The sequence below is a fragment of the Pinus tabuliformis genome, chromosome 7, assembly GCF_031772625.1.
Source record: "Pinus tabuliformis cultivar Carrire ecotype Pingquan chromosome 7, CPIR1, whole genome shotgun sequence".
In the NCBI taxonomy this organism is placed as follows: domain Eukaryota; kingdom Viridiplantae; phylum Streptophyta; class Pinopsida; order Pinales; family Pinaceae; genus Pinus; species Pinus tabuliformis.
In genome coordinates, this window is record NC_142293.1 from 25,098,163 (window position 1) to 25,242,341 (window position 144,179).

Sequence of the window (144,179 nt, forward strand, 5' to 3'; positions counted from 1 at the left end):
TGGAGATGTTGGTGCACCCCATATGGCCACATTGTCGCTTCCAGGACTGACAATTGGCTTGCCAGTCTGGCTCTTCTCAACCAATGTCATTCAAAACACCACTATTCCTGAACAATCGAATCAGCAGTTAGACCAGTTTAGAGTTACCCACCAACCTTCTACTTCCTCTAATTCTTCCTCTCCTCCTTCCTCTTCGCTTGATGGGGCTGGCAAAGCCAAAAGTCAAGTTCCTAAGGAGAAGAAGGAAAAGAAGAAGAAAGAGAAGAAGAAGAAGGAGTCAAAAGCGAATGGGGGAAAACGAGTGTCGTCTAACAAAAATCCACACATTGCACTGACCAGGCCTAAATCGCCATGTGTCATTTGCAAGGGAGACCACTTTCACAGAGATTTTCCTTGCATCCCTCGGATACTAAGGGACTGGTCTCCCCGTTTGCACAATCCGGTGTTGTCAACCTCTGATAGCCATGTTGAAAGCACACCGTCAACTAGCGAAAGTGAAGTCCCAGGACAAAAAGGGAGAGATAGATCTCCCTGTAAACTGTGCGAAGGCGATCACGCCATCCACCGTTGTCCCTTCTTAGACGAAGCTAAAAGAGTTTTCGATGATCGTCCGATTTCACCGTTACAACTCCCTCCTGGATATAAAAAACTCTTGCCGAGTCCTTCGTTAGTTGAGAATCCAGCTGGCCCGCTCAAGTGGTCAGCTGAAGCACCGGTCATTGAAGATGAACTAACTAAATCCATACCCGACGAAAGTCAAAAGGTTGAGGCGGCAGTTGACCCGATCTTGCCTTCAGAGGTTTTATCTCCGAATGACACAATCATTGGAGAGAACAAGGATGACACCGTCCAAATTCTCTTCATCAACACAGACTCCGACGAACACGGGGGCAACCTACCCATTCCTTTATCGCAGGAAGGAATTTCGTCAGAGCCGTACCCAGCCGTCTACTCGGTCCCACCACCAAGCAACCTAGTTGTCTCCTTCGACTGGAATCAACTAGGAAGACCCCATTTACCAGCAAGCATACCATTCAGAATTATCGTCCAAATATATAGAATGGTCATGGCTGGTACCATCATAGATGAGGGGGCTTCTGTGAGTATCCTTTCCTCTATTGCTTGGAAAGCGCTTGGTTCACCACCGCTTTCGCTTGAGATGAGAAATCTGATAGGCTTTGATAAAGGAACCAGTCGACCTTTAGGGATCCTCCCCAATGTGCCCATAACATTGAAAGGGAAGATAGTTCAAATGAACGTAATGGTCGTTCAAGGACCCTTGGATTATAACCTACTCCTTGGACGAGACTATATTTATTGCATGGGAGCCATCGTCTCCTCACTCTTTAGAGTAATGTGTTTTCCGCACGAAGGAAGAGTGGTCAAGCTTGTGGACCAACTTTCATTTCCCGGATCACGCATCGCAAATAGTCATATACCATCCCTAAATGGTCTCTTCACGCAAGAAATGTCTCAACCCACGGTCCGTCCTCCCGATGAGCGCGAGTAATTCAGAGGGATATGACTGGAACCTAGGGGGCATGCGTCCTGGTCTGCTTCGGCAGGAAAACTTCGGGTATAGGGTAGGTTTCCGCGGGAGAATATGACTAGTCTGTACCCCGTCAGTCAGTGGAAGAGGGGTTATTCTAGAATAAGATTCTCTTGTCAAAGTTATGTGTGTGGCGCTCGTTTTCACTCACCTTTGTTTATCTCAGTAGACATCGCCGAGGAAATGTTTCATTTGTAACGCGAATAAGACAATCTTTGGTAACCTGAAAGAGGTAGGCCTTTCCCGATAGAACAAATGTTTTGTCTGCAAATTGATAGGTAACCTTGAAATCGTATTTTATACCCGGGGGCATGCAAACAGTTTGGAGTGCAAGCAAGGGGCGGCTATTTATTTTTTAAATTTTTAGGTCCTCCCTTTAAACCTGTAGGCTAACCCTTTAAACTCGTAGGATTAGTCATTTCCGAACTTGCATAACGAAAGGATGCGGGGCAAAGCTTTGTAAGGTGAAAGCTCCATAAAAAATGGCATCTTATATGAGACATTCTTATCATATGACTAGATTAATCGAGCAGTTTTAGCACATAATTCATGCTCGTTAAAAAATAGACATAAGACCGAGCAAGTGTTTCAATCCTCGTTTAAGCTCGTTAAAAAATGAACTATCCTCTGGTAAATAACCACTGTGAATGTAACATTATCAGCCATTAAAGCCTTGGTCGTGTTTGCACCGTCACCTCCACTTTTCATTTGGCCGATCATTCACCTCCATTTGATTGTTTACCCATTTTGAGGAACAGCTGCGAAGAGTGATCTCACTGGCCATCCTTGTGACACTGCCGTGCTTGGAATATTCCAACCCTTACCTGGAATCAGCTGCTACCCATTTTATCACTCGTTCCTCAAAAGACGAGTCTCCTTTAAGCTCTTTTCATATGACTCGTAAAATATGAAAAGATTGTCGAGTTTTGGCCTTCCAGCTCGTTAAACCGACTGGAAGTGCTATCCCTCCTCTAGATTTTAATCTTTTTGGACTTGAGGGATTATTGCACAAAAATATCGAGCGCTTGTTTTGTTCGGCTCGTTAAAACTATCGAAAATTCATCCCTTCTGTATTGTTTTATACTTTTTCGGACTTAAGGGATTGGATGACGAAAAAGGAATTCCGGAGTTAACATTACGTACCTTTTCAGACTCTCTAAAAATGAAAAGGACCAAGTTATCTTTGTCGTTAGACTCGTTAAAAACATTAATAGCGATAAACTTGTCTTTAGACGAGAATGAGTTTCACTATCGCCAGGCTCGTTAAAACATAGCGATGGGTTTTCCCGTAGGGAAAATTATAGAACAAGCATATGTTATCATCCTCAAGCTTGACAAAAATAAAGAGGTATTGGTCAGTAATGACTGGGGAAAAATTGGGAAGAAACTCAAAGAATCTTTATTGGTAGCAAGTCTCTCTTGAACATGACACTTCCACTCCGTGCCTAAGTCGGGTTGGGTTGTTTCATTCACCGGTCACATCACCATGGTCTCGCCATACCATCCACATTTGGGGTAAATGCTACCGATCCATCACATAAGTGTCGCCGACATGTTCAAGAGAAGTCATCCAGAGAAGTCACCCATGTCCCATCCACTACCATACATTATACTTCATTCTTTCATGACTGCCACCCTGAACCATGTATCATCAGATCGTTTTCACCTCCATCAAAATCATTTGCTCCGTTCCGTGTCATTGATGTGGGATTCATCAAGTCCCTCCTTTGACGGATCACTTCTTGTCGACATCAGCTCATTATCCAAGAAGTTGATCTAGGAACACCCCATTCAGTACTTTGAAGCTTGCATGCCTCAATGGCAAGTTTCTCACTTTCGGCGACAGGTATACATCAATGACCTTCGACCGAAAGATTTTGCGTGGTGTTTGACACCAAGTCCTTTATTCACACCACGTGAATTGTACTGCAGTACCTTGAGGGTCATCATCCTTATCGGTGATTCCTCTCACGCTTGTTAACAGTTTACATCATTGACTGGTAATCAAGCGATGTCTTTCCATGTTCGACTTCAAAACATTTCTCACATGGATCGACTTGTACTTCGAGTGAAGATCGGACGAGATTGAAGACCCCGGATCTATTTTCATCCATCTGGGCTGTGATATATATTCAGGAAAAATATAAAGACATTGACATGTACGATATTGCAGCACAGATGATCATCCTACCAAAAGGATGATGACTCCATCAGACGATTGTATGTCCTATGTACATAAAAATGAATTTATAAAGCTGAGCATGGGAATGCCCGCCTCAGCTAGATCATGAAAACAGTATGAAAATAATGTATTGTATTGTATCTTATTACAGGTCTCCTCCCAGCATTGAAAGAACTTCAGATCCTCCTAATAAAGCATTTCACCCGATAAACGGCCTCATACTTTAGGGGGAAAATATTATAGACATTTTTGTGCCTTATAGCTATAAGCATGAAATGTCCATAAACCAAGGGATCCTAAGCCCCTAAAGATGTTGTTCCAACTCCTAAAGAAACAAGGTCAACAAATGACAGCTTCTCCCAGAAGTTCTCCACCAAAAAATACTCAGAATCAGTCAAATCAGGATCATTTCAGATGCTCCACTAGCTACCTGTGTTGCATAGCACCCCAGTACACTAGCTAGGTGCATTGCAATGCACCTAAATGCACTACCAGGGTGCGCTGAGCGGGAAATGCCAAATGGCAGTGTCATTCCGCGAGGTGGACAGACCATGGAAGCTTCCAGAATCTTCCTCAATGACACTTGCCTCACTGAGTTCGACCAAGGATGAGTAAGAGGCTCTCAGCCTCCAAGTGGAAGCAAGAACGGATAGAGAGAAGCCACAAGTCAAAACATAAGCTGACTCATCCTCTCTGCTTACATCTATATATGGATCCCTCATCCCAGAGATCCAGAGGCTGGAATTTTGTACTTTGCAGAGAATTGCTGTTGGTTTTGAGATTGAGATTAGTGCATTGGGTGATTTATGCTTTGTTGGAGGTGAGGAAGGGATTCCTTTGCTGGGAGGTAGATGCTGGATTAGGACTCACTTGGTTGTATCTCCTCCTGGATCTTCTTATTATATCAATAAAACTATTTGAGTTTCTCCTACATGCTTGTGTATCAATGATGTTTTGTTATATTTGCTTGTTTAGCTTAAATCTGATCCTAAGCTATTTATGAATGTAAATCTATGTCTTTGTGTAGTTTCTCTCTTCTGTGATCTTGCAGGAACTTGGTGAAGCTGGGCCGGTAAGGGAGAAGGTAGTTGGAAGTTGTCGAAGAGGAGAGCGATTGGATCAACAAACTAGCGCAAGACACAGGTTAGTTTATCCTTCCTCTTCGTTTACATTTCATAAAGAAGAATACGAAAGTAGTTTTCCTTGTTTGTTGCTAAGGCACTGTCACACCTTAGAGTGGGATAGGGGCATTCTGAGTAGATACTTTTCCCAACAATAGCGTGCTTGAGTGCATCAAAAGATTTCTGAGCTATCTCATCCCAAGAGAATTGAGCGTTTTGTTTCAGCAACTGGGTAAAACCCTTTGTAATCTCGGCATAGTTAGGAATGAATCGGTGTAAAAAGTTTGCTTTCCCCAGTGGAGTCACCATTTTGTCATGCGGAAAGAGTCAATTTTGCGGACAAAACCGACCTCCCTAGAAGCTAAGGCTTTCTAGTGACAAACAAGACAATTAAGCACTATCTTTCCCTAAATATGCATTTAGAATACAAGCAATCAGGTGTTTATAACATACCTTTAGTCCAACGCTTTGTAGCAGTCCAGCCTCTCCGATCCAGATGAGCTCCTCCTTCTCTTCGAAACCTGCATTCAGTAACAAGCAAACGATTACATAGCACCTGAATAACTCATAAAATAAAACATATTCATCATAAAGACCAAGGAGTATATGAAACAAATTATGTATAACAACTTGTTGAGAAAAATGAACTTAATTGTATTAAGTGGAAACAAAAGAAACCATTACAACCAGTGCCTTGGTGTTGTGCAGGTCCCTCCCAGGGTCCAGCAAGAGTTCTCCTTTACTTTGATCAGCTCACCCACTTCCAAATGAAGCTAAGAAAGGATGGGAATATCTCCTCTCAAGCTCTATAAGGGAGTCCTAATTTCAGCAGCATCTACCCTTAGGAATGTTCGGATTTCAACCTCCCCTCCCTCTGGCCCAATGCCTGTATTTATAATGCTTTGGAGGAAGTTAATCAGGTCCACCATCAATGGGATAAGCCCCTCTTTGAATGGGATAGCTCCCCTCTTGATGGGATAAGTTCCTCTTTCATAGGGATACATGAACCATCTGGAGGCGCTCAATACAAGTCAAACCAACTTCTAGAATGCTCTAGAATCGACCACAAGTAACTTTTTTGAAGTAAAACTCGCGCCTTTTGACCTTTACAGGAGTACGCACCCACCTCTTTACAGACAGAGCGTACAAGTACGCAGGTATTGTGAACTTGGGGTGCATACACGCAGGTAAGGTTAAGAGAAACTGCGTAACCAGAGTTAAATGACTTTTTAAGGACTTTCTCTCTTTTTTGGAGTTTGACATGAGGAGCAGAGGTATGATACTTGCCAAGGAGGATAGTATGACAGTTGATGAAGCCATACTAACTGCAAATAGTCATGGTGACAAATTTTAGTGTAACACCAATTGTTGGAAAACACTGAGAGGGGCGGTGAATCAATATTCCTTAGAAATTAGCACTTTTAAATCTTTTCAAAGCATTAGTTAATCTTCAATTATCATTAATGTCTATGCAGTAACAACAATGAATAAGAGAACACATGAGGCACAAAAATTTTAGGTGGAAAACCCCCTCTGAGTCAAAAACCACCAAACACTTTTCTAATAATTATTTAATCTTCAACTCCAATTGAAAAGAAAGCTCCAACTTCCTAGAATCTAGAAAAGCATTCTTCTCTAGCTCCCACTGGATGGATGCTCCAACGCCCGAGATTCTTCAGTAGTCAACTGAATAGATGCCCCAACACCCGATGATCTACAACTCACCCGAGCACCAGCCTAGCACCACCCTACCACCGTGAAGTTTTCACAAGCTTTAACTTGTTGGTGACTTCATGCACCAGCCTAGCACCACCCTACCACCCTATAGAAGAATAAAAGAAGAATGGACTCCTATACCAAGGAAAATGGTACACTTTACAATGATATAGAAGGATGTAGAAGAAGAAGACACACTTGACAATAAACCCAACTATGAAACAACAACCTAATGATGATCTAGACCTCCCAAAACTACCTCTTCAACTCTTGGTAGATAAACACTTGTACAACTTTTACAAAGATTCTTTTACAATGACTCTGTACAATGATACTTTTACAATGTCTGTATGCAGTGCTTCCCACTTGAAGAATTCATGTGGTGAACTTCTTACTGTTGTTCTGCACCTTGATTGCTGCTCTTGTCATGCTACCTTTCTCATTCTTCAGAAAATTATATTATGCATTGAGTCTTCTCTTGATGAATATATAGTACCTGCAAAAACTATTCAAGGAAATACCTGTGACATGATAATAACAAAACTTACCTCATCCTGTAGAGCATATGTCAGTGCTAAACAAAAAAAACAAATTAGAATACAAAGAACCTAATGAAATTAAAAGATGAACATGCATATATAGAAGATACTTACTTGTAGCTTACCCTTGCTACATCATTTTGCTACACCTTGCTCTTTGCTGCCCTAGAAAGTCTGGTCCTTTGCACCCCTTGACAACACTTGATCTAAGTTTTCTTGCCTTCTAGAAGCACGATATTTAATCTACTGTATCTCTGCAATTTTAGATCCCAAACATGTGATATTTGTCTTGTAGAAGACGTCTGAGCATTATTTCCAATGCGACAGGTCTGACCCGATTTGGACTCCTGAAGGGAAAGTTATTCCCAATCTCTCACAATGACCTAATTATGGACTAGTTCAGTAGAGAAAACTTGTATGAAATTTCATGTGTCACTGTTTCCTCATTTGGCTCTAAAATGGATACAAAAAAAACTCAAGTCCGTGCACTATCCACCACTTTTTACAAAATTCCAATCCTCTTCTCCAAGAGAGAGTTATGACGATTTCCCTAAGGTCACTTCTTTGAGATGAAATTTGGCAGCCTGCAAAAATCCTAACTTCCACAGATCATATCTCTGAACTTATAGCAAACCAATATCTGAAATTTGGTCACAACATTCATCAAGATTTCGAATCAAATGGGTTTTAATTTCAGAATCTAGGACTTCGCAGAAATGAAGTTATCGTGAAAATTCCATGATCGCTACATTTGGAGGATATATGAGATTTATTTTTATAGAGTTGAGAGGGGCTTCTATAGAGAATGTTGGAGGGATTTTAGGATTTTAAAAAACTATTAATTAATGACTATTCAATGACCAAAACCAATTATGAGTGCCACGCCATAGCCCCATAGGGTTTTAGCCCACTAACTGGGGTTACTAACTTCAAACATGAATATCTCTCAAACCAAGAAGAATTACTTGGCGTGCCAAATATCAACGGAAACATATCAACGAGTAGAATCTATATAGAAGATCCTTGACTCAAAATAGAGTAAGTTGTCAAGTCAAAACTCCCTGTCAAGATCAGGGTAGGCCCTAGTGCTACTTGGGTTTACATCAATGACAACCTCAGATCATCTTTATATCAACAGGTATAACATCCAAGGTATGACAAAATAGATGGACCCATTTCGGTTGAGGCTTCGCTCCATACACTTCAGTCCATTTGGCCAAATGGTCATGCAGATCATTTCTCCCATCATATTTTTCTGTTAATCACACCTTTAGATGACCAAAGCGTACCCTCATCATCCTCCTATATTCATGCCAATCATCAAAACTATCTTTGTGTGCACCCCATCATCTTATGGGTGTAGCGCACAATGCACAATCTAATGCCTGGAAGTGATTCTTGTCTAGAACTTCCCTTTCAAATGCATTTAAAAAGTGATCAACATTAGTTAACCCATCATAGTGAGGCAGATTTCTTACCTTTGATGATACACAGTGCAACAACTTGGTCATCATATTAGAGCACAGCATAGATACTTCATGTAGTCGATTCTGGTAGTGCTCCAATTATTCGTCTGAATCTAATGTGCAGGAGCTCTCGCGGTCCCATGCAATACATCCATCTAATGCCAGATTCACCCAATCCTAATATCACGTCATTATATTGTAAATATGGTCCAAATCGTCATCACTTTCATAATCACAGACCGGTTCTGTATACCGCAATCCTTCTACAAGATCTAGTGGCACCACTACATGGAGTGATTTCTTCTCAAATATCATCTTTCACTTCTTCAAGTTGATTACCCCATTCATGTCAGTGGTCCAGTTGATCCCAAGGAGTGCGGGGTAGGGATTTCTATCATCCATAATCTCTATTACTTCAAAATCCATTAGTGCGATCGCGCCTTTGATATCAACTGTTACCCCTTGCAACCTTCCCATTGGGATGATTGTCTATTGATTCGCCATGCTTAATTGAATCGTAGACCACTGTAGCGTAGGTCTCCCCATTCTTTCCCATGTTTGTTTTGACAAAACATTCACATCAGACCCTAGGTCCAAGATAAATCGGTCCATTTTGTATTCTCCTATCTGTGTGGTGAGTCTCATCTCACGTCTATTCCTTGCCTTATGCTTACCAAGATTTCTGACTGCATGCGGTTCTTCAGTAGCATTTTGCTTTCTAGCACACCTATTGATCATTTCCTGCAGTCCCTTCATAGCCTTACTATCATGGAGCAGTTTTAGGTAGGTCTTGATGAACATTGTAATCATTGATGGGTCCATTTTTATCAACTGGTTTCTTCTGACTTCTTGAGGTAGAGGCCTCAATGAAGCTTTTCTTTGCTCCATAAATGTTTCTTTTGCATGTTCTAGATCAAACCCAATCTCCTTTCTTGGTGCTTTGTGGACCCACTTGCCTTCTTCAGGCTGCTTCCCCTTATCCTCACCAGTTGTCACTCCACTCCACAGTACAATATTTACCTTGGGGTCTTCCTCGCGAGGCTCAACCCTCATCATCTACAAGTTCTAAGTCATTTGTTGAGGCTATGATCCCTTCTCATGTATCTTTGCTAACAATATAGGGAAATCCTCCATCACATGGCCAAACTGAGTACAATAGTGGCATGATAGCCACATCAGATTTAGGAAGTCTTGCATGTGGTGTCCTGGTTCTCCACAATTGTAACAAATGATCTGCCCTCGACCTCTACGAGGTCCTCCTCCACCTCGGCCTCAGCCATGCACCTGATACTTGCCTCGTGCTCCTCTATCACCTTGGTCCGAAGGCCGCATTTCTTCTTGCACCCTATATGTAGTTGTCTTGTCCATCATTAATTCGTAACTTCGACAATTGCGCTCATCAGGACCCACAGATTGACAAAAGTTGCTGAAGAGTTATTGTAGTGTTTATACAAATTTCTACAGCAAATGGAAATTGTTTGTCGCATGTTTCCCAGCTACCTAACAGATAGCACACCATAATGCGGGCCCTACTACAACTTCTAGCCTTAGAGGCATTGGTCCCCATGATGCAACATAATTTGTGAAAACAAGACAATGATCTTTGTCATGCCACTGGCTTTTCCACTTTAGGCAGCATACTTCTTCGCGCACCTATGGCCGAGCTGTTCTGTCTTTCTTCAAACTTTCCATTTTGAGGCAAAGGTTTTGCAACTGCACGTGAATTTTATGAACCCCTAGATTAGCATCCTGCATTGGTGTCTCATGCAATCTCATCGTGATTTCTAGATCTTCCGCCTGGGTTATGTTGGACACCTAATCCTAATGGGTTAGTGTGGAAGTCGAACGGACAAAAGCAGTCCAAGAGACCTTGGGATCTGAAACCCAAGAGTCATATGTTGTACTATAAATATATATCTGATGTTAATAAAAAATGAACTCACTGATTTATCTTTCCTATTGTCTATGTTTTCCATGTGTGTTTAACATGGTATCAGAGCCACTTGTTGTTTTTTGTGGCCTGTTATGTGCATGTCAGTCCTGGCCCTCTGCCATATTCTTTTCCAGCGCTCCTGACATGCTGCCACTGCCTTATAACGCCTCTGTCATCAATGCCTCTGCCCTGAGCACTGCACTGCTCTGTCCTGCGCTGCTTTGCCTCTGCCTGGGATATGCTAGTAATTGAATATCGCTGCTCTGCCTCTGACATTCTCTGCGCATCCGTTTTGAAACCTCAACCAACGCATCAGAAAATGGTTGAAATTACTCCCCGTCTTTCTTTGCAAGCTCTTCTGTAACCTTGCCAATATCCTCAGGTTTTTCATTGTCTGCCGTGGGCTCAGATATTAATTTATCATCTTCTTTGCTCTCACGGAAAATTCCTGGCCTGAACCGCCACTGTGACAATGCCTGAAATTGAGTCGCGTGATCAGAGCATTTTCTAACATGCGAAAATAGACAGCCTTGCGTGATGAGTCCGGCATCTATTTCAGAGATAATCTTGAGAGGAGTGTGCCCAGTCCTCCATAGCGTTTGATGGTTGCATCCAACAGAGGTTACCGAAGGTACATTCATATTACAGAACGATGGCACGGGTTTATAATAAAAAATGAAGGGAGATGGATTCATGGTCACTCCGACCTCTCCGCAACTTCTTGCCAATAACAACGTGAACATATGATTTATTCTGTACCGACTCCAACTGCACTTCCATGTCCACTTATGCAACTGTTGGGGGGGAAAGTATCTAATGCAGAATGCCTCTATCCCACTCTGAAGGTGATAGTACTTCAGCAACAACTGAATGCAAAGCTATTCAAAGTTTCTTCTTTATGAGATGAGAGATGGAAGAAAGGGATGATCTACTAACCGTTATCTTGCGCTAATAGTCGATCCAGTCTTCACTCCTTGCTGCTTGCTCCTAGCTCCTTCCCCTTTCACCGACCCATCTACACACAGATCCTGTAAAAGCACAAGAAAAGGAAACTACAAGAAGCATACATCTATAATCGATTATAGGATTAGCATAAATAAAATATACAAGCATCTATTCATCATAAAGACACATGCATATAGAAGAACCTCAAATACTTTATTGATAATAGAAGTAAAGTTCTGAGAGAGTTACAACCACAATGGGCCCAATCCAGCAACACCTCCCAGCTGAAAGAAATCTCCTCTTCACCTCCTTCAAGCAAAACACCCAATAGCTCTATACACAAACCAACAGCACTTCCTTACTTGCACAAAATTCCAGCCTCCCTAGACCTCATGAGAGAGATCTATATATAGGGTTTTGGAGAAAGGATGAGTCATCTTGAGACTGGCCTGAAGCTGACTTGTGTCCTCTCCCACTTTAGTTAATCTTCAGTTCTTGAGTCCACTTGGAGAATCTTGCTTCCACTTGGAGATCAAGACCCTCTTACTCATCACTAGGCGAATTCCTTGACCCAAGTGTCAGTTTGGAAGCTTCCTGAGCAGTTGACACCTTGCAGAATGACTGTGCCACTTGGCCAATCTCGCCCAGCGCAGGTAGCCTTCATCATTTTTGACCTTCAGCGCAGGTACAAGGATGAGCAGTTGACATTCAGCGCAGATGCTCAGTGGAGCAGCTGACATGATCCAAAAATAGCCTGTTTCTGAGTGTTTTCAGGTGGAGAACTGATTTTCAGTGCTGTGGTTTGCAGACCTTGTTCCTCTAAGGGTAAGAACAACATGTTTAGGGACTTTGGATCCCTCAGATTATTGATATTTCATGCTCCATGCTGTTAGGCACAAAAATGTCTATAACAGTTGCCCCCTAAAGTATGAGGTTGTTTATCGAGTGAAATGCTTTATTAGGAGGATCCAAAGTTCATTCAATCGCTGAGAGGTGCCCTGCAATAAAATACAATACAATACATTATTTTTCATTCTGCTTTCATGATCTAGCTAAGGCGGGCATTCCCATGCTCAGATTTATAAATTCATTTTGGTACATATGACAGACGACCGTCTGATGATAGACTGATAATTCTCTGCTGAAATTATCATCCTTTGAGTAGGATGATCATCTGCTGTAATAATGTACATATCAAATGTCTTTATATTTCCTGAATATATATCGCAGCCCGGATGGATGAAACTAGATCCGGGGTCTTCAATCTCGTTCGATCTTCACTCTAAGTACAAGTCGATCCATGTGAGAATTGCGTTGAAGTCGAACATGGAAAGACATTGCTTGATTACCGGTCAATAAGGTAAACCGTTAACAAGCGCGAGAGGAGTCACCAATAATGACAATGACCCTCAAGGTACTGCAGTACAATTCACGTGGTGTGAATAAAGGACTTGGCGTCGAACACCACGCAAAATCTTCTGGTCGAAGGTCATTGATGTATACCTGTCGCCGGAAGTGAGAAACTTGCCATTGAGGCATGCAAGCTTCAAAGTACTGGGGGGGTGTTCCTAGATCAACTTCTTGGATAATGAGCTGAAGTCGACAAGAAGCGATCCGTCAAAGGAGGACCTTAATGAATCCCACATCAGTGACACGGAACGGAGCTAATGACTTTAGTGGAGGTGAAAACAATCTGTGAGATATGATTCAGGGTGGCGATCATGGGTGGATGAAGGATAATGTATGGCAGTGGATGGGACACGTTTGACTCTTTCTGAACACATCCCTTGAACATATAACGACACTAATGTGATGGATCGGTAGCATTACCCCAAATACGGATGGTTTGGCGAGGACCATGGTGATGAGACCGGTGAATGAAACAACCCAACCCGATGTGGTACGGAGGACAAAGTGTCATGTTCAAGAGCGACTTGCTACCATCAAAGCTTTGAGGTTCTCCCAATTTTTCCCCAGTCATTTCTGACCAGTACCTCTTTATTTTTGTCAAGCTTGAGGAGGATAACATATGCTTGTTCTATAACCTGCCCTTCGGGCAAGCCCATCGCTATGTTTTAACGAGCCTAGCGATAGGGAAACTCGTTCTCGTCTAAAGACAAGTTTGTCGCTATTTAATCATTTTAACGAGTCTAGCGACAAAGACAACTCGGTCCTTTTCATTTTTAGAGAGTCTGAAAAGGTACAGAAAGTTAACTCCAAAATTCCTTTTTTGTCATCTAATCCCTTAAGTCCGAAAAAGTATAAAACAATACAAAAGGGATGAATTTTCGATAACTTTAATGAGCCGAATAAAACAAGCGCTCGACCTTTTTGTGCAATAATCCCTCAGGTCCAAAAAGATTAAAATCTAGAGGAGGGATAGCTCTTCCGGTCCTTTTAACGAGCTGGAAGGCCAAAACTCGGCAAACTTTTCATATTTTACAAGTCAGATGAAAAGAGCTCAAAGAAGACTCGTCTTTTGAGGAACGAGTGATAAACAGGGATAGCAGCAGATTCCAGGTACAGGTTGGAATGTTCCAACCACGGCAGTGTCACAAGGATGGCTAAGTGAAATCACTCTTCGCAGCTATTCCTCAAAATGGGTAAACAATCATATGGAGGTGAACGATTGGCCAAATGAAATGGAGGTGGCGGGTGCAAACACAACCAAGGCTTTTATGGCTAATAAATTTACGATCACAATGGTTATTTACCGGAATAGGTTCTTTTTTTTTTTAGATAAAAATGAGCTTAAACTCTGGAGGAAACATTGCTCACTGCTTTTATTTATTTTTTAACGAGCATGAAGACCGCGTTAAAACTGCTCGGATCTTGCGTTTATTTTTTAACGAGCATGAACTTTATGCTAAAACTGCTCGAATATACCAGTCATAAGATAAGAATGTCTCCTGAAAGATCCCATTTTTTATAGAGCTTGCGCCTTACCAAAGCTATGCTCCTTCTCATCCTTTCTTTATGTAAGTTAGGAAACGATCAATGACCGCTCTTAGCTTACACTCCAAAAGGTTTGCATGCCCCCAGGTATAAGGTACAATTTCAAGGCTGCCCCTACTTATCCTTCAAAACATTCGTTTTGATGGGTGAGGCTTGCCTCTTTCAGGTTATCCAAAAAATGGTTTTATTTGCTGCCGCAAATGAAACTCTTTCTTCGGCGATGTCTATCATTAGGTTACTCAAAGATGGTTACTACTTGTTGCAGCAAAGGAATCCCTTTCTTTGGAGGCTGCCCCTACTTATCCTCTAAAACATTAGTTTTAATGGGTGAGGCTTGCCTTTTACCCAAAGATGGTTACCATTTGCTGCCGCAATAGAATCTCTTTCCTTGGTAGCCTACCTGTTTAGACAAAGGTGAATGACTAAAAATCATCAAACACATAACTTTAACAAAAGAGTCCTGTTCTAGAACAACCCTTCTTCCATCCACGGATGGGGTACGGACTAGTCATACTTTTTTGCGGAAATTCTACCTTATACCCAAGGTTTCCTCTGCCCGAAGAAGACCAGGATGCATGCCCCCTGGGTTCTAGTCCCATCTTTCTGAATCACTCGCATTCATCGGGAAGGAGGACTGGAGGTGGAGACATTTCTTGGGTGAATAGACCATTGAGGATTGGTATTTGACTATTTGCGATGCGTGATCCCGGAAGTGAAAGTTGGTCTACGAGCTTGACCACCCTTCCTTCGTGTGGAAAACACATTACTCTAAAGAGTGAGGAGACTATAGCTCCCATGCAATATATATAGTCACGTCCAAGGAGTAGGTTATAATCCAAGGGTCCTTGAACGACCATCATGTTCATTTGAACGGTCTTCCCTTTCAATGTAACAGGCACATTGGGGAGGATCCCTAATGGTCGACTGGTTCCTTTATCAAAGCCCGAGAGATTTCTTATCTCAGGAAAAAGCGCCGGGGAACCCAGTGCTTTCCAAGCAACAGAGGAAAGGATACTCACAGATGCCCCTTCATCAATGATAGTTCCAGCCATCACCATCCTATAAATTTGGACTATGATTCTGAATGGTATACTGGCTGGTAACCGGGGTCTGCCCAGTTGGTTCCAATCAAAGGACACAACCAGGTTGCTTGGTGGTGGGACCGAATACACGGCCGGATACGATCTTGACAATGTTCCTTCCTGCGATAAAGGAATGGGCGCATTGCCCTGATGCTCATCAGAATCTGTGTTGATGAAAAGAATCTGGATGGTGTCATCCTTATTCTCTTCCGCGAGGGTGTCATTTGAAGATGAATCTTCAGTGACGGTGTCATTTGAGGATGAAACCTCTGAAGGAAGAACCGGGTCAACTGCCATATCGACCTTTAGACTTTCGTCTGGTCTGGATTCAGTAGGTTCATTTTCAATGACTGACGCTTCAACTGACCACTTGAGCGGGCCAGCTGTATTTTCAACCAACGAAGGACTTGGCACGAGTTTTTTGTATCCAGGAGGAAGTATTACCGAAGAAACCGGACGATCTTCCAAAACTCTCTTCGCTTCGTCTAAGAAGGGACAACGGTGGATGGCGTGACCGCCTTCACACAGTCTGCAGGGGGATCTTGCTCCCCCTCTTTGTCTTGATCCTTCACTTTCGCTGGTCGACGGTAAGCAATCAACATGGCTATCAGAGGTTGATGCTCCCGAATTGTGCAGACGAGGGGACCAGTCCCTTAGTATCCGGGGAATACAGGGACAATCTCTATGGAAATGGTCTCCTCTACATATGACACATGGCGATTTAGGCTCGGTCTGTGCTGTGTGTGGGTTTTTGTCAGATGTCTTTTGCTTGCCCCCAGTCGCCTTAGGCTCCTTCTTCTTCTTTTCTTTCTTCTTCTTTTCCTTCTTCTCCGTGGGAGCTTGGATTTTGCCGGCTCCACCTTGTGAAGATGGAGGATTAGAGGAAGAGTTATAAGAAGTGGAAGGCTGGTGGGCAGCTCTAGACTGATCTAACTATTGACTCGACTTCTCAGGAACCATGGTGTTCTGAACTACACTAGTTGAGAATAGCCAAACAGGCAGGCCAATTGTCAGTCCTGGAAGCGACAATGTGGCCATATGGGACGCGCCAACTTCTCCCCAAGAGGAGAAAGGACCAGGATTTCCATCATGTGGAGTTCCTTGGTTGGGGCGTTCCATGTTCTCAACTTAAAGATCAACGCGGGAATAGGAGGTGATTATGTTCCGTTTAAAATAAATTTTATAACGACGCTTGGACACAACTTGCTTTTTCACTTTTTAAGAGTCGAGAAAAAGCTAAAGATGACTCTAGTCTCCTTCGATGTTTTAATGAGCCCGAAGTGACAAATGCTCGGATGGACTTTTTCAGTTATAGAGTTTGAAAAAGGCCAAAAGAAACTACTCTGGAGTTCTAGGCAGAGGGTGTGCCAAACCTTTCGCAAAACCACAGAATACGTTTTACGGTACGAGTGGTCGATCTTCGTGAATGCTGTGTTCACTGCATTGCGATCAGTAGGGCGACCGACACGGTTTCCGATGGATAAAGGCTTTGATCCTATAGGGGTCTCCCAATATATACGCGACGGTACGTGGGAGCACAAGTCCGTATTGATACTTATCGCTTCACCGTGGAGGAATCACCCAACCACTCAACGCTAAGATATCACGTTTAACGACACCGGAACACGTCTCTAGCTTAGACCTCTAGATGTTTGCGTTATGTTTCAATGCGTTGTTATGTAAATTCAATTTATTTTAAGGTTGATCTTGTTTAGCAGTTTGCCTTTATGGATCACCACGAGATGTATAGAAACTCTCCTGAATGCAATCTAAGATGATAAGCAAGCTTTTCAATCTTTCAACTTTGAAAACCTTAACTACTGAGGGAGAAGGAAGATAACACCTTTTCACACAGATCATAGAGCACACACTAATGCACTTTCCTAAATCAACATGCAAACTGTCATAATGCACATGCACAATGCAAGTATTTCTTTTCTCTTTCTTAATGTTGATGAAATACAAAAAGAAAGCTGTTGTATAACTTTGAATTCAATTTCAAGCGAAAGCAAACAAGTTTGTCCAAAATCGAAAGACACCTTACGATTCACTTGTTTCGACGCTTAGAAATATATAAATTCAAACCATATAACGAAAGCGACAAACTCAATCAGCTATGAACAGCAAGTAAACTAACTCTTAAGATCAGAACGACACTTAACCACAGGTCTAGATCTAAGAGGTCAATGCAAGACTGGTTCACTTTCGTTGTGGGAAACTGTAAATGACACAAGAAATACAAAAGAACAAATATAGTTTCTTTATACAACTGAGGCGGAATAATGACAAAGGAAGATGGTTTCAGATAGGCCCACTGACTGGCAACAAACAACAAAAACAATAGTGAAAACAAGGCAAGACACAGCAGGAAACCCCAGTAGCTCAAGCCAAGACTGGTCCAACGCAGGTGTAACACTGCCTGTTTGACCTTCAGCGCAGGTAGCCCCTTCGGGAACTGTGCTGAAATGCAGACAGCCTTTGTACAGCCTACAATGAAGAACGAGACTTTCGTCCGTCTTGGTTTCCGGGTCACAGATTGCTCAAAAATTCACAGTTTTTTCTCAAATCAGAAGCTATCAGTTAAGGACACACTAAGGGATGTAAAGGAGGATGAAAAGCTATCACTAAGAGCTTATTAGAGTCCTTGTGGATCAGCTCTTCAAATCGTAAACTTACCCAGAAACTGAGCTAGAGTAGCTGCCCTCTACTTTGTGTTTGATGGATTCAAACACAGTTCGATTCGGTACTCCCTTTGTTTATGAAATGAATAGCAAGAAACACAAACAACCAACAAGATACGATCCCCAGCGGAGTCGCCAATTTGTTGGGGGGAAAAGTATCTAATGCAGAATGCCTCTATCCCACTCTGAAGGTGATAGTACTTCAGCAACAACTGAATGCAAAGCTATTCAAAGTTTCTTCTTTATGAGATGAGAGAGGGAAGAAAGGGATGATCTACTAACCGTTATCTTGCGCTAATAGTCGATCCAGTCTTCACTCCTTGCTGCTTGCTCCTAGCTCCTTACCCTTTCACCGACCCAGCTACACACAGATCCTGTAAAAGCACAAGAAAAGGAAACTACAAGAAGCATACATCTATAATCGATTATAGGATTAGCATAAATCAAATATACAAGCACCTATTCATCATAAAGACACATGCATATAGAAGAACCTCAAATACTTTAATGATAATAGAAGTAAAGTTCTGAGAGAGCTACAACCACAATGGGCCCAATCCAGCAACACCTCCCAGCTGAAAGAAATCTCCTCTTCACCTCCTTCAAGCAAAACACCCAATAGCTCTATACACAAACCAACAACACTTCCTTACTTGCACAAAATTCCAGCCTCCCTAGACCTCATGAGAGAGATCTATATATAGGGTTTTGGAGAAAGGATGAGTCATCTTGAGACTGGCCTGAAGCTGACTTGTGTCCTCTCCCACTTTAGTTAATCTTCAGTTCTTGAGTCCACTTGGAGAATCTTGCTTCCACTTGGAGATCAAGACCCTCTTACTCATCACTAGGTGAATTCCTTGAGCCAAGTGTCAGTTTGGAAGCTTCCTGGGCAGTTGACACCTTGCAGAATGACTTTGCCACTTGGCCAATCTCGCCCAGCGCAGGTATCCTTCATCAGTTTTGACCTTCAGCGCAGGTACAAGGAGGAGCAGTTGACATTCAGTGCAGATGCTCAGTGGAGCAGCTGACATGATCCAGAAATAGCCTGTTTCTGAGTGTTTTCAGGTGGAGAACTGATTTTCAGTGCTGTGGTTTGCAGACCTTGTTCCTCTAAGGGTAAGAACAACATGTTTAGGGACTTTGGATCCCTCAGATTATTGACATTTCATGCTCCATGCTGTTAGGCACAAAAATGTCTATAACAGCAACATGTATATAATCGTATTGATTTGGTTTCTCTTCCTATCGAAGAAATTGTAGGCGCATTTAAATAGACAGCAGCACCTCCAGATATGGAATACAAGATGTTAAACCTCCCTGGCACGAGATGTTAAACCTCTGTAGCTTCAATGTGGGAGCTTCTGTTCAAATGGTATCCTGTGCAGCCGTATGCAGTTTATGTGATTACGCAGTTTATGTGATGGTGCGAGATTGAGGACCCAAATCGCTAAGGCCCCAACAAATCTGAGGATCTTCTATGGTTATATACTTGGTTTGAGCTCGAGAGAGATCAAACACATGGCTGCCCCTTCGCGTCGTCTTCTGGTTCGATGTTGCATCCTATGATCTGCAAATCGTGAAGTCTTTCTGTGAGCATATTCTACTTAAGTAAATATTCGCGAGTGTTGATTTATTTTCCAGAGGATCAATAGGCTTGGAGTTTTAAATGGTTGCGGTCTTGGAGGTTCGGTCTTCAAGGGTTGAATGAGCATTATGGTATGATCTCATCTCTAAGAGTTACAGTCAGTGAACAAGATATTTGTGTAGATCGTCACTGGTATTTTCATACACATTTTTTTCTATCTACGGAGTTACAATTCTGAGCACTGTCAGGTCTCTAACACTAAGGTTCGGTCCACTAAGGCATAAAGATGTCATGCTTGATTTAAATCTTGTCCTTCAATCATTTAAGGAGCCGGTTGAAGTAGGAACTAATGTCGCAAAGCTTGACTAACTCATTTGAATAAATAAGGAGTTTACATTCTTGCAGTGGATCATCTAGGTCACATTATGAGCACAGGGCCTTTTGTTCTATTCATCTCTGAGGAAATAATCTAAGCAATATTGCAGCAATATGAGCAAATATTCAGACATATTTAAACTAGGATTTGTATTTCCTGTGGTGGCGATGTTTTGATGCAGCAAGACATTCCATAATAATTGAAGACATAATGGAAGAGATTTGATCCTGAAATAAGAATCAGATTTGAAGACTCTGAAAGATGCAGTAGAAGTACATCTACCCAGGTTTGTGTCATAATTCTGAAGAAGGCACCATTGTAAGCTAAAAATCTGAACCTGCCTATACAGTACTCTAATCTTTGATGCTAGGAAGGAACAAGTGTTTCAAAAGGACAAAGGAAAGACAGTATTGAATACTTGCCACTATTTAAGAAGTCTGGAGTAGAACCTTTGGGTACAACAACAATGTTTCATTATCACTTGTATCAGTTAGAATTTTAACTTGCAGATCTTTCCCTTGGAATGTGCATTAGCCCTTTTTCATGATCAGTAACGTGCGAAGTTAGATATTCAGACAACAACAACATTGACGACTGATAGCTCAAATCCTGGAGGGAAAATGGTGAGAAGTTGACATTCTCGAGACGCAGGCTAGTTTGAAGCGGTACGCATTATTGCATGAGGAATGCACTGCTCATCTTGAATCGATGAAGACAACAGGAGGAAACTCCAGTTCCTAGAATTCACATCCTTTATCTGTGGAGCACGTGGAACAATACCAGGATTCCTAGCAGAGGTAAGAAATAACAATACCAGGACATAGAATGTGTATACAATTGCCACCGCGAGAATTGCATAACCACTATCGAATCCTGGGAATTTGTGTAAAAGATGCCTGACAACATATACGCAGAAGAATGCTACAGGAGCCACAATTAGAAATATTGTGATGAACAATGACCTGATATCAGGTCCGAACATTAGCCTTCCACCCAGAAAAAAAACCTATTGTTCCCTTTCCAGACTTGATACACGCGCCTGGCCATTTGAATTGAGCATGAAGAGAAATAATTAAACCATTTTCAGCTCATGTTACCATAGCTCCAGAAGCACCCTACAATATAGATTTCGTCTGTCGTTTCTTCGACTAACAAACAGCTAAAAGTACACTGCTACCCAGCATTCGCAGAAAGAAATTGACAGCCAATTCTGTACTTATTCACGTCGAAATACATGCTGCAGCCTGATCCACCATCATCCGTAACTTCCTGTATGCTCTTCCTAACAGACTGGCATCATCATCAGTTTCGTCTTCCATTCCTTTTGGAGAAACAAAAAGGATTTCTTATTTCTGGTCGGCAGCTTGAGTTTGGAAATAAGAGCTTACTTAATTCAGGCTATACGGTTGGTGAACTTTTCTAACAGAAGCTACACAAATTTTGGAGCTCTACAAGTCAGATTTCTGGTTTGGTACGAAAGTAGGAAACGTGGTCATTTATTGATTTGATTGTTTAAATAATGGAGAAAATTCATGGATTATTGGAGTTTTTAAACACTCTAATATTATCTGCTGATGGAAGCACAGTTAAAGTCAGCAAAGACACTCTCAAAAATATTCAAACATCTTTAGAACATGCACAAGAAAACATTGATTTTTTGCAGCTTGAATCACAGCTACAGCAAGAAGAGCTGCATCAAAATAGACACCATTCTGAACCTGTTTTTGTTCATAACATTGAGACAACCACCCATCAGCAGCATGTTAATAATGTTACAGTTCATTCAGATCCAGTGCCCAATAAAGCAGCAATTGTACATGCAGATGCAGAAACTCAGTCTGCACTTCCCAAGCCCATCATCAAACCTTGGGAACAGCTTGTCCACAACAAGCACAGAACTGGTCTTGGATATGACAAGGACTTGTCCTTTCATATTCCAGACTATGCCAAGCCCATTCAGTTTCAGAGTGCTGGATTCATTCATGACAGTTCAGCTGCTCCTCATGACAGTTCAGCTTCAGCTGTTCCAGACTCTGCCCCTTTTCTACAGCAACAACAAAAACAACAGATCGTGAAATGCCAACACTGTGATCGAGTTGGCCATCTGAAAGATCACTGTTTTGATCTTCATCCATGTGAGCACTGTCATAAAACCAGCCATTCTTCACACAGATGCTTCAGAAACAAACGTCCTGCAAGAACAAAGATTCATCTTGGATGGATCGCTTCTTGGCAATGGGCATCAACAGCCAAGAAGATATTCCAAACACATGTCAGAACTTGTTCCAGAGTATTGAACAGTCTTGCAGTTGATTTTTCTCCATCTTCTCACCTTGTACCTGACAGGGGGGAAACTGATGGTCATCTACAAGCTTCAAAGTCACATCAAGAGAGCCTGAGCCACAACCTGCCACACCAGTTTCAGAGTTGCAGCCAGAGACAAAGATGCCCATGAACAGATTGAGAACACTTCCTCTAGCAGAAGACACCAGCTTCTTGCCAGTTTTGGAAGAGTTCCAGGAATTGCATTAAGCATTCCAGAGTTGTTGGTCATCCTTAAACCATCATAGATTGAGAACACGTCCTCTAGCAGAAGACACCAGTTTCTTGCCAGTTTTGGAAGAGTTCCGGGAACTGCACTAAGCGTTCCAGTGTTGGTGGTTATCCTTAAACCACCGCCCTTTATACCAACGTTTCAGAGAGCACATTCAGCCTAGTGCTGCCATGCATTTTTTGCACATTTTGTATTACAACTCTCTTCTTGGACTCATACATCGGATTAAGGGGGGGAATGTTGGACACCTAATCCTAATGGGTTAGTGTGGAAGTCGAACGGACAAAAGCAGTCCAAGAGACCTTGGGATCTGAAACCCAAGAGTCATATGTTGTACTATAAATGTATATCTGATGTTAATAAAAAATGAACTCACTGATTTATCTTTCCTATTGTCTATGTTTGCCATGTGTGTTTAACAGGTTACGATCTTCTATTGTGATAGCACAACCCTTAAGTGAGCTAGGAGCGAGGCCACAAACCATTTGCGGTGCTACCCTTTAGTCAAATTCATGTTGGCTTCATGAATCATACACTTCAATCTTTGATCCAAATCCCAAGGGATATCTCTAGGCTTCATCACAATCTCCTTGAATCCAACAATTGATTGTGCCTTAGACTAAGGTCTACTAAATTCCTTATTCAATGCGGTCGGCCAATGCAGACGTTAGATTATCAGTGTAGTACTTAATGTACCAAGTTAGTGCGCGGTCTTGCAAAGCACTAACCAACGCTTCTTTCTTCATTTAATCATCTATGATACCCTTAGCTGCCCATATAGCCTTTGCGACGAACCAAAACTAGTCGGGATCTTCATTTCCTATTCCCTTGAACACATGTAGTTTTATGTAGTTAAGCGGTGGAGGTGGCGGCAATGTGGGTGAGGGGTTAAGTGGTGGAGGTGAGGATAGAGGTTGTGTGGATGGATGAGGTGAGGATGGAAGTAGTGTAGGTATTTGCAAGAACCCTTGTCTTATCAACTGAATGGCACTCAGTGGAGAAGCCTATGTAGCTCCTTTGTCGTCACTTACAGGAGGCTCAATCAATGGGCTATATTTAGGACCTTTTCTTCCTCTGTCCCTAAAATTCCTTCCACTTTGTGTAGCACCAAACATCAAGGTAACTACATAACTCACTTTTCACACAAGAGAACCTTAATCCAAGTATTTAATGATTTCAAATACTTACCTCGTGGCCCCTTGAAGAAGTGGCGTTTTGCTTCGCTACAACTAACTAAAGTATCGACCGCGAACTCTATCACAAACCCTCCTATGATATGGTCGAGCCAATGATCGATAGTGAACACGATATTATCTTTAGAGACTTCCAATTTCTACACTAACTCTGGACTCTAGACAATCAGACCGTCAAGCCTCCACCTCCCTTGGCCATCTGCCAACTTCGTAATCCACTCGTATAATTCAACTGAGAAGGAATAGAAGAAGATTCTGTGTATCTCTATGTATAGATATTTGTCCAACCACTCTTCTTTCATCAATTGTAGATTCATGTTTTATTGTGCCACTAATTCATGGATCTTTCTATCCAACTAGTCTTCAATCTCCTTCTTAGTTGGATTCCAATGATGTGACATATCAACTTGTCCGACGATGAACCACACTTGTTGGTTCGAAACGTGTCGACAAATGTCTGTCTACATGTGATTTCTCCAAAGTTATTCTTTCAATCACATATCTCGTTATGCAGATCTCGGTCACGGCAAAGGAACCATTTTTGGATTGATAGGCCCTAACCTAGGTTCAACGTTTAGAAGGCAAGTAAATCCCTACACTACTGGCCCTTTCGACATCAATCCACAGAGTGTGGACTGAAGTCTCACCTGAAGGAGTATGGGGGGGTGCAGGTACCATGTTTCCGCACCCTGAGATGGTTGTGATGTCGGTTATTTGCCCTAACCTTGCTTCGCACAACTCGATAAGCCATTTTGGGATTATCACAATACTTTTCTTATTCATCCTTGAAGCCTCCATGAAAGTATCTGGTCATCCTTTGCAGGCCCTAAATAGATAGATCATGCACTTATGCACCCCTGTAATTACTCTTACTTCTGTATCTATTCAGATTCGCTTAATTATTGGTTACTTTAACATACATTTATGCTTATCTTACCATAAACATATATCTCTACTTGTTTCATATAAAATAGAGAAACATATAGGTTCGTGCATCAGAGTAGCATTAAAACATAAACCCAGTAGCCAACATCACATAATTGCATGCAATGAACAGAAGTAAAATACACAGGTGATTTCAGAATACTCCTCTTTATTATTAATTCAAATATCCAGTATGGACTCTGACTACCCCGCGCACACAGCTACAAGGGTCCGCGCACTCAGCTGCGGACTTCTACCCTAGGCCTCTGCGCACTCAACTGCAAAGCCTTTTCCTATGCTAGGACTCTTCTCTCTTAGCTCTCACATACCCATTCATAAAACATAACAAGACTCAACTATGAACTGAACTATCTTAGGCTCCTCTAAGACCTCCTTTTTATACAATCCCATGGTCCGTAGACCATGGGTAGATCTCTAAAGCCAACATGCTTTTACATAAAAGAAGGGCAAAAACCCTTTATTGACTCTTGACATCTTCGTGGTCCGCGACCACAAAATGCAGAGACTTTACACAAAACTTGGGCTTTTAACCCCAAAATTGACCCTAGGGGACCTGTTCCCAACAAGGATCGAGTGCTAACATGGTACATTAAGTACTACACTAATCATCATTGGCATCATTAGTAGACACTTAGGCCACTTTGAAAAAATAATTCAGTAAGCCTAAGTCTGAATCAGAATCAATAATTGGATTTAAGGAAATCACGATGAGGGCCGGTGAAATGACCTAGTAGTTGGATCAAACATTGAAGAGCATGATCCACGAAGCTAATATGCATCTCACATATAGTCAGCACCATGGGTGGCTTATAGCCTCGCTCTTGCCCCACCTAAGGATTGCTTTATCATAGAAAAAGTAGGAACTCAGGCGAAATCTTTGGAAATCACGATGCGATTGCATGAAATGCCTATTCTGAACGTGTCTTTGGGAGTCCAACAAATTCACTCACAATTTTAGAACCTCTGTTTGGAATTACAGAGATTGAAAAAGGAAAAGGAGGCCAGGCTAGAGGTGTGCAAAGAAGTTTGGTGCCTCAAGTGTAAGAGCCAGGGGCATGATAAGGATCATTGCCCAGTCTTTGCGAATTATATCGCCGGGGGGGGCACAGATGCCCCTAAGGCAGGAAGCTCCAGCAGGACCAAGTAGAGGGCACATGCTATGGTATGATATTGTCAGATGGCTGGAAAACATGCAATGGATAATTTTCATTTGCTACAAAAATTTGTACAGACACCAAAACAATTGTTCTGTGATTTCTGCAAATCGGTGGGTCATGATGAGCACCACTACCGTAGCTACAAATTAATGATGGAGAGGATGCCTACATATTGAAAGCAAGTAGAAACTTGACCTCCAGATCAGGGTGCTGGGGGAGCACCCAGAGGATATCAGGGGCGCAAACAAGGCCGAGGAGGGGGAGGACCTAGTAAAGGTCGTGGACAGGTCATTTTCTACAATTTCTGAATGCCAGGACACTATGCGTAGGAGTGTATGAATCTAAAACGCCCATAGTGTCATTACATCACTTAGTTTGACCACAAAATAGAGGAATTTCCTGTGCTAATATCCACTATGTAGGAGAAGAAGGCACAACCTCAACATCCTACCCAGAACTTACATATGATGAGCGTCGAGCCCTACGAAGAGGATCCAAATGTGAATATCGTGCTGAGAAGTAGGATCACGATCGGTGACGATAAAGGAAAATGACCTGAAGAGGATGGATGGGTCCACGAGGCCTCGGTAAAGGAGATTTGGTTTAATCTAGAGCATGTGAAGGAAACGTTTATGGAGTTGAATAAAACCTTCACAGAGGCCTCTACTTCAGGAAGTTAGGACAAATTGCCAGAAACCAACGCACCTACATAGGTTGACCCCTCTATGCTTACCACCTTCTTGGAGACTTATATGAAACTACTATGCAATAGAAAGGCTATGAAAGAGCTACAAGAATTGATAAACAAGTGTGTTGGTAAGGAGAATGCTCCTGAAGGACACCGCGTAGTCTAAAAAATAGGTAAACATACATAAGAATAAGGCATGAGATGAGGCTCACCATGCAAATAGGAGACTATGAGACAGACCAGGTTATTTTGGATCTGGGATCTGATGCGAACGTTTTTCCTATATAGACATGGGAGAGAATGGGGAGATCTGTGTTGCAGTGGTCTTCGATTCATTTGATGATGGTGAACTAGTATAAGATTATCCCTATGGGATGTATGCATGGAGTTACCATATATATAGAAGGTGCGAGTGCGCTGGGTGATTTTGAAGTGATTGAAATTGTTGATGACAACAATTCATACCTTGTTCTCCTTGGAATCTATTGGGCTATTGATATGAATGGGGTAATCAATTTGAAGAAGAGGAAAATTTCATTTCAAAGGAAATCACTCTGCGTTGTAGTACCATTGGACCCTATAGAAGGACCACGCTATACTGAAAGGTCTATGACTATGAGGACAATGATGATGATTTCAATCATATCTACAAACTTACAGTGCAAGACCAAGATTAGATTAATCTTACAACTGATGGATGGATTTCATGGGACCGCAAAATCTCTTATACCCCAGACTCAGATGAAGAATTGGGGCATTGGCAGAATAGCTTGCATGAAGTATCTACGCTGTGCTGCAACATGATGACTAAATCATTATGTTGTGTGTCATCGGAGGTAAGAAATTTACCTTATTATGATGGTTTAACTGACGTAGATAAGTTTTTGGATGCCTTTGAAAGAGAAGTACCTGAGGATCATTGCTTTCAAGCACTAGATTTGGCGCTACGTGCTATGCCCGCACGATGGTGGGGTATGCACAAAGACAACTTTGATGAATGGTGTGATTATAGGAGAATGATGAGGTTGTGATTTGGTCACCCAAAAGTTTGGATGAATGAGAAATATGATGGGAGGAATGATCTGCACGATCATTTAGCAAAATGGACTAAAGTTTATGGAACGGAGCCACAACCAGAGTGGGTGCATTTATTCTGTCACACTCTCGATATAATCCCTATGAATTGGTACCTGGAAACGGAGCTCCGCCATGGCACTGCAGAGTGGGACATATTAATGGAAGGATTTTTAATGACCTTCAGTGTTGAAGATGTGTTTGAAAGAATTGATGAAGCTCTGCAGGAGGTTAAGGTAGCGATTTGTAGAATACCACAGGACCTTTGGAGTTGGTTCAACCAGACTAGAGCACCCAACAACTCCATGCACTGGAATGATATAATGTGACTATTGAAGGGGAGGATGAGGATCCAAGGAATATCAATATTCTAGAGGAAGAAGGCCATCGCGCAGTTGAAGTTCCGTAGATAGAGAATATGGACATCACTGCACCATTGAATACTAGGAAAGTGAACATTGGTACTGAAGCAGAGCCAAAATTTGTGAAGATTGGGGATTATTGGAATGATGCCATGGTAGATAAAGTTTTCGAGTTGCCCCACGAATATTAGGATTTGTTTCCTACAAAATATTTTGAACTGAAAGGCATCATAGGTGACTTGGGTGTGATGAAGATTACCCTAAAGCTGGACGCGAAGCCTATTAAGCAGAGGCCATATCACCTTAACCCCAAATACAAGGAAAAGGTTCACATGGAATTGGAAAAGATGCTTGAGGTGGGCATTATCAAGCTTGTGGAGGAATCCGATTGGGTGAGCCCAATGGTAGTCCAAGAAAAGAAACAGAGGGAAGAAATACAGATTTGCATAGATCTTAGGAAGCTTAATGATGCTTGTGTCCATGATCCTTTTCCGACACCATTTACTGATAAGGAACTAGATAATGTTGGAGGACAGGAGGCCTACTCATGCATTGATGGGTTCTCTAGATACCATCAAATTAATATCATGCTAGAGGATAGGAGCGAAGCAACCTTCACAATGGAATGGGGTTATTTCCAGTATATGGTGATGTCGTTTGGACTCAAGAATGCATATGTGACATTCTCTCATGTAGTCATTGTAGCATTCAAGGAAGTTCATCGAGGCTTATGACCAAATTACGGTGCCTATGGAGAAGCTATTAAAGAAGGATGCTACATTCTATTGGGATGAAGGATTTCAGCACAATCTGGATGTATTGAAGGAAACGATGGTCACCGTGCTGATCTTGGTCTTCCTGGATTAGAAGAAGGAATTCCATGTGCATGTTGATGCCTTGTGTATTGCATTGGGAGCAGTGCTAACACAAGCTAGTGAAGGAGAGATAGATCATCTTATAATATTTGTGAGAAGAAAGTTGTCAAAGCCTGAGAAGAATTACTCAACAATAGAGTGCGAAGGATTGGCTATGGTGTACACAGTCCAAAAGTTCAGACACTATCTGTTGGGTGGACATTTCAAGATGTACACAGACCATTATGCCCTGAAGAATGTAGTCAATAAGCCTATGTTGGTGGGGGGAGGGGATATGCAGATGGTTGTTGTTATTTCAAGAATATGACTTTGAGGTAATTGTGAAGCCAGGAAGTTTGAATGCAGGACCTGACCATTTGTCACAAATTGAAACAGGGGAGGAACCTACTAATTTGGAGGAAGGGCTACCCAAGACATAGCTCTTCACGGTGCGCATAGTGGATAACCACTTTGTAGATATTATCAACTTTTTGACCATAGGGAAGGCTTCAGAAGGATACACCAACCAGCAAAAGAAAGAGTTGGTAGTGTGCGCGACAGATTTCTCGATAATTGCAAGACATTTGTATAAGTTGGGATCAGAAAAGATACTTTGACGATATTTGCTTGATTTTGAATGAAATAACATCCTCGCTGAAGCTCGTGGAGGAGCTGCAAGAGGACATTATGTAGGAAAAGAAACAATGTAGAAGATCTTGCGCATGGGTTTGTGGTGGCCTACATTACATAAAGATTCTAAAGCATATTTTAGGGCATGCGACACATGTCAGAGAATGGGCAGACCATCATGGAGGGACAAGCTGCCATTAAATCCTCATGTGTCATTGCAACCACTCGAGAAATGGGAAATTGACTTTGTAGGACTAATTCAACCCCAAGGTAAGAAGACAGGGGCGCTCTATATCATCACCGCAACAGAATACCTAACTAGATGGGCAGAGGCAGAGCCTGTGAAGGATTGTACAAGAGCCTCAACAACTAAATTATTGTTTGAGTATGTGTTAACCAGGTTTGGTTGTCCAAAAGTCTTGATGAGTGATCATAGTACTATTGGGCATCGGATCCCCCCCACAACATGTTTTGGGGCTCAAAGCCCAAGTTTTGGTCAAATGTATTGTAAGACTTCACGAATTACGGGTGTGGAGCACGAAGTATAGGTTGAGTCATAGGGTTGTCTACCCTAATTTTTGTAATATAATGTAATACCATGTCAGCCTAGTATAAATAGAGTGAGGCTCTAAGTTGTAAAGATAGCTAAGAAGAGACAAGAGAGCAGTATGAATGGTTTGAGCATAGAGTAAGAGTCTATGTGTATTGGGTTGTAGTAGTAGGAAGAGGCTTTGCAGCTGAGTGCACAAATTCCTAGTAGAGTCTGCAGCTGAGTGCGCAGATCCCTGCAACTAAGTCCACAGGGAGATGACAAGTTTGTAACCTTGAAAAAAGAATAATAAAGAGAAGTTGATTCCAATTTCTATTTATCTTCTTTTGTATTACATTCTATGCATTTATGTTGTTTTGCTTATCATGAACACTTATATGAATGTTGAATACACTGGTAAATATCACTAAACTTACATAGATAAGTAAGTAATCAGATAATAATAGGTTAATAGTAAGGAACATGGGTAATTATACGGTTCATTCCTCGAGTAGGGCTATGTGAAGGCAGCATCAGAAGTTGCGAGGGACTAATATATGCGTGTAGCGACATGCACAAACTGATCAGACATCCCCACGGTGCGGAAACCTAGTTCTAGCACCCTTCCATACTACTTCATGTGAGACCTCAGTCCACGCTCCACGGAATGTTGCTGAAAGGGCTAGTAGTACCAAGATTTGTTTGGTTAAATCATCTCTGAACCTGGGTCAGGCCCCTACAAGCCAACAAATGGTTCTATTTTCGAGACTAGGATCTACATAAGGGATTTCTGATGTCGTGCCACTGGAATCCAACAAAGAAAGAAATTGAAGAGTGGTTAGACAAGAAGATTCATGACTTCATGATGCAGGAAAGCAAAAATCTGTGAGTATATAAGGAATAGTGGTTAGAGCACTACTTGTATATAGAAATCCATGAAATTTTCTTTACATGCTCTCTATCTGAGCTATATGAGTGGATCGCGAAGCTAGCAGACAGTCAGGGAAGGTGTAGGCTCGACAAACCAATCATGTGGACTCCGGAATTAGTGCACAAACTAGAAGAATCAGGAGATAAGATCGCATGAGGTGTGGACAATTCGCTCGACCGAATTATAGGAGGATTTATCATTAAGTTCATGGTAGATACGACCATCAGCTACAGTGAGGCGAAGCAACATTTCCTCAAGAGACCGCAAGGTAAGTATATTAAATCTTTGAACACTTCGATTAAGATGCTATTCTGTGAAAAGCAGGTTATGCGAATAAATTAATGTTCGGGACTACTTGAAGTGGGAAGTTCTACAGAAGCAGAAGTAGTGAAGAATTAGAAACTGGTCCCTTAATTTCCCCCTCGAGGGAAAGCGAGGAAGAGCTCACAAAAGTTTCTCTGAGAAGCACAGTCAGTTTGATAAGGCATCGAATTCTGTGCTTACCACCTCCACCTACACTCCTGCCCACCCCACCTCTACCACCACCATAGTTCAATATGGTGAGTGCGATTAAACTACTGGTATTAAGAGGAGTAGAGAATGAATATCCAGACCAATTCTGGTTCGTGGTAAGGGTGGTATCGGAAGCACAAGGCATCATGGATGACAATATTAAAAAGGCTACGCTGGTAAGTGCACTACTAGATCACGCATTCACATGGTACATCAAGCATTCTAATGACCATACAAATGTAGAATCATAGAAATCTAGACTGTGCTGAACAGGGAATTTAGTAGGCGAAAGTCGGAAACACAATCAACCATTGGGTTTAAGGAGATCACGATACTCCCTGGTGAGACCCCCTGGGATTTGGACCAAAGACTGAAGGGTATGATTCGCGAAACCAACATGACATTGACAGATGGACAACATTGCGAATGGTTTGTAGTGTCACTAACACCTCACTTAAGGAGGGCGCTGTCACAGCAAAAAGTTTCCACCCAGGCCGAAGTGTTGGATATGGTAATGAGATTGCATGAGACCCCTATACAAGACCCTGGTCTGGGAGTCCAACAAATCCATGCACAACTACAAAATCTATGTCTGGAGATGCAGAGTTCAAAATAGGACAAGACACCTCGGCCAGAGGTGCACGAGGAGGTATGGTGCATAAAATGCAAAGGCCAAGGGCATGACAAGGACCATTGTCCAGTGTTCACAAATTACTTGGCAGGAGGAGGGTTAATGCCATTAAGACCTGAGGCATAGGCAGGTTCAAGTGTTGGGTCCCTATAATACTAGTGATTACCCCATTACTATTGTAGTTATACCCCTTATTTGTATTGTTGTGCCCCCATTTCCCCCCATATTGTTATTAATGTGCCCATAGAATCCCTCTATTGTTATTTTTGTGGCTTTATATTATTATTGTTAGGTCGGCTGGATTATATTGTGACTCCTTAGACTCCTATATATAGAAAGGAGGTTTTGTCATTTGAATCATCCAAGAATTGTTCATTTATGTAATGTAAAGGAGGTTGCCCCCTCGAAGAGGCTGAATTCTAAGGCGTTGATCTCTCTTTTATATCTTTTCTTGAGCTGGTTTCATAACACCAAGCATGACGCCTGCATTATGGTGTGCGATCTGTCAGATAGGAGGAAAACACACTATGGATAATTGTCATCTATTGCAGAAGTATACATAGACTTCCCAACAATTGTTTTGTAATTTCTGCAGGTTAGTAGGCCATGATGAATGCACATGCAGAAGCTATGAACTAATGATGGATCATACTCCTCCCTATAGGGTGCAAACCAAAATGCAAGCCCGTGACCCAGATGAAGGAATGGCGTGCTCTAGATTTCAGGGGCGGTCGAGGTCGAGGTGGAATGGGACCAGGAAGGGGTTGCAAACAGCTAATTTGTTACAATTGCGGAGGGCTAGGGCACTATGCCTACGATTGTACAAACTCGACAAGGACATCATGTTTGTACTGTACTTAGTTCAATCATGAGGCAAAAGACTGCCCTACATTGATAGCGAGACTACACGAAAAAGGGGTACTTCAGCCCCCTCTGACTCATAATTTGCAGATGATGAGGTCTGAGCCACGCGAAGAAGACCCAAATGTAAACGTGATGCTCACGAGTGGTATGACCACTAGTGATGATAAAGGTAAGCAGTCAAAAGAAAGTGTGTGGGATAGCAAGGCTCCTACAAAGTAACCCAAATTTTATTTAGAACGCGAAAAGGAGACATTGATGGAAGCTAAGAAGAGATTCATGGAGGCCTCCACTTCACGTAGTAAGGATCAACTAGAAACGGGGATGGATCCTTCAATGCTCACTACCTCTTTGGAGATATGCATGAAATTGCTACGCAACAACAAGGTAGTAAAAGGACTACAGGAACTTCTCACTAGGTGTGTGGGGTCAGGAAAACCGCGCGTGGTCTGGAAACTTGGAAAGCATGCATTGCGCACAGGAAGGGAAATGAGGTTGACTATGCAAAGCGATAAATATGAAATGGATTAGCTAATCCTGGATCTCGGATTGGACGTAAATGTACTGCCAAAACAAACATTGGAACACATGGGCAGACTTGCACTACAGTGGTCTCCTATTCAGTTATGAATGGCGAACCAACAAAACATCTTGCCCATGGGAAGATTAAAAGGGGTAACAATAGATATTGAAGGTGTGAGTGTGCAGGTGGATTTTGAAGTGATAGAGATTGTCGATGACAGTAATCCCTATCCCACTCTACTAGGAATAAATTGGGCCACCGATATGAACAGTGTTGGGTCCCTATAATACTAGTGATTACCCCATTACTATTGTAGTTATACCCCTTATTTATATTGTTGTGCCCCTATTACCCCCATATTGTTATTTCTGTGCCCCATAGAATCCCTCTATTGTTATTTTTGTGGCTTTATATTATTATTGTTAGGTCGGCTGGATTATATTGTGACTCCTTAGACTCCTATATATAGAAAGGAGGTTTTGTCATTTCTATCATCCAAGAATTGTTCATTTATGTAATGTAAAGGAGGTTTCCCCCTCGAAGAGGCTGAATTATAAGGCGTTGATCTATATTTTCTATCTTTTCTTGAGCTGGTTTCATAACATTTGGTATCAGAGCTTTGGATTCTAGGGTTTCGCTGCTCCAAACAGGTCATCGTGGAATTTTCGCTATAACTTTTTTCTCTGACGTTTCAGAATTTGAAAAAAAAAACCATTTGAGAAGAATTGGTGCTGAACCTTGGGTCCGAATTTTAGAGCTTTTTGCGCGATATGTTCGGAGATATGATCTGAGGAAGTTGGCCTTTTTGCAGACTCCTGAATTACATTCAAAACAGGTGACCTGGGGAAAATCGTCATAACGCTCTCTCTGAGGATCAGATTGAAATTTCGTAAAAAGATACAGAAAGAGGACGGACTGTAGCTTCCTGTGTGTGTGATTTAGATTCAAAGGTTGAAACAGTGACACGTGGCACGTCGTACAAGTTCGTTCTACTGAACCAGTCTAAAAGAAAGTCACTGTGGGAGATTTCACATAACTCTTTCTTGGAGAATCCAATTTAGCTCAAACTTGTGGCATTGGAAAGAGGACGCAGAAGGCTACTACAGGTAGTAATTTCAGAACTGGATGATTCGAAATTACAGAGATACATCAGATTCAATATCAGGCTTCTATAAAGTGAAAAAATGTGTGTAGTTTTTTTTTTAAATTTTTGTGTAAGCTTGGTTTAACGGAATTCAAAGGGAATAGTAAAGCATTATTATCGGTAACTGATGCCCCGAGGAAAGAAAATGCAAACACCTAGTAAGGAACCTGAAAGCTCTAGCATGACTCATGAAGAAGAAGAAGAAATGCTACATGATATATCAAAATTACAAGAACAAGTGCAACAAATGTCACGCTCACAAAAGCTAACAGAAGCAAAGATAAGTGGCGTGGAATATAAGATAAAGGGCATGGAAGCTAAGATGGATGATTCGAAGACAGATCTGAAGAGAGACATGGCAGATTTGAAGATAGATTTGAAGACAGATATGGAAGAATTGAAGAAGTTGCTACAAGAAAGGGTCACTAATGGTGAAAAGGTAGTAAAAGAAACTCATGATGAGAACAAAAGAAATGTTAATCATGATACCATAGACGCTAATGTTGGATCGAAGAATCACCATATTCCAAAAATCGATATGAGGAAGTTTGATGGCAAGGATCCCGCTACATGGATATTACAGATGGAGCAATTCTTCGATCTCAATAATGTGAAAAATGCACAAAAGGTACATATGGCAACTGTATATTTGGAACCAAATCAGTTTGTATGGTATCAATGGCTTTGCTCTCGTAAACAATTTATCACTTGGGCAATTTTTAAGGAAGAATTTATAGCACATTGTGAAGATACAAAAAGCAACACTTTTTTTAGCCAATTGATAAGTCTCAAACAAAAGGGTTCAGTAATGGAGCACATTGAGGAGTTCCAAAAATTGAACATAAGGGTAAAAGATATTCCAAAGGAGCATAGGATTGATGTGTTCATAGGGTCTTTAAAGGATAATATCCAACATGATGTTCGCCTTTGGGAACCGGATTCATTAGAGAAGGCATTCAGGTTAGCAAGAAAAATGGAAAGCAAAATTATGGCAACCAAGAAGCATACCACTCACAACTATAAAGACGGAAGTGTTGTTGCCCCTAGTCTTCCACAACCTATAAGGTTGACACCACAACAATTGGAAGAAAAAAGAGCAAAAGGGCTTTGTTACAGTTGTGATAGCAAATACACTAAAGGTCATAAGTGTGCTGAGAAGAAATTATTCTACATAGATTGTGAAGAGGAAGAAGAAAAGGAGCAAGAAAGGTCAAAAGAAGAAGATATACTCCAGGAACAAAGCCTAGATGAAGAACAAATAAATCCGACCATATCTTGTAATGCATTGGCGGGAATTACCACTCCTCAAACCATCAAGATAGAAGGACAAATCAAGAAGAAAAAGGTAATAGTGTTGATTGATTTAGGAAGCACCCACAATTTTATTCATTGTAGGGTAGCAAAAGAATTGAATTGCTTCCTATATCCAGCACCAGAGTGTCAAGTGATGATTGCAAATGGAGGAACAATAAATTTCTCTGGAAAGTGCCATAATATCAAGCTATCCATGGGAGAATATGTATTGACTAGCCCAATGCTTTCCATTCCAATGGGAGGTGCGGATGTTGTACTAGGAGTCCAATGGCTACAATCCTTGGGTACAATAGCTTTTAATTTTCAAGAACTTTTCATAAAATTTTCTATGGAAGGAAAGGAAGTTGAATTAAGGGGTATTGCAGGGAAACCAGGAAAGATAATAAGCTCTCATGGTATGACAAAGCTTCTAAAAAAGGAGCAAAGAGGTGTAATTGCACAATTATGCTCGCTAGATGTTTTCACATTGGAATCATCTATTTCTCCAGATCTCCAAAAAGTCTTGGACAATCATTCCAAGGTATTTGAGACTCCCAAGGGTCTCCCACCTATGCGTGATCATGATCATGCTATTCATCTGATTCTAGGAAGTGTTCCTCCAAACATCAGGCCGTACAAATATCCCTATGTCCAAAAGAGTGAAATTGAACGTATGGTTGCAGAAATGCTAGAGGTTGGTATAATTCAACCGAGTCAAAGTTCTTTCTAAGCTCCAGTAGTATTGGTGCACAAGAAGGATGGATCATGGCGCATGTGTCCAGATTATAGGGAGCTCAACAAGCTCACTATTAAAGATAAGTTCCCCATTCCTGTTATTGATGAATTACTTGATGAATTGCATGGATCAATTTACTTCACCAAGTTGGATCTTCGTTCGGGATATCATCAAATCAGAATGAAGATTGAAGACATTCCAAAAACGGCATTTAGAACTCATGAGGGTCATTATGAATTTTTGGTCATGCCTTTTGGCCTTACCAATGCACCTTCAACATTTCAAGGTTTGATGAATTCAATTTTCAAACCATTCCTTAGAAAATTTGTGTTAGTATTTTTTGATGATATACTAATCTACAGCAAGTCTTGGAAGGATCATGTTGAACATGTTGATAGGGTGCTACAACTATTGGAGGAGAAACAATTATATGCAAAAAGATCCAAATGTTTCTTTGGAGTCCAGGAGGTGGAATATTTGGGTCATATTGTATCTCATGAAGGAGTTAAGGTAGACCCTAGAAAAATTAAAGCCATTAAGGAATGGAAAATCCCCACATCCATAAAGCATCTGCAAGGATTTCTTGGGTTGATAGGGTATTATCGCAAGTTTGTTAAGAATTATGGGAGAATAACAGCACCTCTAACAACATTATTGAAGAAAGATTTATTTTCATGGACTCCGGAAGCAACAAAGGCCTTTGAACATCTTAAAGAGGCAATGTGCCAAGCACCGGTCTTAGCTACACCGGACTTCACAAAAACCTTTATTGTGGAATGTGCTGCTTCAGGAAATGGAATTGGTGTTGTTCTAATGCAAGATGAAAGACCCATTGCTTTTGAAAGTCGTCCAATCAAGGGAAAGTTTTTAAGCAAAGCTATTTATGAGAAGGAAATGTTGGCAATACTCCATGCATTTAAGAAATGGCGACCCTACCTAATGGGAAGACACTTCAAGGTAAAAACGGATCATGATAGCCTTAAATACTTTTTAGAACAAAGATTATCCTCTAAAGAGCAACAAAAGTGGGTCACAAAGATGTTGGGTTATGACTTTGAAATCATCTACAAAAAAGGGAAGCAAAATGTGGTGGCAGATGCACTCTCAAGAAAGGATGAGGATGTGGAAGCATTGTTGTGTGCCATTTCTATTATCCAACCAGATTGGATAAACGAAGCAAGGGAGGAATGGAAGAATGACGAAGAAGTGTCGGAACTTATTCAAAAGCTACAACAAGGTTCCAGTACTTCTGATACATTTAGATGGAAAAATGATTAGTTATGGTACAAAGATCGCTTATACCTCTGTAAGAATTCCTAGCTAAAACAAAAGATTCTTATGGAATTGCACACTTCTCCCTTAGGAGGGCACTCAAGATTTTTAAAAACTTACCACAGGGTTAAGAAGGAATTTTTTTGGGATGGCCTTAAATCAGATATTCAAAAGTTTGTGGCAGAATTTTTGGTTTGCCAGCAAAATAAAGTTGAAACAATTAAGACATCGGGTCTATTACAACCTTTATCCATTCCAAGCCAACATTGGGAGGAGGTTTCAATGGATTTTATCACAGGTTTACCCAAGTCTGAGGGAAAGAGTGTCATCATGGTGGTAGTTGACAGACTTACCAAGTATGAACACTTTTGTGCATTATCACATCCATTTAAAGCCAGTACAGTTTCTACTGCATTTATGGAAACAGTTCAAAAGCTACATGGAAACCCAAAGATTATTGTAAGTGACAGAGATCCCATTTTCACTGGAAATTTTTGGATAGAATTATTTTCTTGTCTTGGTACTCAGTTAGCTCATAGCTCATCTTATCATCCTCAATCTGATGGGCAAACTGAGATAGTAAACAAATGTTTGGAAGGATATCTTCGTTGCTTTGTATCTGATAAACAAACACAATGGGTCAAATGGTTGCCTCTGGCTAAATGGTGGTATAACACTTCCTTCCATACAGAAACAAAAATGACCCCATTTATGGCACTTTATGGGTATCAACCACCATCCATCACATCATATTTAAGAGAAAATTCTAAGGTTCAGGCAGTGGAACATCACATCGAACATCAACAACAAGTCCTCCAACTCTTAAAGGATAACCTCGTGTTGTCACAAAATAGAATGAAACAACAGGCAGATCAACATCGCAGTAAAAGAAGTTTTGATGTAGGTGATTGGGTATTCCTACGGCCACAACCATATAAGCAAATGTCCCTAAAGCAAGCTAAGAAGGATAATAAATTATCACCAAAGTATTATGGTTCGTACAAGGTGTTGCAAAAGATTGGTACTATGGCATACAAATTGGAGCTTCCTGCAGCTTCTCGATTGCACCCAGTCTTCCATGTTTCATGTTTAAAGAAGGTTATAGGTGACAAGCTCCCAATTCAAACAATATTTCCAGAACTTGATGAGGAAGGAAAAATTATATTGGAACCGGAAGCAGTCACAGAAACAAGAACTAGACAGCTACGAAATCGATCAATTTCAGAGTATCTTATCAAGTGGAAGAACTTATCCGCGAAAGATTCCACATGGGAGGATGAGAATTTTATGCAGAAGTATCCAGAACTACTCAAGCGTTGAGGACAACACTTTTTTGAAGGAGAGGGGCATGTTGGGTCCCTATAATACTAGTGATTACCCCATTACTATTGTAGTTATACCCCGTATTTATATTGTTGTGCCCCTATTACCCCCATATTGTTATTTCTGTGCCCCATAGAATCCCTCTATTGTTATTTTTGTGGCTTTATATTATTATTGTTAGGTCGGCTGGATTATATTGTGACTCCTTAGACTCCTATATATAGAAATGAGGTTTTGTCATTTCTATCATCCAAGAATTGTTCATTTATGTAATGTAAAGGAGGTTGCCCCCTCGAAGAGGCTGAATTATAAGGCGTTGATCTATCTTTTTTATCTTTTCTTGAGCTGGTTTCATAACAAATAGTGTCATAAATATGAAGAAGCACAAAATGATCTTTGAAAAAAGGTCACTATGCGTAGTAGTACTGCTTGATCCAGCTTGTTAGTGTCGGTCTGGTCATCCCTCCGTCAGAGATCAAAACTCTTTTTTCATTTCATTTTTTAGGTGTCTCGCTCATTTCACTCAGTTGCATTCCATTAGGAACATGCCATAAATCTGACGGAAGGGCTTCTGTCATTCATCCCCCTCATGCTTTGCACTGCTGGCTCAGGTCTGTTCATCAAAATCAAGTTTTAAAAGTTATTTGCAGTCTTGTTTCAGTTTCTAGGTCATAACAATCATTTTAGTCATTAGGTCTAGGGTTAGTCAATTTGGTCTTCAAACAGGGTCTAATAAAGCCAGCAGGCTAGAGGGAGGTTCTTAATAAGTTGTTATTTCAAAGATTTTTATTGTCATATGGATGGATTATGACTTTTCTTCAAAACTCTGTTTTGAAGACAAGTCGACATTTTGTTTTTTGTAATAATTTTCAAAAATTTTCAGTTCTTGAAATCTTCAGGCACAGCCCTGGTCTCCTTTGCCAAATTCCATGACAACTATCCCTGCAAAAAATTGCCAAGAATTTCATCATTTCAACCAAAAAATCAAGAAGGAAACAAAAAGACAGAAGTGTATTAATTGTGAAAAAGTGCCAATTTCAAAACATTACAAAAATGGGTTTTGAAGAACCAAAAATCAAATCAATGTCTTTATAAAGGTTTTTCCTTGAAGATCAATGTCATTTTTGATGCCAAGGTCAAAGAAAAACATTTCAAAGTGAATTGGGTGAGCAAGTGCATGTTTTGGGGTGAAATTGTTTGCAACCAGCCAGTGCGGTGCACAGAACAGGTGGCGCGGTGCACTGGAAGCGCACGACGCACTGGGACAAACTACCTAGTGTTATTCTGAATGGGCGCGATGCATTGGGAGCGCATGGTGCACTGGGTTCTTGGTGTGACGCATACAGTCCACAGCCCGATATTGCTTGAAATTTGTCCAAGTTTCTCATTCCTTGCGTGAATTTACCAGGTAGGGCCTTCTTCTTGATGTTGCATCAAATTTTGTGATAAGTGTTGGTGGTTTATGGGTGATAACAGTTGAAACAAAAATCCAAACCCTACATCTAAAGTGCCTTCAAAGGAAGATTGTTGTGGGTTCTTAAATCTTTGATTTGTCACCAAGGACTCTCCTCCTTCCCCATTTCTCCCTTGTTTCATCATTTCCTAACCCCCCCCCCCCCCACTAAGCTCATCAATCCTACATTTTCTTTCCTACATTCAAATCCCAAAACCCCAAAACCCTAGCCCTTATAAAAATCTCCCAACCCTATACAACAATCCCAAACCCTAAACCCTATTCCCATACATAAAATTCCCCTCCTCTCCCTAATAAAATTTATTTCAATATTCCCTAATCCCCTACTGTTTTCCCCTTCCTAGCATTCCCTGGTTGCATTTGTTTTTTCTCCCCTTGGTAGCAGAATCCAACTATATTGCATTACAACATAGCAGTTTCATACATCATTAAAGAGCAGTCCAAGCATAGTTCATATACAACAACATTTTTTCTTCAAGGTATATTGTACAACAGTCATGGTATCTGAGCATTCATCGGACTATGAACTGGAAACCCAAAGTGACTCTCCCTTGGAAGAACAGGCACCCTAGAGGCCACATAAAAGTGGCAGACATGTTAGGGAAGAACCAACCACCCTTACAGAATTGCAGGCCTACCCTCTTGCTATGTAGTGTTTTTAGCATCAGTCATACTATGAGTTTTGTCAAAAGGTGGCTAGTGTTCAATTTCATCATGAGCTCACTCATCTTTTTGTTCTACACTTACATGGAGATCAAGCTACCTTAGCTGGTGTCACCTTCACACTTACACCAGAATCTGTCTCATTAGCAACCGATATACTGAACATTGGTGAACCATGTCACAAGAAACAGAAGATTGACCGGCAGCATTATGAGCCATACATTAAAACCAGTTTCTTGAGGTAGCTCAAGAGAGTGTTCCCATTCTGATATCTGAAAGATGAATATTCTCCACTAATGAGATTGATCATGAAATATTTCAGCTGTGAGGGACGGTTCTCTCATCTTTATGCTTATCACATCAGGTTGCTCATGCATTTCACCAGGGTTCAGATGATGAAAATTCTGTATTTCATTTGCTGGAACATAGAGAGGATGACCACCTTTATACAGCATAAAACCCCTCAGTAGCAACTTAACAGTGTCTATCATTTTTCTCTTATTAAGATTTTGGTGGTTCATCAGCTTGGAGTACAGGGCATCACTTGGGATGATTTCATCTCTCGTGACTTCTTCAGAGCTTCACGGGGATTATCATAGGTTAGGAATGAAGGTGAACCTTCTCATCAGTATGAATGCCATGAGACCGCTAGTGTGATGGTATTCATCACATATCAGAGAGGCACTAGACATTTGTTTGCAGCGGCAAAGCGAGTGTTATCTCCACCCGGGGTGGAAGGGGCCTCACTTCCTCCATCAGCATCACAGGTACAGGACAAAGGCAAGAGGCCAATGCAGGATTAGGGGCCTTCAGGTGAAAGAGAGACTGACTTCAATCTCATTCATGATGATGATACATATACAGGTCCACAAAGCGCCAAACTCAGAGAGATCATCTAGGAGAAAAAAACAGAGATCGAAGCCTTATCCCTTAACTTGGATAGGGATAAGTGGACCATGAAGTACTTCGAGCAGAGGAACAACACCTTTAGGATCAACAAGCAATCATGGAGCTACAAAACATTCGTGAGCATCGCCAAGCTGCACAAAGGAGAAGAGTAAAGATCACGTCATTGGAGCAAGAGATGAATGAGGATTGGGAGGCCAATCTCGAGAGAGTTAACATGCACTTAGAGAGGCTATTGGACAAGGCCCACAAGGACCATGCTTTGCTGAGACACATGTCTTTTCACTACATGGCACGAAACAAGGTGTGCAAGGCCCGAATCAGGAATTTGAAAGAAAAATTGAGAAAGGCAATAAAGAAGCAAAAGAGGCAAAGGGAGCTCGATCGTCTTTAGATATTGGCCAAAGCCTCTTTATCCCAGCATAACACTTAATGAAGAAGCTCCAGCCCAAATTTCAAGAAATTTGGGGCATCTTTGGTATTTTTGTACAAAAAATAGGGTTTTTCTCCCTGTGCGTCGCGCCACATGGCGTGCGCTTATGATAGGAGGCTCCAAATGCAAAAAAAATTATATTTTTGGAATTTTCATGAAAAATCATGACTTCTGGTGCATGGCCAAGAAGTTTGGGCAAGTTTTGAGTCCTCAAGAGGTCAAAAACACCCTAAAAATGACCTCTCTGCCCCTAATTTCACACACAGGAAGCCATCTTGGGAGATTGCGGTTTTGGAGGGGCAAATAGGCACCAAATTCAGAAATTACACTTGGGTTGGAAAGTAGACAGGTAGGAATTTCCAACAAACACACTTGGGCTTAATTTGGACTTCAGAAAGTTCCTCAAAATCAGCACGAAAGTGGCGCGACACATACAAAAATTGGTGCGGCGCATAGAGGTTTTTTGCCCAATTTTTCACCTTCCAGCTCACAAATTCGGCTAGTTTGACTAGTTTTGCTTTGTGATGTTATTTTTGAATTATCTTGATGTAATTGGATGAACATGATGTAATTTTGTCACTTATTTACTTGTTCTAGAGGATTCATTCAACAAAAACTGAAAATTTAATGAATGAATCAGTTTCCTACCTTATAGAGGCAAGTCATTTTGATTGCCTAGATTTTAGTGCTTTGTTTAGAATTGGTTGAAACAGCTCCTAGAATGATGAGCTCGACTCCTAGAGGCAAGGGAATGGGTTGGGATAGTCTATATCATGTAATTCCTAAGTCATTTTCAGGGTTGGACACTTGGGATTGCTTTGGCATATCATTGTACATTCTATCTCTGCATTTTTGGCTAAGGAAAGACCAGGGTTTTGCAGCACTGTTTGGGATCCATGTGGCTTTATGTTTTGATGGTGTGCTTCTCTGAGTAATTTTAAGTTTATCTAGTGTTATGTGTATAATTTTCAAGCTTCTTCTTCTAAATTTGAACAAACGAGTGATTAAGGTAGAATCCATAACTGTTATGCTCTGCCTTTGAATTTGTTTAAATTTTCATGTTTTCATCTGTTTAAGGAGAATTATTGAGATTCACTTGCTCTCCTTAGCTCCTCACCAGTTTGATCTATCCATCTCACTCACTTTAAAGCATCAAAACAATTTCCTTCCTTGGCCCAATTGGAACTCTATAGAAACTATGCCTCATCTCCGAGCCCAATTTGCCTTTCCCATTTTTTTCAACAAAACCCTAAAAAACTCAAATCAAATCCTTTGCACTTAATACCTAGCCTAAAATCAGTTGCTAAATTAGTCATCTCCAGCCCCATTGAGTATCTTTCACTGAGATCGACCCGGAGAGAGCCCTCTCCTGTCCTCGTAGGGCTAGCTACGAGGCTGAGCGTAGTTTGATGTGGACCTAGAACCTTATCTTTTCAGCCTGAGGCAAATCTAGGGTCTAACACAGCTGAAGGAGCACGATACATTGAACCGGTGCACGACGATGATAGTGGTGATGATATCGATTGTATTTACAAGATAACCACATGAGAAGAGGATTGTGTGAATCTGACTGCAGATGGAAGGATTTCGTGGGAACACGAAAGATCCTACACTTCGAATTCAGACAAAGCGATGGAGCGATGGCAGAATTGGCTACACGAAGTAACAATGCTTAATTGCAACATGATGGTTAGATCACTGCACTGCATGACAAAAGAGGCAAGGGATCTACTTACATATGATGGGTTGACAGCGGTGGATGTATTCTTGAACAATTTTGAAAGCGCAATACCAAAACAGCAACGATTCACCTATGCACCTACGCTTTGGAAAACCCCAGCTCAGAATGAGAGCCAGTCACCAGGGGCAAAACAACTTGCATGACCACCTTTCCTGATGGGTACAGACATATGTTGTACAATTTTCACGAGTGCACACCGCTCCCAGAATAGAGAATCAGAACAAAATGTAGCAGAAGGAAAGGCGACGTGCACTATTAATTATCCACAAAGAAGCATTCGATAGGGTGTGCAAAGTACTGAATAGGGTTCACCAGGTGAGATGAACTGATTAGGACCTACGCATACTAGTGGCTCGATGGGCCAATAGGACCATGTGCAAAACCTTGACCGTGGAAATTATTCCAAAGGGGCGGAACATAGTAGGGACCGTAATTTATGAAGAGAATGCAAGGAGGAATCCACACGTAATAGTGCACGCATATGTGATAGTGCGTGCAACCCAGGATGAAGAAATCACCCAGTTACACAAGGTCGAACACATAAGGATTTAGGAAGCCATTCGGTGAGGGAACCTTAGACTTCGTGAACTCGAAAAAGACTGGATACAACTAAGGAAGAAAAGCATTTTGATGGACACAGAGGTCAAGAGGCTGGACAATGAGATCAAGCAAGCATGTCTCGTCGATGAACCAAGGATGACAAGGCAAGGTGCGTGTGATCATACCTCTGAATTAGAAGAATATTGCAAATAATTTATGACTCTGCTGCCATGGCTACGACCGCATCTCACCAAACATAGTAACCAGGGGAGCACACTACATATGATAGAACACGCGGTACCAACTCTCATGAGGGCAATTATAGATTTTCCGCGGACTACACTGGAGGGCGAAATGAAGGCCCGCATAGGTGGTGCAATGACCTAACTAGCTGTAGGAAGCACACTCTTAGTGCTCCAAGCAGTTGAAAGGAAGCGCAAGACTATAAAATATTTTTCCACGGGCTACGTGATCTAGGAAATGTGCCTAGTAACAAGATGTCACAGGGTTCGCGACCGCGCACAAGGGATAGTGCTGCCATGCAGATAAGCTGGGAAGTAATCATTGGTGTCACTGTTCATGACGAGATGTCTGATTTAAGGCCAAATGGAGCAGGCGGTGGGCATTTGAGATGTGAATTATGGGCAAGATTTGGGACAATATGCCGCCAAGAAAGCATTGATGGCCCGAAATTGGGGAGAATGGTCAAATTTGAATTCAAAGGGCACTAAAAACTCTAGGGGCTAGCCACGAGACAACACTTGTTCACTTGATATTTGAGAAGTTGATTAGAGCATAGAGTGTTGAGCACTGAGCGATATTCGAGCCCCTAATTTTGTGAAAGACCACATATAGTTCAAACAAGATGGCAACTACCAGGAGAGGTATGGGCTTTGTAGAAGGAACTACTGATGAGGCTACATAAAACCCCATGGTACATGATGTTCCTAAGGATACTAGGGTCGTGCCAGAAATCCCAAAATCACCTCGGATTCTGAGACCGAAATAAGATAAGCAGGCAGCGGGACCAGTCTGCATGTCCCCGAGGAATGCATAGTTTGGTAAGATCTCAGTGGAAGAAAAGGGCAAGTTTGTCACCATTGAGATAGATGACAAGGAGGAGGACTTACAGGCTCTCCTTGCTGAGGTAGAGGAAGCAGAGGACATGGAAGAGGATATCCAACCAGTGCACTCTTCAGCGAAATTTCTTGAGTACGTCCCTCCGCAAAAAGGGAAAACTAAGATACCAAAGGATCTGGATGCCACAAAGAGCACACTCCAAACCCTGCTCCTCCTTGATGGAATTGTGTTTGAAGGCTCGCACCTGGGTCACATGCCCATAATGAAGTTTGAAGATTGGGACCTCGTAGATAGCGAGAAGTTCCCACACTTAGAGATGGAGAGCCTCATGAAGTAGAGCACAGAGGGACTAGTAATAACATTACAGCCGCGAAAATGACTGCGTAGTGTGGAGAAGGCCAGATTGCTTCATCTACTGTGGGTACCAAACTTTCACCACATTCCCATCACCATTTTCATCATCAAGCAACTGCTTTTCCTGGTGCATGATGGGTACTTATGGCTGGAGGAGCCTATTCCCATCACAGCGGCTCTCATCCATAGAATTTCTCGGCTTCCCTGTAAGGGAAAGGACCCCGCGACGATAGTAGGAAAGAGCGGTGATTTGGCTCTCGCAGAAGCCATGAAGAAAAAATATAAGCTCGAGAAGAAAAATAGGGGTCACACCATCAGCAGTATCAAGGATAAAGGGGTGCGCATAGCCACCCAACTCCTAGTTGGGAAGGTAATTGGAAAATGCCACAGCGATGAAGTACCAGTGCCAGTAGTTGCGTTTGCTGAACAATGCGTAGAGGGGGTCCAATTCAACTAGCTAAGTTCCTCTGCGATGAATTCTTGATCAACTGCAAGGAAGCCCAGGAATAGGGTAAGACCTTACACTACGCGTGGTTTCTCTTGTCTATTTTGCTAGTAGTGGGAGAACTGTCAGAGGACAGTCAATTCGCAAGATTTGAGTGTGACTTACCAGAGGCGGTGAAGTATGCATCACTCTAGGCTACCAAGGATGTCAATCGGATTTGCGAGAAAAAGATCTTTTGGGTGCTCATGGAGGTGAGCATCTGGATGTGGATTAATAGGAGGCCGCGCCTATCCCCAACAGTGCACAATAGTCTGTAGAGATTTCTAGACTTCAACGTAGACATGCACGATATTTACATTAAGGTGCAAAAGGATTCGGTGTAGCAGTGTACCAAGCTCCCCTTCATCGCCATTGATGATGCAATTTTTATAGTGTTAGAATCATGGCCTCTCGAGTGGCGTGCCCTGGATTTGGCGGAGTTGGATGGGACAGAAGCACAAAAAATAAAGGATGAGGCCAAGCTATGTGTCACACAGTTGGCTGAGAAGAAGTGCAATGAAAAAGTGGTAGTAGAGGTAAGGGTAGTCCGCGCGGTAGCACAACCAGCCGCAGAGCAGGTAAAGGCCGTTGAAGTAGTAGCAGCAATGAAACAACCGGGGCCACAACAATGCACTGGGGAGAGGAGGGCCTGGAATTGTCTACAAGATAGGAGGCATAGGACACAGAACTTGTAGAAGAGGGTGCAGACCTGGGCACAACTTCCACCCAACTCAAAATGCCGTGCATCACAGAGAGATCGAGTCCATGGAAAACGATCAAGACCTCCAAATTGGCCATCGACCCGATCACATTAACAAAAGGTGAACTCTACGACATTGGTGAGATGGTTCATGATGTCACCAAGGAAGTGCTCTAAGAAGTCATGTCGGAGCGGTAGACTCTGTTGGGGGCCCTAAGGGCACAACTGCAGGAACTACAGGTGCGGCCCCCATAGGAAGGAATTGTAGCCATCTATGTCGTAGTAGGCACTGTTAGCGCTTGAAATTTCACCTCAGGCTGAGAAAGGTAAACCTCAAGGCTACATCAAACCATTTAGCCTTGTAGCTAGCCCTACGGGGCAGGAGAAGGCTCTCTCCGGTCTATCTCGTGAAATCTTCAATGGGATGAGATGACCAACAAGGTAACACTGATATTAGGCTAGTAAACTGATAAAAAGGTTGATTTGGGGTTTTTTTGTTTTTTGGTGGCAAATTGAGGAATTGCAATTTTGGGTGCGGGGATTGGACACAGTTTCTGCAGGGGGTTCCTTGGGGCGAGGTAGGAAACAGTATTGATGCCTTAAAGTGAGATGGATAATCAGGAATGAAAGATGAGGAGCTAAAGAGAGCAAACAATGACTATGAATTCCCTTTAGACAGTAGAAAACATTGAAATTAAACAAATTTAAAAGCAGAGCATGACTAGCATGAATTCATACTTTAACACTTCATTTGTTTAATGTGCAGCAGTAAAGAAAGGAAATGAATCACATAACAAATCTTACAAGAACATTGAGAAACACACCATCAACACATGAGTCGACAAGAATCCCAAAGATGACTGCAAAACCCTGGTCTTCCTTAGCCAAAAATTGCAGAGATACAATGAAAATATACAATGATAGCTTCTCCCTCAAGAGTCCAACCTTCTAACTTCGTTAATCCACTTGATGAAATCTGTAAGATTTGCAGGTAATGATTAAAAAACTACAGAAAGGATTTTTTCTACACTGTCAAAACCTTCTGCTTTCAGAAGCTGCAGAACCAAAGTATAAAGTAAGGATGGACCCTGCCGGTGCTTCAAGATTAGCATAAACCCCCTGTATTTTTGAATCGTTTCGTCTATGGTATTCATTGCCTCCCAAAGAAGTGAAAGTGGAACCCAATGGGGAGGATACTTGAATCGAGCGACATCTAAAACAAGTGCCATGTCTTTTCCAGCATGGTATCCACCAATCGGTGAAAAATGGCCAGATCCTGTCTGCTTTAGTGGAGCTCTATGATATGATGTAATCACATGGCAAATCTTCAGAAGAAGCACACTTTGCTACAAATCTCCGGAATTCATCAATAGAACTTTGATTGGAGCGGAAAGCTTCAACCTTAGCTCCAGAACAATTAGCTAGGCATGCCCTCAACTTTCACCTTTTCCAAAGGTTCACAACAGTCCAGCATCGATTCATCAAACCAGCGCCAAGGCCCCTTCCATTTTCTTCCAGGATCAATTGCAAGAGCATTGAGAACAACTGCAAGAGTAGCCAATCCACAGTAGGCAGGTTCAGATTGTGTTTGGAAGTATAAAATGAGTTCAAAGAATCCCTCCATGGTCCCATTTTGTAGAGCCCCACAAATGAGTTCATTTCATCATTTGAGTACGCCATTATCAAGCATTTGCACAACTCTCCCATGCACCAAATCTTGAGCTGAAACTCCCTCCTCCACATTGTTGCGCATACTCAACTACCGCACTCCGCGCACAGACATCCCAGCTCTTTGCCAATGTTTTGCTCAAAAGGTGCCTTGAATCAATCAGTTAGAGATATACACAATTGTTTTATTGCAGTCCTGTATTGGCCCATCAACAAACTGATTTATGTAATGCATTTTCTCCTTACACATCACAAAATGCCACATCAATTTACTGACAGGATTGTTCATTGCTATGGTGACCTTTTCTCCTTATTTTTATACGTGAGGGAGCAGGGCTTGATTGCTTGCATCCAATGATGGACTAAAGTATGCCTCAAAAAACCTCAAAATATGTAAATCCATGTGCCAAGAAGTCTGCAGCAGAGGTTAAGCAACAAGGCCGCAGGCATATGCTTGTCAAGAGATTAAAGTATGCCTTTCATTCCAGCAATTCCTTTGCTAAGTAACCAGATTTGAGCAACCAAATGTATGGAGAGCTGTATAACCAAATGACAACTGAAGACAACTTCTAGACCAGATCAAACAAATGGACATGATTGCTGATGATGTTTTGTTTCTTTTGTTTGTGCAGGGATAGGAGCTTTGAAGTCACTGCTACCTTTTTGAAGAGCTAGAGAATAAATTACGTAATCTGAAACAACACATTTAATGATTTCTTCTTCAAAACAGGGTTTTGAAGAAGAATCAATCTCTGACATGAGACGGAGTCTAACAGGCACATCAGCAGCAAAGCATATGCTACGTGCAAGGATGGCCAATACCATAGTGTTACCAGAAGAGGCACTAGCAACAGAGAATGAGATCGACAGAGCTGCGGCTGGTAGGATCAAGGGACTTGGACTTAATTTGGCTGCCCTTCCATGAGACACACTGTACCAACTGCAGGATGGAATAACAGTAGAGCTCTGCGGTAGGGAGGGCCATGCAATTCAGGTGATTAGTGAGCAAAAGATCAACATCGAACAACTTAGCCTACAACATGAGGAACTGGTGTCACAAAACTAGCAGTTAGTACAGACAGTGGATGAAGCATGCCAGTGTGTCCCAGAGTTGTCCATTGCCACAGACCTGCCAACAGAAGTATGGATCCACTGTTTGGCTAGTGGAGTCTGAAACGTGCGCGAGGAAACAACGCGAGTGTAGCTAGAGTTGAATCTCCATATTGTCGAGCTGCGGCTAAAGGGATAGCCTTCCACTCCCCTGGAAGTTAGAGAGCAGTGCATTAGCACTATCCAAACAGGATTGGAAGAAATTGGGTGGGCAGTGCAAGACTATACCAGTATGCTGGACCAAGCATTTGGTGTCCTCACATCATTGTAGGAGGATTGTACCAGTATGATGGACCAAGCCTTTGGTTTCCTCACATCCTTGCAGGAGGACCCCAACATACAGCTCCTAGAAATAGAGGCATGCAAACTTCAGGAGCAGTACGACAGTGTCTGAGGAACTACACAAACAGTCATCCTCACTCAACGTCTCGTAAAGATGCAACAAGAAAGGGCATTGAAAGAGCAAGTGGATACCACAAGACTGAATGAGGCACTTCTCAAAACGCGCATTCAACCATGGATAGACAAGGCCTTCACCATTACAATAGATATGGAGGACAATCTCGCATAGATGTAGGGGCTCTACACGCCAAGGTAGGGATTTGATCCTCATAAAGAAGCATTGGAAGAGCACGTGTAGTAGGTCAAGAAAACCGCAGAGAAGTGCCTTGCAGGCCTCCGAGTAGTTCGGGACCAGTTGGAAGAACTCTATGCCAAGAGCATTGCACCAACAGAGTGACTCGAGGGTGAGTCATGATGTTTGTGTTGGGGGCCTGTTGGACATCAGATCCCCCCCCATAGCATGTTTTGGGGCTCAAAGCCCAAGTTTTGGTCAAATGTATTGTAAGACTCCGTGAATTGCAGGCGTGGAGCGCAAAGTATAGGTTGAGTTATAGGGTTGTTCACCCTAAGTTTTGTAATATAATGTAATGCCATGTCAGCCTACCCTTGGTCCACAGACCACGAGATTTTATAAATAGAGTGAGGCTCTAAGTTGTAAAGATAGCTAAGAAGAGACAAGAGAGGAGTATGAATGGTTCGAGCATAGATTAAGATTCTAAGTGTATTGGGTCGTAGTAGTAGGAAGAGGCTCTGCAGTTGAGTGTGCAGAGGCCTAGTAGATTCTACAACTGAGTGCACGAACCCCTACAGCTGAGTGCACAGGGTGGTGTCGGGTCTATAACCTTGAACGAAGAATAATAAAGAGAAGTTGATTCCAATTTCTGTGTATCTGCTTTTGTATTACGTTCTATGCATTTATGTTGTTTTTCTTATCGTGCGCACTTATATGAATGTTGAATACACTGGTAAATATCACTAAACTTACACAAATAAGTAAGTAATCGGATAATAACAGGTTAATAGTAAGGAACTTGTGTAATAATATGGTTTGCGCCTCGAGTAGGGCTGCGCGAAGGCGGCATTACAGGTTGTGAGGGACTAATAGATGTACGCGAACCGACAAAGCTAATCAGACATCCCTAAGGTGCGGAAACGTGATTCTAGCACCCTCCCATACTACTTTGGGTGAGACCTCAGTCCGCGCTTTGTGGACTGTTTCCAAAAGGGCTAGTAGTACTGGGATTTATTTGGCTAAATCACCTCCGAACCTAGGTCAGGCCCCTACAAGCATTTTTAGGGCATGCGGTGCATGTCATAGAATGGGCAAACCATTGCAGAGGGACGAGCTACCATTAAATCCTCAAGTGTCATTGCAGCCATTCAAGAAATGGGAAATTGACTTTGTAGGACCAATTCAACCCCCAGGTAAGAAGACAGGGGCATGCTATATCATCACCACGACAGAATACCTAACTAGATGGGTGGAAGCATAGCCTGTGAAGGATTGTACAGGAGCCATAATAGCTAAATTATTGTTTGAGTATGTGTTAACCAGGTTTGGTTGTCCAAAAGTGTTGACGAGTGATCACGGTATGCACTTCCTCAATGAGACAATCAGCATGCTAATGGAAGAGGTCTAGGTGTATCATCATAAGAGCACACCATATCATCCTCAAACTAATGGAACAGTTGAGGCCTTCAATAAGATTATGGAGAATACGCTAGCAAAGGTTTGCAATGCCAAGCGGAATGATTGGGACGTGCGCGTTCCTGTAGTGTTGTAGGCATACAAGACTACTTGCAAAAAGCTAACTGGTCAGACACCTTTTTAGTTGTTCTATGGCATAGAAGCTATGATGCCTATGGAATATATTGTGACTAGTCTTCGCATAGTAGCTTTCACGGGAATTGCGGACTATGGAGCCTTAGAAGAATGGCTTGCGTAGCTAATGGAGCTCAAAGAAGACAGATTCTTGGATGGATTCCATCAACAAGTCCAGAAGGAACATGAGAAAGCTTGGCATGATCGCCACATCAAGTTGTACACTTTAAGGTAAATGACTTGGTCTTCTTATATGATAGTAAGTTCGCTAAGTTTCCGGAAAAGTTTCAGATGCACTGGCTTGGGCCATATGTCATCAAAGAAATTACATGTGGCAACGTAGTTCAACTCGCAAAGTTAAATGGTGAACCTTTTCTGGGAAGGGTGAATGGAAGCCATTTGAAGCCATAAATAGGAGACTCAGCTCAATGACTACATGACGACAGGACAAACTTAGTGCTCCAGAAAGTTGCAAGGGAGCGCAGGACTATAAATTACACTGCTTGATTTTTGGGACTACGCAACAGGGGGGCTATGTGAAAAAGGGTGATGTCACAGTACCAGAAGCTGCATGAAGGGAGTTGTGCTATGGAGGGAGATACCACGCAACACAACCAAAAAGTGACCATTAGAGTCACTATCCTTGATTTGACAACCAGGAGACGATTCATAGGAGTGGGTGGGAGGCATTTAAGGCTGAAATATTTGGATATCTGCCGCCAAATCAGCATTAATGGAAGGATTTTGGAGGGAAGGGTCAGATTTGAATTTGAATTATCCTATAAATTACACATGTCAGTCTAGCAAAGAACACTTTTCACCCTTAGAGTTTTTAAGCTGTGTTGTTTTTCGCTTATGAATCATAAGTTCTTTGAATATTTGGTCACAAACCCTGAATTCGATTAGTTTCCCAAGTTAACTCAGAAAATCATTTGCGACACCATGTCAGGACCAGGCCCCACTGAGATTACATGTACTAGAGGAACTATCACCTCTGAAGGAGCTGCTCTAGAGGTTGTGAGTAGGGAGGCTCTGGCTCCTATGCCTACGACACCAAGGTTGCATAGGCTGAAGCCTACACCTGTGTAAGAGAACCAAAAGCTAAAGAAAGATATGAAGAAGAGGTCGGTGCCAGTGCGTGAGTTTCCTAGGAGGCATTCTGCTGCCTAGATGTAGAAGAAGGATAAGCAACCTAAGAAGGTTGTGTATTTAGAGGCTGAAGAAGGCACTGAAGATATAGATGCTGAGGGAGTGGAACCCATCACCAAGTTGTCGTAATATATCCCTCTACGTAAAGGGAAGGCAAAGGTCACCAAGGACCCCAACTTGGAGAAATTCATCATTCACATGCCCCTATTGCCAGAAACGATAACCTTCGAAGGTCCGCACATGGCGCGGGTCCCTCTATTAAAGATGGAAGATTGGGACCTAGCTGACCATGATAGGTTCCCCTAACTCATGAGAGAGAACTATATGAGATGAGTATATTACAAAGACTCAGGTTTCACTGAGTTGGAGTTAGTTGAATGGATCCATGGAGTAGAGCAATCAGGGTTGTTGAACCTACTGTGGGTGCCCCACTACCACCTGTATACGGTAGCTGCTTACTCTGGTGCACAATGGGTGCTTATGGCTTGGTACGCCTATCCCCATCATGGATATGCTTATCCACAGGATCATGCACCTACCGCATTGTTATAGGGAAAAGTGTCTATGCAGAACTGCTAATCCCACTAAGGCTAGTGGCTACCTTAGAAACAAACAAAGTAAAGACTACTTTTGTTTTCCTTTATGAGAGATAGATGAGAGAAGAATAAAGGAGACCAACCTTTGTCGTGTGCTTGTCTCCTTACTCGATTCCTATCTCTTCTGATAGTCCTTTGCTACTTGCTTCCTTGTATAACCAGCTTCATAGGGTACCTGTAGAATCAAAGCAGCAAAATAATATACAAGAACATGGATCTATTATCATAAACAATCTAGGATCAGATGTAAATTGACCATACAAATGCATAAAACATAAATCACACAAGAGTATGAAGGAAAACTTGAATAGATTTATTGATAATCAAGAAAGAGCCAAGAGAGTTACAACCATTTGTTCTGACCCAACATCGTCCTCTCAGCAAGAAGAAGCCCTTCTTCACCTCATGAAAAGCTTAGATCACCCAACACTATGATCTCACACCAATAAACCAACAACAATTCCTTACAAGATGCAAAATTCTAGCCTCTGGATCTCTGAGATGAGGGATCCATATATAGATATCTATAAGGGAGATGATTCAGCTTGTAATTTGATTAGTGTCTTCCCTCTGATAGTTCTTGCTTCCACTTGTAGATTGATGATCTCTTACTCATCCCTGGTCGAATTCAGAGAGGCAAGTGTCACGGGAGAAGTTTCTGGAAGATTCCATGCCTTTCCACCTCGCGGATTGACACTGCCATTTGTCTCTTCTTGCCCATCGCACCCCATAGAAGGGCTTTTTGAAATGCAACGCACCCACTGAGTGTACTTAGGTGAGATGAAATGCACTTTGCCTATGGAGCAGGTGAAATGATCCTGTTTTGACCAGTTCTGAGTAGTTTTTCATGGAGAACTTCTAGGAGAAGCTGTAATCAGTTGACCTTGTTCCTTTAGGGGTTGGAACAACACTTTTAGGGACTTAGGAGCCCTTGGTTTATGGAAAATTTATGTTTGGGGTTGCAGTGCCCAAAAATGTCTATAACAGTTGCCCCCTAAAGCATGAGGTTGTTAATCTTTTTTGATGTCGGGTGAAATGCTTTATCATGAGGATCCGAAGTTCTTTCAAGCTAGGAGGAGACCTGTAATAAGATACAATACAATACATTATCTTCATAATATTTTCATGTTCTAGCTAAGGCAGGCATTCCCATTCTCAGCTTTATAAATTCATTTTCATGTACATAGGATAGACAATCGTCTGAGTGTAGACTGATGATTCTGGAGGAACCATCATCCGATAGATTGGATGATTATCTGTGCAGCAATGATGTACATTTGATGTCTTTATTTTCCTGAATATATATCGCAGCCCAGATGGATGAAACTAGATCCGGGGTCTTCAATCTCGTTTGATCTTCACTCAAAGTACAAGTTGATCCATGTGAGAGATGTTCTGGAGTCGAACATGGAAATACATCGCCTGATTACCAGCCAATGATGTAAGTTGTTAACAGGCGCGAGAGGAATCACCGATAATGATGATGACCCTCAAGGTACTACAGTACAATTCACGTGGTGTGAATAAGGGACTTGGCGTCGAATACCACACAAAATCTTTCGGTCGAAGGCCAATGATGTAAACTTGTCGCCGGAAGTGAGAAACTTGCCATTGAGGCATGCAAGCTTCAAAGTACTGAAAGGGTTGTTCCTAGATCAACTTCTTGGATAATGAGCTGATGTCGACAAGAAGCGATCTGTCATAGGAGGGCCTTAGTGAATCCCACATCAATGACATGGAATGGAGCAAATTATATTAATGGAGGTGAAAACGATCTGGTGATATAAGGTTCAGGGTGGCGATCATGAAAGAAGATGTATTATAGTGGGTGAGACACAGGTGAATTCTCTGAATGACTTCTCTTGAACATATCGGCGACACTAACATGATGGATTGGTAGCATTAACCCCATATGTGGATGGTGTGATGTGACCATGGTGATGTGACTAGTGAATGAAACAACCCAACCCGACTTGGATGCAGAGCGAAAGTGTCATGTTCAAGAGCGACTTGCTAACAACAAAGTTTCTTCAAGTTTTCTTCCCAATTTTTCCCCAGTCATTGCTGACCAGTACCTCTTTATTTTCGTCAAGCTTGAGGAGGATAACATATGCTTGTTCTATAATTTTCCCTTCGGTCAAACCCATCGCTATGTTTTAACGAGCCTAGCGATAGTGAAACTTGTTCTTGTCTGCTATGGACAAGTTTGTTGCTATTTAGGTTTTAACGAGTTTAACGATAAAGATAACTCGGTCCTTTTCAATTTTAGAGAGTCGGAAAGGAACGTAAAGGAAACTCCAAAAATCCTTTTTCGTCATCTAATCCCTTAAGTCCGAAAAAGTATAAAACAATACAGAAGGGATGAATTTTTGATACTTTTAACGAGCCGAACAAAACAAGTGCTCGATCTTTTTGTGTAATAATCCTCGGGTCCAAAAAGATTAAAATCTAGAGGAGGGATAGCACTTCCGATCCCTTTAACGAGCTGGAGAGGCCAATGGCTTGGCAATCTTTTCATATTTTACGAGTCAGTTGAAAAGAGCTTAAAGGAGACTCGTTTTTGAGGAACGAGTGATAAGATTGGGTAGCAGCTAATTCCAGGTAAGGTTTGGAATTTTCCAATCACGACAGTGTTACAAGGATGGCTAATAGGATCACTCTTCGCAACTGTTCCTCAAAAGGGGTAAACAATCAAATGGAGGTGAATGATCAGCCAATACAGAGTGGAGGTGATGATGAGAACACGACCAAGGCTTTAAAGGATGAAGTACTACATATACGATGGTTATTTACCGGAAATTAGTTCATTTTTTAATGAGCTTAAACACGGGGAGAAACGTTTGCTCATGACTTATGTTTATTTTTTAACGAGCTTGAACTATGTGCTAAAAATGCTTGATATATCCAGTCGTATAATAAGAATGTCTCATTTAAAAACGGCAAATTTTCAAATCTTTGCCCCACATCCTTTCTTTATGCAAGTTAGGAAACGACCAATCCAAAAAAAAAAAGATAAATGATCGCTCTTTGCTTGCATGCCAAAAGGTTTGCATGCACCCAGGTATAAAATAGAGTTTCAAGGTCACCTTTTATTCTACCGACAAAACATTTGTTTTATCGGGAAAGGTTTACCTCTTTCAGGTTACCAAAGATTGTTCTATTCGTACCACAAACAAAACACTTCTTTGGTGATGTCTACCATAATAGACAAAGGTGAGTGGCGCAGACGCCTCCACCCACATAACTTTGACGAGGGAATCTTATTCCAACCTAATCCCATTTTCCTAAACGGAAGGGTGTGTCAGACTAGTCATATATCCCTCGCGGAAACCTACCCTATACCTGAAGTTTTCTTGCCGAAGCAGACCAGGGTGCATGCCCCATGGGTTTCAGTCATGTCCCCCGAATCACTCGTGCTCATCAGGAGGATGGACTGGGGATTGATGAGACATTCCTTGCGTGAAAAGACCATTCAGGGATGGTATATGACTATTTTCTATGCGTGAACCGGGGAATGAAAGCTGGTCTACAAGCTTGACCACTCTTCCTTCGTGCGGAAAACACATTACTCTAAAGAGTGAGGAGATAATCGCTCCCATGCAATAAATATAGTCTCGTCCAAGGAGTAGATTATAATCCAGGGGTCCTTGGACTACCATTACGTTCATTTGAACAGTTTTCCCTCTCAATGTTATGGGCACATTGGGAAGGATCCCTAATGGTCGACTGGTTCCTTTGTCAAAGCCTATTAGATTTCTCATCTCAGGCAAAAGCGATGGCGAACCAAGCGCTTTCCAAGCAGTCGAGGAAAGGATACTCACAGAAGCCCCTTCATCTATGATGGTACTGGCCATGACCATTTTGTATATTTGAGTAATGATTCGAAATGGTACACTAGCCGATAAACGGGGCTTGCCTAGTTGATTCCAATCGAAGGAAACAACTAGGTTGCTTGGAGGTGGGACCGAATAGACGTCCGGGTACGACTCTGACGAACTTCCTTCCTATGGTAAAGGAATGGGTAAATTGCGCCCATGTTCATCGGAGTCCGCGTTTACAAAAAGAATTTGGACGGTGTCATCCTTGTTCTCTTCGGTGACTATATCATCTGAAGACGGAACCTCTGAAGGCAAGACCGGGTCAACTGTCGTCTCGACCTTTTGACTTTCGTCTGGTATGGGTTCAGATGGTTTATCTTCAATGATAGACGCTTCGGCTGACCACCTGAGCGGGTCAGCTGGATTTTCAACTAGTGACGGACTTGGCAAGAGTTTCTTATATCCAGGACGAAGTCGTAACGGTGAAACCGGACGATCATCCAAAACTATTTTAGCCTCGTCTAAGAAGGGACTATGGTGGACGGCGTGATCGCCTTCACACAGTTTACAAGGAAATTTGCACTTTCCTTTTTGTCCAGGGGCTTTACTTTCACTAGTCGACGGTGTGTTTTCAACATGATCATCAGAGGTTGATGACACCGAGTTGTGCAAACGAGGAGACCAGTCCCTTAAGATCCGAGGGATGCAGGGACAATCTCTATGATAGTGGTCTCCTTTTCAAATGACACATGGCAATTTAGGCCTGGTCGGTGCAGTGTGTGGATTTTCGCTAGACGACCCTTGGTTGCCCCTTTTCGCCTTTGGATCCTTCTTCTTCTTCTCTTTCTTCTTCTTTTCCTTCTTCTTCTTAGGTACTTGATTTTTGGCTTTATCAACCTCATCAAGCGAAGAGGAAGGAGGAGAGGAAGAATTGGATGAAGTAGAGGGTTGTGGGGTAACTCTGGAATTGTCTAGTTGTTGACTCGATTGTTCAGGAATTGTGGTATTCTGAATGACGGAGGTTGAGAAAAGCCATACGGGCAAGCCGATTGTCAATCCTGGAAGTGCCAATGTGGCCATATGGGGTGCACCAACATCTCCCCAAGAGGAGAAGGGACTAGGATTTCCTCCAAGGGGAACTCCTTGGTTGGTGGACTCCATTTTCTCAACCTAAGACCAACGTAGGAAAAGGGATGGTTATTCCATTTAAAATAAATTTTAGATGCTTTGACACAACTTGTTTTTCAATTTTAAAGACTCGAGAAAAAACAAAAGATGACTCTAGTCGCCTTCCATTTTTAATGAGCCTGAAGTGACAAGTGCTCAGATGGACCTTTTTCGTTAAGGAGTCTGAAAAGGAATGAAAGGGACTACTCTAGAAATCTAGGCAGAGGGATTACCAAACCAATCGCAAAACTGCAGAATACTTTTTACGGTACGACAGTCAATCTTCCCAAATGCTGTATTCAGTGAATTGCGATCTATAGGGCGGCAGGCACAGCTTCCTATGGATAAAGGATTAATCCTATTGTGGTCTCCCAAAATATACTCGACGGTACGTGGGAGCACAAGTCCGTACTGGCACTTATCGTCTCAAAGTGGAGGAATCACCCAACCAACAGTGAGGACAATAGTTACCAGGCTCTACGACGCTGGAATACGTCTCTAGCCTAGACTTCTAGATGTTGTGCGTTAGGTTCCAAAGCGTTGTTAGATTCATTAAATTTATTTTAAGTTGATCTTGCTTAAGAAATTTGCCTTTCAGGTTCACCGCGTGATGTAGATGTACAATTCCTAAAATGCAATCTAAGATGATAAACAGTCTTTTTATCTTCTTTGTGCAATGAAAATCCTAGCTACTAAGGAAAGAAAGACAGAATTCTTTCAACAAAGAGCAAAGAGCACACACTATATGCACTGTCCTAAATCAGACCAATCGAATAGTCTAAATGCAAATGAACATGCATGTATTTGTTTTTAGCCTTCTTAATATGTGAATGATAAAAAGAAAGCTAATGCACAAATCTAAATTACTTTTCAAAGCAACAATTACTAACAAGTTTCTTTTTCAAAAATCAAAATGAAGACAATGACAACACTTTGTGATTTGGAAATGAAAACTTGCTTTCGACACTAGGAAAAACTACTAATTCAGACCAAATACAATAGTAACAGGGTAATCAACTATCAAGAGCAATCAGACTCTCTTCTATGACTGAAAACGACACTTGTGACACTTTCAAATCAAGAAACGACAGTACAATTACGTTACTTCTTTGTAATGGAGAACTGAAAATGACTCAACAAACACATAAAAACATTTACAGTTCTTTGCACAATGGAGGCGGAATAATCAACAAGGAAAGGGGGTTCAAACAGAGGTGTACTGACTACAGGCAGCAAAATTATTGAATAGATTTGAAAAGAGTGAACACAAAAACCAAAATTTGTGAACAATGCCTAGTCTGATCAGCGCACCTGTAACACAGTTAATTTGAAATGCAGCGCACCTACTACACTCGGGAAGTGCGCTGAATTTGAGATTCAAAGAACAGACAGTGCGTTGGGCCAGGGACGAGACTTTGCTTGGGTTCCGGGTCAAACTTTGCAGTTCAGTTCAGGGATTTTGGCCGAGCAAGTGGTAATCAGTAAATCAATCACAGGGGTAGATCCAAGGAGGTTACTAGAGCCACCACAAGGGCAATTAGAGAGTTTGTAAATCAGTTGTTTAATTCATAAACAAAACCCGGAGATTGACTGAAGTGGCATTTATCTACTTTGCATTTGCAGAGCAAATGCAGTTCGAAGGCTACCTGGCTCAACTTCAGGCTCCGTCTGTAAGTTTATAAAGTAAACAAATGTAGATAAACAAACAACCTAGTCGCTCCCCAGTGGAGTCACCATTTTGTTAGAGGGAAAAGTGTCTATACAGAACTGCTAATCCCACTAAGGCTAGTGGATACGTTAGAAACAAACAAAGTAAAGACTACTTTCGTTTTCCTTTATGAGAGATAGATGAGAGAAGAATAAAGGAGACCAACCTCTGTATTGCGCTTGTCTCCTTACTCGATTCCTCTCTCTTCTGATAGTCCTCTGCTACTTGCTTCCTTGTATACCCAGCTTCATAGAGTACCTGTAGAATCAAAGCAGCACAATACTATACAAGAACATGGATCTATTATCATAAACAATCTAGGATCAGATGTAAATTGACCATACAAATGCATAAAACATAAATCACACAAGAGTATGGAGGAAAACTTGAATAGCTTTATTGATAATCAAGAAAGAGCCAAGAGAGTTACAACCAGTTGTTCTGACCCAGCATCATCCTCTCAGCAAGAAGAAGCCCTTCTTCACCTCATGACAAGCTTAGATCACCCAACACTATGATCTCACACCAATAAACCAACAACAATTCCTTACAAGATGCAAAATTCCAGCCTCTGGATCTCTGAGATGAGGGATCCATATATAGATATCTGTAAGGGAGATGAGTCAGCTTGTAATTTGATTAGTGTCTTCCCTCTGATAGTTCTTGCTTCCACTTGGAGATTGATGATCTCTTACTCATCCCTGGTCGAATTCAGAGAGGCAAGTGTCACAGGAGAAGTTTCTGGAAGATTCCATGCTTTTCCACCTCGCGGATTGACACTGCCATTTGTCTCTTCTCGCCCATCGCACCCCATAGAAGGGCTTTTTGAAATGCAACGCACCCACTGAGTGTACTTAGGTGAGATGCAGCGCACTTTGCCTATGGAGCAGGTGAAATAATCTTGTTTTGACCAGTTCTGAGTAGTTTTTCATGGAGAACTTTTGGGAGAAGCTGTAAGTAGTTGACCTTGTTCCTTTAGGGGTTGGAACAACACTTTTAAGGACTTAGGAGCCCTTGGTTTATGGACATTTTATGTTTGGGGTTGCAGTACCCAAAAATGTCTATAACACGCATGAGGGTTTGAATCCATCTGAGGAGTTTGGCAGAAAGACAAGTGAGAGAGACTTGGTGGAAAGGATGAAAAAGAAACTTGAGCTTATCAAGAAACCGCGTGACTATTCCATCACATCCATCAACGATCTCACAGTGAAGATTTCTACTCAGATACTAGCCGACAAAGTTATGAGGAAGTGCCTCATGGACGAGGTTCTAGTGCCTATGATCTCATTAGCTGCACAATGCGTGAAGGGCATGGAGTTTAAGTGGTCATGCTATTTATGTAGTGATTTCCTTGTGAATTTTCGTGAGACCCAAGATGAGAGAAAGACCTTCCACTACGCATGGCTGCTACTCTCCATTCTACTGGTTGCATGGGATCTCCTAGAGGACAACCAATTTCCTCCATTGCATGTAGGGTTACTGGAGGCTGAATAGTTTACCTCGCTCTAGGCCACAAAGGACCCCGCGTAGGTCATAGAAATGAATATTTTCTGGGTATTGATGGATTCAAGCTTTCGCATGGCAATGAACCTATGCCCAAGGTTGTCCCTAGTCTTGTATGAATAGCTCTCGCAATATGTTTATTTCAAGGCAGAATTCCACTACGTTTACATCCAAGCTTGGAAGGACCCACAGAAGAAGTGGTTCGATCTGTCTTATCTTGTCACTGATGATGCCATATAGAAAGTGATCAAGCACTGGCCAGCAGATTGGCATACTCCATCTAACTTGGCCATTGGTACCAGCAAAGTGTTACAGGGAAACGTGTCTATACAAAACTGCTTATCCCACTAAGGTGTGATAGCTACCTTAGAAACAAACAAAGTAAAGCTACTTTCATTTTTCCTTTATGAAGTATAGATGAGAGAAGAACATAGAAGACTAACCTCTGTCTTGCGCTAATCTCCTAGTTCGATTCCTCTCTCTCTTGATAGTCTTTCGCTACTTGCTCCCTTACACGCCCAGCTTCACAGAGTACCTGTAAGATCACAGTAGCATAGCACTATACAAGAACATGGATCTATAATCATAAACATTCTAGGATCAGATGTAGATTGACCATACAAATGAAGAAAACATAAATGACACAAGAGTGGAGGAAAACTTCAATAGATTTTATTGATAAACAAGAAAGAGCCAAGGGAGTTACAACCAGTTTTTCTGACCCAGCATCATCCTCTCAGCAAGGAAGCCCCTCTTCACCTCATACAAATCTTAGATCACCCAACAATCTGATGTTGTCTCAAGAAACCAACAACAATTCCTTACAATATGCAAAATTCCAGCCTCCGGATCTCTGGGATGAGGGATCCATATATAGATATCTATAAGGGAGATGAGTCAGCTTGTGATTATATTAGTGTCTTCCCTCTGATAGTTCTTGCTTCCACTTGGAGATTGATGATCTCTTACTCATCCTTGGTCGAATTCAGAGAGGCAAGTGTCATAGGAGAAGTTTCTGGAAGATTCCATGCCTCTCCACCTCGTGAAATGACACTGCCATTTGTCACTTCTCACCCATCGCACCCCATAGAAGGGATTTTTGAAATGCAACGCACCTAGCCAGTGTATTTAGGTGAGATGCAACGCACTTTGCCTATGGAGTAGCTGAAATGATCCTGCTTTGACCAATTCTGAGTAGTTTTTCATGGAGAACTTCTAGGAGAAGCTGTAATCAGTTGACCTTGTTCCTTTAGGGGTTAGAACAACACTTTTAGGGACTTAGGAGCCCTTGGTTTATGGAAATTTTATGCTTGGGGTTGCAGTGCCCAAAAATGTCTATAACAGTTGCCCCCTAAAGCATGAGGTCGTTAATCTTTTGATGTCGGGTGAAATGCTTTATTATGAGGATCTGAAGTTCTTTCAAGCTGGGAGGAGACCTGTAATAAGACACAATACAATACATTATCTTCATAATATTTTCATGATCTAGCTGAGGCGGGCATTCCCATGCTCAACTTTATAAATTCATTTTCATGTACATAGGACAGACAATCGTCTGCGTGTAGACTGATGATTCTGGTAGAGTCATCATCCCTTTGATTGGATGATTATCTGTGCCGCAATGATGTACATTTGATGTTTTTATTTCCCTGAATATATATCGTAGCCTGGATGGATGAAACTAGATCCGGGGTCTTCAATCTCGTTCGATCTTCACTCGAAGTACAAGTCTATCCATGTGAGAGATGTTCTGGAGTCGAACATGGAAAGACATCGCCTGATTACCAACCAATGATGTAAGCTGTTAACAGGCGCGAGAGGAATCACCGATAATGATAATGACCCTCAAGGTACTGCAGTACAATTCACGTGGTGTGAATAAAGGACTTGGCGTCGAACACCACACAAAATCTTTCGGTCGAAGGCCATTGATGTAAACCTGTCGCCGGAAGTGAGAAACTTGCCATTGAGGCATGCAAGCTTCAAAGTACTAAACGGGGTGTTCCTAGATCGGCTTCTTGGATAATGAGATGATGTCGACAAGAAGCGATCCATCACAGGAGGGCCTTAATGAATCCCACATCAATGACATGGAACGGAGCAAATGATTTTAATGGATGTGAAAACGATCTGATGACATAAGGTTCAGGGTGGCGGTCATGAAAGAATGGAGTATAAATGTATTGTAGCGGGTGAGACACAGGTGAATTCTCTGAATGACTTCTCTTGAACATATCGGCGACACTGACGTGATGGATTGGTAACATTAACCCAAATGTGGATGGTGTGATGGGACCATGGTGATGTGACCAGTGAATGAAACAACCTAACCCGACTTGGATGCGGAGTGAAAGTGTCATGTTCAAGAGCGACTTGCTACCAACAAAGTTTCTTCAAGTTTTCTTCCCAATTTTTCCCCAGTCATTGCTGACCAGTACCTCTTTATTTTTGTCAAGCTTGAGGAGGATAACATATGCTCGTTCTATAATTTTCCCTTTGGGCAAACCCATCGCTATGTTTTAACAAGCCTAGCGATAGTGAAACTCATTCTTGTCTGCTATGGACAAGTTCGTCGCTATTAAGTTTTAACAAGTTTAACGACAAAGATAACTCGATCCTTTTCAATTTTAGAGAGTCTGAAAAGGAATGTAAAGGAAACTCCAAAATTCCTCTTTCGTCATATAATCGCTTAAGTCCCAAAAAGTATAAAACAATACAGAAGGGATGAATTTTTGATACTTTTAACAAGCCGAACAAAACAAGCGCTCGATCTTTTTGTGTAATAATCCCTCAGGTCCAAAAAGATTAAAATTTGGAGGAGGGATAGCACTTCCGGTCCCTTTAACGAGCTGGAGAGGCCAATGGCTTGGCGATCGTTTCATATTTTACGAGTCAGTTGAAAAGAGCTTAAAGGAGACTCGTCTTTTGAGGAACGAGTGATAAAATTGGGTAGCAGCTGATTCCACGTAAGGTTTGGAATGTTCCAATCACGACAATGGTACAAGGATGGCTAGTGAGATCACTCTTCGCAGCTGTTCCTCAAAAGGGGTAAACAATCAAATGGAGGTGAATGATCAGCCAATACAGAGTGGAGGTGATGATGAGAACACGACCAAGGCTTTTAAAGGCTGAAGTACTACATTCACGATGGTTATTTACCGGGAAATAGTTCATTTTTTAATGAGCTTAAACACGGGGAGAAACATTTGCTCATGGCTTATGTTTATTTTTTAACGAGCTTGAACTATGCGCTAAAACTGCTCGATTAATCCAGTCGTTTAATAAGAATGTCTCATTTAAAAACGACAATTTTTAGAGTTTTGCCCCACATCCTTTCTTTATGCAAGTTAGGAAACGACCAATCCAAAAAACAGATAAATGATCGCTCTTTGCTTGCACACCAAAAGGTTTGCATGCCCCCAGGTATAAAATAAAGCTTCAAGGTCACCTTTCAAACCACCAACAAAACATTTGTTTTATCAGGAAAGGTATACCTATTTCAGGTTACCAAAGATTGTTCTATTCATAGCGCAAACAAAACACTTCTTCGGCGATGTCTACCGAAATAGACAAAGGTGAGACAATCCACTCACATAACTTTGACGAGAGAATCTTATTCCAGAATAACACCCTCTTCCAATCACGGATGGGGATACAAACCAGTCATATATCTCTCATAGAAACCTACCCTATACACGAAGTTTTCCTGCCGAAGCAGACCAGGGTGCATTCCCCCTGGGTTTCAGTCATGTCTCCCGAATTACTCACGCTCATCAAGTCGATGGACTGGAGATTGATGAGACATTCTTTGTGTGAGAAGACCATTCAGGGATGGCATATGACTATTTGCTCTGTGTGATCCGGAAAATGAAAGCTGGTCTACGAGCTTGACCACTCTTCCTTTGTGCGGAAAACACATCACTCTAAAGAGTGATGAGACAATGGCTCCCATGCAATAAATATAGTCTCGTCCAAGGAGTAGATTATAATCCAGGGGTCCTTGAACTACCATTACGTTCATGTGAATGGTTTTCCCTCTCAATGTTATGGGCACATTGGGAAGGATCCCTAACGGTCGACTGGTTCCTTTGTCAAAGCCTGTTAGATTTCTCATCTCAGGCAAAAGCGATGGCGAACCAAGCACTTTCCAAGCAGTCGAGGAAAGGATACTCACAGAAGCCCCTTCATCTATGATCGTACCAGCCATAACCATTCTATATATTTGAGCAATAATTCGGAATGGTACACTAGCTGGTAAACGGGGTCTGCCTAGTTGATTCCAGTCGAAGGAAACAACTAGGTTGCTTGGGGGTGGCACCGAATAGACGGCCGGGTACGACTCTGACGAACTTCTGTTATGAAACCAGCTCAAGAAAAGATAGAAAAGATAGATCAACGCCTTAGAATTCAGGCTCTTCGAGGGGGAAACCTCCTTTACATTACATAAATGAACAAATCTTGGATGATACAAATGAAAATACCTCCTTTCTATATATAGGAGTCTAAGGGGTTATAACATAATCAGAGCCGACATCACAATAATAATGTAAGGGCACAATAATAACAATAGTGGGCTTCTATTAGGCACAATAGTAACAATATGGGCACTGCATGGGTACGTCAATATAATAAGTGGGTTATACTAATAACAATAAGGGGTTACACTAGTAGTATAGGGGCCTAACAACTTCCTTCTTACGAAAAGAATTTGGACGGTGTCATCCTTGTTCTCTTCGGTGACTATATCATCTGAAGATGGAACCTTTGAATGCAAGATCGGGTCAACTGCCGCCTCAACCTTTTGACTTTCGTCTGGTCTGGGTTCAGATGGTTTGTCTTCAATGATAGATGCTTCAGCTGACCATCTGGGCAGGTCAGCCGGATTTTCAACTAGTGACGAACTCGGCAAGAGTTTTTTGTATCCACGAGGAAGTCGTAACGGTGAAACCGGACGATCGTCCAAAACTCTTTTAGCCTCGTCTAAGAAGGGACAATGGTGGATGGCATGGTCGCCTTCGCACAGTTTACAGGGAAATCTATATTTTCCTTTTTGTCTTGGGGCTTCACTTTCACTAGTCGACGGTGCGTTTTCAACATGATCATCAGAGGTTGATGACACTGGGTTGTGCAAATGAGGAGACCAGTCCCTTAAGATCTGAGGGATGCAAGGACAATCTCGATGATAGTGGTCTCCTTTGCAAATGACACATGGCGATTTAGGCCTGGTCGATGCAGTGTGTGGATTTTCGCAAGACGATGCTTGGTTGCCCCCTTTCACTTTTGGCTCCTTTTTCTTCTCCTCGTTCTTCTTCTTTTCCTTCTTCTTCTCAGGTACTTGATTTTTGGCTTTACCAACCCCATCAAGTGAAGAAGAAGGAGGAGAGGAAGAATTGGAGGAAGTAGAAGGTTGGTGGGTAACTCTGGATTCGTCTAGTTGCTGACATTCTTTGTGTGAAAAGACCATTCAGGGATGGAATATGACTATTTTCTCTGTGTGATCTGGGAAATGAAAGCTGGTCTACGAGATTGACCACTCTTCCTTCCTGCGGTAAAGGAACGGGTAAATTGCCCCCATGTTCATCGGAGTCTGTGCTTACGAAAAGAATTTGGACGGTGTCGTCGTTATTCTCTTCTGTGACTATATCATCTGAAGATGGAACCTCTAAAGGCAAGACCGGGTCAACTGCCACCTCGACCTTTTGACTTTCATCTGGTATGGGTTCAGATGGGTTGTCTTCAATGATAGATGCTTTGGCCGACCATCTGGGCGGGTCAGCCGGCTTTTCAACTAGTGATGGACTCGGCAAGAGTTTTCTATATCCAGGAAGAAGTCGTAACGGTGAAACTAGACGATCGTCCAAAACTATTTTAGCCTCGTCTAAGAAGGGACAATGGTGGATGGCATGGTCGCCTTCGCATAGTTTACAGGGAAATCTATATTTTCCTTTTTGTCTTGGGACTTCACTTTCATTAGTCGACGGTGCGTTTTCAACATGATCATCAGAGGTTGAAAACACCGGGTTGTGCAAACAAGGAGACCAGTCCCTTAAGATCTGAGGGATGCAGGGACAATCTCGATGATAGTGGTCTCCTTTGCAAATGACACATGGTGATTTAGGCCTGGTCGGTGCAGTGTGTGGATTTTCGCTAGACAACGCTTGGTTGCCCCCTTTCGCTTTTGGCTCCTTCTTCTTCTTTTCCTTCTTCTTCTCAGGTACTTGCTTTTTGGCTTTATCAGCCCCATCAAGCGAAGAGGAAGGAGGAGGGGAAGAATTGGAGGAAGTAGAGGGTTGGGGGGTGACTCTGGATTCGTCTATTTGCTGACTCGATTGTTTAGGAATTGCGGTGTTCTGAACGACAGAGGTTGAGAAGAGCCATACGGGCAAGCCGATTGTCAGTCCTGGAAGCGATAATGTGGCCATATGGGTCGCACCAACATCTCCCCAAGAGGAGAAGGGACTAGGATTTCCTCCAAGGGGAATTCCTTGGTTGGTGGATTCCATTTTCTCAACCTAAGATCAACGTAGGAAAGGGTGATGATTATTTCGTTTAAAATAAATTTTAGACGCTTTGACACAACTTGTTTTTTCAATTTTTAAGAGTCGAGAAAAAACAAAAGACGACTCTAGTCGCCTTCGATTTTTAATGAGCCTGAAGTGACAAGTGCTCAAATGGACCTTTTCCGTTAACGAGTATGAAAAGGAACGAAAGGGACTGCTCTGGAAATCTAGGTAGAGGGATTACCAAACCAATCGAAAAACTACAGAATACTTTTTATGGTACGACAGTCAATCTTCCCGAATGTTGTGTTCAGTGCATTGTGATCGATAGGGTGGCAGACATGGCTTCCTATGGATAAAGGATTAAGCCTATTGTGGTCTCCCAAAATATACTCGACGGTACGTGGGAGCACAAGTCCGTACTGGCACTTATCGTCTCAAAGTGGAGGAATCACCCAACCATCAGTGAGAACAATAGTTACCAGGCTTTACGACACCGGAATACGTCTCTAGCCTAGACTTCTAAATGTTGTGCATTAGGTTCCAAAGCATTGTTAGATTCATTGAATTTATTTTATAGTTGATCTTGTTTATGAATTTTTTCTTTCAGGTTCACCGCGAGATGTAGATGTATAATTCCTAAAATGCAATCTAAGATGATAAACAATCTTTTATCTTCTTTGTACAATGAAAATCCTAGCTACTAAGGAAAGAGAGACAGTATTCTTTCACAAAGAGCAAAGAGCACACTTTAAATGCACTGTCCTAAATCAAACCAATCAAACAGTATAAATGCAAATTCACATGCATGTATTTGTTTTCGACTTTCTTAGTATGTGAATGGTAAAAAGAAAGTTGATGCACAAATCTGAATTTCTTTTCAAGCGACAATTATTCACAAGTTTCTTTTCAAAATAAAAAATGGAGACAATCACAACATTCTACAATTTCGAAATGAATACTTGTTTTTGACACTAGAAAAATTACAAATTCAGACCAAATACAATAGTAATAGGATAATCGACTATCTACAGCAACCAAACTCTTTCCTATGACTGAAAACGACACTTGCGACACTTTCAAATCAAAGGAAGAAAGTATGATTACGTTACTTTTTGCAAAGGAGAACTGAAAATGACTCAACAAATACACAAAAACATTTACAGTTCTTTTGTACAAAGGAGGCGGAATAACAATAAGGAAAAGGGGTTTCAAACAGAGATATACTGATCACAGGCATCAAAATTCATGAATAGAACTGGAAAGAATGAATCACAGAAACCAAAACTGAACAATTCCTAGTCTGATCAGCGCACCTGTAACACAGGGAATTTGAAATGCAGTGCACCTACTACACTCGGGAAGTGCACTGAATTTCAGATTCACAGAACAATACCTGCACTGGGCCAGAGACGAGACTTTGCTTGGGTTCTGGGTCACAGTTTGCAGTTCAGTTCATGGGTTTTGGCCGAGCAAATGGTAATCAGTAATGCAACAATCAGGGGCAATCAGAGAGTTTGTAAATCAGTTGTTTAATTTATAAACGAATTCCGGAGATTGACTGAAGAAGCATTTATCTACTTTGCATTTGCATAGTAAATGTAGTTCGAAAGCTACCTGGCTCGACTTCAGGCTCCGTCTGTAAGTTTATAAAATAGACAACAAGGAAGATAAACAAGCAAACTAATTCGCCCCCAGCAGAGTCGCCATTTTGTTACAGGGAAAAGTGTCTATACATAACTGCTTATCGCACTAAGGTGTGATAGCTACCTTAGAAACAAACAAAGTAAAGCTACTTTCATTTTTCCTTTATGAAGTATAGATGAGAGAAGAACATAGAAGACCAACCTCTGTCTTGTGCTAATCTCCTAGTTCGATTCCTCTCTCTCTTGATAGTCTTTCGCTACTTGCTCCCTTGCACGCCCAGCTTCACAGAGTACCTGTAATATCATAGTAGCATAGCACTATACAAGAACATGGATCTATAATCATAAACATTCTAGGATCAGATGTAGATTGACCATACAAATGTAGAAAACATAAATGACACAAGAGTATGGAGGAAAACTTGAATAGCTTTTATTGATAAACAAGAAAGAGCCAAGGGAGTTACAACCAGTTGTTTTGACCCAACATCATCCTCTCAGCAAGGAAACCCCTCTTCACCTCATACAAAGCTTAGATCACCCAATAATCTGATGTTGTCTCAAGAAACCAACAACAATTCCTTACAATATGCAAAATTCCAGCCTCCGGATCTCTGGGATGAGGGATCCATATATAGATATCTGTAAGGGAGATGAGTCAGCTTGTGATTTGATTAGTGTCTTCCCTCTGATAGTTCTTGCTTCCACTTGGAGAATGATGATCTCTTACTCATCCTTGGTCGAATTCAGAGAGGCAAGTGTCACAGGAGAAGTTTCTGGAAGATTCCATGCCTCTCCACCTCGCGGAATGACACTGCCATTTGTCACTTCTCGCCCATCACACCCCATAGAAGGGCTTTTTGAAATGCAACGCACCTACACAGTGTATTTAGGTGAGATGCAATGCACTTTTCGAATGGAGCAGCTGAAATGATCTTGTTTTGACCAGTTCTGAGTAGTTTTTCATGGAGAACTTATGGGAGAAGCTGTAATCAGTTGACCTTGTTCCTTTAGGGGTTAGAACAAGATAAATGGTTATTCAGGTGTAGGTAGGAGCTCATTGTCTAGCTGGTTGTCCTCATCTTCCTCCTCTGGCCCCTTAAATGCTTGGGCTTCCTTAGATGAACTGTGATCCGTAGCATCAATTTGAAAGAATTTGGGTTCCTTGAATTTATGCCCCGAGGAGTATTTCTCATCACAATAGTAACACAATCCTTGCTTTCTTCTTGCTGCCATTTCCACTGGTGACACCTTTTGAACCTTAAGTGTTTGGGTAGTGCTTGAAGCCTAGGTGGGGCGTCCCTTGGCTATGAAATTTGGATTTGTCAACTGGGTTGCTAATGCGCGTTCTACTTCACGAGCTAGCTTGAAAACTGCCAACAATGAGACTAGGTGTTGCAGTCAAATGTGAGCTTGTATGGCATTTTTGAGACCACTAACAAAACATTCCAAGTAGAATTCATCTGCTAGACCTCCTATGCAGAAGGCTAATGCTTCAAAGGCTTTAATATATTCTTGCACTGTGCTTATGTGTCAGAGCTTAGTAAGACGACCCAAAAAGTTAGATTCATGGTCAAAGTGATCAGAAAGGGCTTTTGAGAATATTTTCCAAGTCATTGGCCTTGCATAGCAGCGTTGATGTCACTACCACCATTGCCATCTTTCTTGGTATAATTATAGGCTTCCCACACTTAGCTTAGTCGCATCATCTCTGATGTGATTCAATGTGAAATATTGCTCCATTTGTGCTAGCCATGTGGCCAGATGAGAGCCATCAAATTTATACATGTTCAGCTTGGGTGGTCGAGGCTGGGATTGTTGGTGGTTTCCATAGAAGTGAAGAGAATGGCTAGACTCACCATCAAGGTTTTCATTAAAATCATATGTCTCCGATTGTTCCCCCAACTTGCCCTTTGTGATTGTGTCATTTAAGGTTTGGATCTGCTTCGTTAATGCCTCCAACTTTTGTTCAAGGTTGTCTATCTTCTCATTGGCCATAGCTTGAGCTCTAGTTTTTACTATGCACAAATCCAGTGCACTTGTCATTACTGTGAAAAAGAATTTGGGACCATCTGAAATTTTGACCCTGACAAGTGAATGGTACCACCTTGCTCAGCCCGTTGACCTGATTCTTATGGGCTAAGTCTCCTATAAGCGTCCCTTGAGAACGAGATTTACTCCTCACTTATAGAATACTAAAGTAGCCGATTCCTAGAAAATTTAATGTCCTGCAAGAATCATGCCTAGGTATAGGAGCCACACAAATAGTCAGATCTATCGGTGAAACCCTCAACCACAGAGTATGAGTAGGAATGTGGCAGTGATCAAACCCCTACTACTAGATCTGAATGGCGGATCTGATTGTTATGACTGCTATAGAACCAAACTACTAGATTTGAATGGCAGATCTGATTGTTACGACTACTATAGAACCTAAATTTCTAGATCTGAATGGCGGATCTGATAGATTTGAATGGTGGAACTAATTGTTGTGGCTACAATAGAACCCAACCTGCTAGATCTGATCTGGCAAAGATGATGCGTGATTGAGAGAGAGACAAGGGAACTATGGTCTTAAGGAGTGTCAGGTGCTACAGATCACAATATACATAAGGGTCCGATAGTAGTACTCGGGCCAATTTTTCAAGGCACTAACCAAGCAGGATCAACTGTACCCTTTGCCTTATAACCCGACTACCCTATTGTATGCATGAGTAATCTCCCCAACTATTTTTCTCAATGTATTGTAGCAGTAAGATGGCCGACGGTTTATCTATGGCAAGGTTTCAAGAGAGCCTAGGGGGCTTCCAATATACCTAGAGGGTACTTCGAAGACAGTCCATTCGCGATTCTGTCTAATGCGCTACTACTCGAAGGGGTACCCACAGGGGTTACAAGGGAGTCCAACAAGTGTGACCACCTCTTGTATTTCTTGCGTGCATGCCTCCCCAAATTCATAGGTTTATGCACTCAATGACAGATCCCGTGGTTTAAAGACGCTAGAACACGTCTCTAGCCAAATTTTTTTTTGCTAAAAATGGAGATCCCACTGGCCTTGGAAAGGGCTCTTATACCACTTGTTATGCTCTTGACTTGCGAGAAGATACCAGAATACCAAATATGCGAAGAAATATATCTAGAACTCATAACGATAAGAAATAACAGCATGTATTTTATTATTTAGAAAGGAAAGCAATGTTCATTTGCCTCTTCGAGGGGGCAACCTCCAATAGAGCTGGGCTCAATTACAAAATAAGACACGATGCTCCTCAAGGGCAGTCTCTATCCTTTTCATAGGATTCATACGTGAAATACCATGGGTCAGTACCATGGTTCTAATTAATACCATCTATCTAATACCATGGCCCATTTGCAACTAACTGTGGTCCCTTCTTTAAATGCGGGTCAACCACTTATAATTATTAATATGGGCTTTATTGTCTCTTTAGCTAACTATAACTATGACTCAACCCTATTACATAAATAAGGGGGTTAGAGTTGGACCCTAACAGATTTCCACCATATGGCAATCTCACCTCTAAACTTAAACCATGCCAAAGGTCTCCAATATTGTGCAACTTCCAACTTTACCCATTTTATGAATTCTTCAATAATTGGGCCATCATATTTTCCTGTAAAAATAAAAGCCTTGCTAGGTTTTTTGTTTTCCTTCTTTTGAGTATGAGACCATTTGTCCAAAAATAGTTTTTCAATTTCGTCAGCACGACATAACTTCAGAATCTCATTGTCAAGTGATTTCCACCATATAGCAGCCTCATCTTTCAGATAATACCCTATTTTTTCCTTCCAACACAATGGGAAGTTACGCTTCTGAGATTCTATAAAATTTCAATAGTCGGCCCATCATTTTTTCCTATAAAAAACATCTTGCTAGAAGCAATGAAGAGGTTTTTGAAAAAAAATCACTTACTTGGCGAAAATTTAGAATGGCCATAGTTTAGTCAATATTGCTCATAATCCTTATCTATTTTTGGAAATGGAACATTCATTCTACATCTTCCCATGTAATAGAAATCCTAATCTAGGCACTCAGGAATTTCAAATTCGCATTGCAACTGTCCCACTGTCACAAAAATTTTGAAAAAACGTTGATTTTAAATCAACAATATCTCCCTCATCTGGACTCCGATTCGACCGATTTTTTTTTTTGAAATTGGGTAAGTTTTCAAGAGAATCTCAGATTTGTAATTATTTTTTTCAAAATTCCCCACAAAAACTACAAAAATTAACTGGATATCTGCTATCCATGAATTTTTGTTAAAACAATTCTGCAACACAGCTGATTTTTAAATCAGCGATATCTCCCTCATCTGGACTCTGATTTAGCCGATTTTTTTTTGAATTTGGGTAACTTTTGAAAAGAATCCATATCTGCAATTAGATTCTACAAATTTTACACCAAATATTTCATATCTAATTTGCAAACTCGCTACCCCAAAAAATTCCTCTAAAAATACAAAAAAAATCTAACCTCTTTGCCCAAGAAAGTGCTCTGATACCACTTGTAATAGATCTGACCTGTAAATATATGAGAATAGAAGTATGCCTAGAAATAACAATATAGAAATAGATAAAATTCTCTTTATTAATATCAAAACCCTTAAGGTAGGGTAACACCATACAATACTCCTTAAGGAAGGAGAACACTCCACAACCCATATGCTTGTTCATACAATATTCCTTGACATTTCTCCATGGGTTATTACCATGGTTCTATCAATACCATATATATAATACAATGGGCTTATTACATTATTGGTAACTACTTGTGGTCTGTTACATGATGTGGGTTAACCACTTTATTCATTAACTATGGCACATCCCAATATTACATTATTCCCTTGGGTACCTCCCTCTATACCCCATAATATCCCCTCTAGGTGTACTACAAACTATCACTAGACACTGCAAAACTGAATGACATAGTAAATGAAATCCAGATTGTATAGGAAAAAGTATAAAATTGCCAAGATACCATAACCACTTTATATCTCAATGAGCATTGGGATGCCATGAAGGAAAAAGCAAAACTTCTAAAACACTTAAAACATATGAGGATTGATTATTAGCAGTTATCTTGATAGCTCGAGACCTTGGAGGAATATGCATTCACACTCACTTAGGGAATTGGGACTATCCACAAAATAGTCAAGAAATCAATCCAAGACAATGAAGAAAATTTAAGGACTCCCATGATGGCAGAATTAGCATACGAGAACCATTGACAAGAAAAGGATCAAGGGAAAGGAAATAGTTCCCTCAGTCGCTCGACAAGTGAACTTAGGGGTTTCATTGGCTATTTCACTTTAGACCTCAATCTACCTTCTGCGTGCCAACACTCTCTATACTCTTGGATTTTTATAATGTAACAAAGACATTTGGTCCCATGGAAATCCATATCCCACTTAGTTGATTCGTAAGAAATTAAATATGATTAAGGTAAGTAGTTTCATTTCTTCTTTCCAATAGGCTCAAAGCCTGGCCATATTATCATGTGAAAGTAGGTTATTACTAAATAGAGAAGAAGCCTTATTCTCATCCAAGAGAAGAAGGGTAACATTATCCCTTAAATAGAAGAAGTGTGAACCTTTGACTCTTATCAAATTTGAAATTGCAGTCAAACATTTTGAGAAGCATGTTGATTATTTTATGGAGAAAGAAACTAAATGGATTAGATCAAGGTTTCAATTTCCCATTTTATGTCATCCTATTGATCCCTCGAAGGAAGAAATCTAATGGGCCTTTATAGGGATAAATTTAGGTTATTATGAAAAATATGAGTATGCATAGAATTCCTTAGCTGGAACAAATTTACTTAGATTTGCTTCCATCCAATATCATGGAATAATATTTGGATGGATGATTAGATTGCATTGGGACATGAAATTTATCCTAAATGGGGGAGATGTTGGATCACAAATATGGAATATTTTGAACATGTCCTTTGTTCCATTTACCTTACTTTTTTCACTTCCTTATACCATAATAATCCCTTTCTGATGACTAGAGAGTGGCTTGAAACAAGGTATAACCTAACTTGTATATCCTCACATTTTGAATAGTTATTCCATAATAATTAGAATATACATACTTGTATCCATTTTTTTAAGGTGATGTGAAGATATTATATGTACTGCAACAGAGAATGATGCAGAACCCATCCACTATGGGTGCTGCCCCAAAAGTTGTTGTAGAACCCATCCATCACATGTTTTTCTACATAGATTCCTACCAACAATATTTGCTAACACTAGATGGAATCTAGCTCATATTTCCATTCATTGGGAGAAACAAGCCTACTTTAAATTTTGAATGTTGCACCAATGTGGCACACATTTTTTCTTTAAATATATTTTTCTTAATTCACTTAATGGTTAAAACCAATTTTCTAATTCCCCCTATCGGGGTGACAAACAAGCAAAGTGTGTGAGAAGAGGGGAGGCTTGGCCTCTTCCACCACCCTGCTTCACTGAGGGAGGATGAGGTTCTATCTTAGCTTCCACCTAGTTTTAAATTTAAATGCATTAACTCATAGTAATATCTTCAATTATTACACCTCTTAGGGTGCTCCAGGGTTGTCTCAATCTGGTAATTCCTTCATATTATTAGCTACGGTGAGGTTTGTTTAAAGTGGTGAGTGGTAACCTCAAGTAGCAACCTACCACCTTTCTCAGTGCTCCATCGTTCTTTACTATTGTTTCCATCTTTGTGAAATGGGTAGGTCTAGGTCATTTTGGCCTATATTCCCTTGAAACTATTATTCTCTCCCAACTCACAGAGAATCCAATTTCAAGAATTGCAGCAGTGAGGATACTCTATGTGGCACTTGAAATTTTCTCTATTAATTCTTGGAAAGGAAAGCATATTATTGCACTCTATTAACAACACCATTGTACACCCAATACCCACCTCTCATCTTCTTAAATTCTTTCTTACACTAGTACTCTCAAGTATTTTTTGAATCATCTCAGTCTGTGATTTAAATTACAGGGATTCCTTGTTTTTGTCATTATTTTTCTAATATTTAGTTTAGTCTCTCATTATACTTTTAATATGACCTCTTTCCATTTAAATACAGTCACAATTCAAGTCTACCTATGGAGGTTCTTTTTTATAATGTTTTTCCTACCCTAGGCGTCCCTTAGAGCTTGTATTTTATTACCTATTTGGTATCCTTACACTCTCATGGAACCTACCATTATTTTTCCCTCCTCTCATCATTGGATTATAGCATGTCTCTGCATTGATCCTTACCTTAGCCCTCATAGAGCCTTTTCCTTTCCCTTTACCTTACATTCCCGCTCCTTCATAGCATCCACTACCACTCTACTCTTGCATAATTGCACCATGCCCTATCAATGCATGAGATACCAACATGGATCAGCTGGACATGGTGAAGGTAGCTCTTGAGACTAGTCATGAGCTCAAACTATAGTGAACATATACAAAAAAACATATACCTCATATACAAAAAAGATATACCTGGTCACATGCAACGTCGAATTAATAAAGCATCATTGAATTTATGCATGAATGTGAAGCTCATGTTGATGACCATATCCTTCCTCAAGATAATTGGATTCTTGATATTGGTCACACTCATGGCCAACATAACCAATATTGGTGCACAATAGAACTATATTCAAACATCAAATTATTGGCAAGGAACTTGAAGAAAAGGAAGATAATAAAAGAAAAATCCCCTCCATATTAGCATCCTACAAGTACAAAATAGGAATATATCATTGGAACACAAAGAAATGGCAATGATGCTTGCAAAAATGGAAGCCTTGCTTCATAAAGAGAAAAGTATAGCCTCTACAGGAACTCTTGTTATTCCTATATATGTATCTACCTTGGCCTAGTCATCACTCCTTCTCTTGTCACAATGGTTGGAGTCATTTCTCTATGGTTGGCATTCCCATAGTCACGACTAGACAAAGATAGAGTTTTGGCGAGTGTGTGTCAGTTAACATAGCATATATTTTTGTTATACTTGTATCTCATGATGATACTCTCTCTCATGCCATTTTTTACATTGTGTTCATACTCTTTTGGACTAAGGATTTCCTTTTCCATCGTTGGTTTGGTCTCCCAAATGGTAGAGCACGATGGAAAATAACTTGATGTATGATGTTTTTTTATAATCAATAGAAATTCTAATTTACAAGAAAAAAATACAATTTCATAATTGGGTTAATGTATCTAGTAAATCTGAATAGCTTGAGAATATTATATTCTCAAGCATGATCTAAATATTTTTGTGTTGATCTCTAGGATTTATATAAATGGACGAGTCTTTCTCTTAAAGGTACAATAATTACTATTACTTTGTATTGTAATTTGTTTGATTTCTTGTTTCAATCCAAGCGAACACTAGAGTAGCAATGTTACCTTATGGGTTGGTGTGAGCTAAGTTGTTAGATTTTTAAATTTTTTTAATTCCCTAACTCTGAGGATGGAAGGTCCACTCCATAGGTTAGGTGTTGTTAGATTTTGTTATGATTGTTAAAGTAGTTTTCATGATTTTTTAGGAAGCTATTTTTGTCAATCAATTATTGAACTATATTGCATAACTATTTTAATTTATTATTCTTGTTTTTGTAAATAAGTTTGTTTGAAAAGTGAAATTATAGGCTCCTTACTTGTTGAACAATGATTTTCTTCTTAAATGTCGAATTTGTTGTTTGTTAATTCTTCCATTTGATTCCTTAATTGACAACTCAATTGGTGAACTTACTTATGACTAAGTCTAATCCCATTGTGTGTTAGTTCTTTAATTTGTTTCTTTGATTGCAACATTCATCAGTGAAGTTATGTCCATTTAAGTTAAACCCTCTATTTTCTTTTGTTCTAAAATGCATGTTAGACAAATTGGTTTCAGAGAAGAAAGTGTAACCTACATATATTTTGAGTATCACTTAGAAAACACTCTTAATGTAAAAAATGAAGTAAGGAAAGCTATTTACTTTTTAAAGGCGGTTTCTTGGCCAAACACTAAGGACATTTATGAATTTTATGAAATGAAAAATAATATAAAAACAAGAAAATGAAGATTTTCAAATTAGATAAATTGTTATGAATGTGGATGAAATCATACAAAATGTTATTTACCATTGAGAAGAAATATAAGACTGAGAAAGTGATAATGAAAATGTGCCATGTGGAAATACTCAACCAACAACAACCTCAAACAAAGATATATGCAACCATAGACATAAGTATGAATTATAAACAAATCTATAAATATAAAGTCAATCCATTACCTTTTATTAATAGATTCGATGAGTATAGTCATAATTTTATTTAAACAAAGTCAAGTTAATATATAAATTAGATTCAAAACAAATATAATTGAAAAATGGATATTGGAAATGGTTTGAAAACATACCATTAAGAAAGGTATGGGAAGGGGCAACAAGAGTGGTACGGGTTATCTTTCGCCTCGATGAAGAAAGTGAGACCCAATTTTCATAGGGACTAGGGAATACCACTAACAACCAGGCTAAATACTGAGTGTTGTGGCAAGGATGGGAATTGGAACTTGCCAAAGTAATTCATCATTTGATGGTCTTCAATGACTTAATGATTGTAGTAAAGCAAGTGAGCAAAGTGGAAGGAATTTATGAACAAGATTTGACCCCAATCCTACACTGAATTAAGCTTCTTCTAATAAAATTTGAGAAGGTAGATTTGTTGGAATTATGATATAGGTGTTGTCCTTGATGGAAACTCACTCAGATGAAAGTTCACAGTGCAATAGGTCAAAGAATTAGAGATCAGACTACAAAGAATGAAGAAAGAGAGGTATACACAGGTTCACCTTGTCCAAGTTGCGTATACACACAGGTTTATTGAACAAAAGGAGCATATACGTACACACACACTTTCAAAGAAGGAAAAGCACGTATATCTTGGAAAAACAAAGTTTTTGGTCCAAGGTATTTGATCCAAGGTAATTGGTCCGAGGTATTGAATCTAAGGTATTGGTCCTAAGTAGTTTTGGTCCATGGTATTGAGAAAGGCCTAAAACTATATAAGGAGGAGAAGATCATTAGGCCAGGTGTGCAAGTATTTTGAATATCTTATGAGGTGTTGGATCATATATGCAGGTTAATGAGCTTCTGATGGTTTTCTTGATCTGATCTAAGGAGGCACCTATATGGCTGATGAAGGTTGATGGACCGGGATCATAAAGGCTTAAAAGTATTCTCATTATGTGGTTTGATCTTGAACAATCTAGATCTAAATATTGACGCTTGTTTTATTCTATAAATGTGATGATATGGGTATGATTGAAGTCCGGAATAGTTGTGATGTTTTAAGTTAGAATTTACAGATCTGTACGCAGGTTCGCTTTAGTAAAAGAGCATATGCACGCTGGTGCAACATATCAAAATATTGTATACATCATAAATTGGAATTTGTAGATCTGTATGCTAGTTCCCTTTGGTAAAAGTGCGTATACACGCTGGTTCGACACATGGAAGTAATGTATACCTTATGAAGCATGATGTTTAAAGTTTCAGTAGTCTCTGTTTGTTGTTGCAGAGTTCTAGGTTTTGTTCTGATGACTGTATTCTAGTAACAGTGTTCTGAATGATCAGATTGATTAATTGTGATTTACTTAAGTAATGATGGGTTGTCAGTGATTGATTGATTCAATTGTGGTTGATTTAGAAAGTGATGATTGAGTTTCAGTGATTGTGTTGAGGCGGATGTATTTGATGGTTGTATTGCAATTATGATTTTTTGAGTTTCAATGTTGTTGATGGGTCCAGTAGGAAAATTGGATGAAACGTGGCCTTCAGATTGTGGTGTTGTGTTCCACAAGTATCCAGTCTGAAAATTCATGAAACATGGTCCCTAGTGGAAGAGTGGAGTTTTCTGTAGGCTGGAACCTACGTACTAGTAAACATATTGGCTAGTACAAGAGCTAGGTGGTTGTAGCTCCCTTCCAGTAGTAGCTAGAGAATGAGAGAATGTTGTATCCTTTTGTAGCTGGGTGCTTTTGTACTAGTATGAGTCTACACTAGTACAAGAATCTAAATAGATTTTCTTATTATTAAAAGAAGACAGAGACGACACCAGCAGGTGGTTTTTACCCACATTGGGTTTCCACCTTATATCTTGGTGTTCATGTGTGTTGCTTATGTGTGATGCTTTATTATGCTTTTACTGCACTTTCTAATAAATGTCTAATATACTGGTTAAAGCTTGATACATGATAAATTGTCTAAATCAAAAGTTCTTTGCATATACATTGGTTTCTTTAAGTAGAGTCGCATGTACATGCTAGTTCACTTAGCTGAAGTAGCGTATATAAATCTGTTTGGGATATAAAATTATAGATTTGATAATACTGATTCACCCCCCCTCTCAGTATTATTTCCAACAAGATTTATTCCATATTAAGAGAAATATTAATATAGTAGTAGACTCCCTAGTCAATCAAGGAGTCCTATTAGAATAAGGAGTAATGAAATTTGATGATGGGGATGTTTTAATCAAACCAATTCCATGAAAGGTGAATTTTGACCCCAATGTAGTGAGGTGATAACCATATATCAACATAGGAAACAGTGTGAGGAGCAATCATTTCATTCGAATAGTGAAAATATCATAATCATGAAAATGATTGTTGGCATTATGACTGATCTGTTGTCCTTGATGGAAATCTACTTGATACAGATGTCAACTTGATATCAATTTAGAGAAATATGGATGGTGAATATAACATGTAAGAAAGTATACACGGGTCCTGTGAAGCAAGATCACATACATATGCAGGTATGGTGAAGAGAATTCATGTAGAGAATCTACACCATAGTATTATGAATACCAAGGGTATTTACCATGGTATTGGCCCATAGTATTTGGAAGCGACAACAGATATTTGATCCCATCAAAAAATATTTACAACATAACCAAGGTATTTACCTAAGGTATTCCGTAAGGCTAATATTATATATAGAGATGGAGATCAAGGTGTCAGGTATACAATTTTTGAATTGTTTATGAATGATTTGATCTGAAACAGGTGTGCACCAGGGAACTTGGAGATGGATTGGATCTGATAGATTTGAAATGAATACATATTGGTTAATGTATTTATGATTTGATATATCTATGATAATGGTATAATCATGTGTGTGATTGTAATGGGGTGTATGCCGAGATTTGGGTTTTAAAGATCTTGTGGTTGCAGCGAAGGTATGATTCAGTGATTTTTGATCTGTAAGTTGGTTTGCCTCTTATAAGTCATGTAAATATGTGTATCTGATTCTAAGTACTCATGTATATATTCTACAAAATTTTAGAATCGGTACGCAAGTGTTAAGAATAGTAAATGTGCACACTCACAGATGTGCTTTGTAAAAGTCACAGATACATGTTAGCATTTTGCAGTATGGGTTGTTGATAATATTTGATCAGTTATGTTATTGTTTCTTTGTTTGTCCATGATTTCGCTCTCGTAATAATCTATGTTTAACAGTACTGGTTGGATTAATTTGGTTATGGAATGGAATGTTGAATAATAATGATGCTACTGTATGGTGATTTGTATTTGGTTCAGTGACATGTGATGGATTCAATATAAGATTTAGTGATTGATTCAGTGTCACTATGATTCAGATTCTGTAGGATATTCCGACACATAGGAAATAGTTAAGTTCAACTTGGTCTAGTATAGAGTTAGGTATAGAGTTAGGTAAAGTGTGTTTCTTTACCGTTGTACATTTTGTAACTTACAATCTGACGGTCACGATATGTAGTGATCCGACGGTTCACTCTCTCCTCGGTATTACCGACACTTGATCTGTGGCTTGACACCCGATTGGTCCATGAGTTCTATTTAAAGCGCATGGAGGGTCATTGTTCGGGTAATCCGTGCATGAGAGAAGCTTATGTAAATTTTCATTCTTTGATTAATAAATTGCCTGTAGTAGCCACATTGGCACAGGCCGTGGACTGTTTCCCTCTTTGAGGGTTTTAACCACGTCAAAAATACTGGTGTATTGATCTGTGATCTGTTTGTGAGCGGTGTCCTTTTGGTGTTCTTTATGAGGAACTTACCCTGTAAATTCCTACATGGTATCAGAGCTATTTGAGGGCCGCGTCCGTTGGTGATCCAAATCTGAAGCCGGTAGAACTGCATGCGGATGTCGTTTCCTAGATCTACTGTTTTTGATTGCTTTTAGGCCGAGAGGACTGCTCTGTTGTGTTTGGAGCATCTGTTCCAGTGAGGAACCCCTTTCGTTTCATGCGAAAAGGTTTCCGGTAGCCCTATCTGCGTCATTTTTAAGATCTGGAGGTATACAATGTTTATCTGCAGTTTACTGTTATTTTCTCTCTAGTTATTTCAGTTTCTGTTTATTTAGCTTTTTTTATTACCGGATCTATACCTTTCATTTCTGCGTATGCTCTTTGCCCTGCGACTCTGTGCGATCTGGGCAAATCATAAACAGAAAGGAAGGAATTTTCTCATGCGTATGCTCTTTTCCCGGAACCTTAGTGTGATCTCGGAAAATCAGAAACATTGAGAAAAATATTTAGTTTTTCGGCTAAAGCTAACTTTGAGCCGCAAGGTTCATTTTTTTTAAAATATCTAGTTTTTTGGCTAAAGCTAACTTCGAGCCATAAGGTTCGTTTTCTTTGCATGTCCGTGTTGGGTTTTGTGTTTTGTGTTTTGTAGGGAAAAAGAGCTTTCTCAAGGCAAGCACGCAAACCAAGGCTTCCAAGAAAGCGTTAGCCGCCCAGCAGCAACCAAATTCAAAGAATCCTAAGAAGTCCTATCCTAAAAAGAATGGTCCTAAACCAAACTCAGCCTCAAACTGAAAGATCATTTCAGCAAAATGATAAGACCAATAAAAACAAATGGAAGAAGACTGATAGACATTGTAACTTTTGTAATCGAGATGGCCACTTAGAATCTAAATGCTTTAAGAAGATGGAAGCCTTGGAAGCCGCAATGAAGAAACATAACATCCATGTGGAGCATACTTCAACTTCAACTTCAGGAATGGCACTTTCTGCATGTCGTTGTCAATCATCTCAGTCTGGTTATGCATTAAATGTATCTTCTTCTTCTCATTCTCATGAGTGGCTCATTGATTCTGGAGCCTCTTATCACATGGCCAAAAACCAAGCCATGTTTTCTTCTTTAAATGATTGTAACACCAAAAATATATATGTTGGTGATGATAGATCTCTTAATGTTGTAGGGACTGGAACTGTTCATCTAGACAATGGTCAGTTTAATGATGTATTATGTGTTCCAACCTTATCCTGCAACCTTCTATCTGTATATCAGATAACTCATTCAGGTGAAGGTAAAATTGTTGAATTTTCACCTCATGATGTTGTAATCAAGGATCTAAGAGATCCTAAACAGATTCTAGCTACTGGTATTGCTGATGATTCCACAAGGTTGTATAAGTTTCACAACTTTGGGTCATCAAATCTTCCCTTAGTATTTGTTGCTCATAATGATGAAGTGAGCAAACTTTGGCATGAGCGATTTGGTCACTTAAACTATCGCTCCCTTCAGCATCTATGTAAAGAAAATATGGTGACAGGTCTTCCTATGGTATCTTGCAGAGATGGTGTTTGTTCCGGATGTGTACTCGGAAAACATCATCGAGACAGTTTTGAAAAACATGCCTCTTGGCACGCCTCAGCCCCTTTACAGCTTGTGCACAGTGATTTATGTGGTCCACTTCCTGTTGCTTCATTCTCTGGCTGCAAGTATTTCTTAACTTTCATTGATGATTTCTCCAGACGCACTTGGGTATACTTCTTAAAACTCAAGAGCGAAGTATTTAACACGTTTTTGGCCTTCAAAGCCTTTGTTGAAAAACAATCTGGACATCAAATTCTTAAGCTAAGAACTGATAATGGTGGAGAATATGTTAAAAACACATTCATCAACTTTTGCACCGAAAATGGAATTCAAATGCGACATACTGTTCCATACACTCCACAACAAAGTGGTGTAGCTGAAAGGAAAAATCACACCTTAAAGGAAATGGCTAATTGTATGCTGCAATCTAAAGGACTCAGTCTTAGTTTTTGGGCCGAAGCAATTAATTGTGCAAATTATATAATAAATCGCACTCCTACTAAGGTTCTAAAGAATCTCACTCCAGAAGAAGCTTGGAGTTCCATTAAACCAGATGTAAGTAACTTTCGTGTTTTTGGAAGTGAAGCATGGGCCCATATTCCAGATGAAAAGCATAAAGCTTTAGAACCTAAGAGTGAGAAATGTAATTTTTTTGGATATTCTAAAGATGTAAAAGGTTATAGACTTATTCCATTTAAGTCCAAAAATGTTATCATTAGAAGAGATGTAAAATTTGATGAAAATAAATCGGCCTGCGAGCCTAGTCCGGCGGATGTGCCACCTCTTCCTATCTCTTCTACTTTTGAAAACATTTCTTCTTCAGATGATGAAAGTGAGGATGACAATCCTCCCCCACCTTCTCAGGATCCTCAACTTCCAAGATGGGTCCGTGCTACTCGGGATGCAGCAGGTGATCTTGCCGGTGATCCTACAGATCAGCGACGTACACGTTCTCAGTTTGAAAGAGCCTCTTCTTTACTGGCTCAAGCTCCAGTAAATCATGATCCTGACACTTTTGCAGAAGCTTCAGGCCATCCACATTGGGAAGCAACTATGAATAAAGAATATCATTCATTGTTGTCAAATGATACATGGGATCTTGTTCCTCTACCAAAGGGACGCAAACTTGTTAGATGTAAATGGGTTTACAGAACCAAGTATGGACCAGAAGGGAAAGTTGATAAACATAAAGCTCGTCTTGTTGCTAAGGGATTTTCACAGGTTGAAGGCATTGAATACACTGAAACCTTCTCCCCTGTTGCCAAAATGAACTCTATCCGCCTTGTTCTTTCCCTTGCTGCCTCTTTAAAATGGGAAGTCCATCAGATGGATGTTAAATTTGCCTTCTTGCATGGGGACTTTCATGAAGAAATCTATATGGAACAACCCATTGGCTTCATCCAAACAGACTCCAGCCTTGTATGTCGACTTAAGAAATCTCTTTATGGTCTCAAGCAAGCTCCTCGGGCTTGGTATGCCAAAATGGATAGCTTTCTTTTAGAATCTGGCTTTTCTAGGTGTTATTCTGACAATACTGTCTACACCAAGAAAGTGGGCAACTCTCTTATCATCCTTGTTCTTTATGTTGATGATCTTATTCTTACTGGTAGTGATCCCAACCTTATAAACCATGTGAAGTACAACCTTAAAAAGAAATTTGAAATGATAGACTTAGGACACTTACACTATTTTCTCGGTCTTCAAGTCTTGCAATCCAAGGAGGGTATTTCCCTTTCCCAGTCCAAGTATGCTTGTGATATTCTTCGTCATTTTCACATGGAAGACTGTAAGCCAGCCCCTTCTCCCTTTCAGTCTGGAGTCAAACTTTCAGTCTCTTGTACTTCTCCTGAATTTGATGCTACCTTATACCGTCAACTTGTAGGAAAACTCTTGTATTTAACCCATACTCATCCTAACCTTTCCTTTGTTGTTGGCCTTGTTGCTCGTTTTATGCAAAACCCCCGTGAAAGTCATTGGAAAGCAGCCAAAAGAATACTTCGTTATGGATTTCAGAGATCTGTGGCTTGAATCTTTTGAGTCAATGATCGGAGAATCCACAGTTTTAATATTTTTGTACCAACGTTTCAAATCCCAAGTGGGATCCATCTTCAGGATGAGAGAATGATGATGACAGAAGAGCGAGCAGCGGAGAAGAAATAAATAGTGAGATGAAACATTTAGGAATAACAAACATGTCGGCTGAATTAATAATTTTTATTTATTTTAATTAATTTTAATATGCTTTAATTTTAATTAATTTTAATATTAATATGTTTTAAAAATTTTATTTTGATTTGATAATTAATATTAATCCTAATAAGAAATAATTTCTAAATAATTTAATTAAATTATTAATAATATTAATAATACTAATTAATTATATTATTAATACATTATTAATTTTAATTAAATTGATTATATTAATATTAATATTATTATATTAATTAATAATAATTATATTAATAATATTAATTATTATTATTAATTAATTATGTTAATTATTTATTGTTATTGATTATATTATTAATCCTAAATATATTAATTAAATTATTTTTAATATAATATATTATTAATACTAATTATTAATTATATTAATTATTATTATTAATATATTGATTAATTAATATTAATTTATTGATCATATTATTATTAATTATAATACTAATCATACTACTTATATTATTAATATTAAATGTATTATTAATTTGTTTAAGTATATAATATTAATTTTAATATGAAATTAATTTAATTTTAACCTAGGGAAGAACTAATTCTAATAAGAAATTGATATAAACCTAGGGAATATTAATAATATTATTAATTATATTAATAATATTATTAATATTAATATATTATTATTATTAATGTTAATTATCTTAATTATATAATATATTATTATTATTATTAATATTAATATTAATTAATATTATTATTATTATTGATTCTTATTAACAAAATTATTATTAATATTAATTTGTTTTAATATATAATATTAATTCTAAATTGAGATTAAACCTAGGGAGAAATGAATTCTAATAAGAAATAGATATTAACCTAGGGAATATTAATACCAAAAGGAAAATAATTAATATCTAGGGTTAGAATATTCTAGAATTATATCAAAATACTATACCTAGATCTAAATAAAACACAGACTAAAGACACAGGAAGGAGAGGGATAGGGATAACTTACCTGCTGAGGCCTTTACCTATTACCAAGGGAAGCGCTTGCGTTTTTTATTTCCTTGATCAAGGGAAGCCAGCTCCCGCTAATCTCCACGCCATTATCTCTGTTCAGATTATGAGGATGTTTGATGATTTCAAGCGCTTCTCTGATCTTTCGTCTCTGATGTTGCTCTTCCCTAGCAATAATTGATGCGCTTTCCAGACAGATATGGTGTTTAGTCTTTAAGGAGTGCTCTGCCAGGGCTGAAGTACGAGATCTTTCGTTCTTAATATCCGCGCCATGTTCCTTGAGTCTTGTTTGGAGGGAGCGACCTGTTTCACCAATGTAGCATTTTCCACAAGAACACTCTATTTTATAAACACCTTTAAGCTGCTGCTTGTCGATATCATCTTTAACGGACCTCAAACTTTGTCTGATAGTACTTGGGGCAGAGAAATGAGTGATGATGTTTTTCTTTTTTAGGATTTTGGCGATCTTGTCCGTAACCCCATGGATATACGGAAGAAAAACAGTACCACAGTTAGGCTAGTCTTGAGCCTTTGGCTCATGGGACAACAACTTCCTTTCAGCTTTCTCTATGGCCTTTTTAATATCCTGCTCCTTGTAGCCTATTCTTTTAAAAGTTAGGATTAGATGCTTCTTCTCTTCCTCGAGGTGCTCTGAGTCGGAAATTCGAAGGGCTCTGATGGCTAGCGTGTTTAGAACACCAATCTTTTGCGCCGGGTGATGGTGGGAATCGGCATGGAGGTAACTCTCTGTGTGGGTTGATTTCCTGAAAACCTTATGGCCCAAAGAGCCATCTTCTTTTCTGATGATTAGGACGTCTAAAAACGGAATGCTCTTGTTTTCTTCAAGTTCCATAGTAAACTTTATATCTGGAGAGATCGAATTTAAGTGAGTGAAAAACTTTTCGAGCTCTCCTTTACCATGAGTCCATTTTATATTGGTGTCATCTACAAATCACTTCCACCAAGCTGGTTTCAAAGGATATGAATTCAGGGCCTTCTTTTCAAAGTATTCCATGTAAAGGTTGGCCACTATTGGCGAAAGGGGGGACCCCATTGCCACACCGGATGTTTGTTCATAAAATTCTCCTTGGAAGGTGAACACAGTCAACCTTAGGCAGATCTCAGCCAGCTTTGCAGTCCTTGGATCAGCAACTTCTTTTATAACCTGAATGGCTTCATCAAGAGGGATCTTAGTGAATAAGGATACCACGTCGAAGCTTACAAGGATATCATCATGTTCCAATTTTTCATTCTTAATAAGGTTCACAAAGTCTTGGGAGTCCTTGATGAAGGAATCAGTGTTTCCGACAAGGGGCTTGAGAATTTTTGCAACATATTTCGCAAGCTCATAGGTTGGGGAACCAATAGTATTAACTATTGGTCTAAGGGGGACCCCTTCCTTATGGATTTTGGGTAATCCATAGATTCTGGGAACAGTTTCACAAGAGGGGGTCAACTTCTTCTTTAACTTTTCGTCAAGGTTTGAACTAGAGATAATCTTCTTTACATCCTTCACGATTTTGGGGATGGGATTGCTGCTTAGCTTCTTATAACTGCCACAGTTAAGGTGATCATTCATCTTACAAACATAATCTTCTTTGTCCAGAATGACCGTAGCTCCTCCTTTGTCTGCTTTAAGAACCACGACCTTGTCATTGCTTCGCAAGGAATTGAAGGCTTTTTGTTCTTCTTTACTGAGGTTGCTTTTGGGGATTTTGGTTTTCCTCATGATAAGAGAGCATTCTTGCCTCAATGCTTCTTTATCCTCCATAGTAAGGTTACTGATCCCCTCCTCTATGCTACAAATCATCTTTTCAAAGGGAAGGTTTTTAGGTGTCACTGCAAACCCTAGACCTTTGCTAAGAATATTGATGACTACAGGGTCCAATTCCATAGAGGACAGGTTAACCACTTTCCTTTTTGATCTATCATTCTGCTTTTCACTGCCCATCTTTATTACTGTGTCCCTTCTCTGTGAGTTGGCAGAGTTATCTGATTTCGACAACCCCTTGTCATTTGCGATGTGACAGTCCTTTGCAAGGGAATTCACCGAATTGGCTCCATCCTTCTGATCCCTAACTCGAATGTTTCCATCACTAGAACCGATTATCCCCAAATTTGGGTTTTCTTCTTTAGAATTATTATCTCATCTGCTATTTTCTACAACGTTATTGTCACCTGCGTATTTAAGACTTACAATGCTGACCATATTTCCTTGATTCACAGCGTAGCTACTTCTTGTTTTGGCATTGATTGACTTATTTACTGTGTTTGTGTTACCACCTCCAACGTTACTTCGTTATGTTCGAGGTACAGTACAGTTTGGGATTCATTATAGTGCCAAAGAAGCTCCTCTATTAGTTGGTTTCACTGATTCTGTTTGGGCTGGTGACCCTGATGATTGGAAGTCTACTGCCGGTTATGTCTTCACTCTTGGTTCAGGACCTATTACATGGGCTTGTAAGAAACAGGCTGCCATTTCTCTTTCGTCAGCTGAAGTAAAGTATCGTGGTGCCGTGGAAGCTAGTAAGGAAGCCTTGTGGCTTCATCAGATCCTATCAGAGTTTGGCTTTGAGCAGCAGCATCCAACCACACTTTGGTGTGATAATCAAAGTTCCATTCAGCTATGCAAAGATCCAGTCCAGCATCAGTGCAACAAACACATTGAACTACACATGCACTTCATCAGAAAGCTCATTCATGACCATGTTCTTGAAGTGCAATATTGTTCAACAGATGATCAAGTTGCAGACATCTTCACAAAGGCTATCACAGAGGCGAAGTTCACTAAACTTCGATATATGCTTGGAGTTCAGGAAGTTGTCACTAAGGGGGGATAGGCTCTAGTGCCTCCTTCCTTCTCCTATTGTGACATATTTGTAAATCCTTCAATCCTATCCCAAGTTGTTCTTAAGGGGGGATGTTAGGATATTCCGACACATAGGAAATAGTTAAGTTCAACTTGGTCTAGTATAGAGTTAGGTAAAGTGTGTTTCTTTACCGTTGTACATTTTGTAACTTACAATCCGACGGTCACGATATGTAGTGATCCGAAGGTTCACTCTCTCCTCGGTATTACTGACACTTGATCCGTGGCTTGACACCCGATTGGTCCATGAGTTCTATTTAAAGCGCATGGAGGGTGTTACACTAAAAAATGTCACCATGGCTATTTACAGTTAGTATGGCTCTATCAACAATCATGCTATCCTCTTAGGCAAGTCTTATGCCTCTGCTCTCCATGTCAAACTCCAAAAAGAGAGAAAGTCTTTATAAATGTATTTATCTCTGGGTACGCAGGTTCTCTCAACCTTACCTACGGGTACGCACCCAATGTTCACAAAAGCTGCGTCCTTGTATGCTCTGTATGTAAAGGGGCAGGTCCGTCCCCCTGTAAAGGTCAAAATGCGCAAGTTTCATCTTTAAAAAGTTACTTGTGGTCATTTCTAGAGCATTCTAGAAGGTTGTTCGACGTGTATTGAGCGCCTCCAGATGGTTCATGTACCCCTACCAAAGAGGAACTTATCCCATCAATGAGGGAGCTATCCCATCCAAAGAGGGGATTATCCCATTGATGGTGGACCTGAATAACTTCCTCTAGAGCACTATAAATACAGACCTTGGGCCAGAAGGAGGAGAGGTTGGAAGCTAAACATTTCTAAGGGTAGATGCTGCTAGAATTAGGACTCCCATTTGGAAGCTTGTGAGGAGAGATTGCCATCTTTGCTTGTTCTATTTGGAAGTGGGTGAGCTTTGTCAAAGTAAAGGAGAACTCTTGATGGACCCTGGGAGGGACTTGCACAACACCAAGGCTCAGGTTGTAATTGTTCCTTTTGTTTCCTATTAATGCAAATGAGTCCATTCTTCTCAATAACTTGTTATTTATGAGTTGTTTCATGTACTCCTTGCTCTATGTGTTAAATATGTTTTATTCTATGAGATTATCAAGTGATATTTAATCGTTTGATTGTTAGTGGATGCAGGTTTCAAAGTGAAGGAGGAGCTCATCCGGATCAGTGAGGCTGGACTGCTACAACAGCGTTGGATTACAGGTAGGATCTAAACACTTGATTTCTTATATAGTAAATGCATGTTTAGAGAAGGATTTCTCTTGTTTGTCTTGTTTGTCACTAGAGAGTCTTAGGCTCCTAGGGAGGTTGGTTGTGTCTGCACTATCAACTCTTTCCGCTTGACAAATTGGCGACCATACTGGGGATTCCATTGATGTGAAAGTATTTTCCTTTGTATGCAACTTTGATCTGAGAAAAGTCATTTATTTTCTGGTTTTTGACTCTGTGACTTTGTTTTTGGGTGGGTTAGCTTAGGGTTAGATTCAATTTAGTTTTTCTTGAATTTTCAGTAGGACGCACCCTCTGAGTATTGCACAGTGCGTCCCTGTACGCACTGTCACTGTGTGCACAGAGCGGGCCCGCACCTGTCTTAACGGGTTGCCTGCGTCCCCTGCTAGAATTTAAGAAAATTCCATTTTTTGCATTTTTTTCTCTTAGATTTTGCTTTTTCTTGGTTTTTACTGCCCAGATCCATTAGTCTCTTGTCAAAGATCTTCACCTGAACTTGTTTCGATAGCATTGAGTGTTTTAGTGGATTTCATAGAAGTTTAAGCCCTAGGGTTTGATTTTTGAGTAGGTCTTGTAGTGACTTTGGCGGTAGAAGTTGTCAAACCTTAGATCTCTCTGGTTTTGTCAGCCTTCTTAGAAGTCAGACCTATCATAAAGTCTACCTGTGAGAGAAACTTACCTTTGAGTTGTCTCTTTGGCAAATTTCGAAGTACTTCTTGATTAAGTCTTCAATTCCATTTTACAAAAAGAAAAAAAAGATTTGAGTTTTGTTTTCACTGGTCTTTTGATTCTACATTAGCTGGTCCTTGACTTGATTTTGGTCAAGTAAAACAACCTAGAATCATATTTGTAGGCTTTTGCCTTGTTAGGTTTGCTTAGAGTAATTTCCTTTTTGATTTGCTTGTGAGTCAAGTTTTCATAGATTTTATAGCTTTTGAGATTGATTTTCGTTAAAATAGATTTATATGCTTTATTAAAAAAGAGAAAATACAAAAACATCTCCTTTGAAAAGTTTTGTTTCAAGTAGCTTTGAAGAGTTTTGAAAGAAAAAGAGTTTTTCGTGCACGTAAGGAGTGGTCATGTTTGTATGCTTGGAAAGATAAAGAGAATTGTTTCTTTGATTGTCTTTACTAAGAAAGTTGTTTTCTATAAAATTTTCATTTCTCAACTCTCTTAGTTAGGAATTTCATTGAAAGAGAAAAGTAGCGTAAATCATCTTAGGTGCATCTTTGTAGTGGTTTGAGTCGAGTCTACACACCATTGGTTTCACTTCTGTTACCTTTTGTCTTTAAGAAAAACCATAAAATTAACGCTTAAAGTAAAATCAACGTAGTAACTTTTATTTACTAGGGCTCTGAAACACCAATTTAGATCAGGCTAGTGTCTTGGAGTAGGAGAGTAATTAACTCTCCAAGACAACAAAACCAAACAAGTAGCTTATCTTGTGATAGAATAAATCCAATTGTCTCATTTGTACTCTGGGAAAGCTCCTCTTAAAGGAGAAGCACGAGCTCGTGTCCGAACCAGTGAGGGGATCAATCCCCCCTCGTTGGGAACGACGCCAGACACGCACGTATTACAAATGGTAAACCTCGGATTAACCATTGTCGAGGAGCCAGGGGTCACTTGTCGGTAAACCTTGGATTATTGTCAAGGAACCGGCAAGGGGATTGAGCTTGATACTCTGCCCTTGCGTGCTGTCGGAGTGTAGACTGTTCCCCCAGGTGCATTTGTTGCGGTTGGTAACCTTAGTGACCATTATCTTTAGGATTCTACCGAGGTGACGGTGGAGGGAAGATCCCACTGTACCTGGAGCAGACGTCGGCTAGACTCACTTGGATTTTCCGGGGGGTTCACTTCACTCGAGACGGTTAAATTGGAGGAACTTGTGCCGGTCTATTCATTAAGCAGGTTGTCGGGGTAACTGTTCCACCTGCCACTTATGTACTGAATCCGGCGATGTTGGGTTTCATCTCCAACTAGCGTTTTCGGTCTGGAAGGCTACTGTTTGTGCTTGGTTTGACGCCCTAGATTCTTTAGGTGTGTGATTCAAATTTGTTTGGTTCTTTAGAGACTTTAGGTGGTTTGATTTGAGATTTTACTTTGTTTTCGTGTGTAGTAGTTAAAATTTTTTAACTGTGGCGGAATTACCGAGACAGTCCCGTAGACTTCGGGGCCAGTCTCCTGAAGTTGTTTCTGTGGCCGAATTGTTGAGAAGATCCCGTAGACTTCGGGGTGAACCTCCTCGAGACGACCCCAGTAATCTAGAAGGTTTAAAGGTCCTTGTAACTCCTCCTAGTGGCAGTAGAGTAGGTTCACCTGAAGAAGGAGAATCTTCCTTGGTAGTCCATTCAGATTACCAAGGCCTAGAGACAGGTTATAATCCTGAAGCTGTTACAGTTTCTGAACTTGTTGGTAGTTTTTCGTCTGCTAGTGATACAGGCGAAGAACCTGAAATATCTGAACTTGTTACTCTGACTTCTAGTGTTCCAGATTCACCAAGAATAGAACGAGTTATCACCGAAAATCTTCCTACTGGTTTGATTGCTATCGAAGAACTTGCTCCAGAGGAAGAAATAGGCATCTCTAACCTTGAGGATCAACTTACTATTGACCTCAAGGAGCGTGAATCTATCTTTTACAGTCCTCCTAGAAGTACTACTTGGTACCTTTCGTTAACCAATTATTTAGACAACTCAGGGGTAGGTTTTTCTACACCTCGTACTCCTTTTCCACCTGGAGGTATTTATACTCCTATAAATATGTCTGGTCAGTCGTCCGTGTTTACTCAAACTCCTGAATCTTTCTTATACGGCGGTCCTTCTGTTCCCACCGGGTATCAATCACTTTCTGGTACCTTTGCGGGGGCATCTCCTCAACCCGTTGATCATGGGTTATTAGCTGGAAACAATGGTAATGTACCATTGGGTGTAGGAGACATTTACATGATGTCAGGTTCAGTTCCCGTTTCCCAACCTCAAGGTGGCCAATTACCGCCTGGGGGGCAGCCTCAGTTAACGCCTGGGGGGCAATCTCAAGGTACACAAATCGTGTCTGGGGGGCAACCTCAAGGTCAGTATGTACCTATGGTGCAATACATGCCTCAAGGTCAACCCCAACCTCAATATGTACCCCAGGGTCAACCTCAGTATCAATATCAACCTCAAGGATGGCAACCTCAAGGGTATCAACCCCAAGGGTATCAACCTCAAGGGTATCAACCTCAAGGTCAAGGTCAACCCCAGTATCCGTATTTACCTCAAGGTTATCAACCTCAAGGTCAATACTCGAGTCAAGGTTATCAACCACCTCAAGGTCAGTCATATGTTCCAAGTATGGGAACTGCACCTTTCAATTATCAATCCTATCCTCAATCCGGTTATGGATCTCAGTATCCTCAACCTGTTACAGGTCAATACCCCGGAATGTTAGTGTGGGATCCATCACAAGGTCAACAGGTGTTGCAGCCAAGTTTACAGTTGGTACCTCAAGCTGGACAACCCGTAGTTTCTGGTCCACCCCAGCAACCGCAACCTGTCTAGTCAAATGTTCAAACTTCTGTAACTTCGGTAGTTACTCAGCCGCCAATTGCACCTAGTACTCCATCTCAAACGGCTGCTGCAACTACCGCCACATCTACCATACTTACTTCTGGAGTATCGACAGCTCCGGTTTCTACTGTCTCTGCAACCACACCTCAGACATCTTTACCGTTGTCTAGATCTACGATTCAAACCACGGTCCAGATGCCTACAGGTCAGCCTGGTATAAGTACGGTTGTCACTACTCAACCTCAATTTGTTCAACAACCGTACCAGGGACAGTACCAACATTGGCAAGCTGTCCAACAGCCGGTTTACCAGTATCAACCGTATCCTGGGTACACTTATCAACAACCTCAACAACCCCAGTACGGTCCGGTTAATCCTGGTTTTCCAGGAGGATATAATATCCCTAATGCGACTCCTGTTCCTAGTTATCCTGGATATCCTCCTCCTGGGACTGGTCTTTTGACCCAGAGTTTTAGAGATCCTAACCGGCAGTTACCGTTTATCGCAACTTTGGATTTACCAGACTTGACGCGCCTAACGAATGATCCAATTCAATATCTTCAGTTCTGGCCGCCAATGCCAAATAAGTTGCCCAGTGATATACCCAAGTTCGAAGGTAAGTCTGGAGAGGATCCGTCCAATCATGTGATGACTTACCACCTCTGGTGTGCTTCAAATTCTAACTCAGATGATTCGATCCGCTTACGTCTTTTCCAGCGTACACTCATTGGTCTCGCGGCCAAGTGGTACATTGAGTTACCACGGGCCTCTTTTTACAATTTCAGCCAGTTAGCTACCTCGTTCTTAACTCATTTTCAGTTGCCGGTCAGATACGATAACGGCACAGAATTATTAACTTCACTAAAACAATCGACGTCCACGTATATTTCTAATCACATTCATGAGTGGAGACGTCGAATAAGGCTAGTGAAAGTTTTCATCCCGGACCAAATCTTAGCTGAATGGTTTGTTAAATCATTATTACCGAAGATTACTGAAGATGTAGCTAAGGCCAGAGTAGTTACTGAGGAGAAAGTCATTGCTCAGGCACAATACCTTGACTTAGTTTATACTCAGTCGGGTACGTTACACGAGAAGATTCCAGATCTTCCAAAATCGAATCAAATCGCTGCTGCTCCTTCGGGATCTCATGCCGCTGATGGTATGATTGGTATCATGAATACAAAGAGTAAGAATAAGTCTTCCAAGGCTTCAACTACTCCTATAATCACTTTGCCCAATTCCCTGACAGGAGAGTCTTCTCCTGAACTTTCCGCCAATATTCACGCTGTACAGTCATCTACGGCCAAATCAAAAAACGGTGGAAAGAAGAAAGGAAAGAAGAAGGCTAAAGCAGACAAGGATCCGAAGGAGAAAACAGAAAAGTCGGAAACCAATGACGAAAATCGTAAACCTCGATATCCTTGTCTTATTTGTGAAGAGGATCATTTTACGAGAGATTGCCCTCATCGGGCCGAGGTTGTGAAAATAGTCAAAGGTTCTCCTACTCCTACTGTGATAAAAGATCCATTTCCAAAGCAGGAGAGTAAGATGATAGGTTCTTCCTCGAGTGCCAGTGAAGAACCCATTTTGATGATGTCTCATGTGAGGATTGCGACTCGATCGCAAGATTATGGTAGTAAGAATCCTGTTGATGGTAAGGAAGCAGAATCTTCTCATTCTAATCCATCAACCTTAGCTCCTGGTTCCGATCCACTACAGATCGAGAAACCTAACCCAGACTTAGTAATCAAACCCCCCACCAAGGGTGTACTTCGAAGGTCTGCTTTCAATCCACATGCAAGAGAAGCCCAGAATTACAACATTGTTGAGGACTTAGCTGTTTCACCCTCAGCAATGTCGGCTTTAGAAGTGCTGCAATCATGCCCAGCACAACGAAAATTACTTTTGTCGGCTATCGGAGCTGTTGATGTTCAGGACCCGAACCTGATAATCTTCGATCTAGAAAATAGTACACCGCGTCTACCCTATCAAATGGCTTTCCAAATTCCAGTGATAGTAAAAAACAGGCCTATTCATCGGACTGTGATTGATGAGGGAGCTTCTACGTGTATTATGTCGATTCAATGTTGGAGATCGCTTGGTTCTCCTTCGTTGAACCAATCCCCGACCATCCTTAAGGCCTTTGATGGCCTTGGGTTCCGTCCGTTTGGTATTCTACAGGAATTGCCTATAGGGGTAGAAGGTAAAACCGTTAGTCTGGATGTGGAAGTGGTTGATGCCCCTCTAGACTACAACCTTCTTTTGGGTCGAAGTTGGTCATATGCTATGACAACAGTCGTTTCATCGGTCTTCAGAGTAATTAAGTTTCCATATAACGGTAAGATCGTGACAATTGATCAGCTGACATACTTTTCATCCGACCCAGCCTCTTCAGAGAGTATCCAGCATGTCAGTAAGACGACAATCCCTTATAGGGACATTGGCGTAGGTTTAGTTAAAGATTTCGGTTTACTGGGAACTTTTCCTTTCCCTCCAATCAACGCAGACCCTTCATTTGCATCAATTCATATGATAACATCAGACAACATTATTTATGATGATCCTTGGATTGTCCCATCTGAATCTGAGATAGACTCATTCGGTGATGCTATGCCTTTGAGTCCATATGAAATTGCTTATGAAGTCGTCATGTCTTTTACCGACTCGCGTTCAACCCAAATCGACCAAATGAATGTGGTCAGTGAAGAATCACTTTTCACATCAACCTTAGAACGGATAGCGTTTCCCGAAGTCGTGTCATCTGACGAGCAACTTCGCGAAATCCTAAGTGTAGACGATCTACCATGGGAAGATATTCATCACAGATCTTCGTTTTTACCTAAGGATGATGCTTTTGAAAATGATTTTTCATCTATCTTTACCACTGAATATGTCAAAGATGCTCAGAATCCAATGAAACATTCTGATTCAGAGTTGAATTTAGGGAATATTTCTCGCACTATTCCCATTGATATTTCAGTGAAGCCCGGAATTGAGGAAAACATTCATATAGGTGCCTCATGTACAGAAGATGAAATTCGAACTTACAAGGCCCTATTCCAAGAATTCCGCGATGTGTTTGCCTGGTCTTAAGAGGAAATGCCGGGAATCGACCCTGCCAATGTTGTTCATGAAATGAAGACCTACCCGGATGCTAAACCCGTCCGGCAACGGTTGCGTCAGATTCACCCTCGGAAAGCGGCTGCGATTAAAGCAGAAGTCGAAAAGTTGTTGAAAGCAGGTTTCATTTATCCAATCCCGTTAACGGATTGGGTATCGAATATTGTTCCGGTCAACAAGAAACAAGGGACAATAAGAATCTGTATCGACTATAGGGATATAAATCGAGCTTGTCCAAAAGACAACTATCCTACGCCTTATATCGATCAAATTATTGATTATTGTGCCGGAAGTGAAATGTTTTCCTTCATGGATGGTTTTTCGGGCTATAATCAAATCAATATTCTACCTGCCGACTAACCAAAAACGGCATTCATTTGTCCATGGGGGACATTTGCTTATTGAAAATTACCTTTTGGGCTTAAGAATGCCAGAGCCACTTTTCAACGGGCGATGTCTTATGCATTTCATGACATCAAGCACATTGTGCAACTGTACCTCGATGATTTGCCTGCTCATTCTTTGCATCGAGCTGATCACCTTGTCCACTTACGAGCAATCTTTATGAGGTGTAGGCATTATCGAATTCGGTTGAATCCCCACAAGTGTGTGTTCTGTATAGAGACGGGTGGATTGCTGGGATTTGTTGTTTCAAAAGCCGACATTCGCGTCGATCCCTCGAAGGTCGAAGCTATCATCAAATTTCCTCCTCCTTCGAGTTTGCGCCAACTCCAAAGTTTGCAAGGGAAAGCGAACTTTTTACGCCGATTCATTCCAAACTACGCCGAGGTCACTAAAGGTTTTACACGGTTGTTGAAACAGAACGCTCAATTCTTTTGGGACGAGATTGCCCAAAAATCTTTTGATGCACTTAAAAATGCGTTGACCCATGCACCGTTGTTGCATCCTCCCAACTACAACCAGGACTACTTCTTATACCTCGCAGCTTCGCATTCCACTATTGGAATGGTGTTAGTTCAAGAAGATGAATTCGGAGTAGAACATGTGATATATTATCTTAGTAGGACCTTAAACCCCACTGAGCTAAAATATTCGCATGTGGAGAAATTGGCCCTGGCAGCCGTTCAAGCTGTCCAGCGTTTTCGTCACTACATTCTTCTCCGTAAAACTACAGTCATTTCGGATTGCAACCCTATGACTTATATTTTGACAAAACAACTGCTAGGGGGCAAGTACTCTAAATGGATCGTTATCCTGCAAGAGTTCGACTTGGAGTTCGAGAATTCCAAGTCTAAGAAATCCTTAGTTTTTGCGGAATTGATGTGTGATTTCCCGCATGCTGACACAGAAACTGTGGCAGAGGAGTCCATTGCGGACGAATCTTTGCTTCTTATCAGTACTTTAGATCCGTGGTACGGGGATATAATCATCTATCTCCAAACCCAAACCTTTCGGCCTGAAGCTTCAAAGTCGGAACGTCGAAAAATTCGGTTTCAATCCCAGCAATACAAGATTATCGGAGATACACTTTATCGCCGAGGGGCAGACTTAGTTTTTCGACGTTGTTTAACTCACGAAGAGGGTGAGAGGGTTTTGAATGATTGTCACTCTGGAGCATGTGGCGGTCATATGTCTGGGTATGCCACAGCCCAGAAGGTGTTGCGCGTTGGCTATTTATGGCCGTCCATGTTTAAAGATTGTATCATCGCAGTCCGGAAGTGCCACAACTGTCAAGTGTTTGATCGCAAGATGCGCGCACCACCTGCTCCTCTCCACCCTATAATTTCCGTTGGTCCATTCGCCAAATGGGGTATCGATTTTATTACTTGTAACCCTCACTCGGCCGGGGGCATGCGTATATCATCCTCGCGGTTGATTATTTTACTAAATGGGCCGAGGCGATGCCTACATTCGACGCAAGCGGCAAAACAGCTGCAATTTTCATATTCAATCATATTATAACTAGGTTTGGTGTCCCACAAGCAATCATCACTGACCATGGGAGCCATTTTCGAAACATCATGATGACTGAGCTTACAAGCCAGCTTGGTTTGCGCCACGATAGCTCTACTCCTTATTATCCGCAAGCCAACGGTTTGGTTGAGTCTATCAACAAAGTTCTGGTTATCATGATCTGACGAACCATTGGTATTCATCGGTCGAATTGGCACAACATGTTATTTTCAGCGCTATGGGCATACCGAACCTCAGTGAAAACTTCAACAGGGTTCACTCCTTTCCAGCTACTTTATGACTTGGAAGCTCTGTTACCCATTGAATGTGAAATCCCATCACTTCAAATGGCTGTCGAATTACTTCCAGCTACTTCCGAAGAGGAGAAACGTTTATTATACTTAGCTAAATTAGATGAGACTCGACGTGACGCTGCATTGGCAATCAAGACTCACGCGAAGCGAATGAAAGCTCAGTATGATAGAAATGTGACCCCTCGAAGTTTTTCGGAGGGAGACCTAGTGCTATTATATGATCAAGCTAATGATAAGCTAGGTGCTGGAAAATTCGTTCCTATGTGGCATGGACCCTACATTGTAAAGCGAAAGCTAGCAAAAGGGGCCTATGAGCTGGTAGATTTTGATGGGGACTCTTTAGGTAAACCTAGAAATGGACCTTACCTTAAGAGGTATTATGCTTAAATGGTGGGTATGGAGAATTTTTAGTTAGGTTAGGTTTTCTTTCTAGCTAGTATGTTTGTTAGTTTAGATAGTGTGCCTAGTTTAGAGAGTGTGTTTTTCGTCGTTATTCTGGCTTATCTTGGTTTTACTCTTGATATTGCAGATGTCGACGCCTCTCCAAACATACATTGGATTTGCTGATGGTGCTTTTCGTAGTACACGGAATATATCTTCCGCAGCTTGGGTTATCTATTCGCCCTCTGACGAGTTAGTTTCTATGCAAGGGGTAAGCCTCGGTCAAACGACGAACAACATTGCAGAATACAGTGCAGTGGTTGAATTATTATCTGAATCTATTTCGTTTGGAATTTGACGTTTGATAGTGAGGTTAGATTCTGAACTTGTTGTATTACAGCTTAATAGAGTATATGCCATTAGAAATCTTGTGTTATTAAGATTGTTTTTGAGAGTGCGTCTCTTGGAACGTGAATTTGATTACATTGAATATCAGCATATTCCAAGGTCTTTAAATACATTAGCAGATGCAATTGCTTCTCGAATGTTGGACAGATATTTACGATAATCATGCAAGTAAATTTAAAAACATTTCATCACATATGTTAAACAAGATAAGCCGGTAATAATGATATATATATAGATAGGAGTGTGTCAAAAAATATACATCGTCTTCGATCATAGGTTGAAAAACACCTTATGATCGGCAAAAATAATAAGTACAAAAAGCCAAAAATGTCATATGTGTCTACAAAATTGACTGGCCAATCACTGGTGGTGCTCCCTATACGACACCACTGCACGGGCTACCTTACACAAAAACCTCCTAAACGGTCCAGGGACTGCGACTACATAGCGCTGAAGTCTGATAGGAATATCATCTATGGTAGTCTTAGGTATATCCACCGTTAGACGTTCTAGATCCTGCTCCAACTCAGCTAGTGACTCTGCAGCCGCGTCCTGTGGAGCCGGTACCGGTGCAACTGGATGTCTCCTCTCAAAAGGCCAGAGGTTGGCTGGGCGCTATGGACCAACATCTGCATTTTGAAAATTTTTACTGTCAGTTTTGAGACGATATATATAAAAAACAAAAAAATATATAATTTGAAAACTTGTGAAAAATAAAGTACCTCTGTCGTCCCATTGTTATTCCTGTGGAAGATCCATGTCCGGATCACCTCGAAAATCTACTCCGGCATACGGAAAGTCCTGAATCGAAAAGACCTGGTCCTCTAACCAGTGAAAATAGCCATCAGGGAATCGAACAACTGCCGCACCCTCGTCAGGATGCTGGGCCATCACCGTAACCCATCGTATCAGCTTTGGCTCCCGAGGACCCAAGATATCAACAGTGAGTTGCTGAGGGATCAGCATCAGAACTCTCTCTAAGGCAAAGCTCACAACTAGAGGCCCATATCCAAAGGTCTTCAGTTGTCCGTTCTTTTCCCTAGTCAGTTGGCCCTTCATATTGGCCGACACAGCATCACACCAGTTGAAGATGGTGCCTCGGAAACAGTCAATCGCCATCTGCATTTGGGACCCGGTGGAAATATGTAAAGCGGCTGCACCGCAAATTCTGGTAACCGTGAAAGATATAACCTTGAGTTCACGCCGAGAGATGTATTTGATTTCTATGCCTTTCGCATGGTTTTGATTGGGTATGCACCAGTCTGCCCGGAGACTAGCAAGGGATTGGCCACCCGGCCTAGTCCCGGCTAGATTGAGTTGCTCGCCCCTATTTGGCAAGCCAGTGAGAAAGTATATGTTAGAGGGCTCTATCTCGAGCTGGTGCCCTCCGATGTAAAATCATTGCTCATGAATGTTCCATCTCTCAACCAGCCACTCCAAGAATCTCACCTGAACCCTCATGCCAGGTATGGCCCAGTATTTATATAGTCTGCATGCTTTTAGGGCATCAATGGAAGGTTGGTGATTAATTGCGGCTAAATCAATGTCCTCGTGCTCTCTTTCTCTCCAATCCAACATGGTGAGTGCCCTACACACCAAGAAATAAAGATTATAATTTATTTGGGAAATTTTAAATGGTTGTTTTTGGGGTTTGGGGTTTCAAATTCCGCCCTTCGCGGGGGACGCACCTCGCGTTTAGGACACAGAGTGCCGGGACGCAGCTGGCCTGAAGGTGGGCTGTGTACCCCGACCTTTTTCCTGTGTGGGAAAAGGTCGGGGGACGCAGGTCACCCTTAGGGCACCTGCGTCCCCCGCAGAGCGGATTTTAAAACCTAAAACCTCCTAAAAACCAAAACTAAAACCTAAAACAAAATTTTAATCGGATGAAATTGAAAAGGAGGATGTTGTGAAATACCTGGAAGAGACGGCGTTCGATTCTGACGGTCGGATTCTTCGCAACGACCACGGGAAGTTTCTTGCCAAAAGCTCTTTTTTCAACCTCAACAGTAAAATGGTAAAAATGACATGGTAAAAAGTCTTTTTATAGGTTTTTTGGATGAATGAATGCTAGGTTTGTTCATTTTTCACCATGGAAGGATATTTTTCAATGTATTTTTTCCTATCTTAAACAGGTATGAGTAATGTGTCGTTTTTGTGCAGGACAAAGGGATTTAGAGGGAAAATTGTCATTTTTCACGAACCAAAATATCAGAGTCATCTTTTAAGCCCTTTTCTGACTCCTAAAATATGAAAAGATTGCTGAGCGTTTCTTTTACACTCGTTAAAACGGAATTAAAAGACGGTCCCCTTATAGCTCTTTTCTGACCGTAAAATCAGGAAAAGATTGCCGGGTTTTTGTCGTTTCAAACTCGATACGGAAATAAAACGATGTGTCCTTGGTCACTTTTTACTTTTCAGGTCAGTGGCACTAATTATGAAAGTACTCCTTGGTCGCAAGATCAAGCGGTTCCCCCAGGTATTATTTTATACTTTTTCGAGCTTGAGGGACACAAATCTACGAAAAAGTTCAACTTGGAGTCTTCTTAAGTTTTTCAGACTCTCTAAAATTGAAAAATGCTGAGTTTCTCCTATACTGGGCTCGTTAAACATTTCACAGTAAAGGACCTGTTCAATTACAAACAGGAACGAACCACTCCTTCCTAGGGTTCAAATCAAAACTAGGTTGGACTCATCCGAAGGATGAGCTTATAATCAAGCATATGTTATCCTCCTCAAGCTTGTTAAAAATAAAGAGGTACTTGCCAGAAATGGTGGGGGAAAAGAGAGAATAATGAGCCTATTTGTTATCTTTTGTCTTAGAAGAAACTTTATTACCACTCTTGGACACGACACTTTTCATTCACCTGGGTTGGGAAATCCTTTACCTCACAGTTGATCAAACCACTTTGAAAGTCTTCAGCCGGGTTCCGGAGATTAACTTTGAGTCATTTATCACCAAGCCATCTGTTGTGTCGTTATGTGTTCAAGAGGTCTGCAAGCAAAACTTTCATCTGCAAAATACTTGTCATCCATTTGACCATCCCTGAGTCAGTCCTTACAGCAACATTTCTTCAACTTGAACAATGATTTTGTGTTGTGGGCTTGCCTGCAACGGGTCGCTTTCTATCGACATCAGCACATTATCTAGAGAGATGACTTAGAAATCGTCAGTACCTTGAAGTCTGCATGCATCAATGGCAGGTTTCTCGCCTTTGACGTCAGTTTACATCATTGACTTTCGATCAAAGGACTCCGTGAAATGTTCGACATCAACTCATCTATTCACATCTCATGGATTGTACTGGGTACTTTGAGAACCATTGACATTACTGGTGGTCTCTCTCACACTTGTTAACAGTTTACATCATCGACTGGTAATCAAGTGGTTTCTACCATGTTCGACATCAACTCATTTATTCACATGGCTAGAATCGTACCAATTCGGGAAGTAGAAGTGAAGACCCTGGATCTAGTTTCCACCATCCAGGCTGCGAGGAGTTTTGTATTCATTATCTAAGTAGACTAATCATAAACAGATGGCTGCTCCCATACTGTGTCTACAAAAGTCTATGATTATGATGTACTGCAAGATCATTCCTGTATTAGAGTAGTTAGTCTGTTAGTTAAAGTTTTGATCTGAGTATGGGAATGCCTACCTCAGTGATGATATAATCCTAAACATGTATTTTGTGTTGAAAATTGCAGGTTCTGACCAGGCTCTCCCAGAGATAATCCTTGAAATGATAAAGCGCTTCACCCTTCCTAGATAATACAAAACCCTAATCTATTACAGGCTTCGCACTTTAGGGGGCAATCTGTTACACTAAAAAATGTCACCATGGCTATTTACAGTTAGTATGGCTCTATCAACAGTAATGCTATCCTCTTAGGCAAGTCTTATGCCTCTGCTCTCCATGTCAAACTCCAAAAAGAGAGAAAGTCTTTATAAATGTATTTATCTCTGGGTACGTAGGTTCTCTCAACCTTACCTGCGGGTACGCACCCAATGTTCACAAAAGCTGTGTCCTTGTACGCTCTGTATGTAAAGGGGCAGGTGCATCCCCCTGTAAAGGTAAAAATGCGCAAGTTTCATCTTTAAAAAGTTACTTGTGGTCATTTCTAGAGCATTCTAGAAGGTTGTTCGACGTGTATTGAGCGCCTCCAGATGGTTCATGTACCCCTACCAAAGAGGAACTTATCCCATCAATGAGGGAGCTATCCCATCCAAAGAGGGGATTATCCCATTGATGGTGGACCTGAATAACTTCCTCTAGAGCACTATAAATACAAACCTTGGGCCAGAAGGAGGAGAGGTTGGAAGCTAAACATTTCTAAGGGTAGATGTTGCTGGAATTAGGACTCCCATTTAGAAGCTTGTGAGGAGAGATTGCCATCTTTGCTTGTTCTATTTGGAAGTGGGTGAGCTTTGTCAAAGTAAAGGAGAACTCTTGATGGACCCTGGGAGGGACTTGCACAACACCAAGGCTCAGGTTGTAATTGTTCCTTTTGTTTCCTATTAATGCAAATGAGTCCATTCTTCTCAATAACTTGTTATTTATGAGTTGTTTCATGTACTCCTTGCTCTATGTGTTAAATATGTTTTATTCTATGAGATTATCAAGTGCTATTTAATCGTTTGATTTTTAGTGGATGCAGGTTTCAAAGTGAAGGAGGAGCTCATCTAGATCAGTGAGGTTGGACTGCTACAACAGCGTTGGATTACAGGTAGGATCTAAACACTTGATTTCTTATATAGTAAATGCATGTTTAGAGAAGGATTGCTCTTGTTTGTCTTGTTTGTCACTAGAGAGTCTTAGGCTCCTAGGGAGGTTGGTTGTGTCCGCACTATCAACTCTTTCCGCCTGACAGAGGGTCATTGCTCGGGTAATCCGTGCATGAGAGAAGCTTATGTAAATTTTCATTCTTTGATTAATAAATTGCCTGTAGTAGCCACGTTGGCACAGGCCGTGGACTGTTTCCCTCTTTGAGGGTTTTAACCACGTCAAAAATACTGGTGTATTGATCTGTGATCTGGTTGTGAGTGGTGTCCTTTTGGTGTTCTTTCTGAGGAACTTACCCTGTAAATTCCTAAAGATTCAAGCATCAATAATTGAGATATGTACGTAGGTATTCTTTAGGGGAAGTGCATACATATGTGAGTATCATTCATAATAGTACCATATACATTCTAATATATGTTTGACCAGGGTTTGCAGTAAAAACATTTGGTTTCTATGATGAAAAGTACATGGTAGGGTATACTTATGAATGATTGTGCATTAATTTGATCTAATATGGATTGGTTTAGTTGCATTGGTTATTCCATGATTGATTTGATGATTCAGTTGGTTCAGTGATTAGGTGATTTTATTAAGTGATTGGTTTCGGAATTGTTACTTTGTTTGGTCTTAATGCTGAAAGTGAATCCAGTATGAAATATTATGAAAATTGGTCCACCCTTTCGATAGGAGCCAGTAAACAAAGTCAAGAGGTTGGATCTCCCTTCCAGTAGGTGTTGGAAAATGAGAGAAGGTTGTAGCCTTCTACAAGTGGGTGGCTGCATACTAGTTAGAGTCTGTGCCAATACAAGATTGTAAGAAGTTTTTCTTTTAATAAAAGAAGAAGGCAGAGATGAAAGGAATGGTGGTTTTTTCCCACATTGGGTTTCCACCTAAAAATTATGGTGTTCATGTGAGTTGATATGATTCATATATGTTGATGATATTTATACTTCTTACTACTCATGATTACTACTTAATTGATTAAAAACTGAAATAATTATGAAATGATAAAAGTTGAACATATTAGTTATCTAGATATACATAGGTTTCCTTAACAACAATCTCATACATATGATAGTTTACTTTATAACAATAGCATACACAAATAAGAATAAAAAATTGGAAATTTGAAGTGAGTGAAAATACTAATTCACCCCCCCCCCCAATCAATATTTTTCCTAATAATTGGTATTAGAGAAATTCCTTCAAAAGAAGCTTGATCGCTTGAAGGGATATTCATCAATATGAGCAATCAAGAGCGAGTATCTTCTATCCAGCCACCATTGTTTAATGGAACAAACTTCGTTTTCTAGAAAGTCAAAATGGGAACATATCTACAGTCACTTGGATCTGATGTTTGGGAAATAGTTGAACAAGGCTATCAATATCAATTCTTCATCCCTACAGATGATGAAGGGAAGAAACAATATGAGACTAATGTAAAGGTAGTCAGCGATCTCTTAGGAAGCCTGGAAAAATCATAATTTGTGAAGGTCATGCACTCAATACCACAAAGTTTATATGGGACAAGATCATCCAAAGCTATCAAGGTGACACTAAGGTAAAGAGCGCAAAAATTCAAACATTTAAAATTAAATATGAGACTCTCAGAATTCATAATAATGAAAGCATTGCAAGTTTTTTCCTTAGGGTAGATGAGATCATTAACTCAATGAAAAATCTTAGTGATGAAGTAAAATATTCGATGCTTGTTGAGAAAATTCTAAGATCTCTAACCCCAAAATTCAATTCAAAAGTCTCTTCCATTAAAGAAATGCAGGATTTGAAGAACCTTACTATTGAACATCTCCATGGGATATTAACATATTATGAAATGAGAAAAGGGGTCCATCATATATCAGAGAAGCAACATTCAAAGCTACTTATGAATAAAATGACAAGCAGGAGATTAAGGAAACAAGTTACATATCAGATGAAGAAGAAGAAAATTTTGTAAAGAAACCCCAAGTAGGAACTGGAAAGTTTAGAGGTAAGCTTCCTTTCAAATGTTTTGTTTGTCGAAGAGTAGGTCATTATGTGACTAAGTGTCCTTACAAAGAAAATCATGAGAAAGGAAAGGATTCCTCAAAAGTGCATGTTAGAGGAAGGTTTGATAACAAGAAAAGTTTATATACACGCGAAGATATTGATTATTCTTCAAATAATGAAGATGTTGAATCTAATCAAGAATATCAATTACTTATGGCATTTGAAGAGAAATATAATGAACCTAATGATGTTTTTATGGATGATTTAGAATAAGAATATACTCTCATTGAAGAAATTACAACTATAAAAATTTGTCTAGAAGAAGCTAAATTAGCTGACGAAGTTTTGGAGAAACAAATTCTAGAAAAAGAAAGGCACAATGAAATGTTAGAACTTGAAATAGTGGGTCTAAGAAAGGAACTTGAGAAAACAAAGGCTCTAAATATTAGATTTGCTAAAGGATTTGGCACTTTAGAAGAAATCATCAAATGAAAATGCTCTCCTCAAATAAAGATAGGTTTTGGATACAATGGTGAATCATTAAGGACTATAAAATCTTCTGAAACAAGTATGGGAAGCTTTCTCAATGCAGTGAAGGGAAGCAGTCATCAAAATTCTAGCTGTTAGCAAAGGAATGAGGGATCAAATGTGTCTCAAGTAAAACATACTTACCACAATCAAAGGGGAAGCTGATCAAAAAGGTATTATACTCCTAGGTATTCCTACTTCAATGGTCAATGCTTCACTTGTGATAATTTTGGTCATAAATTTGTTCAGTGTGTCGCCTATAAAATTGACTAGTGCAGCAAGAAAATAAAATAATGAGATTGGGGAAAAGAAATCTTCTTACAATGTCTTCTCACCTCTTCAAGATGAACTTGAATGTTTTATTTTTCAATAAATTTGTCATAAAGAAATTGAATATAAAATCAAAATAGGACCATGCTATCAGCATGAACAAAAGATAATAACACCCAAGGTATGGAAAAGGAAAATGATAGATTCTAAAAATTGTGGTATAGCTTTATATGCAAGCGATCAAGAAAATATATGGTACATTGACAGTGGATGTTCAAAGCATATGACAGATGAGAAAGATAAGTTTATGTCTTTTAATGAAGTAAGAAGGAAAAGAATGTAACTTTTGGAAATAATTCACTTGCTACTATCAAAGGGAAAGGAATTGTACTATTAAAGAAAAAGGTCAAGGATGGAAATGTTTTATTTGTTGATGGATTAAGACATAACTTGTTACGTTTTATTAAAATGTGTGACCAAGGGCATGAAATTTTTTTCAGATCAAAGAAATGTGTGGTAATAAATTTAGATACATGTAAGATAATAATAAAGGGAACAAGAACTCTAGTCAATGTATATGTCTTGGAAGGTGTCTAAGAACATTATTACTTAAGAAAATGTGAAGAAAGTTGGCTTTGGCACAAAATATTGGGACACCTTAGATTTTTCTCAATTATACAAATCAAACAGAATGGGAAGAGTACGTGACTTACCCAACATCTCTCCACTGGAAAATAGCATCTGCAAATTATGCCAATTTGGTAAGAAAACCTGAGTTTAGTTTAATGCTAAAGAAGGTACTTCAAGTAAGCCACTTGAACTTACGCATAATAATTTGTGTGGTACTCTAGAAAGAAGTCTCCTCGGGGTGAATAATACTTTATATTATTCATTGATGATTTTACAAGAATGTGTTGGATTGGCTTGCTTAAACATAAATATGAATCATTTGATAAATTTAAGGTATTCAAGGCTCTGCTAGAAAATGAGTAAAATTTGAAAATCAGATGTCTTAGATCTGATAGAGGAGGAGAATTTATATTTGATGATTTCTTCAATTTTTGTGAACAACCTGGCATCAAAATACAACTTTATATAGCTAAGGCTCATCAACAAAATGGAGTGGTAGAAAGAATGAATAGAATAATCCAACAAACGACATGTGTCATGTTTGATGAATCAGAAACTCCACATACCTTCCAGGGGGGAGTAGCACATATAACCATGAATATACTTTAAAAATCTCATGTTTGAGTAAACAATGATAAAATTCCTTATGAACTATGGTTTGGTAAGGCTCCAATTATAAAAAAAAATTAGAAGTTTTGGAAGAAAATGTTACAAAAAGAAAAATAATGATAAACTTGGAAATTTTGAATCTAGAGCTGATGATAGAATCCTCGTTAGATAATTTTCTAGAAGCAAGGGATATAAATGCTATAATAAAAGGCTTCAAAAGATTGTTGGATGTAATGATGTTGTGATTGATGATGTTAAACACAACCATGAAAAAGACAAGAGTGTGAAATATAAGCATTGAATGCATCTATTATTCACATGATATACATTTATAATACACATGTGTGACTCTTAGATTCATCTTCCAAGGTATCTCCTTTGAATATTCAATGTCCACACCGTAACCCTTAGCGGATTAGGTGTCCAACATTCTTTCCCTTAATCTAAAGGGGTATGTGTGAGTCCAAGAAGAGAGTTTTAATATAAAAATGTGAAAAAATGCATGCCATCACTAGGTTGAATATGGTCTCTGAAATTTTGGTATAATGTGATGGTTTAAGAATTACCACCAACACTAGAACACTGACTGCAGTTCCTGAAACTCTTCCAAATCTAACCAGAAGCTGAAATATTATGCTAGAGGAAGTGTCCCTAATGATTTGGAGAGGGAGACCTTTGACCTCAAAAAGGGAGTTCTACATCCTACGGTGGTTTAAGGATGGCCACAAACTCTGGAATTCTTAATGTGATTCCTAGAACTCTGCCAAAACGGGCAAGAAGCCAAAGTCTTCTGCTAGAGGAAATGTCCCTAATTCTTTTAAGAGGGAGAAGATCTACCTGAAGAGGGAGGTATTAATCCCAAATACATGGTCTAAGGCTGAACACCAACCAAAGGCATGCTCAAGGGAATCTTTGTCTCTGGATACAACTTTGAATCTGGTATGGAAAGTTGTGGCTCAGTTTTGCTCGAACTTCTCTGTCTCTAGCTACAACTCTGAATTAGACAGTTGAATTAGGTTGTGGCTCATGCTTTCTTGATGTGGATTTAAAGCTTGTAGATGACCATCACTTCCCCCCTTGTCAGATAGAAGATGAGATGATGGAGAAAACTCAGCTACAAGGATTTTCAATGCTCTAGAAGAAATTCTGACATATGACTGAAATATTTTCTTGGTTGTTGAAGCCCATTGCCAAGAAGCGATCCATCCAAGGTGAATCTTTTTTTTTGCAGGAGGTTTGTTTCTAAAGCATCTATTTGAAAAATGAGTGGTTTTATGACAGTGCTCACATGGATGAAGATCAAAACAATGATCTTTCATATGGCCAACTCTGTCACAATGTTGGCATTTAACAATCTGTTGTGGTTTTTATGGAAGAAGAGGAGGAATAGGTGAAGATAAAATGTCATGAAGAAATCTGACACTTTGAAATTGAATGGGCTTGGAATAGTTTGGAGTGTGAATAGAAACCTCCTTATCATATCCAAGCCCTATTTTATTTTTGTTGTTGACATTCTCTTCCCAAGGTCTAATAATTGGCTTGGGAAGTGCAAACCAAACCTCTGCATATTTCTACACATCTGCTCCTAAAAAGGGTACTACATCTGCCATTTCTTGTTGTTGATGGGAGTCTGTCTCAATTTTCTGAAGAAAAATAGTTTCATAATGATGTCTATGATGTTGTAGTTCATCTTGTTGAAGTTGTGATTTGAGCTGCAAGAAATCTATTTTCTCTTGTGCATTTTGCAAACAAGTTCTGATATCATACAAAGTATCCTTTTTTATTTTAATTGTGTCTTCGAAAGTAGATTGTATCATATTTTTGAGAAACTCTAATACTCCACTAATTAGATCCATTTCACAACAAATGAAGCAAAAATGGTGTTGGAAAATGTACAAATAAAATGATAAATAACTACAACTATACGATGAGTGGGTGCATCTTCATCATACATACCAAAGTTTCAACGCATGAGATTATTTTCACCAAAACTAATGCACACTACTCAACATAAACTTGAATGGAGACTTTCAATTATAGAGAATAATGAAATGGAACGACATCCATTGTAGGTGGTGTTAGCACTCCTTACTTTCCCAAGGCTGAGAAAGGAAGCCAAGGAGGTAACCTCATACCAACTTTTGACTTGGTATCTAACCCTACCAAATCAGAGAGGGCTATCTCTTCAATCTCATAGCCAATGAAGTGACTAGAGAGAAAAATAGTTCTTAGGCTAGATACTCAGCTCATTAGGGTTTGATGTAGGGTTTGTTGGATCAAGATCATAGGTCTAGTAACTAGGTCAGGGTTTCAAATGATCAGTTGCAGGGATAAGATGAGGAAAGGTAGGTATGATTAGTGACATATTTGGGTTTTCACTGTGATATATGTTTGAAAAATGAAGGATCAAAATGAGGATATGACTATGAATTCATTCATCAAAAGAAATGGAATACAAACATGAAGATCTCATCCAAACAGAGCTTAAAACTTATGAATTATGCTTAAAAACTAATGATATGATCACATGAAAGAATACATATGGTTGCAAGGAGAAATAATCTTTCAAATTGATGATAAAAATAAGAATAAACATTGTCAATAAGCATCCACAGGAATCCCAAGATTGATTTTGCAACTGTCTTTAAAATCACTGTAAAATGGTGTACACTAGCTCCGCACTATGATTACCAAGTATCCAACCTCTCTTTGGAATTCATTTAGTCTACATATAGATGAAAGCAACCATTCCCCCTCTCAAGGTTCGATTCCTACCTTCTAGGAATTGATTACAAGATTCTCTCCAACCATGCAAAAACCTAGGGAGGTTAGAAACCAATTCCTTTTTTACACTAACTGACTTAGTTTGACTTTGAAAGCATTGATTACAAGGCAATTAACTCCAACCATCACTAGAATATTTAATTACATCATGTAAAATCATTAAAAGACTAATTAAATCGACCAAATCTAACTCTTGACCATGAAAAATCAGAAACATGCTTCTTCCACGAAACGCGCAGTGAACATTGTGAATATGTTTTGAGGAATTTGGTGGATCTCTGGGATTAGATGAAGGTTTTTAAAGGTATATTATCATGTCTTATATACCTCTGAACCTTCATATCACCAAAAACTCATCTCCAAGACACCTCAAAACTCATTCCACCACAACTACTCCAAAAACACAGAGTGTGCCTCAAAACAGTGGTAGAAGGGTGAAAAATTGATGGTTTTTGATCTTTTTCTGAAAACTCATGAGATGAAAGAGACACAAAGTGGATTTATGATATTTAATATTCAAGAGACACCTACACATTCATACCATTCTTTATTTGGAGCCTCTGAGAAAAAGTGCAATGTGCTCACGCTGCACTTCTATAGGGTCAAATTTTTGCATTTTTTATAAAAGTAGGGATCAAAGATGGAGTGATATATCTTCAACCATAACACGTTTTAGAAACAAGGGAGAGGTTTTTCTATATAATTTTTTTCTAGGAAAAACCTTGCTCTGGTTTGTGAAATTCATTCGCATATTTTCATAATCCAAGTTTGAGGTTGGTCACTAAAACCGCAACGAATCTTGTAGAAATGCAGGAAAAGCATAGCAGAAGTTTGGAGATTATTTTGGAGGCCTTCTCGAATACTTGCTCCAAACCCTTTGACAATTGCCTTGAAGTCAAATTGTTCCAAAAGCACAGCGAGTGGCCTAAAATAGTAGCAGTAAGGTGTAACCTTGATTAGGGATAGTAGTTTCTGAAGCTATGACCCCTGCTAACACCGGAAATTTAATCCCTACTATGGTGGTCATGTTCCTCTTGAAATTTGTGGCAAATAGACTAGTCAACTCACAATGGTAGCCCACCTCTTGTACTTTCTCACAAAACCCTAGGAAATCTACTTGTTCAAATGACCTCTTGATGAACTCTAAAGAATTGATCTCCTGCATATGATTGTTAGAAAATTATATATTACGGAGCAATGGAACACATAAAATATTGAAAAATATAAACACAAAAAATGCATAAGACAAGAGAGACACAGATATATGTGGTTCACCTAGTTTGGGCTATGTCCACCCTGAACAGCCAGTCCTTCCTTTCTATTATCTAGCAAAATGAAGAGACACAACCTACAGCAGATCCACTGTAATATCCTCTGTTTTCTCTCACAGTCTTGCCTCTCTGTTTCTCACTTAGAGAATACACATCTATTTCACCGCCTCAAATACAATGCCCTCATACATAGAGAGCAGGTTTCCTTCTAGGGAAAAAAACCCTAAACTAAACATAAGTTCCACCGTCAGATCATCTGCCTAATGAACAGCCCAGATTGACTAGAAATTACTATACTTTTGCAAGGAAATTTTACATCTATTTTTGGCTTGGCCCCCGGACCCCCCAACGGGGGGGGATCGCCCCCCCCGCACCCCCCCCCCGCGTGGAGGGGTGTACAAACTTCCTGGGCTATACATCCGGCTGAAACAAAGACCTCTGAACAATCATGCTCCACACACAACAATGATTGGCTCATATCTTGAGACCTATCCCCCCTTGTTGTATTTTTTCTTTTCACTGGCCATGCTATTGGTTTTTCTTAACCGAAAACCCTACTTTGATAGGGGAAAGGGTAGGGGTTTAGGGTTGCAAAACAAAGAAAATAGAGGAGCTAGTTTAGGGAGGGAATGGAGGGGATAGGAGTTAGGGAAAATTATAAGGAAAATCTAGGGGGTAGGGGTAGATTCTAGGGACACAGGGGTACTGAAATGTATTAGAATGGGAGAGGGAAGGAAGGGAAAAGGTGGAAAACACAGGGAAAACCTAGAAACGCAATGTGGGCTTGTGTTTTTGGGGAAAGTGTCAAGATAGGAAAAACAGGTATGGGAAATGGTTGGGGAAGGTATATCAAGCATATAAAAGGGTGTTTAGCTGGAAAACGTAGGTATTTTATCCTTATAAGAAAGCAAAAACCATGAAATCTTACAAACGCAGCATAAAACCATAAGAAAAGGTATTCATCATGTTTGAAGGAAATCACTGCATGAGAGGGTTGATGAATGCTTCACTTACTTGTTTAGGAGTGTTGAAAACTTCTTGAATGAGAAATAACTTGTTTCTTTCTTTGACCTTCAAACTCAAAATCACAACGAATGTCCATAAGTGCAATGTTTGGTAGGCAGAAATGTAGTGAGCTGATGGGCAAGGTGTTTGGTGGTTCAAATCGATGCTATAATGGCTGAGATGAGGCACAATGGTATATAAGATCTCTTGGAGGATGAAATGAAGCTGTTGAATTCTTGTATGGTCATTTAATAGCTTGAAATTCAATTTTTTGCTTTGGTGATGGTGTGACATTATCATGTACTTTGAAAAGTGACTTGATGAGGTAGTGTACTGCAGGTTTATTAATTTGTTTTGAAAGGTTACATCTCCATCTGGGGTAAATGTACCTTTGATACCTTTTTGAAAATTTTATACCTAATTACTAACTCCCATGATGGTGACAATGATGATGACCAAGAAACTCATTTGATGACCTATCACAAGGAATGATGACATGACCATGATGACATTTTATGACCTTTAAAATGGAGGGAGTAGTGATAACCAAGACAGAAACCAATGACCATTTTACAACCAAGAGGTATCAAATTTTATTTGAATATTTATTTGAAAATATAAAAATTTGACCTAATGACCCTATCGATCACATGGAAAGAGTACATTTGATCATTGGAACTAATGGGCACTAACAATGGCTCCAAACGGGGATGGAATATCCTTTAGGAGGTGTCAGGAACATTGTAGACCAAGTAGCCTTCTTCATTGGGCAATGGAGTCATTTATAAAAAACTTGACACTTAAATGACTAACTAACTAAGTTACTTAGAAAAACAAAAATTGACTTGACTTGACTCAAGAACTTGACTACTAACTAAACTTAATTATGGCATTAGACCATCGAGATCTTAGGTCCTCCACTTCCAGCTTCAAATCCTGATGATAACCGCCCACTTACTAAAGATATATATATAATCATGTGAAATTATCCCTCCAGTTTAACCAATCTAGCAAATTTCTACCTATTTGAATCTTGCTCACACTTTCCTTGAGCAGGTAGAAAAAACAAAAGATAAGCAACTCCAAGTGTCCACTGAACATGTGCTCATAATCCATAAATAAAATAAAAGTCATCTTCCCATATGGCTGCAACAAATTGGAAATAGGGTCTTCAAACATATGTGCACTAAGTTTTATCTCATCCAACATACTGTAATTCTTCTCTAGGCGGTCTTTATACCATGAATATAACCTTCATTTTCATCCTTACTTTCGTGCAATTCTAACTTGTAATTGTCCTGATATGACTGCAAATTTTCAAATGAGCTTTGTAATGAGACTCATGTTGAACAAGACAATGAAGCTCAATGCCAAACTAAATCTTTAACAACCTTATCTTCAAATGCACATCTAGCTAAAGGATGAGAATTTTGAATACAAAGAGCATCCATATAATTGCCTAATGGATCATTGTAAATGTGAGAAAGATGTTGTAGCATGTTGTGGATTGGTTCTAATGAAACTGCATGATCTTGTATAAACTCTTCATGTTCCACACTTTCTGTTGCATTTCCAAACTAAACATTGCTTTGTAACTGTACTTGTGGACTGAAAAAAGGCTCTATATCACAAATATCATTCTCAAGAACTTCAGGAGAAGGTTTCCAAATGCTATCAACTTCCTTATTTGCTTCCTTGGAAACCTTATAGTTTTCTATTATTTTTTCGAATGAAGAGAAACACAAAGGTAATGAGCCCCAATCAAGAAGTTCATTGTCTTTTTCGTGCTCAATATCAAAGTTAAAAAACTGCTAATTTCTAATCTTAGGAAAGTTTTCTCTCAGTAACTGAAATGAAGTAAAACATAAAGGCAAAGACCTTTCACTTGCTTTAATAATTTTTGCATTTTCTTCATTGTTGTCATGATTGATATGCATATGGTGAGTGCTATATTTTAGTTTTTGTAACTAAGCTTCCTCCTCCCAAAAACATGCCGCTGATTTCTTTGAAGAGTCAACCTTGAGTTCGACAACATAGTCATCAGCATACTGATCATACTTGGGCAAATCATCAATATAAGGAATTTCATCAAGCATACACATTGGATCAACTGCTTTATTTTCCATAAGTTGATCTACAAATCCATTTCCATGACTATCCATAAATGAATACAAAAAATAATCATTTTATGAGCTATGGTAACTCGGATTAGCTGGAAAATGATAGGGTGAGTAACCTCCTCTTCTTCTGCAATAAGTGGGACATTGTGTTTTTGAACAAAAATTTCATCTCTCATGATGATCTTTGGTATAATTCTTACATTGTACTTACCAAAATGTCAAGTTTCACTTCTGAATATGGTAGGTGCTCCTTCTCTATGTTCTCCCTTTCTTCTTCCTTCAACTTTGACCTTTTGACCAGCAGGTTAACTTCCACATCTATTGCATTATCCTGCATTTCTTCAACTGTTGTAGTGTTCCTTTCTCTCAATTGAAATCCCATTTCTAGATCAAAGGCATCTAGGTATTGTAAGAGAGCCAAACCAGGAGACGGTTTTATTTCAGTAGGCATTGAATGGTATACGTGATTGAACCTGGTGGAAAAACGTTGCACTATTTCTCCTAGTTGTCTTTTCAAATGATTATTTTCTTCTAAAATCAGAAGGATTCCTCTTGATCACCCATTTATCAAGGAATACTTTCAAAAACTGGTGGAAATAAAAAAATGCTTGTAGCTGGCAATTTTTTAAACCATTTCTTGGCTTCACCTTGCAAAGATAGAGAAAAAATCCTTATACTCACATCATCTTCTTCAACCTTAAAAAGGTTGAGAAAATTTTCAAAACTCATTAGGTTTTGATGTAAGGTTTGATGGATCAAGATCATAGGTCTAGGAACTAGCTCAGGGTTTCAAATGATCAGTTGTAGGGATAAGATGAGGCAAGGTAGGTATGATTAGTTACATATTTGGGTTTTCATTGTGGTATAGGGTTGAAAAATGAAGGATCAAAATGAGAATATGACTATGAATTCATTCATTAGAAGAAATGGAACACAAACATGAAGACCTCATCCAAACAGAGATTAAAACTTATGAATTATGCTTAAAAACTAAGGCGATGATGACATGAAAGCATACATATGGTTGCAAGGAGAAATAATCTTTCAAATTGATGATAAAGCTAAGAATAAACATTGTCAATAAGCATACCACAAGAATCCCAAGATTATAGTTGCAACTGTCTTTAATATCACTGTAAAATGGTGTACACTAGCTCCACACTCTGATTACCAAGTATCCAACCTCTCTTTTGACTTCATTTAGTCTAAATATAGATGAAAGCAACTATTACCCCTTTTAGGGGTCAAGTCCTACCTTTTAGGAACTGATTACAAGATTCTCTCCAACCATGCAAAAATCTGGGGAGGTTAGAAACCAATTCCCTTTTTACAGTAACTGAATTAGTTTGACTTTGAAAGCATTGATTACAAGGAAATTAACTCTAACCATCACTAGAATATTTAATTACATCATGTAAAATCATTAAAATACTAATTACATTGACCAAATATGACTCTTGACCATTAAAAATCAGAAACAAGCTTCTTTCACAGAAGCGCAATGAACGTTGGGAACATGTTTTGAGGACTTTGATCAATCTATGGGCTTAGATGAAGGTTGGCACAAGTAGCTTAGGATTCCTTCTATACCTTTGAAGCTTCAAACCATAAAAAAACATCTCTTAGACACCTCAAAACTCATTCTACCACAACTACTCCAGAAATGCAGTGTATGCCTCAAAACAATGGCAGAAGGGTGAAAATTGATTGTTTTTGACATTTTTCTGCAAATTCATGAGCTGAAAATAGACACAAAGTGGATTTATGAAATTAACTAGTCAAGAGACAACTGCACATGCTTACCATTCTTCATTTGGAGCCTCTAAGAAAAATGACAGTGTACTCACGATGCGCTTCTGTAGGGTCAAATTTCTGCACCTTTTTAATAAAAGTAAGGATCAAAGATGGAGTGATATATCTTCACCCATAAGACGTTTTACAAAACTGGGAGAGGTTTTTGTAGACAAGGTTATTTTGATGAAAACATTTCTCTCATTTATTTGAAATTAATTCCCATATGTTCAGAATCCAAGTTTTAAGTTGGTCACTAAACACGCAGCGAACCTTGCAGAAATTCGCCAAAAGTGCAACATAAGCACAATAGAAATTTGGAGAGTATTTTAAAGGCCTTCGAGGATGCTTTTTGGGCTGAAAAATGTATGGATGGAAATCGGATGATGTATACTACACCATGGAGTCATCAAGCACTGTACATACTTGCTCCAAACCCTTTGAAAATTGCCTTGAAGTTAAATTGTCCCAAAAGCACAACGAGTGACCTGAAATAGTGGCAACAAGTTGTAACCTTGATTAGGGATGGTAGTTGTTGAAGCTATGACATCTGCTGACACTAGAAATTTAACCCCTTCTATGGTGGTCTTGTTCCTCTTGAAATTAGTGGCAATAAACTAGCCAGCTCACAATGGTAGCCCACCTCCTATACTTTCTCACAAAACCCTAGGCAGCCTACTTGTTCAAATGACCTCTTGATGAGCTCCCAAGAATTTATCTCTTGCATATGAGTTGGCTCATATCTTGAGATTTACCCACCTTGTTATATTTCTTCTTTTCACTGGATATGTTGTTGGTTTTGCTTGACTGAAAACCCTAGGTTGATAGGGGAAAGGGTAGGGGTTTGGGGTTGCAAAGCAGGGAAAACAGAGCAACTAGATTAGGGAGGGAATAGAGGGGATAGGATTTAGGGAAAATTTAAGGGGTAGGGGTAGATTCTAGGGACACAAGGGTAGTGAAATTTCTTAGAATGGGTGAGGGAAGGAAGGGAAAAAGTGGAAAACATAGGGAGAACCCAGAAATGCAGCAGAAATGCAACGTGGGCTTGGGTTTTTGGGGAAAAGTTGTGAGATAGGAAAAATAGGTATGGGAAATGGTTGGGGAAGGTCTATCAAGACTATACAATGGTTTTTAGGAAGAAACAATGGGGATTTCTCCTTAGAAGAAAGAAAAAACCATGAAATCTTAAAAACACTACATAAAACCCTAAGAGAGGGATTTCATCATTTTTGCAGGAAATCACTGCATGAGAGGGCTAATGAATGCTTCACTTACTTGTCTAGGAGCATCAAAAACTTCTTGAATGAGAAATAACCTGTTTATTTCTTTGACCTTCAAACTCAAAAATGCAAGTAATGTCCAGAAGCGTAGCGTTTGGTAGGCAGAGACGCAGTGAGCTGACGGGCAAGGAGTTTGGTGATAAAAATCGATGCTCTGATGGTTTAGATGAGGCACAATGGTGGAGAAGGGCTCCTAGAGGATGAAATGAAGTTTTTGAATACTTGGATAGTCTTTTAATAGATTGAAACTCAATTTTTTTCTTTCGTGATGGTGTGACATTATCATGTACTTTGAAAAGTGACTTAATGAGGTAGTGTACTGCAGATTTATTACTTTGTTTGGAAAGGATACATCTCCATGTGGGGTAAATGTACCTTTGAAACCTTTTTGAAAAACTTATCCCTAATTACTAACTCCCATGATGGTGACAATGATGATGACCAAGACACTCATTTGATGACCTATCACAAGGAATGATGACATGACCATGATGACATTTTATGACCTTGAAAATGGACGGAGTAGTGATGACCTAGATAGAAACCAATGACCATTTGACAACCAAGAGGTATCAAATTTTATTTGAAAATATAACAATTTAACCTAATGAAACTATCGATCACATGGAAATAGTACATTTGATCACTGGAACTAATGCACACTAACAGGTGGCATCTACACCATGTTGTACCTCTGAGATAGTAGTAGGTCAGCTACCAATGCTAGAGCATCTAAAATAATTGTTTTGGGGTTTTTTGGTTTTAGTTTTGGAAGACCAATGAATGAAGATAGATGTAGAATTGGAATACTTAATCCTTTAGGGTATATTAATATCTGAGCAAAGGGCTGCTATAAAGCTTTGCAAAACGATATAGATCAAAATAGTGGTGAGAAGAAGACAGAAAATAATATGATTATCACAGTTTCTAGACTGGAAAACAGAACAATCATAAGTTGGAAAACCTTCTAAACTACGTTCCAAAGGTTGAAGGTAGTATACTTAAGCTTACACAAGACGATGATGATTTATTGATTAGAGGGGATTAGCTAAACAGAAAGTTCATTAATCCATTCTCTTAATAGATGATCACTTCAGGAGCTTGTAGGAATAAATTGAGACACAATTCTTCCTACCTAGATATCTCTATAAGTCATAAGCATATGAAGAAAAACATAATGATTGATAACTGAAAAAACTTACAGGATAACACAAACTGTGTAAAGCCAAATTCAAAATCCTCTGCTTTGTATTAAGGTTCCAGAAATACTAAGTACATCAAGAGTCTAGAAAAGCTTCCTTCAAAGGTGGCTTCCAGGTTCAAAGTAGAATTAACAATCAAGTCTTAACAAGCAATGAACAATGAATCTTGAACTTTGAACCAATAATAACTTGAGAAGAGAGTTATTTATATAATAATGAAACTAAAAAATATCCTAACACTAATTGAGATTTATTCTAGGAAAGGAAAGATCTTCATGCAAGAAGATAGGGGCAGCTATTGAACTGCTTCTTGCTGTCCCTTTTATTCAGGTTGTGCTAGCTTTGTTGTCTGATATTTTTCCCTTTAAGCTGCTAGATTTTTTGAATCCTTTGCGCTGGTTGACTCCTTCATTTGATCTTTCATCTGATACTCTTTAAATTTTGTGAATCTCCTTTAACCCTGCTGAGTAACCTTTACTATTTCTTTTTACCTTTACAGTGCATTTGAGGTTTTTACTATGTTTTTCAATAGTAAATCACTTTAGATTTTATGTTACAGGGTAAAGTAAATTGATATGATCATCATATTTGTCTTCCAACTATATGCATGATTTTTTCTCTATAATCCTGGAAAAGAAGCTTTACCTGCAAAACACAGAGACTATTAAGAAAAACAAGGGTGATAAAGAAGGTGGTCAATGGCTTTATTGAGCTTGAAAGGAAATTGGAAGGATTCCAGAGTGTATCGGAAGGTAAAATGATGGTTTTATGGGTCGCAGAGGCTTATGGAGGCTTTGCTGTGTAAAACAGGCAAAACAGAGAAAAATGGCGTTTTTTGGTTTTAAACTAAAAAACTATTCTTTTTTGAATTATCGTGCAAAAACGTATAGTAGCTATTTTGTCATTATGCAGGAGGCAGTTTTGGTTTTCATCGCACCGCTTATAAGGCGTGGGTGATTTTAGGAAGGGTTCACCCGATATGGTTTAAAGCCTGACACGTAGCAAGGGACGATAGTGGAAAACTGTTTTTGGGGCAGGTAATGCCCGTACAGAGAGCCAACCTGAAATCGCCAATGGTCGTAGGATTTGAATGGATTAGATCGGACAATAGCGGAGCGAAAGAGTAGTACGAAGGGAACCAACGATCAAATATGGCAAAAATGGATTTATTATTAGTTAAAACTGAGATTTAGCAGTTAAATGAAGGTTAAGGTTAGTTCTTCGTTAAAATCATAAAAACGATTTAACAAAGAAAAAGTTTGCAAAACACATATGGTGGACTTGAAATAATATGAATTTTTGCGGATAAATGTCATTAGGTTCGGGTTAATCACATATCACAATCGGAGTTTAGCAAAGGACGGCCCATTGTAAAGGAATGTGATGGGCGCTGGACGCGACGTGGAAATAAACCATGTATGATATGTGATCAGGTCCAAGTCCCATTGCAATCGCATATCGCAATGCAAGGAGAGTGCATGCACGTTGAAAGGTTGTGATCCCACGACGCAATGTTTTATTAAAATACATAGTTTTATAATAAAACTAAGGTTTCAGGTTATTTATAAAGGAGTTAATAATATATGGGAAAAAGGACCCTTTTAGGGGTTTAATACAATAGTTAGTGTTAATATGGAAATATAGGCGGAAAAGGGGAAATATGCGCGAAAAGGGGAAATCTAAGCAGAAAAGAGAAATATATGAAATATGAGCGGAAAAGAGAAAAGTACTAAGTATTATGCTTTTTCACGGGATTATTTGCTTTTCATATATGGATCAATACTTAGGGTAAACACTTTTTTGTGGGTTTTTTTGAGTAAAAAGGGATTTTACATGGGGTTTTCACTTTTCCTAGGTAAAGAGGGTTTTGACCTTAGGAATAGGGGTTTTTATGAAAACTGAATGAATATGAATGTATGAAGGTGGGAAGGGGAAATTAGTGAATATAGGATGAATGGGGATGAATGGGAAGTTAATTAATTGATCTTGTAGACCTTCATTTTCTTTTTGTAATTGCATCATGGACATAGAAACATATGGTAAAACATGATAAATGTACATTTGTCCAATGAATTATTATACTTGTGCAACCTTTCTCCTACTTACCCTTTGCTTATCCTATGATTTTTTCTTCACTTAATGGGTGCACTTAAGCTAGAAAACCCTGTTCCTTTCTTTTTATTTTTACAAAATCAAACTATCTACATCTACCCTTATAACCTCCAAGGTCTCAGATTAAACTAATGAGCACCTTATTATTCTCTACCTAACTATTGATCTGCCAAGATTAAACAGTTTGGCCATATATTTATTCTCTATCTATAACATTAAATTTAAAACATGAAGCAATAAAGATTAAACTATTTGACTGTCATGGGTTGTGGCATTTAAGACAAGCTACACACAACAATTATTTTGCAGAAACATAGTAGTGGCATTTACATTTGCTCACTTTCAGAGTTTATTTGTTTTATTTTCTTTCTAACCTAACATTTTCTTTTTGCCTTTATTTTTTAAGACATCTAACCTAACATTTTCTTTGATATGGACATCATCATCAAGAATTTTTTCACTAACATTTTGTTCAATATTGTTATGTCCATATCCTATCTTAACATTTTTTCAAAATATTCTATCTTATCAAAACCAAAAAATTTTACAACATTGGCTCCAACTGGGGACTGCTTTCTCCTATAGAATGCATAGAACCTACAGATCCATATGCCTTTTCCTGGTTATGGAGTCCTTGCTGTAAGAAAGATCACACTGACATCTTGAAAAGTAAATAAAACCTGAGTATTTACAATTAAAACTATTTCAACTTCTTAGTACTGAATGTAATGTTTGAGAAACCTTCCATTTACAGGATAAGTGGAATATAGCCCCTCAAGATTCTGCAGCACAAAAGTACCCTTGACTTCAGCAATTGCTAAAGGTCCAAACCATAGATTGTCAAATTTTCCATGCTTTCCTTTCTCTTTTCTCCTGGCATCCCATCTTAGAGCTATATCACCTTCTTTAAAGTCCCTTTCCCTGGCTCTTCTTTCAAACAGGCTCTTCATCTTATTCTGATATTTCATCAATTTGTATTGAACTTCATCTCTTTTTTCATTAAGTTCAATAATCTGATTTATTCTTCTTGAAAAATCATCAGGTTCATCTGTTGAATCCTACAGGAATTTTAAAATAGGGAAGGCCAAATTGGTAAGGAAGATTGCATCTTTCCCATAGACTAATTGAAATGGAGATTTGTGAGTTGATCTCTTCGGAGTAATTCTATTTGCCCATACTACATAAATCAAATGTGAATCCCAGCTCTTCTTATGATGATCTAGAGTCTTTTTTATTACCTTTACCAAGCTTTTGTTGGATGACTCTGCAAGGAAATTACCTTGAGGGTAGTATGGAGTTTAATGATGTAACAGAATCTGATATTTCTAGCAAAAGTTAATTATTTTAACACTAGAAAAAGTTGCTACATTATCAGTGACAATTTGAGTTGGGCAACGAAATCTAGATAAGATATTTTCCTCAATAAACTTAATTACTACTGAATCAGTAGCATTTCTGACTGGCATTGCTTCCACCCATTTAGTAAAGTAGTCTGTTGTAGTGAGGATCCATCTATGCTAATTACTTGAAGTGGGGTGGATCTCTCCAACAAAATCTAATCCCCATTGAGAAAAAGGTGCTAAAACTATTGATGGAACGAGTGGAAGAGCTGCTAATTTTTGTTTACTAACAAACATTTGACAAGGAACACAACCTCTGATATTTTCTCCTACTTGTAAGAACAATGTCGGCCAATAAAATCCTCCCTTCAGAATCTTGTATGTTGTTGCTCTCCAAGCATAATGTCCCCCACAGCATTGTGTATGAAACTAATCAATGATTCCTTCAGTTTCTAATTCTGTTGAACATAATAACAAAATATTCAGTGGATCTTTCTAGTATAAATTTGCATTTATAATGGAGTACTTGACTGATTTTAACTTAAGGGTTCTACATTGGGTTTTGGAGAATGATGTTCGACACTCAAAATGAATCAAGAAATTTACAATATCTTGATACCAGTTTGGAAAAAAAAAGAATTTTTCATCAATGTGTATAGGACTAATCTACTCTGAAGGTAGAGGTTCTGGTGGATTCTCCCCTTTGGGATGAAGGGAAGGTTCTTTTGAATTCTCCCCTTCTGCAAGGACAGAAGGTTCTTGTGTATTCTTCCCTTGTATTTATAAAACAGAATTGATTCCAAGTACTTTGCATTTGGATTCAGCTAGAAGCTTGGTTAATCCTTGACCTTTTACTAGCTTGGTAGTCTTGATAGTTATATCAAACTCTAGAATTTGAGTGATCCATCTACCTCTTTTCCCATCAGTGTCTAGTTGGGTTAGGACAATTTTCACATCACTATTATGGACATAAGCAGTAATAGGTGAATGTAATACATGCATTCTGAATGACTTCAGGGCTAGGCTTGCCTCTCAATGATGTCATACTTAAGCTCAACATCTCTCATAAACTTTCTAAAAAAGGAAATGGGTTGGTCATGGGAATCTTCATTTTTCTATAATAGAACAGAAACAAGGATTATTTCAAAGGCAAAAGAGAAAATACTAAATGGCTTAGTTGTTATAGACATTTTTGTGCCTTACAGCATTGAGCATGAAATGTCCATAATCTAAGGGATCCAAAGTCCCTAAACATGTTGTTCCTACCCCTAGAGGAACAAGGCCAACTAACCACAACAATTCACAGAAGTTCTCCACCTGAAAACACTAAAAAACAAGCCAATTCTGGGTCATGTCAACTGCTCCACTTAGCATCTGCGCTGAATGTCAACTGCTACACTGGCTACCTGCATTGAATGTCAACTCCAACACTAGCTACCTGCGCTGAGCGAGTTTGGACATGTGGCAGAGTCATTCCTCAAGGTGTCAATGCCCAGGGAGCTTCCAAAATGACACTTGCATCAAGGAATTTGACTGGTGATGAGTAAGAGGTTCCAAATCTCCAAGTGGAAGCAAGAACCTCCAAGTGGACTCAAGAACTGACAGAGGGAGAGGACACTAGTCAGATCTCAAGCTGACTCATCCTCTCTCCAAATATCTATATATGGATCTCACCTCCATGGGATCTAGAGGCTGGAATTTGGTAATTGCAAAGAATTGTTGTTGGTTTGTGGCTAGAAGCTTTGGGTGTGTAATTCTTTGAAGGGAGCTGAAGAAGGAATTCCATTCTGCTGGGAAGGAGATGCTGGATTGGAGCCCCATGGGTTGTATCTCTTGCTGAACCCTGTTACTTTCAATAAAGCTATCTTGATTCTTTCCTATATACTGGTGTATTTTGTATGATTGTATTAGTATATTTGATTTACTTCTAATCCTGAATCATTTATGAATATGTATATTTGCCTTTGTATTGTGTTCTTCTCTTGTCGCAAGTAGCTGTTCTCTTGTCACAGGTAGCTGTTCTCTTGTGATCTCGTGGGATTCAAGTAGCTGTTCTCTTGAGCAAGCGAGGAGACAAGTAGCTATGGACACGCAAAGAGAAGAGGATCTAGTTCGAGGGACAACCGGAAGACAACGGTAAGTCTGCTGATCTCCCCTCTTTCACATTTCATAAAGGAAGAAATCATAATAGCTGTATTCGTTTGTTGCTAAGGCGCTGTCACACCTTAGGTGGATAGGATCGTCCTGCATAGGCATTTTTCCCCACAACAAATTGGCGACTCCACTGGGGAGAACTTGTTTATTCATTTCATTTTTGTTTCCGTCATTTGTTTACTTCATAGACTTGACAACAACTATTGAACTGCATCTTTCCCGGATGCAAAGTAGAAAGTTGCTACTTTGATCCAGTTGTTGGACTTCTCTATGATCTAAACTAGATCCACAAATGATTTGATGATCCTTGTGATAGTCTTTAGTACCCTATCAAAGCATCCCTCTATTTATACCTTGCTTGTGTTTCTGATTTGGCCTGAAACAGTTGATTTTTGAGCATTTTATGACCCAGAACCCAAGGGAAACGAGAGTTTCTCTTTCAGCGCAACTGCTGTGAAGGCAGTCTGCATTTCAACGCAGGTCCCGAAGGGGCTACCTGCGCTGAATGTCAAACTGACAGTGTTAGACCTGCACTGAACCAGTGTGGCCTTGTGCAGCTGGGGTTCTTTGTTGTCTTTTGCCCTGTTTTGATCCCTATTTTTGCAGCCTTTAACCAGCATAGGTACCAGTCTGATAAGCCTTTTCTTTGCTTCAATTCCTCCTCATTTTTGTACAAAAAGATTGTGAATGTTTTTATGTGTTTGTGGCGTCATTTACAGTCTTCCTTTGCATGAGTAAAGTAGTCATCCTGTAGCCTTTGATTCAGATTTGATTGTAGTCTTAGAAGAGAGTTCATTGGTTGTTTGCAGATTGATTATAGATTTACTTTTGCTTATTGGTTTGAATTTGTCTCTTTCAAAGTGTCAAAACAAGTCTTTATTTTCGAAAATCGCAAAGTGATTGTAATCTCTTCTACCCTTGTTGTTTTCGAAAGAGTGAACTTGTTTGTATTTATCATTGTAAAAGCAAATTCAAATTTGTGCAAAAATCTTTCTTTGTAGGCATTTATACTAAGAAAGTGGAAAACAAACACCTGCATTGTGCATTTTGCATTTGATAGTTTGCATGTTGCATTTAGGGAAAGTGCATTAGAGTGTGCTTATTGCTCTTTGAGAAAAGATAGTGTTATTCTTTTCCCTTAGTAGCTAGGATTTTCAAAGCTGAAAGATAATAAAGCTTGCTTATCATCTTAGACTGCATTTAGGAATTTGTATCATACATCTCGTGGTGAACCTTGAAAGGCAAACTTCAAAAAGATCAACCTAAAATAAACTAAATGAACCTAACAACGCTTTGTAACATAACGCACAACATAGAGGTCTAGGCTAGAGACGTGTTCCGGCGTCGTTAAGCCTAGTGACTGTCGATCTCGAAGAAGGTGGGTGATTCCTCCTGAGAGACGTAGCGCTAGTACAGATTTGTGCTCCCACGTACCGTCGCGTATATATTGGGAGACCCCTATAGGCATATATCTTTTATCCTTAGGAAGCCGTGTCGGCCGCCCTACTGATCGCAATGCAGTGAACACAGCATTCACGAAGATCGACCACCCGTACCGTAAAAAGTATTCTATGGTTTTGTGAAAAGTTTGGCACACCCTTTGCCTAGATCTCCAGAGAAGTTTCTTTTGGCCTTTTTCAGACTCTATAACAGAAAAAGTCCATCCGAGCATTTGTCACTTCGGGCTCGTTAAAACATCGAAGGAGACTAGAGTCATCTTTAGCTTTTTCTCGACTCTTTAAAACTAAAAAAGCAAGTTGTGTCTAAAAACGTCGTTAACAATTTATTTTAAACGGAACAATCACCCTTTAATCCTGCCTTGATCTTTAGGTTGAAAAGATGGAGCACACCAACCAAGGAGTTCCCTTGGGTGGAAATCCTAGTCCCTTCTCCTCTTGGGGAGATGTTGGTGCGCCCCACATGGCCACATTGTCGCTTCCAGGACTGACAATTGGCCTACCAGTTTGGCTCTTTTCAACCAATGTCGTTCAGAATACCACCATTCCTGAACAGTCGAGTCAACAGTTAGATCAGACAAGAGTTGCCTCCCAGCCTTCAACTTCATCTTCCTCCCCTCCTTCCTCTTCGCTTGACGGAACTGGTCGAATTAAAAACCAGGTTCCTAAGGAGAAGAAGGAGAAGAAGAAGAAAGAGAAGAAGAAGAAGGAGCCTAAGGTGACTGGGGGCAAACAAATGTCATCTAACAAAAGTCCACACACCGCACTCGTAAGGCCTAAATCGCCATGCGTCATATGCAAGGGAGACCACTTCCATAGAGATTGTCCCTGTATCCCGCGGATACTAAGAGACTGGTCCCCCCGTTTGCACAATTCGGTAGCATCGACCTCTGATAGCCATGTCGACTGCTCACCGTCAACTAGTGGGAGTGAAGCTCTGGGACAGAGCGGGAAAGCTAAATTTCCCTGCAGACTGTGTGAAGGTGATCACGCCATCCACCGTTGTCCCTTCTTAGATGAGGCAAAAAGAGTTCTGGAAGATCGCCCGATTTTACGAGCACATCTCCCTGCTGGATATCAAAGACTCCTGTCAAGTCCCTCACTAGTTGAGAACCCGGCTGACCCGCCCAGGTGGTCAACCGAAGCACCTGTCATTGAAGAAGAACCGTCTGGATCCATGCCTGACGAAAGTCAAAAGGTTGATACGGCAGTTGACCCAGTTTTTCCTTCAGAGGCTCCATCTTCGAATGACACCATCATAGAGGAGAATCAAGACGACACCGTCCAGATTCTCTTCATCAGCACTGACTCTGATGATCAAGGGGCCAATGCCACCATTCCTTTATCGCAGGAAGGAAGTTCATCAGAGCGCTATCCGGCCGTATATTCGGTCCCACCACCAAGCAACCTGGTTGTGTCCTTTGATTGGAACCAACAAGGCAGACCCCGGTTGCCTGCCAGTATACCATTCAGAATTATTTGTCAAATATACAGAATGGTAATGGCTGGCACTATCATTGATGAGGGGGCATCTGTGAGTATCCTTTCCTCTATTGCTTGGAAAGCGCTTGGTTCGCCAGCGCTTTTACCTGAGATGAGAAATCTATCAGGTTTTGATAAAGGAACCAGTCGACCTTTAGGGATCCTCCCCAATGTGCCTATAACATTGAAAGGGAAGACCGTTCAAATGAACGTGATGGTCGTTCAAGGACCCTTGGATTATAACCTACTCCTTGGACGAGACTATATATATTGCATGGGAGCTGTAGTCTCCTCACTCTTTAGAGTAATGTGTTTTCCGCATGAAGGAAGAATGGTCAAGCTCGTAGACCAACTTTCGTTTCCCGGATCACGCATCGCAAATAGTCATGTGCCATCCCTAAATGGTCTATTCATGCAAGAAGTGTCTCAACCCACGGTCCGTCCTCCTGATGAGCGCGAGTAATCCGGGAGGATATGACCGGAACCCAGGGGGCATGCATCCTGGCCTACTTCGGCAGGGAAACTTTGGGTATAGGGTAGGTTTCCGCGGGAGAATATGACTAGTCCGTACCCCGTCTGTGGATGGAAGAGGGTTTGTTCTAGAATAAGATTCTTTTGTCAAAGTTACGTGTTTGGCACCAGTCATTCACCCTTGTCTATTTCGGTAGACATTGCCGAGGAAATGTCTTGTTTGAAAGAGTAACGAGACAATCTTTGGGTAACCTGAAAGAGGTAGGCCTCTCCCGTTAAAACAAATGTTTTATCTGCAAATTGAGGGGTAACCTTGAAATCATACTTTATACCTGGGGGCATGCAAACCTTTCGGAGTGGAAGCAAGGGGCAACTATTTATTTTTTAAATTTTTAGGACCTCTAACCCTTTAAACTCGTAGGATTAGTCATTTCCGAACTTGCATAAAGAAAGGAGAGGGAGCATAGCTTTGGTAAGGCGCAAGCTCTATAAAAAATGGGATCTTTCATGAGACACTCTTATCATATGACTGGGTAATCGAGCAGTTTTAGCATAAAGTTCATGCTCGTTAAAAAATAAACGCAAGATCCGAGCAGTTTTAACGCGGTCTTCATGCTCGTTAAAAAATAAATATAAGCAGTGAGCAGAGTTTCCTCCAGTGTTTAAGCTCATTTTTAACTAAAAAATGAACCTATCCCGGTAAATAACCACTGTGATCATAAATTTATCAGCCATAAAAGCCTTGGTCGTGTTTGCACCTGCCGCCTCCACTTTTCATTTGGCCGATCGTTCACCTCCATATGATTGTTTACCAATTTTGAGGAACAGCTGCGAAGAGTGATTTCACCTAGCCATCCTTGTGACACTGTCGTGATTGGAAAATTCCAACCTGTACCTGGAATCAGTTGCTATCCCTGTTTATCACTCGTTCCTCAAAAGACGAGTCTTCTTTAAGCTCTTTTCAACTGACTCGTAAAATATGAAAATATTGCCGAGTTTTGGCCTTCCAGCTCGTTAAAAGACAGGAAGAGCTATCCCTCCTCTAGATTTTAATCTTTTTGGACCTGAGGGATTATTGCACAAAAAGGTCGAGCGCTTGTTTTATTCGGCTCGTTAAAATTATCGAAAACTCATCCCTTCTGTATTGTTTTATACTTTTTCGGACTTAAGGGATTAGATGACGAAAAAGGAATTTTGGAGTTAACTTTATGTACCTTTTCAGACTCTCTAAAAATGAAAAGGACCGAGTTATCCTTGTCGTTAGACTCGTTAAAATTATTAAATAGCGACAAACTTGTCTTTAGACGAGAACGAGTTTCACTATCGCTAAGCTTGTTAAAACATAGCGATGGGCTTGCCCGAAGGGCAGGTTATAGAACAAGCATATGTTATCCTCCTCAAGCTTGACAAAAATAAAGAGGTACTGGTCAGCAATGACTGGGGAAAAAATTGGGAAAAATCAAGAAAAACTTTGATGGTAGCAGGTCGCTCTTGAACATGACACTTTTCCTCCGTACCACATTCGGGTTGGGTTGTTTCATTCACCGGTCACATCACCATGGTCTCGCCATACCATCCATATTTGGGGTAATGCTACCAATCCATCGCATCAGTGTCGCCATATGTTCAAGAGAAGTCGTTCAGAAAGAGTCAACCAGGTCCCATCCACTGCCATACATTATCCTTCATCCATTCATGACCGCCACCCTGAATCATATGTCACAGATCGTTTTCACCTCCATTAAAATCATTAGCTCCGTTCCGTGTCACTGATGTGGGATTCATTAAGGCCCTCCTGTGACGGATCGCTTCTTGTCGACATCAGCTCATTATCCAAGAAGTTGATCTAGGAACAACCCCTTCAGTACTTTGAAGCTTGCATGCCTCAATAGCAAGTTTCTCACTTCCGGTGACAGGTATACATCAATGACCTTCGACCAGAAGATTTTACGTGGTGTTCGACTCCAAGTCCTTTATTCACACCACGTGAATTGTACTGCAGTACCTTGAGGGTCATTATCATTATCGGTGATTCCTCTCACGCTTGGTAATGGTTTACATCATTGACCGGTAATCAAGCGATGTCTTTCCATGTTCGACTTCAGCGCAATTCTCACATGGATCGACTTGTACTTAGAGTGAAGATCGAACGAGTTTGAAGACCCCGGATCTAGTTTCATCCATCTGGGCTGCGATATATATTCAAGAAAGATAAAGACATTTGACATGTACATCATTGCAGCAGATGATCATCCTACTCAAAGGATGATAATTTCGCCAAAATTATCAGTCTACCATCAGATGATCGTCTGTTCTATGTACAAAAAATGAATTTATAAAGTTGTGCATGGAATGCCCGCCTCAGCTAGATCATGAAAGCAGAATGAATCATAATGTATTGTATTGTATTTTATTACAGGTCTCCTCCCAGCAGATGGATGAACTTCGGACCCTCCTGGATAAAGCATTTCACCCGATAAATGGCCTCATACTTTAGGGGGCAACTGCTATAGACTTTTTTGTGCCTTACAGCATTGAGCATGAAATGTCCATAATCTAAGGGATCCAAAGTCCCTAAACATGTTGCCCTAGAGGAACAAGGCCAACTAACCACAACAATTCACAGAAGTTCTCCACCTGAAAACACTCAAAAACAAGCCAATTCTGGGTCATGTCAACTGCTCCACTGAGCATCTGCGCTGAATGTCAACTACCACACTGGCTACCTGCGTTGAATGTCAACTCCAACACTAGCTACTTGCGCTGAGCGAGTTTGTACATGTGGAAGAGTCATTCCTCAAGGTGTCAATGCCCAGGAAGCTTCCGAAATGACACTTGCATCAAGGAATTCGACTGGTGATGAGTAAGAGGTTCCAAATCTCCAAGTGGAAGCAAGAACCTCCAAGTGGACTCAAGAACTGACAGAGGGAGAGGACACTAGTCAGATCTCAAGCTGACTCATCCTCTCTCCAAATATCTATATATGGATCTCACCGCCATGGGATCTAGAGGCTGGAATTTGGTAATTGCAAAGAATTTCTGTTGGTTTGTGGTTAGAAGCTTTGGGTGTGTAATGCTTTGAAGGGAGCTGAAGAAGGAATTCCATTCTGCTGGGAAGGAGATGCTGGATTGGAGCCCCATGGGTTGTATCTCTTCCTGAACCCTGTTACTTTCAATAAAGCTATCTTGATTCTTTCCTATATACTGGTGTATTTTGTATGATTGCATTAGTATATTTGATTTACTTCTAATCCTGAATCATTTATGAATATGTATATTTGCCTTTGTATTGTGTTCTTCTCTTGTCGCAAGTAGTTGTTCTCTTGTCACAGGTAGCTGTTCTCTTGTGATCTCGTGGGATTCAAGTAGCTGTTCTCTTGAGCAAGCGAGGAGACAAGTAGCTGTGGACACACAAAGAGAAGAGGATCTAGTTCGAGGGATAACCGGAAGACAATGGTAAGTCTGCCGATCTCCCCTCTTTCACATTTCATAAAGGAAGAAATCATAATAGCTGTATTCGTTTGTTGCTAAGGCGCTGTCACACCTTAGGTGGATAGGATCGTTCTGCATAGGCATTTTTCCCCACAACATTAGTATAATTAGGGCTAGCTAAGGTGGGAGCTTCAGAGATAGCCCTTTTTATTTGTTCAAATGCATGCCTAGAAGAGGGAGTACATTTGAATTCATGGTCCTTTCAGAGCATTTCAGTTATATCTTTTACAATCTCTACATAATTTGGAATAAACCTCCTTAGAAATTTAATCTTGTCTACAAAAGCTTGAATCTCCTTCTTGTTTCTAGGTAAGGTCAATGTTTCAATGGCAGATACTCATTTGGGATCAAATTCCTACTCCCTCCTTTGAAATAATATGGCCCAACAGTTTTCCTTCTTTGACAGCAAACAAGGACTTCTTAGGGTTCAATGATACTCCAAATTTTCTACACCTATCAAAAACCTTCATCAAGTGCTTTAGATGTTTCTGATCAGATTTAAAAAAAATAGTTATGTCACCAAGATAAATAACCAAAAATTTATTTACCTGACCCATAAAAACTACGTCCATATCTCTCTGAAATGTTGTTCCAACATTGGTTAAGCCCAATGGCATCCTAGCATATATGAATGTACCCCAGGGTGTAGTAAAGACTCTCTTTTCTCTCTCTGTCATATCAACATTCACCTGATTGTGACCTAAAAAACCATCAAGCATAGAAATCATTTGTGCTCCTGAAACCATTTGAAGTAACTGATCCATTTTGGGCAGAGGATATTTATCTTTTAATGATGCCTTATTCAAATTTCTAAAATCCACACAGAGTCTTATTTCTCCATTTTTCTTTCTAATAGGAACTAGATTTGCAACCCAGTTAGAATATCTAAGAGGGAGCATGATCTAAGCATCTAGCATTTTCTTAATCTCCCTTTCTACAGTGGGTAGAAGGGCTAGATTTATCCTTCTAAGTTTCTATTGATAAGGTTTTTATTCTAGCTTCAAAGGAATCTTATGATGTATTAATGAAGTATCATAAGTCTTTAGATCAACATAAGTCCAAGCAAAAACATTCTTATAATTTTGCAGTAACTTAAGATATTGAGCTTTGATCTCAGGGTCTAGAGATGCACATATTTTGATGTTTTTTATATCTTCATCAGTTCCAATGTTAATCTCTTGTAGGTCATCTTCTGAAGAAATGGACTGAGGATTTTAGAGAACATCATTTTGATCAAACAAGTTTTCTAAAGGAATGAGTCCTTTTGGAATAAAATTATTATATAATTGAATAATGTCATGATTAGCAATTTGGGTTTTAAAATTTGAAGTATCATTTCCATTTGCATTTTCATTTATTTCAGTTCTATCTTCATCAATTTGTAGAAATGAAAAATCATCTATTACCTACATAAATGATTTCAATTGTTAATCATATTTGAATATTTGCCAATGTTTCAGATTATCTGGGATAGATGGCCTATATTTGACTTATATCTGATACAGTACATCAGTATGATCAACAATTTTAAAAGAGATAGCGACAGCTAAGGCATCTGCATGAATATTCTGATGTCTTGGAATATGAGTCAAATTAAAAGAATCAAAGAAGTTTTCAACTGAATCCCATACTTCATTTCAGTAGGATCTAAGTCTAGGGTGCTTGGTCTGGAAATCAGTTCTTACTTGCTTAACAATAAGTTCTGAATCAGTAAAAACACTTAAGTTATGAACTTTTAAGCTTTTGGCTAATTGCAATCCTAAAAGGAAAGCTTCATATTTAGCTACATTATTGGTAACTTCAAAATATAATTTACATGATTGGGTTATATTTTCTTTTTCAGGTGAAATTAAAACTACTCCAGCTCCTGCCCCATCTTTCGTGCAAGAGCCATCAAAGAACAGTTTCCAAATATCAGTTTGGTTTGGTTCAGGACTTTTAACTACCTCTTCAATTTTGACTTGAGTTTTATGTTGGCTTGAAGTGAGTTGAAAACAACCAAAGTCTTGATCTATTGCATAAATTGGATGGTTCCTTGGCTGGTCAGTCTTACAAACAGTATGTACAAATCTTACCTCTCTATATAATCTTAATTGCTCTCCTCCATAAACAGGAATAGTAGCATATCACATATCCATTTGTAGAGTTCCACCTAATTTGGCACAACAAGACCTAGAAAGGAGCATTCCAAACTTGGGAAGGATATCTGTCACAACAATATCAAGTACTACACTTTTCACTGGAATTTGGGCAAGGGTAACCAGTAGATCCTTGATCAAATCTCAAACAGGGCACCTTTTTAGAATCAAAGGTGTACAGGTCATGGTAGGATCTAGTTATGTCGAGTTTCAAATGGTCCATGATGGATTTTGGCATAAGGTTGTGTGATTCTCCTAAATCAAGCATACAATTATACAACATGGAATCATTGGTTTGAAGAATTACATAGAAAGGAGGCACTATCTCATCTATCATGTCTGAACTAGGGCCAAAAACTATTGCTGGTATTTCATCTTGCAGACTTATGACATCATCTTCAGAATCAACAAAGGTATTTTGTATCAATTTTGTGACTTGGCTTTTGTAACCAAGTTTTTTAGAAAGTTTTGATAGTGGAATTGGGATATTAACCCTCTCTAATTGCTTTTCAACATTAAATGTAGTCAAAATGTTTTTACCAGTTTGGGTAGTATCATTTGACTGATCTAGGGGCTGAATAAGATTTGTTTGAGCTTCAACAGTTTTGGTACATGGTTCAACTATTGGAGTTTCCTTTGTAGGTCTCCCAGGACCAGGTCTAGGCCTAAGATCATACCTATTGTTTAATTCTGCAATTAAAAATTCAGAGAAAGCATGATATTTAGAGACTTGTGAAGCTTCTTGATCTTATTGAACCTGATTTTGTTGTTAGAGAGGAATGATGGCTGTTTAATTGGAATAAGAATCCATACTATTAATATCTTCAGTAATTATCATAGTATTATCATCAGGTTGTTGGTCATCTATCAATAGAGGAGTAGGAACCTGTTGATCATTGCTATGTCTCTAAGGAATTTGTAGTGGTGGATTTCTTTTATACTGACCTTGATTTTGGTTTTGAGGTCTAATAACTATTTGTTGTATTGTCCTAGGTTGGGTCTCAATCTTTGAAATCATATTTGATAGGTTTCTAAGAATAGATGTTATTTCATCTATTTTTGAATCTTCTGATTTAGTCTTAGAGGAACTAGAGGCTTCTTGAACAGATTTCAGTTTTCTTTGGGGCTTTTCTTCCTTAATTTTTAAAGAATTTAAGGCTGACCTATTTGCTTCTACTTCTATAGCATTTGTTTGCATATCTTCAAGAGTTCTTGAAGTTCTCTCTCGTAGCATAATAGCAAAGTCATCATCAAAAGCTCTAGAAAATCTAGACTTAGCTGCTATTATAGGGGGCTTACAATCAATAGGAATTTTGTGATAGAGTTTATTGAATCGTTTGATAAAATCTTATACTGGTTCACTGAAGTTCCTTTTAAGCTCTTCAAATTATGTGAGGAAGTAAAGAGGATCCTTTTTCACACCCCATTGATTTTTACATATGTTTGTAAGCTCTTCCCAATTTCTAATGGAACCTGCTAGTAACTGCCTAAACCAAATCCTCACATTTCCTTCAAGTGACTGTACAAACAATCTCATATAAACATTTTCTTGTTCAATATTCATGTTGTCTACAAAGTCTAGGAAAGCTTGAAGATGATCCTCAACTGAGGGACTAGTTTCTCCATTGTACTTGGGAAGGTATTTTAAGTATCCAGTTGGGAATGTATCAAGGTTATTAGGTAAGACTACGGCAACATATCTATCCTATAAAATAGGTCAGAAAGCCATGAAAGTAGGTGGTGGATGAGGTGCTTGAGGCATATGAGGTTTTCCAGGTGGAGTGTGAGGTGTTTGTGTGGATGTAGAGGATGAAGAAGAAGTAGAGGAAGAAGATGGTGATTCAGAGGTTGATGAACTAGTTGGAGGTAAAGGAGGAGATCTCCTGAAAGACTTCAAAGGAGTCTTAAGAAATAACTTTGGGACCTGTAAAGGAATACCCTCTTTTGTTTCAAAGAGAGGATTGGAATATATAGAGGTCATCTCCTCAAGTTGTTCAGAAGAAGAACCTTCAGGTCGGTCAAAAATGGAAGAAAAATGATAGGTGGTAGGGGATATGAAATAGGTGGGTTTTGTTGGCATTATGATACAAGTGTTGTCCTTGATGGCAACTCACTCATAGGTTTGATACAGGTGATGGCAACTTAATCAAAGGATAGATCTTAGTACATCAGGTCAAGAGAGAGATATACGCAAGTTCATTATGACAAAGCTGCGTATACATGCGGGTTAGACGTTCTGAAGACACATATGAGTATACACGCACTTTCACTCAAGGAAACGCGTGTACATGTGGGAGAACTTATGTTTTGGTCCATGGTATTTAGTCCTTGGCATTCGAACCTATGGTTGTGGCCCATGGTATCTTGTCTAAAGTATTGGGTCCATGGTATTGTTTCTACATGGTTTTGGGCCATGGTATTGAGAGAAGCCTAAACCTATATAAGGAGAAGATCATTAGGCAAAGGAGGAGCAAGGAATGCATGTCTGACGAAGTGTGAATATCTAGTATGCTGGTTATGGGTTTGTGATGCTTGGCTTAGGTTGGAAATGACAGGGAAGGTATAAGTAATTATCTTTAGATCTGTACGCAGGTTGTCTCTAGTGAAAGCGCGTATACACGTGGTTTTGATATAGTCAAGTAGCGTATGCATTATGAGATTTGGTGTTTCAGGTTGTTGTTGGTTCTAGGGGTTGTTGCAGAGTTTTCGACTCTGGTCTGCGTCTGGTAATTGTGTTTTTGATGACAAGGTTTCAGTGATTCAGTATTGGGTGATTTAGAGATTTATGATGCAAGTATAAGTTGATGATTGTATTGCAACAGTGATTGTTTTGTACTTATGGATCCAGTCTGAAAATTGATGAAACGTGGTCCCTGAAAGAAAAGAAGGTTGTAGCCTTCTGTAGGTCAGCACCTACGTACTAGTATATCAGCTAGTACAAGAGCTAAGGGGGTTGTAGCTCCCTTCCAGAAGAAGCTGGATAACAAGAGAGGGTTGTAGCTATCTGCAGGTTGCAGCCTACGTGTTGGTAAAGGACTGCACTAGTACATTGTAAAAGAAGTTTCTTATTAAAGGAAGATAGAAACAAATTGCAGCAAGTGGTTTTCACCCGCATTGGGTTTCCACCTTATATCATGGTGTTCATGTGTGCTATTTATGTGTGATGATTTGTTCTGTTCATATGGTTAATAATGTTCTGATGCATTCACTGAAGATGAACTAACTAAATCATAAAGTTTACTGGATGTACGCTAGTTTCTTTTAACACAGTCACGTATATACGCGGATATATTTATCTGAAGTAGCGTATATGAATCAGAATATGAAAATGGAAAAGTGTTTGATTTGCTAATACTGATTCACCCCCCCCCCCTCAGTATCATTTCCAACAGTTGGTATCAGAGCAGGTCCTTTAGAAGAAGCTTGATCGCTTGAAGGAAAGATCCATTAGAATGGCTAATCTAGAAAGAGAGGCACACATCAGGCCACCAATATTTGACGGGAACAAATTTACCCACTGGAAGATAAGTACCACGACATATCTACAATCGCTTGGAGCAGAAGTTTGGGGCATCGTGGAAGGAGGATACAAATACTCATCAGCAATTCCTACATATACAGTAGAGAGAAAGCAATGTGAGCTCAATGCCAAAGCTGTTACTGTCTTCTTGGGAAGTTTGTCACAATCAGAATTTATGAAGGTCATGCATTTCAAATCAACTAAGAAAATATGGGACAAAATCATTCTAAGCTATGAAGGAGATGAACAGGTAAAAAGAGCAAAGCTTCAAACTCTCAGAATCCAGTATGAAAATCTTAAGATGCATAGTAATGAAAGCATAGCTAATTACTTCCTGCGTATAGATGAGATTGTAAATTGTATGAGGAATTTGGGTGAAGAATTTAAGGAAATTGTCTTAGTTGAAAAGGTTTTGAGATCCCTATCTGCTAAATTTGATTCCAAAGTGTCTGCCATAGAAGAAAAGGAGGATCTATAGAAAATCACCATGTCGCAGCTTCACGGAATCTTAACTTCTTTTGAGATGAGAAAAGAGGGACCATCAGAAGCCGCATTCAAAGCATCAGGATACATGTCAGAAGAAGAAGATGATGTAAATTTTGTCAAGAATCTTGAACGGGGAACTAGACGGTTGAAAGGTAAGCTACCTTTCAAAAGCTTTTCATGTGGTAGAGTTGGTCACTACGTTGCTAGATTCCCTCATAACAAAGGAAAGATGTCTGAAGAAGGTAATAGAAGCTATTCTAGCCATGTTAAAGGTAATGACTCATTCAATGGTAGTGAAGACATTAGAAGTCTTCTGGCATATGAAAAAAAGGATGCATAAACTGAAGAAGTTACCAGATTAAACGAACAATTGGAGTTAGTAACCAGAGTAAGGGAGAAATTGCAGGATATAGTAAAAGATCAAAGCATAACAATTCAGAGACTTGAATCGAAGATCCTCTCTCTAAAAGAAGATATTGAAAAATCAAAGAAGCAGAATAGAGAAGCTCTTGAAGAACAAGAACATGAAGTAATCAAATTAAAGTAGCAAGTCGAAGAAGGAAGAAAAGCTGAAGAAGACATAAGGAAACAGTATCTGGAAAAGGAAGAACAACATCAGGTTGAGGTAAATATCTTAAAAGGTAAATTAGAAGAAAAGGATAAATTGTTGTGATTTCAAGATAGTACTAAGATTTTGGATGACATTCTTGGTAGTCAAAGATCCCCTACTATCAAAACTGATCTTGACTTTTATGAATATGTTGAAGGTGAATCTAGCTCATAAGGTGAGGCAAGGAACTCTAATGAGAAATCTAAAATGCTCAACAAGGAACAGCCAAGGAAAGAAATTCCTCAAAGAAAATCCTTTGCTCCTAACTATGGAAGTGATAGACGATTATTTCCTCCATTGAATAATGTTGAATGTTATGTGTGTCATAATCTTGGACATGTTGCAGCCAGATGTAGAAGTAGAATGGTTCAAGACCATCACACAAGATCATCACATTTCAGACGATATTGTTTTGCCTGCAATGTGTTTGTACACAAAGCAATTGATTTCAATAGAAGGAACATGAAATATGTAAGATGTTATACATGCAACAAGCTTCGACATAAAGCAAGGGAATGAAGGAGCAGATTTCAAAATTCAAAGCAAGAGGACCATACATCATCACAGTTCCAGGAATTGAAGAAGACAGAATTAGAGACAGAAAGGTGTGACATAACTCAATTAGCTGACATAATAGACACAGGGGAAACTAAAAGTGAAGACCTTCAGTATTCCATCTTGCATACACTGATATAATGAAGATAAGTCGCGTATATATGTGAGTTAGAGGCTGCAGAGTCATGTATATGGAGTTCAGAAGAAAAGCCAGCAGAACAGACTCAGGAAATGGTTTGGTCATGATATGTAATGGTTCGCACAGGCTCAGGGGGAGCATATACTTAAAATAATGCATTGTTGGCATTATGGTTAGAAGTTTTTGATGAAGTTTATGAAGCTAAATGATACATCTTGCTGTTTGATCAAAGGAATGGTATTGCAGGTTTGGATGCTGATGCTTATGGTGCAGATCATATATGATGTATGATAATGGCTAATGACTATCATGGTCTTGAATGGATTGCTGGACTTTGAACTTGCATCTGCTCAGGGGGAGCATGGATGGATTGATACAACTTGGCATATACAAAGGGGAGCCCAATCAAAGATTTCAACAGGTACTCAGGGGAAGTATGGACAACAGAGGGAAAGAACTTCTTGGTCTGCCCTTTGCCCTTGATGTCAAAGGGGGAGAGTGACTTGGTGTGGTGGTTACCATCAAGTCCAGAGGGGGAGATTGTTGTCATTATGATACAAGTGTTGTCCTTGATGGAAACTCACTCAGAGGTTTGATACAGGTGATGGCAACTTAATCAGAGGACAGATCTTAGTATAGCAGGTCAAGAGAGAGATATACACAGGTTAATTGTGACAAAGCCGCATATACATGTGGGTTAGATGTTCTGAAGATGTGTATGCGTATACACACATTTTGACGCAAGGAAACATGCATACATGTGGGAGAACTTATGTTTTGGTCCGTGGTATTTAGTCCTTAGTATTTGAACCTATGGTTGTGGCCCATGGTATCTCGTCTAAAGTATTGGGTCCATGGTATTGTTTCTACATGGTTTTGGACCATGGTATTGAGAGAAGCCTAAACCTATATAAGGAGAAGATCATTAGGCAAAGGAGGAGCAAGGAATGCATGTCTGACGAAGTGTGAAGATCTAGTATGCTGGTTATGGGTTTGTAATGCTTGGCTCAGGTTGGAAATGACAGCAAAGGTATAAGTAATTATCTTTAGATCTATACGCGGGTTGTCTCTTGTGAAAGCACGTATACATGCGGTTTTGATATAGTCAAGTAGTGTATGCATTATGAGATTTGGTGTTTCAGGTTGTTGTTGGTTCTAGTGGTTGTTGGAGAGTTTTGGACTCTAGTCTGCATTCTGGTAACTGTGTTTTTGATGATAGGGTTTTAGTGATTCAGTATTGGGTGATTTAGAGATTTATGATGCAAGTATAAGTTGATGATTGTATTGCAGCAGTGATTGTTTTGTACTTATGGATCTAGTTTGAAAATTGATGAAACGTGGTCCCTGAAAGAAAAGAAGGTTTTAGCCTTCTATAGGTCAGCACCTATGTACTAGTATATCAGCCAGTACAAGAGTTAAGGGGGTTGTAGCTCCCTTCCAAAAGAAGCTGGAGAACGAGAGAGGGTTGTAGCTCTCTGCAGGTTGCAGCCTGCGCTCTGGTAAAGGATTGCACCAGTACATTGTAAAAGAAGTTTCTTATTAAAGGAAGATAGAAACAAATTGCAGCAAGTGGTTTTCACCCACATTGGGTTTCCACCTTATATCAT

The 144,179-nt window shown here is 39.9% G+C and overlaps 1 pseudogene; it reads right to left on the reverse strand.

Annotated features, from left to right (window-relative positions):
• Positions 1-10,835: 10,835 nt before the first annotated feature.
• Positions 10,836-90,537, reverse strand: LOC149244938 (glutathione gamma-glutamylcysteinyltransferase 1-like; annotated as a pseudogene).
• Positions 90,538-144,179: the final 53,642 nt, after the last annotated feature.